Source organism: Epinephelus lanceolatus, chromosome 11 (assembly GCF_041903045.1).
Source record: "Epinephelus lanceolatus isolate andai-2023 chromosome 11, ASM4190304v1, whole genome shotgun sequence".
NCBI classification, from domain to species: domain Eukaryota; kingdom Metazoa; phylum Chordata; class Actinopteri; order Perciformes; family Serranidae; genus Epinephelus; species Epinephelus lanceolatus.
The window spans coordinates 16110492-16243196 of record NC_135744.1 but is presented as its reverse complement, the minus strand read 5'-3'; the positions used below and the strand labels follow the sequence as shown (position 1 = coordinate 16243196).

At 39.5% G+C, this 132705-nt stretch overlaps 4 protein-coding genes across 9 annotated transcripts; 1 reads left to right on the top strand and 3 right to left on the bottom strand.

Moving 5' to 3' along the window:
• Nucleotides 1-1614: 1614 nt before the first annotated feature.
• Nucleotides 1615-13001, bottom strand: lrrc32 (leucine rich repeat containing 32). Of its 4 annotated transcripts, none has more exons than XM_033648801.2 (4): nucleotides 12768-13001; nucleotides 12593-12660; nucleotides 9384-9477; nucleotides 1615-6362 (listed from the first exon to the last, which is right to left on the bottom strand). In XM_033648801.2, exons 2-4 carry the CDS (start codon nucleotides 12595-12597, stop codon nucleotides 4521-4523), a joined length of 1941 nt encoding a protein of 646 aa, XP_033504692.1. In that variant the 5' UTR covers nucleotides 12598-12660; nucleotides 12768-13001; the 3' UTR covers nucleotides 1615-4520. The 4 variants fall into 4 exon arrangements, with proteins under 4 accessions (XP_033504692.1, XP_033504701.1, XP_033504711.1 ...); XM_033648810.2 differs by having other exon boundaries at nucleotides 12593-12639; XM_033648820.2 differs by lacking the exon at nucleotides 12593-12660.
• A 6691-nt stretch (nucleotides 13002-19692) lies between these two features.
• mpzl1l (myelin protein zero-like 1 like) lies at nucleotides 19693-50775 on the bottom strand. The gene is made up of 6 exons (XM_033642306.2): nucleotides 50640-50775; nucleotides 45761-45942; nucleotides 39015-39225; nucleotides 34571-34700; nucleotides 28286-28391; nucleotides 19693-25490 (listed from the first exon to the last, which is right to left on the bottom strand). The coding sequence occupies exons 1-6, from the start codon at nucleotides 50710-50712 to the stop codon at nucleotides 25395-25397; spliced, it is 798 nt and encodes a 265-aa protein (XP_033498197.1). The 5' UTR covers nucleotides 50713-50775; the 3' UTR covers nucleotides 19693-25394.
• Nucleotides 50776-60118: 9343 nt separating this feature from the next.
• Nucleotides 60119-107807, bottom strand: rabep1 (rabaptin, RAB GTPase binding effector protein 1). Of its 2 annotated transcripts, XM_033640931.2 has the most exons (18): nucleotides 107656-107807; nucleotides 101125-101253; nucleotides 100699-100902; nucleotides 99614-99774; nucleotides 97832-97951; nucleotides 94606-94741; nucleotides 92871-93049; nucleotides 89133-89243; nucleotides 87857-88315; nucleotides 85399-85503; nucleotides 85083-85199; nucleotides 75566-75664; nucleotides 73102-73242; nucleotides 68306-68495; nucleotides 65620-65675; nucleotides 64034-64132; nucleotides 62730-62846; nucleotides 60119-60956 (listed from the first exon to the last, which is right to left on the bottom strand). In XM_033640931.2, the coding sequence occupies exons 1-18, from the start codon at nucleotides 107699-107701 to the stop codon at nucleotides 60855-60857; spliced, it is 2571 nt and encodes an 856-aa protein (XP_033496822.1). In that variant the 5' UTR covers nucleotides 107702-107807; the 3' UTR covers nucleotides 60119-60854. The 2 variants fall into 2 exon arrangements, with proteins under 2 accessions (XP_033496822.1, XP_078028435.1); XM_078172309.1 differs by lacking the exon at nucleotides 62730-62846 and having other exon boundaries at nucleotides 60711-60956.
• A 2369-nt stretch (nucleotides 107808-110176) lies between these two features.
• Nucleotides 110177-126019, top strand: scimp (SLP adaptor and CSK interacting membrane protein). Of its 2 annotated transcripts, none has more exons than XM_033639009.2 (5): nucleotides 110177-110557; nucleotides 111236-111352; nucleotides 115927-115978; nucleotides 120928-121004; nucleotides 124164-126019. In XM_033639009.2, the coding sequence occupies exons 2-5, from the start codon at nucleotides 111241-111243 to the stop codon at nucleotides 124736-124738; spliced, it is 816 nt and encodes a 271-aa protein (XP_033494900.1). In that variant the 5' UTR covers nucleotides 110177-110557; nucleotides 111236-111240; the 3' UTR covers nucleotides 124739-126019. The 2 variants fall into 2 exon arrangements, with proteins under 2 accessions (XP_033494900.1, XP_033494911.1); XM_033639020.2 differs by having other exon boundaries at nucleotides 110179-110557; nucleotides 124167-126019.
• Nucleotides 126020-132705: the final 6686 nt, after the last annotated feature.

The following is a 132705-nucleotide window of genomic DNA, read 5'->3' as shown; positions in this document are numbered from 1 at the left end:
TCAATCCTGTTCGTTGTAGAACACAACTTGCAGCAAGAAGTCATTGGAAGTTTGGCAATGACTGTTGGAACAGAGTTTATATTCGGAAAAATATCTTGAAGGGAACTGGCAGGTAACTTACATTCTTGATTGGAGAGCAGGTGGCGGAGAATTCGGTGGCTGGCACCGACATGTTTGGCGCTGGTAAAGCCAAGCCAACATGTGTGGCGACCGTCAAATCGGCTAACGTTAGCTTGTTTTAAGCTAACGTTAGCCACTTCTAACTCACTTGTTTGGAATACTTCTTCCTTCTTCGTCCGTGGTTTCTTTGAATATTATGCTATGGACATTTGCTGTGATATGTTAGTAATATTATTAAGCAGCCGTTTGTTCATTTATTTATTTATTTATTTATTCACTTATTTATTTATTTATTTTATTGATTCCTATTCCACTGCAAAGTCTGACTTTCTCCCAACCGTGGAAGTACAGCCAGGTCATACAAACGTTAACCAATGCACAATTTCATGGTAGCCCCGCCCATATTAATATTCAAGACTTTTAATTGGACAAAGCATAGGAGTGACATCTCCAGAAAACAAATCATATTAACTATTATTGGTTATTATTGATTGGGTGGGCCTGTATTTTATTTTATTTTATTCTATTCTATTTTTATTTTTATTTTTATTTTTATTTTTATCTTTATTTTTATTTTCATTTTATTTTATTTATTTATTTTGCCATTTTTGTTTACAAAAAGATTTAAACAACCAGGTATTAAAAAGTTTCTATTTTAATTCTATTTTATTTTATTTCATTTTATTTATTTTTTGGCATTTTTTCCTCACAAAATGATTTAAACAACCAGTTATTAAAAAAGTTTCTGATTATTTTCCTGTAATTCGACAAATCACAACCGTAAACAAGTGTGTGGTACACAGTTAAAACACTGCTGTCTTAAATAGCTTCAGCCATTCATATTGATCAATTTTTCGGATGGGAAATCCCATTTCTAATTTTTTTTGTGTATTACTTATTTTATTTTTCTCTCTTTTTATGCCTACTATGATAAAAACCCATTAATAAATTATGAAAAACAAAACAAAAAAATATAACCTGTACTGATGATGGGGTATCTTACATCAAAAAACAAAATACAGAATTAAATAACAGATAAAATGTGAATATTGAATTGTTCAAGGCAGAGAAATCTTTTGTGTAATAATGAAGAGACAAATATTAGAAAATTGCATTCAGTTTAATCTCGTATCATTATGTGCTCTTTCCTCAAAAACCTCCTTAAATCCTTTGCAGGCTGAGTTTATTGAACTTAATATTTATCATGCGCTTGTAGTGTGAAACATTTTGGGAAATATGTTTATTTGATTTCTTGCTGAGAGTTAGATGGGAAAATTGATATCATTCTAACTTTCTGCAAGAAAGCACAGCTGTACGAGCACCACATAAAGTGAAATGTTACCATAATGTGGGTCTAACTGCGGGAACCAACCAAACTTGCGTGAAAGTGAGGTATTATATTAAGGTATTAGCTGAAAAATGAGAAGAAAATAAACTTAAAATGGGCATTCAGAGGATTACACATTTTTGTCACACAAATAATGTCTCACACAGTTTTTAGTGTAGAAAATTGCCTTCATTTGGTACAAAATATTGCTAATATTACATTATAAAATAACATCACAGGATGATAAATGATACAAATCAACTTGACTTGTACATAATAATAATAATAATAACAATAAAAATAATAATAATTTTAGGATCAAGCACATTCAAATTGTATGAAACTGTGGATCCCAGTGTAGCCAACATCAACATAGCACTGGACTTCATGTTCATGTATTTATCTAAAAATATACAGTATGTATATTATACTTCTATATAAGAGTATCACAGTTATTAATCATTTCAGTGCTTAGTCCAGCTCTCAACTTTTCATGTCAAATTAATACATATTGTGTCAAAGGATAGCACCACAGGCCTGGGATCAACACAGAGAACACACTGTTTAAAATGTCCAGCTTAGTTTTGTTATAGTAACAAAATTATCCTTAGTGTTAACAGTCACAGACACAATCACACAAACACGAGGAAATATAAAGTGCAAACTACACAAAGGGTAAAGGGACGTCTTGGGTTGCTTTTAGACAACCTACATAGTTGTCATCGTTTGTGAAAGAGCATGTTGTTTCATGACCTTTTGTAGTGTTTGTGTTTCTTTATTTTTAGCTTAAAGGAAAATTCCACTCTCAGATACTCTTACACTGAACGTCACTGAGTGAAGACATCTGACTTTGTTCCAGCATCAACACTCTCGACTAAATCTGATTTATCATTATCATCATCACTGATTTAATCTTCATTAATAACCCCTTATTCAACCCTTAAAGGGACAGTTCACCCTAAAATATAAAGAAACATGTTTTTCCTCTTACTTTGAGTACTGTTTATCAATTTAGATTGTTCTGGTGTGAGTTGTATGTGTTGGAGATATCGGCCATAGTGATCTTTGCCTTTTCTCCAATATAATGGCACTACATGTCACTCGGCTTGTGGTACCCAAAGCAGCAAAAAATACATTTGAAAATTGTATGAAATCATGACCCAGTTGCTCAAGATAATCCACACTCTTGATTTGAGGATTTTCATGAAGGGACTACTTTCTTTATACCAAACTACGCCTGACAACCGTATCAGCGCACAGAAGGAAATGTGCATCTACTGCTTCCTCAATTTTTGGGCCACAGGGCATCACACGACAAATTGAGAAGTTGTAAATTGGTTTCAAAGCCTGGTGCACCTCCTGGGGGCTTGCCTCCTGAGCTTTAACATTAGCTAGCGCAATGGTGCTAGGTGAGCTAGCAGCAGATTCACGCGTTCTTCTGTACAGTGATACAGCTGGTGGGTGCAGATCGGTAGAAACTCAATAGTTCTTATATGAAACTGCTAACAACAAGGTCTGTGGATGATCTTGAGTAAATGGGTCATGATTTCTGGACAGAGACATGGCTGTTGAGTTTTCCAAATGTATTTTTTTTTCTTCTTAGCTCTTTGACCACCACAAGCTGAGTGCCATCTATTTTCATTATATTAGAAAGAAGGCAAACGTCGCTACAGCTGACATCTCCAACATCTGATATCAGCAACTCACACAAAACAATCTAGACTGATAACCAGCACTACGGGTCAGAGGAAGAATACGTATTTTTGATTTGGGGGGTGAACTGCCTTAAAGAAACAGTTATACAAATGTTGAAAATTTGGTTATGTTTTCTTGCTGAAAGTCAGATGAGAAGATTGATACCACTCTCATATCAGCGAGTGGTATCATCTAACTTTTATCTAACAAGAAAAAAGAACATTTCCCAAACAGTCAGAATGTCCTGTTGCATTTTATGGCTGCATTTCAGTCTGATCTGTTGAGGTGTCAGTGGAGAGAATGGTCAACAGTGTTGAAGTGTTTTTGTGTGGATTCATCCTTTTACATTCAATAAAGTTATGCTGGTTGGCATGTGGCTTGATAAATAAGCAGGAAACACCCAGCCCAATCACCAAAAGAAAATGTTGGCATTATACATTTCTGTAAGCCACGAATATGTTAGGCTGTATTTGCACATTTCATACGCGTCATATCAACACTTCTGAAGTGATGTAAAATCTAAACTGACTTGTGAAGGGGATGTTGGATGGTATGTCACCTAGGTGAGATGCCTGCTAAGCTGCAGACCACTGCTGAAAACGATTTGAAACCAACAACAGGTGTGTTTTTTGGCAATCCTTTGTAGCATTTCCCAGCAGCATTTGTGCCAGCCGATCTGGGTGTTTTGCAGCAACACATCACAACGTTTTCTAGCAGCTTTTGTGCCACCAAATGTAGCTAAAGCACAATCTTTTCCAAACCATTACCAAGTGATTTTTGTCCCTAAACCTAACCACACCTTTGCCACAGAGTTGGTGAGAAAGTTTCAATGTGTCCGCTACAAAATAATGTACAAATGTAATGTATCTGTGTTTGGCAAAAACGTACAATACCAACATAATTTCTGGCGATCCAGTTGAAACACCCCTGCTTCAGCCATATGGCTCTAAGGTTGCAGTTCCTGAAATGACCACTGGATTGTGACTGCAAGAAACTTTCAGAAGTCTGTTTAAAAAGTCCAAACTTCTCTTTTGAAATGCAAAAAGGAAATATTTTTCCACAAGAAGTTCTGGTTTCAATAGTTTGTCTATTGTTATGCCTTCATTTAGGAGATATTATGGCACGTGTTGTCTTGTAGACAGGTGCCATTGTGGTTCTTCTTGCATGTCCCATCTTAGCTTCATCGAGGTTTCTTCCACTTTTGACCAAATTTGGATTCAGTCACACTAGTCTCAATGATAGTAGTGGTAAACCCAAATTTAGGGCTATAAATTGTCCCTTCATAAGACTTTGAGTGACATTACATTCATGTTTTTCTTCTGTCTCTGCTTCAAACTACCAAGCAAGTCCCAAATATGAATTCCTTCATGGTTTCACATTATGCGCTAAAGCTGCGGTTGGGTTTCCGTTTCCTCGAGTGGCAACATTTAACCAGCAGTGCTAGCGCGATCATCACAGCTAACACTATCACAACAACAGCTATAATATAGTTCTGGATGCCTGGTCTATGACACATTTCCTTGGTCACCTTCTCAATGTTGACTGGCTCTGAATAGTCCTCGTGAACGCAGGTCACAGTCTCAATGTCAGGTACAACCACGCCTGAGTGCTGGACCATGTGGAGGAAGTCGAGGTTGCTGCAGCAGCTGAGAGGGTTAGAGCCCATATAGAGGGTTTTTAGTGAGCGCTCCAGAGCGAGCATGGTGCGGTACTCCAGAGTGACCAGGTTGTTGTGCTGCAGATTTAGTGACTCAATGGAGGAGTCTTTGTTCCACATTGGTAGAACTGTCAGTTGGTTGGTTGACAGGTCTATGTGTTTGAGACTCCTCAGCGAGGACAGGTCCGTGTTTAGACTGGAGATGTTGTTTTCCCTCAGGAGGAGGTGGACTAGGGAATGCTCCAGACCAGAGAGGGAGTCTTTGTCCATGTCTAAGCCTGGGTTCAAGGACAGATCCAGTAACTTCAGAGGGGTGTTGGCAAATGCATTTGCAGGCAGAGTCCTCAGATTGTTTTCAGACAGGTACAGGAACTGCAAGTTTCTTAAAGAAGAAAAGGAGACACAAGCTGGAGGATCCTGGTGGTTTTGGTCCGAGGAACAGATTTGGAGATTGTTCTGCTGGAGCTGCAGGTGTTTGATGCTCGGAAGTCTTTGAAATATTTGATGGTCCAGAGTGGTGAGGTCATTTCCATTCAAGAAGAGCTTTTCCAGTGATTGCAATGCGTTTTCCCCAAATATGAGGCTCTGCAGCGAATTATAGCTGAGGTTGATAATCTTCACCGTCTGTAGAAGGCCTTCATTAGTGATAGAAAAGGAGCTGATACAGTTATTGCTCACATTCAGGACCTCGAGTGATGCCATACAGTAAAAAAAGGACTCTGGTATGCTTTTCAGTTGGTTGTAACTCATGTCCAGGTATCTCAAGCGAGAAAAGTAAACGTTTGTCTGTTTTTCAGGGTCTCCTGTGACGTTGACGCTCTGAAGATGGTTTCTTGAAACGTCCAAATATTCAAGCACGTTGTTTCTGGGAAGAAGAGGGAAGTAAGGCATTTTGTTTTCACTGAGATCAAGAGTGAGGAGTTTATAAGGACGTGTTGATGTTGTGCTTTGGAAAAGCTCCATGCTGTTCTTGCTGAGATTCAGCACTTTTAAATTACAGAGATTGAAGTCTGTGATGCACGTGATCGAGTTCTTGGACAAGTCGAGTTCAGTCAGATGATCTAAGGAGTCAAAGGCTCCATCTTCAATCTCCAGGATGACGTTATTGTGGAGGCTGATTTTCCTCAATGACGAAGATCCGCTGAAGGTATTTTGTGCTATTTTGGTGATGCTGTTGCTGTTCAGAGAAAGGTTTGCCAGCAACGGAGAGTCAGCCAGGAAATAGTCCGACATCCCCGTGTACAGGCCATTGCTTGAAAGATCAAGTGACTCAACAGCTGTAAGAGGCCCGGTGTTGATTTTGGAGAGAGCGAAAACATTCAGATGATTCTTGGACAGATCCAGGACTTTTAGATCTGTCATGTCTTTGAAGAGCCCCGGCTGGATGAAGTGGATCTTGTTAGAGTGCAGGTTCAGGTGGTGGAATCCGGTGTGGTACGCTAGAGTTTCCTGGGTGAGATTCTGCACCTGGTTGCGAGACAGGTCCAGCATTTGGACGTCATGAGGAAGGTTGACTGGAGCGCTTCTGAGGCTCAGATCGCTGCAAAACACATCCATCTGGACCTATGAACAGAAGACAAACACACAAGTCTGATTATGTCGGCATGCTGCCAGATTGCCCGACCATGACACAATACAGACCAAATGTTTAAAGTGAACGTGGAGGGTCGATTTATGAGTCAGTGTATCTGCAGCATGTTCTTGGCAGCGACACAGTCCTCTGAGGTACTGAGTTTTTACAATGGCTATTTCTCTGTAAATTAATGCAAAAACCTAAACTGCTATTTAACAATTCAATTCTTCACCCAACAAAACAGCTTTAAAAGAAAGATACTTTAAAGACAATACACATCACACCTCTATTACCACAGTTTTCGTCATCTTCTCTCCCTTTTCACTTCATAGATTCAAATATTTAAGCTATTAAGTGTCGTTTATAATTGAAACCATATGGCCAGAGACCCCCTCTGTCCAAAAACAGCCCATAAAACTGTCCCCTTCTCTGTTTTCTCTCCGAGGCAGAGCTACATTTAGCTTCTTGGCATATTTGTGGTGTCCTGAAAGTGGCCAACCCGTAAACAAACACATTGATTTTTCCCCTTTAACTACCGGAGGGCAAAACATCTTGTGTCTGTTGTTGAACACAGGGATAAATCTGGCACATTTCAAAAACAGTACCGTCATTAAAAAGCATCTTTTCTCTTTGACGTCTGGTGTTATCAGTGATAACAGACACATGGCTTACATTCCTGAGGACTCTGGATTCAAGTGTGTTTAACATCTGATATTTGTATGGGGGGGTTAACGTTACATTTAGTCATATTTACTTGAGTTTTCACTATACTTAAGAGCAACTTCAAGGTACTTTACTTGAGAATATAATCAACAAATAAATAATGATGTGCTATTACAGGTTAAAATAAACCTTTGGTGTTCCCCTAGAAGGGAAATTCAAAAGCTACAAGTATATTAAGGAATAAAAACTAGCTCCATCTTTACCAGCTGCAACATTAAAGTGATGAACACATTAATTATAATGCAATGATAAATTATGATTCTAAAATGGGCCATTCTGCCTAATGAGAACTTTTACTTTTCATACTTTAAGTCCATTTTGCTGATAACACTTACATACTTTTGCTTAAGTGAGGTTTTGAATGCAGGACTTTTACTTGTAGTGGAGAATTTTCACAGTGGCGTTATTACTTTTACTTAAGTAAAGGAACGTAATACTTCTTCCAACCTATGACCTGTTGTCTGTTGTTCATAGACGGCACATAAATGACATATTTGAGTGGGACTTTTTAAAAAATGTGACTTTTTTTGTTTTGTTTTGTTTTGACACAATGAAAATACGGAGTTCAATGGAAGTAGTAAGCCATCTTCTTACACATGTTCAGTGCAGTTATGAAGTACTTTTACTCCCTCATCCAATTACTTTTGGAGGGATATATTGCACTTTTTATTTATTTGACAGCTATGTTCACAAGTGATTTTTCCAACTGAAGAAAATGAAAATGGAAATAAATCATGTTGCCTCCTTGCCAGGGGCGTATCTGGGATTTGAGGACATTGGTGGCTTTTTTTTAAAATGATGAACAAGCTCTATTTCAATGCTTTTTATGTGCTCTGGCACCTTATTTACCCATAAAAATAAATGTGTTTTTTTTTTGTTTTTTTCCAGATTAATTATGAATGGTTATGTTTAGTGATGCACGATAATAGCGGCACATCATCGGTATCAGCCGATATTGGCTTTAAAATTAACTATCGGAGTCGGCCAACATGCTTTTTCTTACCTTGTACAATGAATGATATCTAATTTATGCCGGATATCGGCAAAAAAAGAATATTGTGCATCCCTATTTATGTTGAAAATATAAGTAGATGTTAGTAATTAGTATTGAGTTGAAACAGAATACTTTAAAACTATTATCATTACATATTTACAGTTGGAAAAAATAGTTAACTGTATGAATTAAAATAGGTGGAATGTAACTGAGTATATTAGTCGAGTACAAGTATGAACAGAACGACAGATTATTAGATTCAGGCATTTTTCATTATTGGGCCTATTCTTGTTTTGAAAACATTTACATAGGCTATATATTTAGATCTGGGGCTATTTTTACAACATTCCGGGCTGAAGCCTCAGACACCCTGGCCTAATGACGCCACTGCTTCTCGCCTTGGCCTTTTTAACACTGATTTTTGGCACTCGCCGTGAGCAACAATGCCCCTGTTTGAGTCTGGTCAGGGACCTTTGTTTTTTGTGTATTTGTTTCTTATTATTAATATTGTTTATGGCCATTTTATGACTTTATAGCAACAGTACAGAGATGACAGATGGAGAGTGACATGCTTCCCAGACACGGACTACAGTTTGGCTACGACTGAGTCTATGGACAGTTTTGGTGACACCTGACATCACTGACTGTTTCTATTTTTACCAACCACTACGCACACAGCAGTGATTCCACTTAACTTCACTAAAGCTCTTGCACCCATGGGCTGGTCTTTCCTGGGAAAAGAAACGCCCCCAGCACACAGGAAGTGATGCTTACATTTTCAGTTCATTACATAATAAGAACAAGAGCTGTCCTGCTGACAGTCTGCATGACAAGCCAAAACCAAAAATATGATTCACCAGAAACTCTGAGGAAAAGATGGCACAGTCTACTATACACACTGACTGACAAGTGACCTCTGCTGTAGTAACACAAAAACACTTCCCAGTTTTTCTTCCAGTGAAGCCAAATAATGTTTCTTTGTCCAAATACTGAAGGTCTGACAGCAGCACGGCTCAAGAGCTAAAACTAATAAACCAGATCTGCTCAGGTCAAAAGCTTCCAAATAAACTGTCTGCCTCTTGGTAATCTGAAAATACCTCAAGCACCTTGATGGATTAGGTGCCTCATCTCAGTTGCCGTGGGCAACCCATAGAAATAAACTAAAAACAGATGAAAACACAGTCGCTATTTATTTAAGTAGAAATGTTAGGAATGTGCCTTCAGTTTAAGATGCTGTAAAACTGAGAAAAATAAGAATTGAAACGTCAGACTGTGTGTCTCAGGTTTTACTTACAACTTGGCATGGAGGGAGGTGGCGGGGAGGACGTGCGGATGCCGCCACGCAGCTGACCAACAGCGGGAAGAGCAGCTGGAAGGCAGCCATGGTGCTGCAGCACAGGGGAGAGTCCAGATCACACAAGTTAGAAACACATGAATGCAGGAAGCAAGCTGTAGGTGATATGATTTGAAAAGGGAAGGAAAAGGAAAGCAGCCCTACCTACTGTGTGACATGCTGACCTATGACAGTGCTATTTATGCCCTGAGATACAAAAGGGGCTTTTTGTTGCTTGTGTGTGCTGTGACATTTCTCTTTCACACTGTACTATGTATTGCATTTAGCTGCAGAACTGGTAGGACTGAGAGCGAATGACTAAGAAGACGAAGTTTAAAGGGTTTCCGTGAGTTCTGAGTAAATGTGATCAAATCTATACTGTAGCTTATTGTTTGGAAACAGAGAAAAGCAGAGATTGTTTTGTTGGGCCTTGGTGAGTCATCTTTTACGAGACACAAGTTCTGTGCCTCGTTATTTTGTGGAAACTTGCTCAAATATTTTTTGATCGCTTCCCCTGAACAAAACACAACAACATGTTAGCTTGCAGGTTCGACAGTGTGGGAGTAATTAGCACAGCAGTAGTGGTAAGTACCCAGGGGGTGATAAGGGCGTGGAAATGTAGGTGAAGAAAGAGGTTTACAGATAGCGAATAAAAACAGCCAGCTGGGGTTTTAATGTAGAAAAAGCTCTAAAAACTCATCTCCTGTTAATTTCAGCGTTAAAGATGAGGAAAAAGTAGCTTATTTTATGTAAAATCTTCCCTAAAATCTCATGTAAGAGCTTCACATAACCACTGAGAATCTGTGCAAGAGCAAATTCAATAAAGACATTCATCACAGTGCTCTCATGTGATGTTTGTGAGCATTTGTAGCTGCACAAAATACAGACACATCATTCATTTAAAGCCATTGAAAAGCATCTGGATTTGTTGGCAAAGAATAAATAGAAACATGAAGCTATTTTTGTTCAATAATCACATTAAAAATGTTATTCTAAGGCAGATCAGAGAGCTGCACGGCTTCTTTTTAATGATGTGGAAAGCTGAAAACAAATAGTTTATCCCACAATTTACAACATCTACAATCTGATGTGAAAACACTGTGGTCGTTAATCAGCAGCCAGAAAGATCAACAAGATTTCCAAGTTCTGTGCTCAAGTATAATTGTGAGCTCTAAGTGAGTATTTCCATTTTATACCACTCTGTTCTTCCAATCTGTCACATTTCATTTTATTTTTTACACCAGTACATTTACTCGACAGCTATAGTTATTTTACAGATATTACATTAAAAACATATCATTCATTCTTGGTAATTTGTGAATGATTTTTTTTTTTACCAAACATGACTGAGTTAAACTATGATCCAAATAAATCTCTCTGTCTTCTAAACCACATTTCATCCTTAAGTCTTAATTAACGTGGGCTGTTTGCAGGCTTCACATGGCTGACATCACAGCTGCCCTCGATAATCACACATCTTATATATTGTTTTAACATCTTGTTTGAAGAGTGCCTGGACAAAACCTTAAATAATTACGCAGCTGGACAGCGCTCGATTGTTTGGTCTGTGACGTAATAGGTCAACCAGAAAAAGGTCCAATACTAACAAGATGAAAGGGGGCATATCGTTACCTGTCATAGTGGAGTCAGACATATTTCGGTTAATAAATCGATCCCCCTCCCGTGCTTGTATATGAGGACAAACTGTAACTGTAGCTCCACTTAACTGTGCATGGAAACGTACTTTTAGAAGCACTTACAGTAATTCTGACTGCTGGGGGGAAACTTCAGGGTGTTACCTTTCAAAAGAGACTGTGTATGTTTTAGGTGAATTTTACAAGAATGATAAGAGGACAATTTACAGACATCCCCCATTGGTCACTGTATTTGTCAATATACTGTGCATATTGTGTCTAAAAAATAATCTTGTGACACTTGAGTTGCTGGCAGTTACACCAAGGTGACATTTCCAGTTTTAAACTTGTCACACAGTTTCATTTAAATAATGTTTGGAGTCCAAAAGAAGCTAAAGTGTCCAATATTTCACAAAATAAAAAGTAAAGATTAAAGAAATGTCAAAAAAAGCATAAATAACATAAATGTGTGTAAATTTACCACCCCTCCGATTACTCATCTCACAACCTGTCAGATTTATCTGGTGACCCTTGGAGGGGCCCGACCCTTCTGTTGGGATCCATACTAAAAATGTACGTACGGACAAAAGCCAAAAATGGCTTCCACCTCACCATCTGCATCGCCATTTTCCTGTCTCCATAATATTCATAAGCATGCGTCAGAGTTTCTCCCATCGAGCCTGTTCTTAAAGATCACAATGTTTCTGTGAGAAGTGGCGCGTATTTCTTTCAGGCCTCGTTTAGTGCGTACGCAATGTTTCATAAATGAGACCACAGGCCTGCTGACAGACACGGCTGGGCCCCTTTAAAAAGGTCCCATTTTCATTGGTTTTTATCTTTTCTTATTTGCTTTGTCTTTTTTCAGTTTGGTACAAAACTATCTGTGTTTTGAAAGGTGCTACATGAATAAAGTTTATTATATTATTACTATCATCATCATTGTTAATATTTAGGATAAACGTCTTTATCACCTTAAAGAGCCCCCCTAGAAGCTGGGTCCCCTCTCTCCCCCCCTTATGGTTGGCCCTGCACTGGACTAAACTAGCACTACTGTATATATAAAGTCGTTAAAACCAGCTCCACCTCGAGCAGCTCTAACATTGAAATGCTACGTACACACTGATGCAAACCTAATAATGTGATTTATGTTAATGTAACAGTCACAGGGGACATTTTTCTGCAGGTCGAGAACTTTTAATACTTATAATAGTACATTTTGTTGATAATACTTGTCTACGTTTACTCTTTACTTTTGTAAATTTGAAGCAGGAGGACCAGGAATACTGTGCATATTTTAGGCAAAGATGTGATATTTTGGCGGTATCACGATCTATAGACTACCTGCAAAGTAATATATCTTGCGTAACAGTGAAATATATATTCAAAATCTTGTGTCATCATTTCACATTGAGCAGAGCATTTCATAGTTTAACTGCTGATTTTTCATCTTTTTTTTCAAATTCAAAGTGTTTAGATCCATTACTTACAATAAAAGTGGTAATGAAATAATGTAAAAATACAGAAATATGTACTTACATCATGTGTTTTGGGTGTAAGATCTTCTCTGTAAACTTCTACTGAGGCTGGAATTTGAATGCAGGATTCTAAAGGTAAAGTATTTTTACATGAACTTGCATGCACACATCTGCTCCCAACAGGCTCCAAACAACCAAACAAAGTAACAACTTCTTTTTTAGAGCTGAACATTTACCTCACTCTCAGTTGATGACTAGTCTTCAAAGTGCCTCCTGACTATGTTGATTTCACATCCTCAGCGCGCACACCCACCCACTCATAGATCGATAGTAACCAAGCAGACGCCGCAAGCCAACAAGGTCCTCTCAGCTGACTCTTCCCTCCACATCGCACAGCTCCGGCTGCTGTCCAGCCATCACATCCTGTGAGAATATCCTGCATCGCTCGGCCCTCTTCCCCCCTCCCACTGTTCTCAGGGAAATGCCTTATAAGGGGGTTGGGAAGTCCAGTTTTATGCTCCACTTCAAGGAGACACAACCCCCACATACCCCCCCCCCCCCCCCCCCCTTCAATAATACTCTCTATCAATCCAAAGGTTTCTTTAGAAATACTTTGGACGTTCTCACACACCAATCTCCATTTGGAATTTGGGGAATTTCAAGAGCTCAAAGGTCAAAGTTTCCATGTTTATTATCTTTTTTTAAAGCAACCTTGTATGGATAAATGTTTGAAAAGAGAGACTCTCCACCCAGAGAGAACACAAACGTCAGCAGCAGTTATTGATGGATTTATAAGAATCCGTCCGCCCATCGGACACGTGTGGGTGTGTTGAAAAATCACACATCCTTTTCAAGACTGTGGGAGTGAGTCTGGTTTGTCATGTGGCTTTCCTCTGGTTCGCCATACTGTAAACAAACAACACTGTCACTATAATGAGTAAGGCCAGTTTACACATAAAGACAATTCGCTTTAAACGACTGTACAACTGTCTGTGAATGTCTCGACCAGGTGGAAAAGTGAATGAATAAGACTTTGTCCTCATTCGATGATAACTGTTAGTGTGCTCTGGAGCAAGGCAGTGATTCTCTGACTGCCTTAGTGGAGCTGTTCAGACTGCACTGTGTACATTTGAGCCAGGTCGTTGGTGGTATCAGGAGCTACAGATGATTTTTTTTTTTTTAAACTGTTTTTAAAAAAAGGCAACTTAATGAAGTAAAATCTGGTTTACACATGTGGCATCATAACACAGTCCCATTGTCCTCAAATGAGACGACAGTAAAGTCCCAATGTCCTCAAACAAGACAACAATAAAGTCCCAATGTCCTGAAACAAGACAACAATAAAGTCCCAATGTCCTCAAACAAGACAACAATAAAGTCCCAATGTCCTGAAACAAGACAACAATTAAGTCCCAATGTCCTCAAACCAGACACGATAAAGTCCCAATGTCCTGAAACGAGACAACAATAAAGTCCCAATGTCCTGAAACGAGACACGATAAAGTCCCAATGTCCTGAAACAAGACAACAATTAAGTCCCAATGTCCTCAAACCAGACACGATAAAGTCCCAATGTCCTGAAACGAGACACGATAAAGTCCCAATGTCCTCAAACGAGACGACAATTAAGTCCCAATGTCCTCAAACAAGACACGATAAAGTCCTAATGTCCTCAAACGAGACGACAATTAAGTCCCAATGTCCTCAAACGAGACACGATAAAGTCCTAATGTCCTCAAATGAGGCGACAATAAAGTCCCAATGACCTCAAACGGGACACGATAAAGTCCCAATGTCCTCAAATTAGACGATAATTCAGTCCCAATGTCCTCAAACGAGACGACAATAAAGTCCCAATGTCCTCAAACGAGATGACAATAAAGTCCCAATGTCCTCAAACGAGATGACAATAAAGTCCCAATGACCTCAAACGAGATGACAATAAAGTCCCAATGACCTCAAATTAGACGATAATTCAGTCTCAGTGTCCTCAAACGAGACGACAATAAAGTCCCAATGTCCTCAAATGAGATGACAATAAAGTCCCAATGTCCTCAAATGAGATGACAATAAAGTCCCAATGACCTCAAACGAGACGACAATAAAGTCCCAATGACCTCAAACGAGACGATAATTAAGTCCCAATGTCCTCAAATGAGACAACAATTAAGTCCCGATGTCCTCAAACAAGTGCTTCCTAATTAACAGCGTCTCAGCTTGTTACTGTTGCTAAAACTGGTCAAATTTGTTGCCATATGAAACAACAAATATTATTAATCACCATCAGCGTTTAGATTAGTAACGCTTAACAGTGGTTCCCAACTGGTGGGTCACGATCGAAAAGTGGGTCGTGGGTCCATTCTGAATGGACTGCAAGTGACCTGCAAATGTGTCATGTTTTTAAAAAACACACTTTATTTTTAAGTACACTGAATTTCCAGCACAGAGCTTTTATTTTGAAGTGCCATTTCCTGCTGTAGAGTGAGTGGCTAACAGACAACTACTTGACAAAGACAGTAAACTAGCTTGATGACATGGCCAAACGGAAGTGCAATACTGAATGTAATGAACTGTGTGGATCTTAAACTAATAAGGAGAAACGTGGACCAGTTGGGAATCACTGGTCTATAAATCTCGCTTTCATTGTGCAGTTCTGTCTGCCACCCCATACGATCTCCAAGAAAATGAAGGCTCAGTTTACAGCACAAAGGAAGAACATCAACTAGGGCTGTCCCAAATATCATAGCTTCACATTTTCGAAACATCAGTTTTTAGTCGAGGCACCAAAATAACGATGTTTAGCCACTATGTTAGAATGCAGGCCGCAGTAAGATTAGCCATAATACCTAAACAAAAAGGTGTTAATTGCAGCTTTCAGGTGATTTGCCAAGCTTGTTGTAGATTAGTGCTATGTCAGTTTCCTCTGGCATATCTGGCACTCAATTTTTTTGTGGGTCATCTTTAGAAAATATTGAAACATTTCCGTGCTTAGATAGATTAGCATGGCAATGATCTGAGCTTTGAAGCTTCGAAGCATTCAAAGCAGTCCTTCTGCAGCCATTGGGCAGCCAAAACAGGAAGAGGATAGCGCTTTTGTTTTCTTCAGTAGCTATCGGTAGCTATGCCCAGTTACTGCAGAGTATCACTGTATGTTCTTTGCAGTTAATATAACCAGTAATGGATATAGTGGACATTGGAACAACCAGAGTACCTGTGCCAACTTTAAATAAAAGTATCAATATCACAGTGTAAAAATATTCCATTACAAATAAAAGTCTCAAAATTTTATTCATGTAAAAGTACAGAAAGTTTATCAACAAAATGTTCTTAAAGCTGTTATTCTTTTACATCTTTTTGCCACTTGGGGGCAGCACAACAAGCTGTAAACACAGCACATAATATCACCTTATAAAACTGATATGGTGAACTTGTTAGCAAACAGTTGATATGGAGCAACATTAGCCTTCATTTGGAGTCATGTTTGTGTCCACCTGATGAATGCAAGTCCAATATTTACTCTCCTTTTAGCTCAGTTTTGGTCTCTACCAACGCCAGAGGGAAACATCTGGATCTGTAGCTGCTACAGGTTTCACGATGTTCACCAGCTAGTCTCTAATTGTGTCTGTTTGTTTTATGGATAACAGAGCAGTGAGAGTAGACCAAACAGTAAAGATTTGGACTGTAAAACCAGCATTTTACTGCAGTAGTTGCTTAAGTTGGACCTAATTTTAACCACTTAATACACTGAAGAAGACTGTGTGATACGGTTGAGAGCTCTGGACAAAGCTGAAGTGCGAACCTTCAGTTCTGCTTCGGTAAGAGTAACATTACCACAGTGTTGTGGCATCTTGTTTAATTATATTTTGTTCATATTATTTCTCTTGCAAGTTGAAATTGTACAAATCGTTCACAGCCAACACACCAGCAAGCATTATATATATATAAAAAAATAACTTAAAGTATCAAAAATAAAGTACTCATAATGGAGAAAAATGTCCCTCAAACCCGTTAAATACAATTATTATTAAGTATTTTTTTGTGTAAATGACATTTTACTGTTGTAGTTGGTCCAGGTGGTGCGGATTTGAACTTATATTTCATATGTTATTCTTATATATTTTCAAAAAAAAAAAAAAAAAGATGAAGAAGATGATGAGGTCTGTGTAATATGGGTTAAAGCTCCGGTAAAAGCCAGTGAACTGTATTTCAGTTGGGATTGTTAAGCGCCAATGTCTGGTTTCTATTCTAAGACAACACGTGCTTGAACAGATCCATGACGACTGAGAAAACATCAGCTGCTGATGAAGACAGTATGATGCGGTTGAAACACCCGGAAAAAGCTAGTCGAGAATAAACGTTAATATTTTATACATTAAAATTTTAAATAAGGAAAATAACTGTTGATTGTAGCTGTCAATTAAATAAAAAATGTTTCTCTCAAATTAAGTGGAGGATAAACGTACCTAAAAAAGCACCATACTTGAGTAAATATATGTTTATCTGCTGACCTGCATAATAAAATAAATTAAAAATATATTGTAAACAGGCGTAAAACAAGTCTTACCTGGTCTCTTCTTCTGCAGTGTCTCGCACATTCATAGCAGGTTTGGTTTCACATTCACCATCCTTTCATCCTTCATTATGTTTTATCTCACACACACACACACACTCACCGCTTCATATTACAAACAAACACCACATGATGCACACCTTCCTTGGGGGATTGCCCCCTTTATTTACTGGGATTCCCAGACTTTTTGTTTCCCTTTCCATGCTGCTCATCGTCTCCATCACTGATGGGTGTGTGAAGGGATGTTTTTTCCAGATATTTGTTTCCTGGAGGGAGACAGTGAGATCAGTGGGATGTTATTCCAACACATTAATCTGTAATGCAACCAGAGGAGCGAGGGAGGGTGTAGATACAGTTTTTTTAACCCTGCTGAGTGCTCAGGAAGATCAATCCTGCCTCCTGCTGCTCACACCCACACAGTGTAGCCTTTGTTTTTGAGTATTTCCATTTTATACTCCTTTAAACTTAAACTCCACTGAAATTTGGAAGCCAGTGTGTACTTTTTACTTAAGTTTATTTGGCATATTCAGATTATTAATTGAAAAAATCCAAAATGGTTTATTGTAGATTAAACCACCCAGCAGTATGTACAGTGGTTAAAATTAAATTTAAGTTTATCTAAAGATAAAAAAGATTTCTGACCACATTTTACACTAATACTATTACACAACATATTTCTCTTCATAAATAATCTGTAGATCATGATACTGTCAAAAATAAAAGTGGGGAATCATCATTGTTTGAAATACTCACAGTGTTCCTGGTCGTCCTGCTACAAATTTATAAAAAGTAAGGTTGTCGATCGGTGTCGGTGTGTAGATGTACTGGTCGGTGTCGGTGTGTAGATCTACTGGTTGGTGTCAGTATATATCATTGGAAAGCCTGATTAGTCACCTTTACAATAAGGTATAACTTGTAAGGATTGTGCTTCTGTGCTATGAGCAACACAGCTAAACGTGTGGGTAGTGCCCTTGCAATATTCTCCTGTTGGTATTCACTCTTATTTTGAGTTGCTTGGTGGATTGGATGATTGCGCTCTCCCACAGTAATAAAGGAAAAAACAACACATATTGGCCATTTTACACTGTCAGGGACCTAAGTGGCCTGCCGAAGAACCACACGCAGTCACAACAGCGTGGCACCTCCTCCTCATGCTGGTCACCAGCCTGGTCACATTTTGCTGTGGGATGGCATCCCATTCTTCAACCAAGAGTTGTTGAAGGTCAACCAGCGCAATTGTGTTTGTCACTCTGGCACTATCAGCACGCCCAAGCTGATCCCACAAGTGTTCAGTAGGGTTGAGGTCAGGACTGCTGGCAGGCCATTCCATCCTCTCCACTCCCGAATTCTGGGGGTAGTCTGTGATAAACCCTGCTCTGCGGGGGCAAGCATTGTCATCCTGGAGGATGGAGTTAGGTCCCAGACTGTGGAGATATGGGATTGCCACTGGTTGCAGAATTTCATCTTGATATCTCTCTGTATTGAGATTGCCTCCAATGATGACAAACCTCATTTTTCCAGTGAGGGAGATGCCACCCCACACCAGCACACTGCCTCCACCAAAAGATGTTACTCTATCGGTGCAGCGATCAGCAAAGCATTCTCTGCGTCTTCTCCATACTTTGATCCTGCCATCCAGCTGCCGCAGACAAAACTTTGATTCATTCCTGAACATGACGTTTGCCCACATTCTTTGGTTCCACTGTTGGTGCTGTCAACACCAGCACAAACGGGGCCTGATGGTGAAGGGCAGTCATTGCAGGCTACCTGGCAGCCTTATAAGCATGAAGACTGGTCATGTGCAGTCTGTTCCTCACCATCTGATCAGAGATCCGTCTGTGGTACCGTTGTGCAAATCTCGCCTGTAAATCTACCCTGTAAAGCACCAGTCTCACGGAATTTGGTCCTAAGTTTGGAAATGGCACCAGGGCTGACACCAAATAATGCTGCCACTCTGCGTACCAGAACACCAGCTTCCAGTTGCCCTATTGCACGGGCCTTATCCTGACGGGACAAACAAGGCATGTTGATGCTTGGAGCACACACAAACTTAACAAAGTTGCAGGACCCATGCACACAAGTGCTGTCAATTGGGTACCAATCGGGTGCCAGTCATACACCTGTGATGACACTGGCACACACCTGGCAGCACTTGAAGCTCAACAGAAGAGTGAGTAGGCTACCAACAGAAGAATATAGCAGGGGATTTTGGCACAATTTTTTGGGGCGCTACCCACGTTTAGCTTTGCTGTTCAATCCACGAATGCACAAGACTTACAAGTTGCACCTCGTTGTAAAGGTGTCTAATCAGGCTTTCCAACGATATTAAAAACAATACCAATTGGTATTATTAAAGAGGAGAAATAATCATCCCATTTAACGTTTCCGAACTTTTTTTGAGGAGTTTATATCCAACTGTAGTACATGTTTGTTACCCCTAAACCCAAGACTAATGTTTTAAAACATACTTACTCATGCAGAATAGAACATATGTATGTGATTTCTGTGTCTTTATCTTTTTCAGAGGAAAAATAAATCAAATACAAAGTCATCAGTCTGGTGAGAATCAAAAAATCAGAACAGAACACACATTTAATTGGCCAGGAATAAGTTTTATATAAAATTTGAACAGTGGATACAGAGGCGATATTATGTGTATAAAAAAATACATACAATAAAAGGAAAATAAATGAATCTTATCTTTTTTCTATTTTGAGCAGATGTTCAAGTTAGCTGATGAAATGTAAAAGGCACTAAATGTACAACATTCCAGTTTTAAAGACGTTAAACAGAGGCTAAGGTCATTCCGAGATTAACGAAAAATAAAAACAAAAATCACAGGGAATTTGTTTGTCTTCGATTTGCAAGACATAGTGCAGATTTTACAACATAACATACCAAACATTTCTCAAATAACACACAACTATTTACCATCGAAAAACACTAAGCACGCACTTTAAGACTTGTCTGGAGTGAAGAGTGCAACCTGCATTCACTCAACTTCGCGAAACCAACACACTGAACGTTGCGTGAGCTTGGTCAGATCGGATATCTTTCATAATTTATAGTTTACATCACAATTTCTACAACAGCACTAAACACTGCAACAAGTCACGATTAGGAGCAAAGCGACCAGCAGTAAAGGTTTGTCGGTATCATACAGGTTGTGTTTGATTTGGTGAATACACAGATGTACATGCTAACTGGTAAAGAAACAAACAAACATAAAACAACACAGAACATGAAGATGAAACACACCTGGAAGACTACAGCGCCTGCACTGCGTGGTGTCACAGCCACGAGTCGAGTCAGAAGGGACTGAATTAAGATTTTCTTCAGCGAGAATGTAGATGTGAATGTAAATAACTATTTAACCCAAAAACAGAGACCATTTGAAATAAATTAAAGCTTAACTCTGCCAGAAAATACTCCAGAGAAAGTTTAATTTTTGGTTTGAGTGTAGAATTTAAAATAACAGTAGGACACAGTCAAGAGTTAATGTTAATTTAAAGTTTCCCATATTCGGGATTAATTGCTGTGATATTTTGTACAAACATTCATGGTTTCCGACTGATGAGAGAATAAATCCTAACAACTTGGTGGGTCCTGACTTTGAACTTAGCTTCCTCTAAAACAAATGACCAAAGTCCTGGAAATGATTTCTAACATTGCATGCTAACATACTCTATGCTAGCATGTTGTGCTAAGACACACAATGTAAGCTCTCAGGCAGGAATGTCAACATATTTATGCACGTTAGCAAACTAACAAGCTAACAATACATTTTTTTCAATGTTAGCATGCTAACATACTAAACACTAGCATGTTGTGCAATGACACACAATGTTAGCAAAACACTTCAAACTCTCACGCAGTAGGTTACTTTTAAACATGTCAACATACTAATGTTAGCAAACTAACAAGCTAAACATTGCATTTTTCACTGCTAGCATGCTAACACACTACAGAACATGTTAGCATGTTGTGCTATGACACACAATGTTGGCTCTCAGCCAGGAATGTCAACATATTTATGTTACCATGTTAGAAAACTAACAAGACAAACATTACTTTTGTTGTTAGTATGCTAGCATACTACACCCTAGCATGTTGTACTAAGACACATAATGTTAGCAACACACTTTAAACAGTGTTTTCTTTTTCATTGTTAGCATGCTAATATACTAAATGTTAACACGCTGTAGGCACATGGGGATTTTAGGATTGTAATTTGTGTTGCATGTTTTGGTTTTTGGTTTTATATTTATTGGCTTTATTGGTGAGACAAAGACACGTTTCCTTCCCTGATGGGACAATACAGTTCTCTTCTATTCTGCTGATTGCGTTTTAAGGTGTGTAGTGAGCTTCACAGCCATTACTGCTGCAGTCTTTTAGTCTTGTAAGGTACATATCGTGAGCACAGTGGTGCATGAACCCTTTGAAATTAGCAGACAAAGGAAATTTACATTATCAGTGACATTCACGATGATACAATCAACTCTACTTGGGACAGGAGTAGCCAGCAGCAGTAAGTTAAGTCAACTTGGGCAACAAAATATTCTCTATCTTGTATGTGTTTAAAGCTGCTATAATCAATACTTACTAACAAAAATGTATTAAACTAACCAATCTTTTGGGTTTAATGTGAATGTGGCATTGAAACAAACAGCCTTATAGCTCAAAAAATGACAGAAGGAGCTGCATCTGACATTCAGATCATTAATATGGCTGAAAAACGCTATGCCGTGTCGAGATATGGTGATGTAATGGCATCCTGACCAGAGAATGAAGTCACACAGTCTGCCCGCATGTGCATGCGAGTCCCTGTGAGAATGTCCACCTGGGTAGCTAATTGACGGCACTCTGCACTGCACTCATACAGCTGTTATCACTGACAACAGGACTGTGTGTTCACTGAAGTGTAACGCCCACTCTCTGGCTCCCCAAAGGTTGACAACTCTGTCTGCACTGTTGCCGTTGTTAGCACTGTTTATTGAGTTAGCACCGTTAGCTGCTAGCCGCCGGCTCAGCGACCTCCATGTTGAGAATCATATATGCTCTGAATGTCGCAGACAGCTCCTTTCATTTTGTGGAGGTTGTTTTTGCACACTGTTGACTGAAGAAAATTTCATTCAAGCCATTTTGAGTCGATAGGCTCAACACTTCCTGCAGGCACTGTAAACATTGGTGTGTTCGCTGACAAATAATTAAGACTTTAAAAGGAAAGACGAGAAAACATGAAGCATGCCACCAACTTTCTAGACCTCTACAGCAAACTACTTTCCTTCTCTGGAAAGACATCCACAGCCACACCACACTGGAATGAGTTACAGTAAACAGCACTATATCTTACATGAGCAGGAAATATATACAAATACTGGTCAACATGGAAATTTACTGCATTCGGAATCACAAGCTGAAGCTGAAGGCATTTAGACTGGTTGCAACACAAATATCATTCTCATAGGTAACCACACCGTTAACAAACAGAATCATAACATAAATTTGGCTTTTAAATGCTTCAAACAAAATAAAAATCATACAAATTTGGAATGCATTTTAAAGCTTAAAAGCATCTGAAAACAGAAATATTACTTAATGATATTAGATATTTGGCCCATTAGTTTAAAAAAAAAGAACTTTACACAATACATAGATGGAAAACAGGATGGATATTTTCATAATAATGGTTGTTATGTTAGTAAATTGCATGCAAACAGTGTATTTAGCATTCGTTTTGTCCAACAAATGAGAGCTCCCAGTTTTCATAGAAGGAGATATTTCACCTCAGTTTAACGGTTTAACATTTTATTTTCATTTCAGAATTACTCAAAACTAAGCTGAAATAAAGCCCAGGTAATTATCACTTTAAACTTCTTTTTTATTCTTTTGAATCACACCTTTAAAAAGGCAGAACACAAAACCTCTACCTGGGGTGCACTGCCTGTTTGTTTACATGCACTTTAAATAAACAAACCAAAAAAAAATGCAGACGCTCAGAGCAACCGTGGAAACACAAAGTGCTTAAAGAGCGTGTTCCACTGAGGTGAAAATCAAACGGGAGGCAGTGTCTTTAAAAGGTACCACAACAACATGCCAGGACTCTACAGAAAACTGAAGCATTCACAGTAATACAATGTCAGACGTCTTCTTCTGCGTCACAACTATCTGAGAAGTACCAGATTTAGTCTGTAGGTGTCGTCATTAACTGCATGCAAAGTTACTGAAGGCAAATGTAAAAGCTAACTCTACATTATTTGCCCCGACAAAACAAGATCACTATGGAACTGCCCAACAGTGGAGATGAACTGTGGCTTCAGCAGCCTGTTGCACCAGCTTTATATGGAGTGTCATGAAAGAGTAAAGCTTTAATTTTACAGAAATAGGCTTCAGCATAACAGTAAGTTATAACATAGAGCTAAGACACAACGTAAAATGTGAAGCAAGTGTAACGCTGGAAAGACACTGTACAGATTAAGATTTTTATTCCACGTATTATTCTTCCTCGTCAAACCCTGGCACCTACATTGCCCATAATGCCACTCCGCCACTAACTGACTGGTCTTGAATTCAGGTGTGTTAGGCTAGTAGCGGGTAATGTGGCCTGCAGCCTTTAGCCATTATGCATTAGTGCTCTTGAAGACCTGTAAACAGACTTTGATGTGAGGCTTTGGTGTGCTGCAACTAATTTTAAAATCAGGGCAGATTTCCACCAGAAAGAAACTGTTAATGAATAAAATAACTGATTTAAAGTTTGAGCAGCTCAGTGGTCTGATGCCAAACGATCCATTATTTACTGTTGTGAGCTGCTTTAAATATTATTGGGAGTAGTATTTTACATGTTTGGATAGGGCTGCATAGATATATTACACGTATCTTTTATTCTGATATATTTAGACTTGCCAATGATTTAATCCCACAATTTGGACACAATCCTACTTAGCCACTGGAATCTAATTCTACAAATAGTACAATACTAATAATATTAGTGTAGCCTAATCAGGTTTAAACAGAATAAACACACATGCAGCTGTCACGCAATTACACAAAGTAACGCTGCCTTTCCCTTTTTAAATTAACATTATTGAGGACGCAGCCACCTTGTTTAAATAAAAATGATTGGACATCGATCAGGCTTTCTGTGTGGAGTGTGAGCACCCAAGTCATGAAACGCTGAATCATGACTGAACCGCACAGTGTAAGCACAGAGCATACAAGATCAATAAATCATATAATGTCCATCCAGCTTTACTCATTCCTGATCAACCATTCTCCAAACACACTGATGATGAACATTTTTCTTTCATATTTAAATTGGGGTACACATTGTTTGTTATAGTTCCCTTTATATTTTGTGGTCATTATGACATGCGCGTGTGATTTTTAGGTGCATTCACAGGAGCGGGGAATTCTGGCTTTCCACGACCGTAGTGTGTCCTTCATGAGATATTTTAATGGTACGATTAAAAATACCGCAATTTCATGGTATCACAGTATTACAGAATTTATATTATCATCAATCAGAATTACCTTTAAAGGGATAAAAACTGAAGGGCTATTGTTGGTTCAACACAAGTTTTATTACTTTAATTGAAACTTGAAACCATTTTGTTAATGTCAGTATGTGTAAGAAGCCTATCCTTTAAAAATAACTAACATAAAAGATGAGATTCTTCGATAGACAGAGACATAAATAAGCAAATGTACATGATAGGATAACTGTCAGCTTTTATATCATGTTACAACCCTAGTGTTGTCTAATGTTAGCTCGTTCACATGCAACAGGATAAACTGTATTTTTTTAATTCCTCACTTTCCCCCAAAGTTCGTCATGTCAATTTATGCAATGTGATTAGTTTCGATTCATGTACGATATGTGCGTAGTTTTAGTAGTGATAGTTTAACGTGTTCAGCTGGTGCAACAGCCTGCAGAACCATTCGTAGGCACAAAGCTACAAATCAAAATAAAATATCTTAACATGTGGAATGATATTGATGAAGGCATTTGTATTTTGAACAATTTAAAGGCTGATGGAGTGATGTAGTGTCCATTAAAGTGTTTCTTTGCTTCAGTTTTTTTTGTCTTTACAACAAAAGCACATGGAGACATTACTTTATCATATTAACAGCATCATGCTTTCAGAGGACAAAAAGATGAGAAAAAAATAAAATAAAATTTTGCACCAATTTTTGTCCCTGTTGATATATTCCCACCCTTCCCAAGAGCAGCTGATAGAGAGGTCTGATACTTTACTGTGTTTTTATTTTTATGCTTTTGGTCCCCAGTTCCTCTTCAGTTTTTACGAATGTCAGCGTAGACCACTGGCTCCATCTTGTGGAATGAGTTTTTGCTGCCTGAGTGATCCAACTGGGCATATATCACCGGGCCCTGCAACACAAAGAGAAAAGGGCAGAAAAGAAGTCAGTAAAAAATACAAATATATCCAGATAGAGCAAAAGACAGAGAAGAATCTTCACACATTACTGTTCAAAAGTTTGGAATTTCCTGCCACAAAAGCTTGTTTGTGTTCAGTCAGATGTCTGAGAGGACTACTACTACTGTTATTTTGTATGAAGAGCCCCTTTTATACTGCCTGTCTCAGACGGGAATGTCGTGGCATTATTCCGCCTTGCCACTCTGTATAAAAAGGTAAGAACACGGAATGGGGGACAGATTTGTCTTGTCTTTAAGCTGGCATCAGAGGCAGCAAAAGCATCGAATAGAAGCCTGCATAAAAGAAACAGCCAGCAGGATGGGATGAGTGTGATGTTTTGACGACGTATTACATGTCTGACCCACTGCCAGGAGATTTAACCAGCTAGCAGCAGTTAGCAGCTAACTCAAAGAAGAAGAGCAGCAGCCGGAAATGTCAGCAAATTGGGGAGTCAATGAGGTGCAGGAGCTCCTTACCCTTCTGTACAGGACAAGAGCAAGTGCCATAAAACAGGGACGATGAATGATGATTAATGCCGTGTTACGCCATTGTTATCATTTAGAAAGCGCTGCCTGATGCATATGTTACATCCCTGCAATCCAGTCTACTCGGAACTTTGGGGGAAAAAAAAAAACAATCTCCGTCATGGAAAACAGCGGCAACGACATGCAACAGAATAGTCATTCAAGTTGGAATTTCAAGTCGGACACTTGGGCAAGATCCACCAAGCCTGAGTATGCTGACATAAAGAAAAAAAAATGAGCAAAGACGAGCAAAACAGATGACTTATTTCATCCACTGTTTCACCTCACTAATGGTTATAGCTGGTTAGGTCCTCTGTAGATTCTTGTGACGCTCATAAATTTGCCTTAGAAACATCAGTTTGCTGTCAGCATCCATGTTTTCCTGAGCAGATGCACTGGAATTATCGACTTCTGACTTGCAATGGATTGCAGCATATGTCATATATGAGGCTGATGCTGTTGTGTTACACATCATGCTTCTTTTGCTATCTGAAATTGAACACTGGGGTGGCATTATGTTGGTGTTAATTGGTTCTGTATAAAAAAGCAAAGCTGCCATAATGAAGGGACTTTGTGATGGCCCTCTCTCAGGATCTCTGTATAAAAAGGGCGAAGGGTTTGTTTTGTACATGGAGAACAAAACGTTGTATAATGGTTCAACCAGACTGATGACTGAACGGGCAGAGAGAGACAAAGATCCCTCTTAGCAACAGCTGAATAAGGGAAATCACCAGTCACTATTAAAATTATTGAAGGAGAGAAAATCATCAATATAACAAATGATTCCAAACTTTTGAACGGTAGTGTTTATGGTGAGGAGCTTTGCTTTTTAACTACTACATCAATTTTAGATTCATACACGTGATTAAACATCTATCAAGATAAGTGTTTTGATATTTGCCAATAAAACTTCTAAACAGCAAATGTCTTGAATTTTATGTAATGAAAGAGTTTCTTCCAGAGTTTGACGCTGCTTAATTAGTGATTAGCCACAAAAACAAAAGGCAAAAACAGGTCTCATGCACACAGCTGATTGTATAAAAAGTACAGCTGAAACAATTAGCTGATTAATTGATTAGTGAATCTACAGATAATTAAAGGGGAACTATTTTGATAACTGACATGATTGTTTTAGTCGCTTTTTGCAGCTAATGTTTTTATCACCAAGTTATAAGTCTAACGTTGTGTTCACACCAAACGGGATGCAAATTTTCACGGTGCATTAGTCACGGGATTTTGTATGATTTTGAATACTTTGCGTTGACTTACTTCATATGCGCCAACATCTTGTGCCATATGACATTGCTGAATCAATAAATAAACTTTCAGCGCTATGGCCTTGGCGTCATACGTCATCAGAGGATGCCAATGCTGATTGCCTATCCCAGCACAAATTGGTCGCCTAAGTTCAGGTTTTTCCAACTCTCGCGAATAAGCGCATGACGTAAAATCACGCTACTCCCTTCATTCGCACCGCTTAAGTTGTTTATTTTTGCATCATTCGCATCAGTCTGGCAAGAATTTGCATCTGTCACGTCTTTAGATTGACTTAATATGTAATTCACTCGCGCATATTGTTTTATTTGCGTCCAGTGTGAACACTAATATAGGCTTGTGCTAATAATGTTAGCATGTTGTGAATGTAGGGAAAACATAATAGTATAAGACAACTGTTTTATCGATGAACCTTGTGACTTATAATGGAGCTAAATTTTATGACGTTACCTTCGTTAAATGTTGTTGATGTTCCTGGCTTCATATGCGAAGAGGATAAGTCCTCTAGATGCTAGGCTAATTTATGCAATGTAAAACATCATAGGCTTATGTTAGTAACATTAGCATGTTGGATCTGTGGGTCTAGTATAAGACAAATGTTTTGTTGATGAACCTTGTGAGTTGTAATGGAGTCGAATTTTGTACTTTTGTCGAGTGTTTTGAATCAATCTGCTTTTGACAGAAACTTGATACAGTGGCATTTAATTTTTGTTTTGAGGGATTTGTTTGTTTGTTTTGTCTAACAAGATATAAATAAACTTAATTATTTTTTTCTGTTTGACTCTTGTCAAGGTTTTTATGACTGATATGAAACAAATACTGAATATGAGAATGAATCTATAGACAGGGATAAAGACCCAGTCTGGATGAGTTTGATAAACAAAATGGCTGCAACATTTTCCCGCTGAGACGGTGGCAGCCAGTGGATTTTTCCATCCCCGAGCTCCTACCTGTAGTGGACCCGAGGGAATGGTAGACCTGGAGCCCTCCAGGTTGGACTCCACCTTCTTTCGTGGTTTGGGAGCCTGAGAGCTCATGCTTTCCAAGGTCGTACATCTATTTTAGGGTTACGATTTGCCATGGTGACGAGCAATCATTGGTGCACAGTCAAATGGAGACAAACACAAATAATGGGACACAAGACAAAAATAAAACAATGAGAGGTGAGCACATGAAACACTGGATGCAAACAAAGTGCAATGCAGCTCCCAGTGGTTGGGCAGGAAGCAGTGACTGGGAGGAGACTAGAGGTGCACTGATAAAGATCTGACTGGTGCTGATGCAGCTTCCAGATTAAGGCTGCAACTAACGATTATTTTCATTGTCGACTAATCTGAAGATTATTTCTTCGATTAGTCGACTAATCATTTTATCGAAAAATGTGTTAAAATGTTGGTCTGTCTCTCCCAAACCCCAAAATTATGTCATCTAATGTCTTGTTTCTTACTCATGCCAAAGGGTTTTAGGTCACCGTCATGGGAGAGCGTGTAAATATTATTATATTTACATATTTGAGCGTAAGAAGCTGCAATAAGAGTATTTTGGGGGATTTTTATAGTACTTTTCTATGAAAAATTACTCAAATTGATTAGTCAACTACTAAAATAGTCACTGATTATTTTTATAGTTGAGTAGTCATCGATTAGTCGACTAATCGTTGCAGCCCTATTCCAGATAATAACAAATACTATAGTTACACATACTTTGGCACGATTGAAAAACAGCCAGTAATTTCCTGGTGTGATTATATTTAAATATTTTGCAGTGCACACTGGCTTCACAGGTTTAATAGGCCTGAAAAACATCCCTACTTGGTCACATAATACCCGATTTTGTGTTTATTTTTACTGCTTGTTTGGTTTATAAGATGGACTGGTGGAATTAATCATTTTTTACCTACTTACAATTTTTTGGTGGCTCTTTGTGATTTTCCTTTAAATCTATCTCCCTGCACTGAAAATCAATTGTTGCTCCTTTCTTGAAAAGTGCTTTAGAAATATAATTATCATTATTATAGCATTATCACTGGAGCTGCAACGATCAGTCATTGTTTAATGTCATTTTTCGAGGAAAAGTACAGCTTATTTTGCTTCTCAGATGGGAGAATTTTGCAGCTTTTCTTTGTAATATGTAATAGTAAATCTGAAAATATTTAGCTTTAAAGCAGCTGATTAGTCAAAACAAGTATTTTGAAAGTGGTTCCCAACTGGTCCAGCCACAGGGTCCATATTTCTCCTTGGTCATTAGTTCAGGGTCCACAGAGTTCCATATATCCAGCATCATAGTAGCTTTTGGCCATGTCGTCAAGCTAGTTAGTCACTCACTTTACAGCAAGAAATGGCAATTTAAAATAAAAGATCTGTGCTGGAAATAAAATGTGTTTTTTTTTACAAACATGACACGTTTGCAAGTCACTTGCAGATGTTTTATAGATCAAACGAATGAGAAAATAACACTCAGGTTACTGTAACAAACGGTATTCTAGGGGTGCCGGTGGCTTAGTGGTAGAGCAGGCGCCCCATGTACAAGGCTGTTGCCGCAGCGGCCTGGGTTCGACTCCAGCCTGTGGCCCTTTGCTGCATGTCACTCCCTCTCTCTCTCCCCCCTCACGCTTGTCTGTCCTATACATTATAGGCTAAAAAGCCCCCCAAAAAATATCTTTAAAAAAAAAAAAAAACGGTATTCTGAATGAACTCTAAGTTGATGGCAGGCCAGTTTAAACTTGACTGTCATCTCGTTTGTGTGATCTCTGCAAGCTGGTGCCTGTACTCAGCCAAAGATTGTTTATGATAATAAAGAAGCTTCAGTCTGTATCAACACTGTGAAAAGACTGTTTGAAGGGAGTTTCTGAGGTTCCAAAAAACTCAAGAGTGAGACATCTTCTCTCAAGCGATTTGCTTCGCATCTGTTTAAGGAGTCGCGTTCTTCCAGTTTAACTTTCAATCATATATCTTAAATGATTTAAGTTTACAAACGTCATATTTTTTAACCAGCACTTCCGGTACCCGGATCAAATAACTTGTAAAATAAAAGGTGTGTCAGATTTAGCAGGCTATAGCTGATATTTTAATGTGTCAGACACATATTTAATCAAGATTTAGGTTAATAAAAGTTTTAGAACATACAATACTATATATGGCAAATGTTTAACAAATATCAAAAAACTTGAATCAGGGTCGGGGCCAGACAGGAATATTTTTAAGTCTTACATTATTGTAAACTGGAATTTTGGGGGTTTGGAGCTGTTGGTGGTCAAACAAAAAAAAAGCTTTTTGAAAACTCAGATTTCCAGAATTATAGGTATATTTCTCAGAACACATGTGACATCTGAGTATTGACAGCCAGCCCAGGGAAAACTTTTACCCACTGTGGCCATTCAGTCCGAACGCCTATACAGAGAATTGGATGACATTCCACTGTCAAACATCTTTGCCTGAAGAGGAAGTAAACTAACCAGTGCTCCCTTAACATACTGAATAAATAATATTATATTGTTGTTTCCTCCATATTTTTTATTCCCTTTTATAAAAAGAACCAAAAATCAGTTGAAAAAAGTTAAATAATTTAAATTTCACAGCTCTGTGCAGCCTTGTTTGTTCACTCTTTTTCATACTGCATAGGAACACTTAAGACTTCACTTTGGCCTCTGAGAAATTATGTTATTTTTCTCTATTTAATGATGTTTTTCCTGACCAAACAGAGAATAGATTGATTTAGGAAATATATCGGCAAATTAATCAATTATAAAATTAACCTTTAGTTGCAGCCTGACCATTAACTGACTTGTATTTTGATCATTATTTGTATCAGTCCATCCATCGGCTACTGCAATACATAAAAATCAGATTATTAGTGCACCTCTAGTGAAGACAATGTGTAACAGTTTGTACAGTGAGAGAGGCAGTTTAACTCACTTCAGCTATGTGAGTGTTATAACGAGCTGTTAACATTTTGTCATCAACATATAAAGGTGACAGAACAACATGACACCTTGAAACATTCTGTTGACCTGACATGTTTCATTTAAAAAGAAAAGCTGGAGATGAAGGGACACACATGAAGAAGACTGTGGTTAGTTTGCAGTGTTAGAGGCAGAAGATGATGAACAATGACTGGACAACATGCTGACAAGCTGACGCAACAAGCTAATCATTCAGTGCGTTTACATGACATTAGAGAAAATCTATCTATTGTGTTAGTCCAACTAAAACCGGACTTACATGTCAACATGTTAGTCCGCCTGAAATCGCACTAAGTCGAATTCCCCAAAGTCGGACTAACACACCCAGATAATGCGATTAGCAGTCGAACTCCTCCTGCATGTATACAGTCAATCAGACCCAAACTGGCCGAGGCGCTCTGAGCATGCGCCACAATGCCTGCCCTGGGCTTTGACCTTGACATCCAAAGCATTAAATGTGTAACAGAAGAAGAGGCTGGTCACAACATGGCGAAATCTACATCCAGAGACACGCATTTTTGGACGGACAAGGTGTTCAAAGCTGTAAAGTTGTTCACCGTGGTACCAGTTAGCTGGTAGCCAACTTGTTTTTCGATTGTTTGGTCTGTGACGTAACAAGTCAACCAGAAAAAGGTCCAACACTAACAAGCTGAAAGTGGGCATATCACCAACTATCATACCGCTGTCTGCACATGCTCCAGTTTCCGCCCCGGAAGTCAAATAGCATTAAATGCGTAGCAGAAGAAGACAGTAACAACATGGCGAAATCTGAATCCAGAGCTGTGCATTTTTGGACGGACGAGGAGACACAGTTCATGCTGTGTCAACTGAAAGAGTTAAATATTTCGAAGTACATCTATGGGAGGAAAACTCGGAGTGGCAACCTGTTCATAACAGTAGCACAACAGCTGGATGACGCTCGATCGTTTGCTCTATGACATAAAAGGTCAACTGGAAAAATGGTCCAATACTAAGAAGCTGAAAGGAGTTTATGGACGAACGAGTAGACACAGTTCATCCAGTATCAACTAAAAGAGTTCAATGTTTAAAATACATGGATGGGAGGAAAACACGGAATGGCTGCCTGTTCAAAAAAAGTGGTGGGAACAGCTGGACGACACTCAGTTGTTTGGTCTGTGACACAACAGGTCGACTGGAAAAAGGTCCAATACTAACAAGCTGAAAGGGGGCATATCGCCACCCATCGTAGCAGAGTCAGACATACTTTGGTCAGTAAATTGATCTCTCCAGTGTTTGTATACAAGGACAAGGACAGTAGTTCAATTAAATAGCCTAATTGAGCTGTAACCGTAGCTCCACTTAACTGTGCATGTAAACGTCCTGAATGACATCAATAGACAGTGTTGCTGTGAGGTTAGTTGTGTTAACAAACAAATATGGAGGAAAGTGACCGGCACCAGTGAAAACAGAAATCCCCAAAGATCGCAGCTCAAACCATTCAACAGCCAAACAGCAGCTGTCAGCCATTTTCTTACCTTAGAATAATGTTAATTCAACGCCTCTCACATTTATGGGTCAATACTTGGTTCTTTCATTGAGATGAACAGAGCAGGCGTGACTGCAGCATGCCAGGTAGACATGATCAAACTACTGCGAGCACACAGAGCAAACTAAGTCTAGCTTTTGACCATGTCTTTAACAAACATGTTAATAATTAGTAACAATATCTGATCATCCAAAAACAGCCCAAAACACACAGTTCTTTAAAACAGAGAGTGAACCCTGCACCCATGCAGAAAGAGTTAGCGAGGGGTTACAGTCTGATGATTACATCTCTGCAGGAGTAAAACATCACTGGAAATAACAGGAACAAAGATTCAGGAGACCAGCTCAAAACACACATGAGGCATAAAATCCATCTGAGAAACTTACCTTACATTTCAATAACATTAAACACCAAGAATACGTATTTCTGATAAGCCGAGTTTCATCGACTTGTTGAAACCGTAAAATAACATTCAATTCCAGCAATTAGAGCAGTTAGTGTGTGTTACTTTTCAATAACCACATGGCTCTTTAAATATTAATGTCACATGTTGTCTGTAACAACAACACTTAGCAATTTACAGGTGGCAATGTCAAATACTCATCTAGAAATTAATGCCATTTTAACAGTGGAGAAATATTACAAGAAAAATAACTGATAATAAAAACTGGCATTAAAATGTACATAAATATTCTGGTGACACTTTACATTAACTACCCAATTTATGAGCAGCATTAAAACTTTTAATAAATTATTATTAACACACTATAATGCAGATGTACGCAGATATAAAGGGCATTTTCAGTGTTTATTAATGTAAAGTATTTGCCAACAAATCTAACAATCATACTCTTTCTCTCTCTTCCTCGACCTGATTTATATATTTTGGTATATATTACACTATATTTATTATTTATTAGATATCAGACTAGTGTTGTCAAAATATGATTTTATATATTAAGACCACATTTTTTAATACTATGGGGGGGAAACTGACATTGAGGACAGAAAATTAGATTTTTTTGTTTAAAGAGAAATATAAAAAGGCTATAACATGACAACGATGACTTTGAGTTTCTTGTTCAGGCGCAGAAAACAGTGAAATGACTGCAGATAACATCAAGAGAAAGTGAGGAAGTGCAGCTGGTAAAAGTGAATCAATACTGCGGAAAATGAGTATTGTAACTAGGGCTGCCCCCGACCAGTAGGAGTTTTGAAAAAGATAGCGCTGGCCTGGACACTTGACTGCCTTTGCAACGAGGGGAGGAGGGAGACAGCTAACGCTAACATAGTTGTTTTTGCCTTCTAGTGTGGACGGAGATATTTTGAAAACAAAGGTTGTGTGGACAGAATATTCTGAAGAACGGAGGAAAATATCTGTTTTTAAAAATATCTGTATACGCTTAGACGGGGCCTTAATTCTCCTTTGAAGAATATTAATTTCACTTTTACTATATTATGATACAAGATCATGGAGCAGCCTCCACTAATTGTTGCCCACAGGAGGATTCATAGTTGCTGACAAATACATTAACACTTTTATCTTCTTACAACTACCTTACAGTGTGTTATAAAGTATTAATTTAATGTTTATATACTGCTTATAAATACTTGATGGGGTAGAGCAAAGTAACACCGACATGCTCGTGGACTTCAAATTACTTTAAGTAAATTATGTTGTGTCGTCGTACTGCAGCGGTGTTAATGTCACCAATCACTGACAGTCCTTCTGCCTGTAACATATATAACACAAGACAGCACACTCACCCTTCATATTCATGGCGGTTGTGAAGCACCCTCATGACAATGCAGGCAGCTACAGCGATGAGGACGAGCAGAAGTAAAGCACCACAGACTGCTCCGACTATCATGGCGGTGTTGCTCTGAGGAAGAGATTCTGCACAAACACAACAGGGACAACTCTGTGTTAGTTTTAAAGTAGAAAGCTGACATTTCTGGAGTCTACGTACATTTAAATCTCTCCTGACTTTCTGTCTTTTTTTCAACTGTCCTTTCCCCAAATGCTTTTTTTTCCCAGCACAATCTCAGATGTATGTTTGACTTATCATATTGTGAACTTACCAAAGTAAGACAGGTGCCAGAAACTAAAAATGCAAGAAAAATAACACTGGAGCCTATAAAAATTAACAAATTTTTAGATCTAATCTCTCAAAATATTATTATAAAACAGCTAAAGATTTAAAGATATCATACTGGTATATCATTATATTACCTCAATGTTTAACTGTCCCATTTTTATAAACTGTATCTAATGTATATCTTGTTATATACTAGCTAGATTTACTTTTTTTTGTTAGATTCTTTTTTGCTGTTAATCCATTTGTCAGATTTGTTCTGGAGCTAAACATCTAAATATTTTTTTTATATGTTGTACTGTGTGTGATTATATATGTGACACCCGAACTTGATTTGATTTAAAAATATACACACATTTATGCACAAAAATACAACAGATTTAAAATACTAACGATGCACCAATTCATCCGCTGAGCATCAGTATCTGCCGACATGCCTTCTTGATGGCCAGCGGCTCGAAACTAAGGGCTTCCAGGGGACGAACATGTGTTTGGGATGAACAGTCAGGACGGCGTGGGAACAAAAGTCCGTTAACTCATTTTTGTCGAATCAGTGGATGCACCCCATTATTATCCTGATAATGCTACACCGTAAACAACAAATCTGTGTTAAAATCAGCAGGAGGAGAGCTGGTTAACGTTAGCTGTTAGCAGCCTGTGGCCGGAACCAACAACTGACGGCTGTTGCATTGAGTTGAATTATGATGCATTCAAGCTCCATTTTGTATTAGCCGAAGGATGATGTGTTTAAATGTAGTCTTGTAAAAGGTAGTTCAGGGCAAGAAACCTGAATAAATACAGTTGTTCTAACGAGAAATATATTTTCACAGCAAAAAAAGGCTTTTAAAGCAGTTTTTTAAAGGTATTTTCATGTGGAAGGTTATATTAAAAGTTGTCTCATAAATTTGTGTGGTTAAATTTGACTCAGTTTTACAAATGTCTTACAAAACACATTTTCATGTCCACCTTTCTTTCATTGTCTACATAATTTCAATACTGCGTAAAAGCCCCACATCAGCACATGTTGTTGGTTTTCTCTGCTGATCTCAGCAGCTGTGTTACTATTTGACATAAAACATGGCCAGGTTCAAAGCTGGGAGTGTCACTGATGTGTGGCTGTTGAGCCGGAACAAAAGATCTGTGTGTTTAGGAAAAATACTTCAGCCATTCTTTGTGAGAGGTAAATAAAAATTCCTCTGCACTGCTCACCTAGACAACAAATGCTAGACAGAGAAGTCCCACCTGGAGGGTGGGGCCACCACTGGTGAGCCAAAAGATAACAAGCCATCACATGCACATGTGGGCTTCATGTAACTGAAAAACAAATGACAAGAGTACACCTGTCAGGACAGATTTTACATGTCGAGTTGGACCAAATATCACACTGCCGATACACTGTTTCCCATGAAGCTCCAGGAATCTGCTGTGAGAGCTTCAGGAACACAAAACAATTAAAGAGTAATCCAAGTTTTACCGTGACCACAGGAAACGCTCTATTCGGACTGGCAGGAAGCTGTGGATTAACTTTTAATAAGCTGACAGCATAACTGCACTACGACACAGGTGTCTGAAGTTCGAAGTTTAAATCAACTCACTGCTGTGGGAGGAAAGAGAGAGAGAAGACTCTATCAACCACCACAGAGGGGGTAAAATTATTTTTGTCTGGTGGCAAAAGACTTATTTTGAAATGAAACCGTGTCAGCTGAAAGGAGCAAAGCAGATTTAGTGGCGTCTAGCGTTGAGGATTGCACAAACGTCTCCCAAGTGCCATGTGTTTACTCCCTAGTGGAATTCCTTCCTTTTTACCAGGAACCAAATTATCTGCAGAGGTCTCCTCCTCTCCAAAACAAACAGACCAGGTTATTAAAACTGGTAAAAGCACTGAATAAAGCAGCTTCACGTTACAAATCAGTGTTTCTCGGACACATCAAAGACAGGTCGCTAGCCTGGCACCTGCTAATGTGTGCTCTCCTTTTTTTCTCTGTTAACTTCAGATCCAGACATTCAGGAGGTTTTTATTAGGAGACGAATTATCCACAAAGGTCTCTTCCTCCCCAAAACCAATGAACCCTGTGATTTAAACCGGTAAAAACAGTGAATAAAGCTGTTTCCTGTTAAAAATCTGTGTGAAATAGAATATTTGCCGTTCACATAAACCAATTGAGATTCATCTACATTTAAAAAGGGCTTAAATCCAATCAGCACTTCAGCATATGACATGAAAGAGAGACAAGGGTTATATCGGGTGATAAATTACAGGTAACGAGTACCAATACCCAGCCCCTATGACTAACAGTGATGGGCAAGTTACTTTCAAAATGTAATGTATTACATATTACTAGTAACCTTCATTTGAAAGTAATAAACTATTACTTTACAATAGTATTCTCTGTGTGGAATAATAAGCTACCTTTACACTACTTTTGCATTACTTTCACCAAAATAACAGGCATTAGGCAATGGATGAGGGCTATGTTGTTTCACAGCAGGTAATCAAAGCACAGAAGCTCCAGTTTATTTAAAATTCAGTGCTGCACAGGTCTGATCTATTCATTTGTTCACACACAGTGGTTATCACTTTATATTAAAAAGAAAAAAAATGATGAACAACTAAATAGCCTCGACCCTTTTAAAATAAATGAATATCCTTGGACATAGGGACTGGCAGGCAGAGGATCAAAGTCAGATAATAAATAAATGTTGAGGTTAGCAGAACAAAAGGACTGGCGTGCGAGGCAGTTTGCATATGCACATGATTTCTCATTACAAAACAGTTTTTTGTCGCTAAACATTAATTTGAATCTGCTGAGGATATCTGAAATTATAAAATGATGCCAGTTAAGGATTATTTTACAACATCTGGCCGTGTGCTGCGAAGCCTCAAAATAATGCAAGGAAAGATACTTAGACTGGTTGGAGGAGTAGCACTGAAGTACAACAGAAGCATTTTTAACGTGTTTTACGTCTTTCATCTTGCCTTGTTGCCTGTTGCCATGCAGCTCGTAGCTTTATGCACAGCGTGTGTTTACGGCTCAGGGGAAACACACAGACACACACTCACGGAGCAGCGAGATCATGAGTGAGAACCGAGAGGAGGAGGAAATGTGTCTCTTAACATTATCATTTAAGGCTTTGTATTACAATTTACAGTATTTTAACTTAACAAAAATTAAAAATAGTTGTAGACGGTATAGTAACAGTCAACACCTTCGCTTGGATCCATACCAGTAAAACAAAAAATACGGTGTACCCTCAGCACTCACAACAAGCACTGTTACAGCACTGCCCTTTTCTGCAGTGGCCCAGTTTTATTTTTCCAGGCCGGAATGGAACAAGAAGAAACAGCCACAAAGTGCTGATTAGATGATGAGTTGCACACAGGCAACCGGTTCTACAAGGACGCCTCCGACACCACGCTTACCAAGGTAAACAACTCATTTTACCATCCAGTTACATGGAAAGACACTCATGCTGCATATGCATTGCTCATCATCACATTGTTAAAAGTCCCAATGCAGAGGATCCACTGTTTTTTTAAGGTCTGACGTTAACATCTGGTTTTTACACACCTGATAATCTGGGTTTAAAGGTGACTAAAGTCAGATTTAAAGAAGGTTTAAAAGGCAATCCCATACAGCTTAAAACTAGATTTAAAGCTTGGTGCAGCAGCATTTTAAGATAAACCATGACTTAATCGAGGTTTTAATTAATCCTAGGTGGTGCAACCAAACCAGTTTCCAAAATGGCACCTCATCTGAGTAAAAAGCATCACTGACAGGAAAAAAAATCCACCTGTTTGCCTGGAAACATGACAGATTTAGCACAATGAGACAGAGTGCAGGCTCAGACAGCGTTTTCACACACCGCCCAATCAGCGTGTGTATGCAGAGTCAGTGAGTGGGTGAACACAACTGATAAGTGAAAGGCCAAGGCTGCGATCCTGCTCATTCCACAACAGGCAGGTACATTATAAAAAAAAACATCTTGTGTAATCACAATCTCCGAGTATTCCTGCCTCAAGCTGAAACTAAATTATCTTGGGGAACAAATCCTTTATATTAAGTATAATTTAATTAGCATTAATCTGATTTCAATTTGAAGAAGAAGTTACTCACCTTTCAGAACGACCCTGAGCTCCGTTCGTGCTGGTGTTCCCGTCACGTCAGGCGGGTTCTTCACATCACAGAAGAAGGTCCCATTGTCGCTGAACTGAGCAGGACTCAGCTGTATCGAGACGTCCCTCTTGTTAATGTCTCCAATAAACTGCACCCTGTCTTTGAACTCATCTTGTCCCGGGAATCCTTTCCCATTGGAGAAGTAGAAAATCTACAAACAAGGGCAAGGAAAATAAGTACGTCAATTATTAGAACATTAATCAACAACCATTTTCATCATTTCCAGCTTCTTAAATGTGAGGATTTTTTTTTGGTCATATATATGAAGTAAATAAGGATGTACTAATGCCAGTTCATTAACGTCGGAAATTTGAGGATACAGAGTCAAATCTGATACCTTAATTTACTCAAAGGAGCAGTGAGTAAGATTGTAATAGAGCTGCAGATTTCAACCAGCTGTAACTTCTCCCTGTTAGAATTCCTTCAGTCTTTTTTGTTCAGGAGGTTTTTACCGGGAGCCATATTAGCCACAGAGGTTTCAGACTGGGTAATAAAAACTCTTAAAGAAAATTAATAAAGCAGTTTCAAGTTACAAATCAGTGTCTGACCGATGCTATTCAGCATTTCCAAGATAGCAGTTAGCCCAACACCTGTTAACATGTGTTTACTTTTTTCCCCTGATACATTAAGATCCAGATGTTCAGGAGGTTTTTACTGGGAGGTGCGTTACCCTCAGAGGTTTCTTTCTCTCTGAAACAAACAGACCTGTTGATTTTAACTGGAAAGAAAACACTAAATAAGCAGGTTAACATTTAAAAAATCTGTTTTATCGATGCTGCTCATTGTGGAGGGGCTGCTAACTAAAGTGGCAGTAGAAAAAATAAGAAAGGCCCTCTCTAGGGCCAGTGTTTTGTTCGTTCAGTGCTACTGCAGAAACATGGCAGTGCATCATAGAGAACTGCTGTGGATGCGGACCCCCTTCACATGTACATATAAACTAGGGATGCGCGCGATTAACCATCTAAATTATGTGTCCATGTGTATTTGCTAGCTGCACAGCTGCTCACCTTACAGCTGCAACTCTGCCACTATTTCCTTTGATGCTTTGTCTTTAAAGCATGCTGTATTTCTATTGGTTGGTTAGTAGACGTAGGTTGTAACAGCAGTCACACAGTGAGATGGTAACTCTCAGAATTTTATCCCAGGCTGTCTTTGATCACAAGACCGTGACATGGGCCATCCTTGAACCTCTTACTGTGCGACGTAGGACCACCGTTTTAGAGCCAAAGATATTGCCACGTTTCTTTCACGTTGGTCATCTTTCATCTGGACAGCCCAAAATCAAACAGTGTATACCAGGCTTTAGAGTCAAAACAAGCAGGGTTTGTATAAATAGGCCTCTCTCACAGCAGACATTTAGAGTTCTGACAGTGTGACAGTGAGCCAGCACGCACAACACAAGGACTGCCCTGACACTGATGTCAGACGGCCTACATCTGCACGGGACAACAACACACAGCTGTTTATGAGCAAGACTGAAATCATCCGAGCCTGTTGTTAATAACCAGATCACAACATGGAGAACATCCATGAACATTGTGTTATTTCTTGCTTCCCCTTTAACATTTGTAGAACAGTTTCTTCATTTCTAAAACTCAAAACACATTGACATGAACCAACGCTGCTGTCATAAACAACAAAGAATGGATCTCTGTCAGTGATAAAGCAGAGTCACAGCAACTCTGACAAGCAGAGCTTAAAAAAGGATCGCCTGATTGCCTGGGGCTGGTAAAATGCCACGTCTGGTTGGTAAATCTAGTAAAAAGAATTTAATACATGTTTGTATGTGGAGCTGACGATAAAAGTAGTAAGGAGTGAGCCACCGTGCTTTCTTTTCACCCCTGTTAAGAGTTGCACATGCGTATTCAGTCACTCGCAAGAAAATTTGGGCGGGTAACAACAAAGCTTATGAGCTGAAGCAAAAGGGAAAATTCCAATTTCAACAAGTGGTTCCCAACTGGTGCAGCCACAGCATCCAGATTTCTCCTTAGTCATTACTTTAAGATCCAAACATTTCAATTTATTCAGCGTCATACTTGGCCATGTTATCGAGCTAGTTTGCTGTCTCTGTTAAATATCTGTCTGTTATTTACTCACAGGAAACGACACACCAAAATAAAAGCTCTGTGCATTCACTGTACTTCAAAATTAAGTGTGCTTTTTACAAATTTGACACATTCACGAGTCACTTGCGGTCCATTCAGAATGGACTCGTGACCCACCAGTTGAGAACCACTGCGTTAGAGGACGTGGGGAAACTCCAACTACGTGCTGCAGACGCTGCCGCCAGTTTGAGAGCAAGGTGGATAAAACAGGGCTGCTTTTTATAGGCAAGTCAAGTTCCCGGAAAAAGTTGATGGTGTGCCATGACAACAGCCAGTGGCATCTCACTTGCATGGTAGCTAAAGGCTAGTTCACATTACACGATTTTCACCGCGGTTTTGACGTCGCAGAGGATCTTGAGAGCCACCTTGGGTCAGTGTGAACAAGCCTACGAACAAGTCTCCCCCTCGTCTGTGACTGGGACTGGATATCTGGCATGCTAGAAAACTGGAGAAGTGTGACACAACTGACAAAGCCCATCAGCCAATGAGAAGTGGGATACGTCCCACGTCAGCACGCAAGAGGATGGAAGAAATGTGAGGAGGACAAGCCGCAGGGTTGCCAGGTCTGCTTATTAGCCGCAACTTTGGGCTCGTTTTTTTGGTAAAGTCACAAATATTGGTAGTCAGGTTGCGGTATTTTGGGCTTGTTTCTAAAGTGGAGTTGCTTATTTGGGCTTGCTCTCTAAACGGCGTCTTTCTCTATATATCCTTCGCTTCTTTTGGGCTTGTTTCCATAGCCCTGGTTGCTTGTTTTTCTCCCAAGATCTGGCAACACTGACAAGCCGGCAAGCAACAACAACAATGGCGGCGTCCACAGGATCCCGGGGAGCACACTGTGTTTGGACCCAGGCCCTGGGTCCAAGAAACACACGTCGCCAGTATAAACACTCAAAAGACTACGATAGTCTCCGCGATGCAAAATCAGGGTGAAAATTGTGTAATGTGAACTAGCCTTAAGATGGCAGCCGACACCCCCTGCTCAAAAAACCCAGGTACTGCGGCGTGTCCAGTAGCTCAGTGGGTGTCCTATGTACGAAGGCATTGTCCTTGCCGCAGCAGGTGTGGGTACAATTCCGACCCATGGCCCTTTGCTGCATGTCATCCCCTTTCTCTTCCCCTTTCACACTTAAGCCTGTCCTGTTTAATAAAGGCAAAAAGCCGAGAAAAACAAAACAAAAAAACTTGCAACTGAATTTCACTCCTGGTCGATCTGGTGACAGGTGACTTGTATGACTGCAGCTTTTGTCACCATCCGACCCCCCTCCACTCCTCTGCAAAGGACTCACTGGTGGACATTTTTGAATTTCCAGGGAGTAGGCACTTCAGCTGAAACTCTGGGGTTTAGTAACTCTTTAACTGACTTCTCCAGGGACTCAGAAAAGCAGCTGAAATACAGCCAAATTCACAATATTATTGTTCTCATAAATACTTCCTGTTAACCAGCATTCATTCCCAAGCTGCTGCACTGCTGTGATAAAATAATCATTCTATAATCATCTGACAAAATCCCCGTACACAATGAAATACCAAAGTGATGTTTTAAGATTTATACACTCTTTGGGGGGAAAATGTTGTTGTCTGGGCAGCATTTACAAATTTAGCCGGCTTAGCATGGAGATACTCCAAGTTGTCAGTGCATGTATGTGTTCTGGCATGACTTCCCTGCATTTTCAAAACCCTACGGCTATGTCATTATGTTTGCAGGTGATCACAGTAGACAGGTAAGAGGCCCCTGCCCAGCCTGACTGATCTGTAAACAAAAAGGAGTAGGTACTGTGAGCAGGGACATGATCCGCTTTACAAACTCTCTACGTTTCATACAGCAGATGTTGCTTTCCACGACATACTGTTGACATGTTGCTTCAAATGTGACACAATGAAAACGCCATTAAATGTGATCTGAAGCTCAGTTGAAGGGACACTCTTCAGCCAGCTCTGTATCATAACATGAGTAGTATGTGTAACTGACCTGTGGTAAACTTTCCTCAATCTTACCAGTGCCCAAACCTCCCTGCTCACGTCCCAGCTCAAATGCGCCAAGGATTTCCACTGGCTCTAGGGCTTTTGCTCCAACTGCAGATTGTACTTTCTCATTTTTGTATGCCCACCACCACGGACACAAAGCTCTTTTTGCTTGGGACTAGTATCACCTGGGGACTTCTGATAATTTGCAATAAAAGCGATGGCCATCTGTGATCTTAATGCTGTGTGAACATGCCACAGAGGTCATGTGGTAGCATTAGTCCCGTGCGAATCTGCATCTCAGCGATTTCGTGTCAGATTTAAGTTTTCTTCACATGTCGTTTCAGCCTCTTTCCCACACGAGAGTACTGGACGCTGCAATGGCAATTCAATGAAAAACGGTTAACACTGTAAATCGCTACTGGCGGTGCTGTGTAATGCAGTGGTTTTAAAACTATTTGTTTCAAGGGCACCAAAGGGCAAGCCAAAATCTCTAGGCACACCTGTATTCATATCTGTGCACAGGGAGCAGGTAGCTTTCATGATACTGTCTACTGTCTACTGAAACTGTCATCTTCACTGGTGCTCTGTTGTAATTTGCTCCGTACAATAAAGCGATCCATTGTCCCACTCACAGCTTTCTCCTTTTAAATGTTATCATCCCTCACACTGGCTGCCAATCAGGGCTTTTGATGTGTCACACACTTATGATTCCCACGCAAAAACAGCAACACATAGGTTCCCCACGAAGGTTTTTTAAATTAAATTAAATTACACTGTTTAGCTAGAGTTTGCCTCTTTATTAGGAAATGGGTGCCATGTAATACTGTTACACAATTAAAAATTCATTCATAACTTTTTGTATAGGCCTGGTTGAATATTGACATGATAATGTGTGGTTATCACAATATTCCACGGCACACCTGGACTGCATCATGGCACACCATTTGAGAACCACTGGTGTAGTGCTTCTGTGTTTGTAGAGTTGAGTTATCCTGTGTGGGGACACGGGGTGGAGGGGGTATGGGGGGTTAATTTCTAAATCGCAAGAGGTCCTCAGGTAAAATGAGTCCCGTGCAAATGGGGCTACAGAGTATAAAAGTGGATCGGGAGTTTGCAAAAACAGACCAAACACCAATCAAATGGTAAAACTAGGCATTGCTGATCAAATATAAGCCAATATTCTGTTGCTGTATTGCCTATTTCTCACCTAAAAGATTTTCAGAAACCTATTTTAGTGCTCTGATTGGCTGCAATATGAGAATTTGTGGATGTGCTGCGGACACCATATTGTTTCCTGTATTGTGAAAACGGAGGCTGAAAAGAGCAAGATCAAACGGTGAAACTATTACTGCGTTGACCATTTCTTGCCTAAAATGTTTTCAGAAACCTATTCTAACTTCCTGTTTAAGCCTATCAACAACTTCTTTGGCCCGCAGTGGTATGAACAATAAGACTGCCAGGAGATGCTGGCAGCAGGTCAGATCAGATGAACACATTGATCAGAAGCCTAAACTAAAGTTATCGTGTGCTGTAGGAATATTGCAAGTCCAGAAAGAATAAATGACTCATAAAGGTCCAGTGATGCATATTTGCTTTTCTCCATCTGATGGACTATGATAAAAAACCTGCCTCAATTATGTCTGAAACCACATTTGAGCCATTAACTGTAATTTGAGATTGTCTGTCACCAGCCAGCCACCATATTGTTTCCTCCCCACAAGAGCATTTATTAGGTCCGGTGCGGCGCGGTGCATTCAGGTAGTTGTAGGTTTTCTACCTCCTGAGCAAAAGTAGACGCCACTTTCTCATTTTTCTCTCCTCATGTATCTCAAATTTCAAAAGTATCTGCGTCTTTCTCCTGCATACACACCCAAGTTTTCTTTCCAGCAGTTAAACACTTCTTTAAAGGTGAATCTCTCGTTATTCACTAATCAAATATTGTCCATGTACTCTCATAATTTTGGGCACTTACGTGTCTTGGATTAGTTCGCGCTAACAGACTCACAGTCATATGAGCAATTAATCATGTTCACTGAAGCGGCGGACGACAGTTTTAGCACTTGACAATAAATCTTAATTGTTTGAAAAATCACATCTGTGGTAATCACCAACACCATTTGCCAGAAACAAATCAATTTACTTGCAGTATAAACACTGTGTGGAAATAAATCCCGCAGCTCACATCTTTAAAACGCAGTGTTTGCAAAAGAGCTTTGTGAGACAAAAAGAAGAAATAAACAGGGATATTAAAAGCGCACCATGAGATATAATAATGATGCTCGAGCAAGATTTAGATACAAGATAAATGAAATGAAAGCAAACAGAAAACAAACAGAGATTACACAGAGATATGATGACAGGAGGGGGAAGACGGAGCAGGAACACAAACACACAAATAAAATAAACAATATACAGAAGAGATAAATGCCTGGCACTGAGACTGAGTGAAAAATTAAAGTGTAGCCGCCTGCTGCATGTTGAAACCGTGCCATCACAGTGAGTATTAACCCCGAGGAGCAGCTCGTCATGTGTCTCCACAGATAAAACAATCGCAGGAAAACATCCTGGAGCTGTGGGAACTCATCCCCACGGCGGATGCGACCAGCAAGGACTCACCACGTATGGCGCTTTGGAGAACTGATTGTCGGGCTGACTCGACTGGAAGCTCCAGGTCACCGAGGTGGAGCTGCTGACCACTTCACTGGACTTGAAGGTGCATCGAAGAGTTCCCGTGGTGCCGTTCTGCATCATCACCTCAGGGTCAGCGTGTATGTCGATTGCCAACGAAGGTTTTGTGACTGTTGATACAAGAGGGGATGAAAATAAGTTTCCTGGAATTAAACTGTTGAATGCATCATGGTGTAGTGAGGTGAGGGAAACACTGTGGGGAATATGTTACACAGCTTCTGCATATCGGAGGGGATGTGTCGTGTTGTTTCAGGTACATGAGAGACAATGAAACAGAGTCCAGGAAGTCCACTTTGAGAAACAGATAAAAGACTTTAAAGGTTTCTTCAACATCAAAACACAGTTTGTAAAACTCACAGGCAGGATTTTACAACTCTGGAAATAACAACGATAACAGAGTAAACAGCAGAAAAATGCCATTCCTGTTACATAGTATTCTTGCGTCTATTTCTATGTATGGTCCGTGGGGTTCCCGCACATTTTCATGGAGAAAATTTCAAATCATTTCAAGGACCCATGAGAAAAACAACAATAGATTCTTCCCCCACTTGCCCAGCCTTTTTTAAAAAAAACATAACGGGTTCAAACTTAATTTAAACATAATTTCAGCGTGCTGGCTACATGAAGGGACAGAATGCAGGGACAAAGTACAAAACGTTGTCACACATTGATGCAGATTAATGCTACAAAAAATAAATGTGCTGTTACGCTACATTATGTGGAAGGTTATCCAAAGAAGATTACTGGAACAATTTCATCCCACATAACATAATTCTATGACTTTCCCCAAATCTTTAAATGATTTTTTTTACTAATGCTCTGACTTTTCTGGGCCTGGAAAAAGTGATTGTGCAATTCCATGACTTTCCCAGGCTTTCCGTGACTGTGGGAACCCTGAGTCCCTTTACACTAATTTAAAGACAAAAGGCAAATACTCACACTTAAAGCTCAAGCTTTTTTTTGGCCATTTTGCATTAAAAAATTACTTCAGTGATTAATTGATTATCAAAACTTTCAACTGACTAATCCAAAAAATTAACTTTAAAAGTACACTCTCCGCCAGGTGGCTGCCCGAGCTGATGGCGGCCATTTTAGACAACTCTGTTCCAGCAGATACACTGCAGCGAGTTTCAGAAGAACCCCAGAAGCTAATAAAAATACACTCCATGTCTATTTGAATGGAGCTGCACAGGTTACACAGAGGAGATTGAACAGGATGTATTTTTAATTACTAAAACACCGCCAGAAATATTGATCCACGTGATCCACTTGATCGTTTGATCCATTCATAGCTCAACTTTTAGCGGTGTTAACTTTGTCTGTAGGCTACAGCGCAACAAAGTAGTCAACAACAAACAGGCCAAACCATTTAACTACATAGCCTACACACTTACGTAGGGTAGGGTATAGGCACAAATAACAAGGAAAAATTATCAAATTAACAAAATTGGGGAGGCAAAATGTGCCACTTCTTAAATGCTCCCAGTGTGGTATGACAGTGTGCGGCAGACAGAACAAAACCAAGTCACCGCAATGACAGCTAGAATGCAGCACAGCTGTACTTGGTGGTTTTCTCCCCGTCGGCTTCCTTACAGTCAAGATGGCTGCCAAGATGACAAAACAGCTGACTTATTCATCTCCTATTGTGCCTAAATTTAGTGGATTGTAACATAATGGGTACCAAATTAATCTGCAGATGTTCTGGTTCCAAATGAGACCAAACTGTTCTACAGTTGTTTTTAGCTGAGACGATTTCTGGAAAACTTGCCAGTCAGCAGTCAATGATGATATAAAACAGTCAATAAAACAGGTTTTCATAAATTGTTAATCACTGCAACCACAGGAGTTCCTTCAGCAAACAGTCATTAAATATTAGACTGATTGGTCCTGTAGTTGGTACGATCAGCTGCAGACTAACAGATACACACGACCAAATGCACCATGCCCTCCAGGCTTATGCCTGGCGGAGATAATAAATAGATGAATCAATCTTGTGGTGTCCGGCAAGTGTCCCAGGTATTAATAATTAATAAACTTCTATTACTATCATGTGCCCTTGAGTCAGTTCCCCTCACATTACTTAATCAATTCCGTTACATAAAAGCATTCATGTTATTGTGGCAGTAAAGACTGAGGCTACAGGTTGTTGTGGCTGAGCAGCTGTGTTACTGTATTATTTTCCACATATTAATGATGTTTAATTTACTGTATTTATTCCATTTGACCTGATCCCTTCTCTTGTAAATGTTCTTATTGTTCACGGCCTTTTGGTTCTTGTTTACGCTTTGCTAGCTCACCGTGTTCTTTATGCATACATACCACTGTGTAGTGCAGCGCAAAACACACAATGAAGGTCAGATCATGGACAGTCTAAATTAGCTGGCTGAGTTTAAGACAGCTTTAGTTCTACCTAGATGCGGTGATAAATATATTTTTAATAATTCGGATAACCAACACAACACTGTGTTATCTTAAGCATCCCTTAAACTGTTTAAATATGACAGCTGAACTTTTTCTGTTAATACTGTATTCAAAATCATTAATTCAAGGGTGTGGATACCTGATCCGTGCACCCAAATTCTCAAAGCATACAAAAAGACACCTGAGAGGCCGTGTTCAATCTGAAACAAATCAACATTATATTTATCTGTGTCTACAACAGATACCAAGTACAACTGACAGAAAAACAACATTCTCTTACAGAACTGTGTTAATAAATGTGAAGCAGTGACTGCACAGCTTAATAACTTACAGGACAGCTCTGACGGAGAAAGTTTGACGTCACAAGTGTAAACATCTTTGAAAAACTAAGACACATAACTGTCACAACTGCTCCCACTACAAGAGGATCAAATGCACTTGACGTAAATCAAACAGGAGCATAGATACTTCCTGTCTTCTGCACTTTACTGGATCAAATTCTATCTAATACACAGCGACACAGATTTCAGACTCCAGCAGGAAATACTGTGCGATTGTGTGACAGAAGCCACTCAGCAATCAGTTAGAGATAATTTCACAATATGAAACAGAAGGAGGCCTGATGATGCATTTCCTCCAGTCAGCTGTTATTAGTCTGAGATTCAAAGCCACTTCCCCAAACTTTAGGATGTTGATATCCATTAGGCTAATTCAAATTGTGTCAGCGATGCCTCTGGGAAGGTGTGCTGTTGTTGTTTACAATATTCACCATTCAAGCTGTCCAGTATTAAATAGGAAATTACCTACTGAATGACTGACTTTTTAGCCTGCTGCATCAAATTATTCCTGTTTTAGAAACTGTGGAACATGTGTTTTTCTATTGTGAAATAGTGCAAATACTGGAGTGATATGCAACGCTGGCTAAAATCCAGGGAGACTGAGTCGTCACCCTTGACAGTGACGACAGTCAAATTTGGTGTCTGCGTTAAAAAAAACATTGTCTTGTTATTGGGGGAGTTTTTCGTACATAAATGCAGATATTCAAAGACTAAACCATGAGAAGAGTGAGTTAAAACTTAAGATAAGAGAGCTCTTTAAGTGTTTTCATAACTGGATCTGTTTGAGTTTATTTTGTCTTGTGTCTTTGTTCTATTTCTTATCCTTTTTGTAAATCTGGTTTTGTTTGCTCAACCTGAGACAGAAACTATTTGATGACTAAGGCTAGAAAATGTGCCTTGTTTTATTTCTACACAACCAGATAATCCCTCAGTCTACAGCTGAATCTACAGTATCTGAGTGATAATTAGGGGCAAAACTAATCTCTTATAAATGTCTGAGCTGAGAGTTTGGAGCTGTTTGATCAGCCAGCCATTAGCAATAACTAATTGGTAGCAGCAGTCACACGTAGTTAAAAGACCAAAGCCATTGTTTTGCTTTCTGTCCCAACATTTAAAGTAAAATCTTAAGACAAACTATGAACAAAATACATAAAGTTGTGTTGCTACGTGCTTCATTAATTACATACAATACAACGTTAACGTGTGTGATGGTTGCTTCTGGGTCAGGAGGAGGGAAGCTAACAAGGAAATGAAATGTTATCTCGGTTTGTGGACGCTAAACTAGTCAAGATAACAACATAGCTGATGCGCTGGCACTGTGTGTTAATAAAACATATTAACTGTTAGGTAATGGTAAACTTCATGGTATAATATGCTGCAAATTACTGTGAAGAGGTTAATATTGTGCTGGTTAGCTTGGTAAACCACCGTCCCCCGTAGAGACCCACACCTAACGACACCGTTATTCACAATCTGGCACTTCAACGTGGTTTTGTTTACCGCCCCATACTCCTTCATGATAGCACACACTTTTCAACATTATCTGTGTTACTAGACGTCGCTCTTGAAATCGGCTTTAATCAAACACACACAGCAACACATATTTAAGCTAAATATAACCGTGTACAAACTGGTTAGCCTCCGTTTTTAACGTTACTTCCACGGCTTTACCTTCAACAGAACGTCAGCTACGGGCGGCAGCCTCCAATCTGAACCAAATCCTATCCAGATTTTAGTCAATTTTACCATTTCTTAATAAATTATCTGTAATATTACGTCGATGTCTTAACAACGATGGGTGTAGCTAACATTCCCAAAATATATGTTTACGGTGGTGTTAAATCTCGTCTCCAGCCATGAGGGGTGAACAAAGGTGTATTTATTAGCAATAGTGTGAATCGTGGACATGGGTGTAGTTGACTAGGTGTCTCCCGTATATGGGAGACAACATCGCTAGCTAGCTAACCTGATATCCCACCTTAAATACTGAGCTCAAAATCAAACATTTCCGAATTGAAATTTAACCCATTTTACACTCCAGTACTCACCTAATACAACACATAGCGTAAATCCAGTCAATAACACACGCTTGCAGACGATATTTGACCATTTTGGCTCCATTATGTTGTAAACAGCAGTGGTTCCTCTGCTTTTTTTCCCCACCCTCTATCGCCCGAGTCGTTTCTTCTTCGTGAGAAGTTAAAGCAGCGGGTGCACAGCTCCGAGGGCGACTGCTGCCCCCTAGAGGTCTATAGGTGCCATGACGGATTGCAGCTGCCACTTGCACTGTACAGTGGTAATAAAATAAAATAAAGTAAAACTAAATAAAAAAGAATAGAATAAAATAAAATAACATAACATAAAATAAATAGAACAAAATAAAAATGAAAATAAAATAAAGTAAAACGAAATAGAACAGAAAATAATAAAATAAAAATGAAAGTAAAATAAAATTAAACAACATAGAACAAAATAAAATAAATAAAAATATTTGTAGCACTTATCTAAACAAGGTTACAAAGTGCTTCACAAAGTGCATGAAAATAGGACAATGATGAGATTACAATAATTAAAAAAAAAGAGCTATGAAAAATAGTGTGTACAGAGGCAAAAACAGAATAAAAGAAAGTAAAACACAAAGGTTTCAAATCCCCAAACTACAAACCAGGCATTAAAATAATATAATATAATATAATATAATATAATATAATATAATATAATGATAATAATATAGAATTGCAACACAAGTACTTTACAATGAGGGCATTACAAGCACTGACTGCTTCACTTGAAAGTAAACATAATAAGCATGAAATTGACAAACAAGGCAATTCAATATAAAACAGTTTAAAACACTAATTCAAAACCACAAATCTTAAATTATAAAGAAATCATAATATGAAATAAATCATAAAATCACAGAATTGTAAAACCATAAAATCAAGTAAGATAGAACATTTTAAAAGAGTTGCAGCAGCATGAAGCGTAAAAAAAAGAGTTTCAGACCTGTATCAGGAAGTCAGAGCTAGTAAAAGTCTAAAGTGAACAGATAGGGCTATGTTTTTAGCTTTCTTTTGAAAATATTTAACAAGCTAGCTTCTCTGATATCTATAGGTAGTGTGTTCCATAGCTTTGGGGCATAACTGACAAAGGCTGCATCCCTGATCTTCTTCCGCCTGTTTCTGGGAACCTCCAATAAACCAGCAGCAGATGATCGCAGTGTTCTTGGAGGCAAACAGTTAACAAAGGAGTTAGTGGCGTAGCTCAGTCCCAGCCCATATAGGGCTTTGCAAAGGGAGGAGGAGCTTAAATCAATTCTAAATGTAACAGAAAAACCAGTCACCTCTAGTTTACAGTCTTGACCTGGGGATGTCTAGTGAGGGTAGCCTTGAGGATTTCAGGTCATGACTTGGAGCATAGGTAGTCAGAAGTTCAGCCACGTAACTGGGAGCAAAACTGTAAATGTTATTAAAAGAATCTTCAAAATCGATTCTGAAGTTATCTGGCAACCAGTGGAACGAGGCGAGAACTGGGGTGATATGTGACCTACGATTTGTCCCAGTTAAAATGGGAGCTGCAGTACTGTACACTACTTGAAGCCGAGTAACTGAAGATTAACTGAGGCATGTAAAGGCATTAAAGTAGCATGAATAAGCCTCTCAATGTCAGGAAATGACACGGCTGATTTAATTTAATGGGGCCATACCATGAGGGACATAGTCCAAAGTCAAAGCAGTTGACAGTATCACAGCAAATAAATATTTGCCACATGTTTTTCTAAGGTTTTGTCTAAGCAGTGTAAAAAAAGAGGATAAAACAATGTACCGGATGTGTTGATATGAGTGAAAAACTAATTGACACAGGCAGAAATGTCTATTTAGGAGCATCCTGTACAAACAAACACATCTAGAAAACCTGATTTTCCCCATTCCTCATAGATCGATTATCTATCTATCTATCTATCTATCTATCTGTCTGTCTATCTGTCTATCTATAGACAACAGAGGAGCCATTTGTTTATCATGTATGTACGTACATTTATAACAGTCTGTGGTGCCTGTTCAAACTTCCTGTGAAGTTCCAGAGAGTCACTGACTACAGGACCCATAAGCCATTGGGCCAAATGCTGGCTATTGATTGATGATAAACCCTGGAAAAGTGAGTGACACAGGCCCTCATTGGCTATCAAGGCCATAGGAACAGCACTGGAAGCTCCTATTGGCTCAAGTGAGGTGTCAATGAAAAGGCCAGGTATTTAACTCCATTTTGGCTTCCAGGCAGCCAGTTGTTTACATGAAGGACAGAGAAATTATGGGTAATATATGAAGAAATATGAACTTTTGAAACAAATAGTAATAATGTGTTTGGACTAAATATTTAGCTGAATTTAGATCATCTGGACCTTTGAGAGTGTATGAGAACTGAGTCAGCAGTGTTCCTGACTGGATAATATCGATCTGTGGTTTCAAATCATGCTTTATAGGTGAGTAATAGCCATTTGTATCATATCTGACAGAAGTGTTTATTGAGCCTGCTGTGATGGTTGTATCTTGAAATGATCATCATTAATGGAACCACAAGGAGTGTAGCTTTCCATGTGTGATACGAGTAAACCACTTAAACCACAACAAATACAGCCATTGTTTTTCATATTATAATTGTCAAATAAAACCTCAGGGGAGGGTCCATTGATCGGCCATTGGATTTTTAACCAAATGTTTTCCATAAATAATGCAAGAAAGCTGAAATACATTTCTTAAAAAGTTGGAGGCTTAACTTTAATACACTCAAAGGTGGAAGTTGAAATTAATGAACTAAAGGGCAGAAAGAGGAACAGCTTTGTACCTTAAAAGCATAAAATGTAGAAATAAAACCGGATAAGAGCATGAATGTCCTTAAAAACATAACATTTTGATGTTTGAATGGTTCCTGTGGCTGAAAGTGTGCATGTCTTGTCACGATATTTATATTTGCATTTTGCACCTGAGGTTCTTGAGAAACACTGTCTGATTCTGCACTACACACAAATATATAACAACATGACAGTAAAGATGAACTGAATTGAATACCAGCTCTACATCATTTCACTCGGACCTATGACATATATATTGTACATTTAGCAATTAAAAGAGCGCGTGTGACCAATGTTTGAATTTATCTAAGGGAAGTACTACATTTTAAATTTAATCATATTCATGCTGTTCATGCCTTTTTTTTCTTTTTTTGGATGGATTTGCAGGTACACACACCAGGATTCGACCAGTTGGTGTTTTTAGACATCAATACTGAGCACTAACACCAAATATCCAGCAGTGAAGTATGACCATTTTCGCAGCATTAAAGCCTCCAAAAAGTATTTAAGACCTTAGAAGATTTTATTCTTGTTGTAAAACAGCATTTACATCTCTGCTGGAACCCATGCTTAATACAGTTATATTAGATCGCAACTCCTGTAGCTTATTTATTAATAAAATTTAAAAAAAAAAAAAAGAAATCTGGATCTGCAGTTTTTACTTTAAAACGGATGCCATTTAATTAGTGAGCAAATGAGAGTATTGGTCTAACCCTTGTACAGATCTTAGAATGTAAAACAGGATAACAATGCTTTGATTCATTACAACATATGGAATGATAAAAGCTGCAGCTGAAAGCTCAGACTGTGCACTCGAGGACGTGGTAACAATAAAAAAAAAAAATAATAAAAAATCTTTAAATTTTTAGCTCCAATTGACATTTGTTAGTCGGATATAAAATATTGTGATTTATTTGAAAAGGACTTTTCAAAATTTAAATTATAGTCAATGCTTGGAATGCAAGAACTGTCTGTATGTTACAGATTAATAAATATTTTGAAGTTATAAAATTTCAGTGTACCTATATAATCCCTGTAAAGACTGTCATGAAAGTGGTGAAAGAGTTACAAAAATAAAAAAGCCAGATTTTCCCAACACAGACATTAAATTTATTTTTTCCATTTTTTATGTGTGTATATATATATATATATATACACACACACACACACACACACACACACACATATATTTATTTATTTATTTATTTAATTATATATTTTTAAATTATATTTACTTTGTTTGCATTCTTTGACAGTATTCAAATTATTTCATGTAATTTTTTCGGTATCAGGTTGTTTTTTTGAAAAGACACTGAAAAACATAATGACATAAAGCAAAAAATCAAGAGACTGTCAGTGAAAAACATCAGAACACAAATGATAAAAATAATAAAAAGAAAAAATAAAATGAAATAATTTCTAATGCCTGTGTTTTATTTCTTAGTGGATTTTTCAGTGCCAGTGCCTCCTTGATCAATGCAAAATTTTATTTTTGGCTGCGAGTGTGCTTTATTTGTTGTGACTTTCTACTTATACACAAAACTAAAAAGCAGTGGGCGGTCCACAGTATGAGCTTTCAGACGTCCAGACTTCAAACGTCCATCTCATTTTAACATTGAACATCATTTTTTGGGGATTCAACATACATTTTTCAGATAATCTGGCAATGTTAGATCAGAAATTACTCCGTAAAAAAAAACCCTTTTAAACATGACGAATTAGTGAATATCTGTGCTGTTGATGCGAGAATCTTCATATTAATGCCACATGGGCCACAGGAAAAATTTGTTACTGTAATAAACAGACATTAAATTAGAGGGACAATAACTGTCACAAATAAAATTAAGAGCACACCAAGCCATAATGCAATAAGGCCTTCAGAGAAAAAAGAAATAATATCCAGATCTCACACTGTAAAATTTCTACTTTTAAGTTCACCAGTTCTCAGTTCTCAGCCCACAATCATACAAGCCAAAAAGACATACGGTTTTCTGTCAGTGCAACTTCAGGCTGGCTTGCCCACACATCCACATCATCTCATAACACATTGCATGAATCTATCATAAATACCAACTCAAGATATCTACAGTATAGACATATGCAACAAAAGGTAATGTAATACATGCAGTAAAAAAAACAGTGATCAACATGTCCTTAAACCAAACAGAGCTGTATATAGTTTTGTTTTAATCCCTCCCTCCATTTCATTTTTTAAATTCAGCCTTATATTTTCCATAAAACCATGTTTGCTGCTTAAACCATTTAAAGTGTGTGCAGAACATTGAATCACAATCTTAATTCAAAGGAACCATTAACTGGGGTTCTCAAAATCATTTAATATTCTCTGTCTGCACATTAGAAAGAAGATTTTAGTGACGGTTCTTTGCCATTTTTAAATAATTTTCCACAGTGTCAGTAGTCTGTATTTTTCACGTTGTCTCTCAATACCTAAAATCAGCCTGAATATTACACATGTGGGCGTCCAGCAGCTGATAACGTGCTACTTAAGGTTGTGTAATAACTTCTGCTGGCCTAAATTGGCGGAATAAAACCTGACACTGCACATGAACCCACATATTAGACAGATTACGATTCAAGCCCCCCCACACAACTTCCTATTAATATTCTTGCATTTCTTTATGTCATTAGAGAATAAAGGTTTTGAGGGGGCAGGCAGCGCTGTCTTACAATACCAAGATTTAAATGTGTAGCTGTTTAATGGATACCACCTGTGTAATCTTGCCTCCCCCAGCCCTGCTGTGGTTGAAATCCTTCTCATAATCAAACTGGATTAAATATAGATTACTAAAAAGCACAGCTGTTCATTTTCAGTAGGGGTGAAGGCCTCGGTATGCTTCAAGGAAAGCACTTGTCAGATCAACTAAAACCCAACCCAATCGGCAAAGAAAATGTTGCCATCATAAGTTCATGCAGACCACAAATATGTTACATTTGAACATAATTATGTAGTGGATATGTTGAAACTTTCAGTTGGGTTTATGCCCCAAAACCATTTGGTTATGGCTTTAAAAAAAGGACCATGTTTTGGTGTAAAATATCCAGTCTTGGGGCACAATGCCATCCTACCGAGGGAGGAAAAACAGCAATGTCTGGGAAACAAACATCCGCTTTTCGTGGCACTATTCCCACCAACGGGTCGCTGCACAACACCCACATTTGAACTGAACAAAGCCGCTGGAAACAAAGCAATGACTTGCTAAAATACAGCTGGTTTTGTTTGTTGGTCTTGACAGTAGTCTGCAGTTTGGCAGCCATCTTGCCTCGGTGATGTACCATCCAACGTCCCTTACTCGCCTAGGTGATGTACCATCCCCTCTTCCTTTCACACCTAGGTGATATGCCAAACAACGTCCATTTCCTGCCTAGGTGACACACCATCCACTGTCTCTTTTTCACCTAGGTGACGCACCATTTGGTGCCCATTTTTCGCCTTCGGTGATGCACCATCCAACATCCATTTCCTGCCTAGGTGATGTGCCATCCACCGTCTCTTTCTCACCTAGGTGACGCACTATCCACCGTCCATTTTTTGCCTAGGTGATGCACCATCCACTGTCCCTTTCTCAGAAAGGTGACGCACCATCCCTCCTTCCTTTCTCACCTTGGTGACGCACCATCCACAGTCACTTTCTCGCCCAGGTGACGCACCATTCGCCGTCCATTTCTGGCCTAGGTGACAAACCATCCACTGTCCCTTTCTCGCCTAGGTGATGCACCATCCACAGTCTCTTTCTCAGAAAGGTGACGCTCCATCCTTCCTTCCTTTCTCACCTTGGTGACGCACCATCCACAGTCACTTTCTCGCCCAGGTGACGCACCATTCGCCGTCCATTTCTGGCCTAGGTGAGGCTCTATCTGTCTGCTATTTCTCACCTAGATCATGTGCCATCCACTGTCTCTTACTGGCCTAGGTGACGCACCATCCATCATCCATTTCTTGCCCAGGTGACGCACCATCCACCATCCCTCTCTTGCCTAGGTGACAAACCATCCACTGTCTGTTTCTCGCCTAGGTAACGCACCATCCAGGGTCCATTTTTCACCTAGGTGAATCATCATCCACCGTCCATTTCCTGCCCAGCTGACACACCATCCACCGTCCCTCTCTTGCCTAGGTGATACACCATCCACTGTCTGTTTCTCGCCTAGGTGACGCACCATCCGGGGCCCATTTCTCGCCTAGGTGCTGCACTATCTGTTGTCTATTTCTCGCCTTGGTCATGTGCCATCCACTGCCCCTTTCTTGCCTAAGTGATGCACCATACACCATCCATTTCCTGCCTGGATGACATGCCATCCACTTTTCCTTTCTCACCTAGGTATTGTGCCATACACCTTCTCTTTCTCACCAAGGTGACACGCCATCCACAGTTCCCTGCACCCTCAGATGACTGTCTGTCTGTTCATATACTACATCACTTTAGAAACGCTGAACCTTTTAATTTGACATTTTCATGGTTTGCAAAAACATACATTCCCAACATTTTCTTCTGACGATTGGGCTGTTTCAGCCCTCCTTTCAGTTTGCTTCAGACAATTTTTGCCACTTTGCTACACAAACAACATGACAATCACACCCTCATAAAGGTGTGTGGAGGGGTAAAAGGAGGTGGGATTTCTCTCTCAAAAGCTCCCTTTTTTCATTTGACATACATCTACCTCAACCACTATCTGAAAATGTCCCCATTTATAAAATGTACTGGGTCCAAAGTACAGAGACTCGGGAGTTCTTCTGACTGCAGCCATTCAGAAAAGGTATAAACACTCTGCCTTCAGGGTGGTCTGATGACACATCGTACAACATGGTTTGTTCTGAGGCACACTGAGGCGCGTTGTCCGAGACCAAAAGGGTTCATGGTTGGTCTGAGCAGCCATCACAGAGAGGCTAATATGGGGATATCGGCAGACATTTTCAGACAATCTTTCCTGGAAAGCATTCATATTTTATTCTATTGTTCAAATTAAAATTGAAGGAAACAGCTACATGACAATCCGACAAGCAGCTCTGACCAAGCATATTGGCAGCTTTAGTTGTTTATCAGTCTGTGAATTCTTGTTTTTAGTGATTTCTGATGCACAGCTGCAAAGTCTTGCTTTCTAATGCACTGATTTAAATAACATCCATTAGTAGCCTCGCCGATACAGACTTTGCTGAAGTGATGAATGAACCTCGTAGACACACTATAGATATGTCAGCAGTCCATTAGTCGAAATTTTATCCTCTGAATTTCTCCGTCTGACAAGAAGTGGCAGAGTCGCTTGCTAGCTAGAGGTTCGCCTTTCCTTCCCCTGGTGCCCCCAACAGTTAACTGCCTCTTACTGCTGTGACAGAAGAAAAATAACTTGCGCCAACCAAAAAGCCACCACCTGTAACTTAAGGGCTTTAGAATAACAGTAAAGGGGACCTATTTTGCTTTTCCATATTTTCTGTCATATATGTTATGTTGCAATGTCCGATGTTCTAAATAATGGTGGATAAAAGTTTCAAACGAGAAGGTAAACGTATGTAAAAGTAATCACTGTGAGCAAAAACCTCAGACCTTCAGACTGTTCTGAATACTTCGTTTCCATTGTTTTTTTTCCTACTTTCGAGACAAGATGTCAGCTCATGAGAGATTTCTTTACATGGTCATCTGCTCCAGGCACGCTACTGCGAGTGTTTACATTATGTAGCCTACATTGCTACATGTAGCTACAAGCTAACGCCAGGGAAACATGTAATCTTGGTTGCTGATGTAGTTAACTGCGCTGCGATTTTGGATCATATTCCTGCTGGAACATGTACGGTTGGGTTTTAAGGCTTTTATTGACGGGTTTTCATGGTATAAAGTGACGCTATACTGCATTACAGTCACTCCCCAGGTACAATGATGGAGGCGGGGCCCCATTCATTCCAATAAAAGTTGCTTAGTGGTGCATGACGCCAAAAAACTTTAACTTCCTGAGTGTCAAATTACCCAGATCCATAGAGCTAGCGCACTAGAGACTTCTCCAGCTGAGTGGCTAACTCTCAATTTAGCCCTCCACCAACTTGAATGGGAATAAAATTATTTAGTCATTGCAGCTCTTTTTCACATTATCGTATCAAATGAATCAAATCCAAAAGTGAAATGAGTGATGCTTAAAAACATTATCTATTGATTTATAGACATCTCTTTTTTTTGCGCCTGATGGCATCACGTTACTGACCCAGAAGTTGTAGTTACACAGTTTGACCACTATGTGCAATTGGCTTCAAAGTCCAGCGCACTTCCTGGGGGCTTGGCAGAGACGCTGAGATACAGAAGACCGGAAAACGCTGACCAATAAGAGCAGACTAAGCTTTTTCGGGAGGCTGGCTTTAAGAAACAGGTGCAAAAACAGAGCGTTTGAGATAGAGGGTGTTTCTGAGGTGTATCTGCACAGACAGTGTAAGGAAAATAAAGTGTTTTTTGACCATTTAAGCATGTAAACATATTCTACTAGAAGCTGAAAATGAGCATGATAGGTCCCCTTTAAGAAGGTCAAAAAATAAATCAAACAAAAAGGAACAAAGTGTGAATTAAAATCCATTTATGCTTCCTCACCAAACCATGATGTAAACTAGGTCAGCTAGAGTTTTGATGATTTCCTCGACAATCAAGAAACATGTGAAAAATAAAACTTTGAAATGACTTGATGTTTCTTCACTGTATTTCTGCAGCTTTTAAAAAAGGCTTCTGTTAGACGTTAAGAACAAAACAAGATACAGTGGAGGAGGTTTAAGAAATGGAGGGTATTGCTCAAATTGTGTTCCTTTTTTTTTTTATCTAACTTAAGTTATGTGCAAGTATTTTTCCATGAATCTCCTTCATCGTGTTTGTCACAAGGTGAACAAGGCGGAAAATGTCACAGGAAAAATAGCCAGAGAAGGTGAGGAAACAAAAACACGGGGAAAAACAAGCGAGTGGAACAGGGAAGCGAATATCAACCGCTTTGAGAACAGAGGGAGAAAAAGTTATGCATCCAATTGTTTTCTATATTTACCTGGAAAGAGAAGTTGCAGATGAAAAGTGCTTAAGAAGACGACAAACCTTTTTTGGTTGAGCTAATACAGACAGTCATATATCTACAGTAGAAACAAGACACAGACAGACCCACAGGAAGATGGACTCCCTCCGTCCATAGTCACACATTTAGTTATTTACAATTTTTTTAGTAGTGTTCTTCTTCATTATTCTATCCATGGTGTGTTCCAAGACTCTCAATGTACACAAAAGGCTCCTCATGCCATGTCTGTCCTCCAAACTCTTCCTCTGTGGTGGTTAGGGGGGAGGAGGAGGAGGAAGGGTCAGATCAATAATGTTACTGGGGCCAGTGATAAAGAAAAAGAAGGGGGAATGAAACTGAAGGCAGTTTTCAATCAGTGGTATCATGTCTCTGGAAGCTGGTTGATGTCAGTCAAGTTGGTGTCATTGAGGATGACTTTGATTCGATCCAAGGAGTCCGCCTGTCGTATTCGCTCCAGCTGTACCTGCGGACAAAACATCGATTGGTTCATTTAAACACAAAAACAATCTGTTTTTGTCTCTCCTACGTTCACAGTTCCAGTTTGACTTACTCACTAAAATCTCTGCAAACATAAACATATGCTCGCAGGAATTAAAGAGAAACTTCAGTGTTTTTCACCTTGGACCCTGTTTTCCATGTTTTGTGTCTCAGTGACTAACAGGAACAAGTTTTTGAAACTTGTCCAGCAGCCACAAAACAGGTTGCAATGTAATGACTTGAGGCAATTCTTGCACTTTCAGTGTATGTTCACTAAGTGCTTGTTTTGACACTGAAAGGTTTAGACTACTTTTCATTATTTTAAGTGTCTGACTACATATAGAAAGGATCCCCACACAGACAGATCTTTTTAAGGAGTAAGATCCTTTTTGTTTAGCGACAAACAGCCCCAAAATTGATTTTGCAAAACCCACCAAACTCCACTTGAATAATGAGTAATTTTAGCGTGCATAGAGCCAACATATTTTTGCATCTAACTGGGTGAATTAAGGGTACTTTTCAACCGAACCAGAGTTGTTGATTGCCGGAACAGTGGAAAGATGAACCGGGATGGCTTTCGTGACTTTTATTTTGTTTCCGTCGACACTGAATGAAGTGTGTGAAGTGGGGAGTCTGGTGGGTTTGGTGATTGCAATTTTGGGGCTGTTTGTGGTTAAACAAAAAGACTCTTACTCATTAACATAAAGGTCTATCTCTGTAGGGATCCTTTCCATAATGTTGTCAGACATTTAGAATGATACTCTAAGCCAGACAGGTGCAAAAATACATCCAACAATGTCCTGAATGATTACACTGCAGCCTGTTTTGCCGCCATCGGCTGCAGTGGTCTCACTCGATAGTGGACCAGTTTCAAAAGCTTGTCACCATTAGTCATTTAAAAACAGTACAAAAGATACGCACATCAAAACCTCCAATGAAATGAGTACTCGACCAAAGAAACAGCTCGCAAAGTAAAAAACACATAAGTCCGCACACCAAGTAGCTCCCGTTGAGAACGTTTCGAGCCAAACGCCTCTTCTTCAGACTTACTGTACCATTAGTTACTTAGACAAAAAAACACTTAAAAATAGGATCCAAGATGAAAAATATCGACGTTATCCTTTAAAGAATTAGATCATTTTTGTTTAGCCAGTAACAGCCCCAAAATCACTGTCCCCAGTACCATTAGACTCCATTTAAAAAAACAGTCATTTTGTAATCGTAGAACACACTCCATTGAAAATCAGCAGAAAAAACCCTCAAAAAAAAAAAAAAAAACATCTTGGTTTATCTTTCAACTGTTTTAACACCCACCAACTGGTTGAAATAAACCCTTAATACACCTAGTTAGATGTGAAAATATCTGGAAAGGAGCAAGAGGGAGGTCGGACCTCAGACAAGCAGCAGGGAAAAGCAGCGTGTCAAGCCAGCATATTTTATGCTACTGCTGTGGGAGTCTCCCACACACACAATTACAGGGCTAACTGTTAGCATCACACGACTATCATTACCTAATGGTTTATCTGGTGTAACTACAGTGTGAGCCATTTCAGTGTCTGTATGTGTGAGTTAGTTTGGAACGTGTAACAGCTCGGTGTCGGATGTTAGCTATTGCTGTGTTAGCAGGCTCTTGATCGCTTTTACAAATTATTTATCAACATAAAAATGTTATCAATAAGACTTCTAAATGTTTTGCCTATTTAAATTTCTTTTTTTGTTTACGTGATAACTGTCCCATAAACAGACAACTCCTCCTTACCTGAAGGGTCTGAGAAAGTTTGACAAAGTCTTTCTGAACCTGCTCACTGACATCCAGCTCTGTTTGCAGCCGCTGAGCTTTGTCTTTCTCTTCAAACACTTGACTCTCTAGTGCACTCTGCAGTGAAAACACACACACACATACACAAAATACACACACAAATTGAATTAGAAAGTCTAAATGGAGCCCATAAAATGCCAGAAAAAAATCCTCAACATTACAGAAGAGGTCAAATAAATATTTAACTCAAACGCATTTGCTGAATAATTTAAAGTGATGTAGCATCACTGGCTGAATGAATGCTTCAGTGTCATTACACAGAAGTTTACAAATGGCTTCGGATTGTCTAAAAATGCTCTTAAATACTCTGTATTTCAATAAGGAAATATTACACACCGCCTCTTTCTGGCATTCATTAAAGCATTCTCTATAAATTGTTTTGCATACTAGGGCTGGGCGATATGACCAAAATCTCAAATCAAGATATAGGTCATTTCATATCCTGATAACAATACATATCACGATATAGCACATTTTAATCAAATGAATAAAAAGTTGTCCCCAATTTCTCTTCATTTGATAACTCATTTTAAAGAAGATGAGAGAAAAAGAGAGAGAGAGAGAGCGAGCAGCTGTGGTCGAGCAAGCTAGAGAGTGAGTGAAGAGAGGGAGTGCTGGTAGCAAGAAAGCTGGTGAATCAGATCAATAAAACGTTATTTTCTGATTGTTTCACAACGGTTATGTTGTAAAGCACAAACACGCCCACACCCCCACACACCTCCACTCAACACTGAGGCTGTACTCCACACCACCTGATTTGGTCTGAATATGAGTTTTGCTGTCATTAATTGTCTCCATCTCGCTTGTCTGCTCTTTCTCAGCGCTGCAGGGCTGCAGCGCGGCAGAGACAGACAGTGGAGTTATATAAACTCGTTATATTACTGTAAGTGCCGTAAAAGCTTCGCGAATTAAAAAGCCAAGAAGAGTAATTTATCAATGTGATCCGTGCAAAAGATAGACAGACTCCAAATGATGAAAAATATTGCCGTAAAAAGTGTAATTTGCATCACAACAATATAAATGATAGAGCAAAATATGAAACGATAGACATTTTTCTCTCGTCACATGATATATATCGTCATATCGCACAGCCCTAATAGATACTAAAGTGAGGTTGTATATTCTTGTAATCCTGACATGAAAAGAGTTCTGTCCTAAAATAGCAGTAGGTCTGGGGTTTACAAAACATCAGCGATGCTCTGACATTACAGGCCTTCAGGTAAATGTGTGTGAATGAGACTGACCTTTGCAGTGGTAAGCTCTCTGAGCTGATGCTCCAGGGTGACCCTCAGGGCCTGGATACTCTCCAGTGTCTCAGTCTTCTCTGTTAAACTGCTCTGCAACTACATAAACAACAGTTATGTAGGTAATACATATTAATGATACAAAGACAAATGTACTAGAGACAACATATTTCACTAAGAGTCTACAACTGAAGGGAGGGAGGGCAACTGATCTGTAGATTGAGGCCCATACACACTGATCTAACATTAAAGAACACGTGGCGTCAAAGTCCAACTGTGCATCGCCTGTGTCTTGGCCAAAAAGTTGCACTCAGCACCCCACAAAAACTACAGCTGACAACCAACCAGCACGTACATTCTGCACCTGTGTCAGAGGAAATAACTCTCCACACCAGCAGGTGGCAGTAATCTGTATTAAATATTCAAAAAGGGAAACTGGAAGACCGCCAGGATGGATTCAAGACGCTAGTGAGCCAGTTAGTACATTGAGAACACAAACTGATGTTTGTGTTCAGCGAGGGCCAACTTGTGCCAACCATCCAGGACACACCGCAAAAACTAGGGTGACAAATGCTCACTGTCAGCCCGACATTACGCAGGTTGATTTTAGCGCTGCTCATCGTGGACTATATTGCTGTCATTGTTCATTTTAGTCAAACCATACAGTTTGAAAACGAGGCGCGGCTCCAACTAGAAAACAATGTTGTGATGCATTGGATGTGCTGAATGTGCATATTAAGGCAGTACAGGAGGAGGTGCACATTAATAATCCTCCAGGACTGTAACATGCTCATGTTTAACCCAAACAATGTGTCATGTGACTGCAGTTGGTTCAGATCCAGGTCGGAACACGTTCTCACCACAAACAAACTGCACCAGAGTTTGTTTGTAACCGGACTGAGACCACCTCTTCAAGAAGGTCTCGGTCTGGTTGTTTTGGTGCACACCTGAGTGTGATTGCTGTGTTCACACCTGCCCAAATGAACCGCACTGAGGGGGCAAACAAACCTGAGTTAGATTGAACCAAACCAAACAGTGCAGGAGTGAAAGCACCCTTAGTAATGACCTAGCAACAGAGACAATTTGTAGTCCCTGTTGAGTCGGCAAGCCAACTTTAGCTCACTCTAATGCTTCGTAGAAATCGTGGGATTTCCCAAACTGAATAAATACCACACACATAAGCACAAAACTGCCTTGCTAGCTTACTCTTGTTGTAACTATCAGCCTCCTGCATCTGGAAGCAACACTTATGAGAGCGCTGAGACTGAACAAAAACAGTGACGCCTGGGGGCCATAAAACCAAAACAAAAATGTTTAGTGGAGCTGAAGGAGAACTGCAGAGGTGGGTGATTCGTCACTACAAGCCACTGACAAATATTTGACTCACTGTCAATTTAAAATATTGATTGAAAATATCGATTAGTGCAGCTTTAAAAATCTCTATCAGGAGAAATACCATCGCTGACAACATTAAGTCTTCTGACAGTCTTTTCACAGGATGAAATGAGCAGCATGTGCATTAAAGAAATCTCTATTTTCCCCCCACTGAGGTGTAACACTGCATGACATCATATAGAGTTAAGTACCTGTTCCTTCTCCGCCTTTATTCGCTCCAGCTCCGTCTTCAGACTGGAGAAAGAGGCTGTTGGAGGGAGATATCATTAGAGGATCATCCTGTACACAGCTCATCTGAATCTCAAAAGCTCAAAGATGTTCTCTCTGGGATCATGACGGGGTCTCTTGAAAATGACTCGGCACTTCATGAATAATGCAACAAAGCTGCACCTTTAGTGAAAGCAAAGAGCTGAGAGGTGCTGTGTGTGTTTGGGATGTGTCAAACAGGCAGTAAGACATCTACAGGACAAATCCTAAAAGCTAATAGACTGACTGAGCCTTAAAGAATGTGTTGACCTAAAAATAAACTGTAACAAACATAAAACACTCTGACATTTAATGGCTACATTGACTGTCTTTGGGCAGCTCAGCTCACTGGTCACTTCAAAAGACAAGAGAAATGGTGTCAAAGTTATCTCTGAGGCCACGTTTACATGACAACGATTTCAACTGAAAACGGTAAACTTTAGTTGTGTTTTGGCCGATCGTTTACACAACAGCGGCATTTTGGGTGCCTGAAAACACAACGTTTTGAAAACGGGTTCCAGAGTGCAACTTTTTGGAAACGGCAGCGTCTCCGATGTCATGTAAACTTGCAATATGCAGTTCCTCTGAAAACGGAGACTTTTCACACACGCGCATTACGGTTCCAGTCACTAGGCATGCCATCCCTCACAACAACAATGCCGAGCTCTGTTTGTGCTGCTCACCCTGTTGATTTGAAGTGTAGATCTGTTACTGTGGCAACTCCACCTCGTCGTCCATCCAGACAAAGTTTTCTGTGCATGCTTTCACCATTGTGTCTTCTTTGTTTTGGTTTGTAATCACCGCACTGTAGAGGAAGGCGCTTCAGCACAGACGCATGGCGTCATGCCGTGGTGTTGCTTTGCAAATTTACACTGCCACCCATTGGCCTGGCATGCATACTACAGCGTTTCCAGTAGATTTTGCGGCTGTGTGTGCACGGGAATCGTTTCAATAACGTCGTCATATAAACGCAGAAGTTTTTTAAAATGCAAAGGACAGACTTTTCCGTTTTTAGAGAAACCGTTGTCGTCTAAACAGGGCCTGAGTCTCTGGTAGATCTGTGAGGTGTGAATGTTTTAACAATTAAATGAATACACACCTTTCAATAATCCAAACATGGTGTGTTTTTAATTGTTTGTAAATTAAAAACAGCAAGAAAACAACTTTAGCTTGTTTTTTAATGCCATTTCTGTGCTCAGACTTCCCAACAGATCCATTTTACTCTCTACTCTCAAAATTAAGTTTTGACAAGCAAATACATGTTACATAACAATATTGCAAATAAGATAAGACAGAGTTACAAGGGTTGGTGGTTGAAATATTTCCCTATAAAACAGAACAACCCTTTAAGACATTGATATGTCATTAGTTTACGTAAACAGATGCGATGAGTGTTGCTGGACACTGCAAATATGCCATTTGTGGGCTATAGGCATTATTTTGGGGTTGTCGGGACGCTCGTGACAGGTTCACCACTTCTGTTTAAGGCTATCAATCGATCAAGTCATCAAATAAAAATGAACACTGCTTTAGTACCAGGCCACTAGCCCCACAAGCTAATGTTAGCAACCCATGCTCCTTCCCTGCCAGTGTGCACTGATGATAGAAGAGCGGTAACAAGTGAAGCAAATTTGCTGCTAGACTTAAGTTAAATTTTGGGTGTGGTGTGGGACTGTCATGCACCAATCAGCCTTAACAACGAAACATTAGCGAGGTAGCTAGTTCACCACAAAGACACGGTCATACTTTTTGTTTTCCGTTATTCTTGTTAGGTCCATAATACAATGAAATAATATCAAAGTAATTGAATACAATGGTTATCATAATGTTTTTAATCTTTCCTGTCAATCTGTTCACACAAATAATAGCCTTTTATTGCCTTTTTTTTATTACAGTGCAGCTAGAGCGTGACAGGAAAGTGGAAAAGAGAATGGGGATGACACCAGCAAAGGTCCGCAGGTTGGAATCGAACCCAGGCTGCTGCAAAGGACTCAGCCTGGGGCGGACACTTTACTTGCTGAGCTAGAAGCCGCCCTGACACAAAAAATATTGAGACAGATCAATCCCCACACAATTTGGATACCAAATCTCTTGTCGCACACCGGGTTAAGGTGACCAGTTCAAGTGAGTGTAAACGTGTAAAGATTTAGGCTGTAAGTGCAACACACAAAAACAACAGTGTTAACTTATCAACAGGATACACAAACATCCTGATCAAACTACAGTAAAACATGTTATAAACAATCTGTGGGGCAGGACAACATTCAGTAAGGTGAATTAATTCACATTATAGACATTCCAAGACAGTTCAAGACATGTGTGGGAAAAGGGGTATGTGGCGGACTCACTACAGTTATTTGTCAGCCTGACAGCTATGCCATTAACACGCACGCACGCACGCATAAGCAGTTAAAGTGAGCTAGCTCAACGTGTTCGTCATACCTTCCAGGATGTCTGAATGACAGTGATCAATGGAGAAGAAACAAAAGCAGAAACAGAAGAGAATGTAAGAAATGTCCAGAAAAATAAAAAACACTCACAGAAGTTAAAGTGATGGAAGGTTTATTTACTAAAAAATAAAAAGCTGATCAAAGTTCAATTAACAATCCAACTGGAGAGTTTAAGCCTCACCTATCTCCTCCTTACAACCCTCGATCTCCAGCTGCAGAGTCTCCTCCAGGTTCTCCTTCAGACACTGCTCCGCCTGGTTCTGCTCCTTCAGAAACAAAATCTCAGCTTTCAGCTTCTCCTCCATGTGATCAGCTGATGTCCGTAACGCCACCAGGTCCTCACGTAACCGCACCACCAGGCTGTGTAGCTCCTGGAGAAGAACGAAACTACATTACAGGCATCAGTGTGGAGAATCATTATCTAAGAGCACAATTTTTAGAGGAATACTTCCCCTCATAAATGACCATTTGTATGTATTTCCTGTGGGCTACAGCAACACTAAACCCCCGAGCTTGCCTGAGAAGGACTAAATGCACAAAGCTGCTATTTTTAAATATCCCATGGAGAGAGACACTCACTGCAGTCTGTTCTATTTTGTTCTGAAAATGTCGGCGTGCAGCCTCGTTCTGTGGATTAAAAACGAGGTGCAGGCTGATAAAGGAGGAAATACAGTTAGTGCTGGACGGAGCAGTGAGTGACAACAACCCCGCCCACATCTAAGGGTACTGTTTGCAGTGAAACACTATACCGAAAGTGTTTGGTGGAAACGGGGCTCAGTGACCACGTTTAGAAACAGAAAAACTACATCTATACATAGTGTACAAACTCTCACACAACTCATGCAGTATAATCCAAGTCTCATTTCACTTGCCAAAAGGACAGCCCTTTCCAATAGGGAACTGAACTAAAAGTTTAGCTTATCGATACTCTTATCAAAGCCAGACTCCATTTACAAAAGCAGGTAATTTTACCTCACTGAACACAGGAGCTGCTGATCTACCGCTGCCTCAATCCATGACTTGTTTGCGTAATTGTGTGACTTTGCTGAATCCGAACTAACTATTTAAAACACCAAAGTCACACAATAACTCCGACAAACTAACTGATCAAGGCAGCAGTAGACCAGCAGCTCCTGTGTTCAGTGAGGTAAAATTACTGTTTTTGTCAAATGAGTCTGGCTTTGAAGCATAAGCCTTGTTTCCACCAAGCAGTGCGGTGATTTTTTACAGCGATTATTGCATTTCCTAGACAAAAACTTGTGGATGGTACCACAAGAACCACTCATTTCTGTACTGTTTTTTAGTCACGTCTCTGTTGAGGTACCTAGCACATTGATCCGACACTAAAAGTTGGAGCAAGGGACACTGCTGTCCTTTTATTAGTCAAAAGGGAATGGTCACTCTTGGTTGACAAGGATTCAGTGTACAAATCTGCTGGGCCGGGTTCGGATAACAAATCACACATTTTGCTCGGCTTCGGCCCACTTGACATGCTGCTGTGTTGTGCTATGGCCTATTCAAGTGCTAGGATTTGTTATTTACATGACAACACCTGAATGCAGCGTAACAGCAGGCTTTTGATGGTCATTTACACACTGTCCATGTGTGATCACGGTAAACAGACAAGCTGTAACCATGATAACGATAACTACGTCAGGTAACAAACTGCGTCGGGCCGGGTTGGGCTGGGCTCGGTTACAACTGTCTCGGACTCGGGTTGGGTTCAGTCAGGAAAATGCAGCCTGTGCCGCCCTCTGTTGTGCCCATCTGGTTTTTTAACCTTATTGATAACCTTTTAATAGTGTTACAAAACACATATTTCACCATGTATCCATAAATACATATATACCCTACACAGGATTGGCAGTTTAGTTTAATCTATCACTTTATCACCTTAAACTGTTGATATTTGTAATTTATTTTGCAGCTACGACTTAAATGGTGCAACCCCATTATGTAAATCACTAGTTTGAAACTTAATAATCATACCTATGAAATACAGAGGTGCTTTACACACAAATGTGGTGGTGGATATAAAAATATCTGATGCAACACAATCCAGATCTTATTCAGATTCTAGCAGTGTAAAATATGAATAATAAGAAGTTACATTGCTTTGCATTAACATAATCTTTGGTATCTTGATGCAGTAAATACAGATTTAAATGTTATGTGAGCAGCTTGTTTCAACCACCAACGAGCAGAAAATGTCACCAGTGTTACTCCACCTCCACTAAAGCACAAGCCCACTCTGCCAGATTTACCTCCAGAGCGTAATTCAGCAAGAGGCAAAGAGTAACAGAGTGGGAGGATGATGTGTGTGTTTGAGAGCGCACAGTTGTCATAAAAAGATAGTATTCTCCCTTTGTCAGAAAACTCAAAATGAGCAGAGGTTAAAGACATATTAAGATACTTAGGTAAAAGTACTAATACCACACTGTGAGAATACTCTACTAGAAGAAAAAGTCCTGCATTCAAAACCTTACTTTTGTATCTTAAGCAAAATATACTTCAAGTACTTCAAGTAAAACTGTTCATTGTGCAGTAAAATGTTCCCTTTTAGTGTTTTACTGTTATATGTGATGTTTAGGATTAAAATTACTGCTGCATTAATGTGTATGTTGAATTCTACTGTTGTAGATGTTGAAGGTTATGCTCATTTTAACTCCTTTATATACTGTTGGGTAATTTAATCTACAGCAAGGCATCATATTCTATAAGATCATCATATGTTTGTAGTGTGGCTGTCCTGTGAGAACCACAAATCTCTAAAATGTTTTCATGGTGTCAGACAGCCCTGTTTTCAGCATTGTGACGATACATTTTCCAGCTGATCCAAGAGCATTTTAAAAGAGTTTATTTAACTTGAGAAGTAGGAACATTTTCTCAGCAATCAAAGGAACACTTCGTTTTTTCACAAACATTCAACATCAGCAAACCTGGAGATGTCAGGGAGTGGAGTGTAAAGTAGTACCTCAAAATTAGGGCTGCTCCTGACTAAGATTTTTCCTAGTCGACCAATAGTTATCATTTAGGGCCATTAGTCGACTAGTCACCTGCATGTTTACGATACTCATTTAATTATTAAATGATATATTTTGGTGGTTTGAGTTGAAGGTGTGAGAAAGAATAGTATCTGATGAACCTTCATTAATATAGGCCTATATTTTATCTACAAGTGTACATCACACACTGAGCGAGCCGCCTGTTAATGACGCTGTGAGCTAATGGGCATGTAGCTACTTCCATGTTTCAGATGACACGTCATGTTAGTAGTCGACCAATGAAGATGAGTTTACATATCACCTTGGGTTCGTCCTTCACCTTCTCAAAATGATCCCACACTTTGGATTTCCTGCCCGACATGTTATTAACTAGCCTGTGGAATAACCGCAGGTACCAGCCCTGGAAATTAACCTGAGTCCTGTCTGACTGCTGAGCGACACTTCCTGTGTCTGTCCTTTCAAATTAAACTCCCACATGGTCCACTCATATAGGTTTTGATTATTTTGAAGGTGCAGCTCCTAAAAGAGCTTCACGTATGTTTTTGTTTGTTTTCCTCTGCCACTAAGCGACCAATGAAATCATGTCGAATAATGACTTCTCTGGTCGACTAACGTTTGTTCGACTGTGGGGGCAACCCTACTCAAAATCATATTGAATTACAGTACTTCATCGTTGTATTGCGTTGTTGGTTCCACTATCCTGATCTATGTGACGTTAATGCCAGAGGCATTCAGTAAATTAAATAAAAAAATAGATGTTAGGGGCGTCAGGGGCTTAGTGTTTAGAGCAGGCGCCCCATGTACAGAGGCTCAGTCCTCGCTGCAGTAGCCTGGGTGCTGTTCCGGCTTACAGCCCTTTGCTGCGTGTCACTCCCTCTTTCCCTAACCCTTCACATACTTAGTTGTCCTATCCATTAAAGGAAAAAACGCCAGAAAAAATAATCTTTTCTTTTTCTCTCAAGCAAAAGAGCTCGACTCATTTTGACAAAAACTGACGGATGGATATATGAAGTTAGATCAAATATTTGTGGCATTTAAGACCTCACAAATTCAAATTTAAGACTATTTAATGACTTTTAAGGCTTTACATTTTGAGACATTTTAAAGGGCCACACACACGCCATGTCTTTAACCACCTGGAAAACACAAGGTCTTGTGCTGGACACGACTCTTGTGCCTATTCTGTGCCAACTTTCAAGGGCGTAAAGGCAGGTTGCATCTGAGGTTGCTAAGCGACCATGACAGCGGGTATCAAAGCCTACTTATCGGAAATCTTGAGTGTAGAGCTGATCTTCCTCCAGGCGCTGTTTTGTAAGTGAGTATTAGGCCAAAAATATTGTCTGTGGGACAGATGGAAAGCTCTGGGTAGCCCTGCACTCCTCCATATTTATCACAGATTGATATTTATGGATGAAAGGACAGATATTTGTTGGCTGGGATTAGTTGTTCCTCGTACATCCATTCTTTCCAAAAGTTACACTTATCTCAGTGTGCAGCTGTCATGCCCTGAAAAAAAGGCGTCACTTTGGCGTGTAAATTGCGCCTGCCACGTGTCTGCACTGAAACAATTTATGTGAGGGCACAAAAAACGCGGCATGTGTACAGCCCCTAAGATTCTTTTAAGAACTGGCAGACACCCTGCTTAGCATTTTTTAAGACTTCTAAAAGACTGACTCTAGTCGGGCAGCTGTGGCTCAGGAGGTAGAGCAGCTCATCCTCTAATTGGAAGGATGACAGTTCGATCTCCTGCTCCTTCAGTCCGCATGTGGAAGTATCCTTGGGCAAGATATTGAACCCCAACTTGCTCCTGGTGGCTGTGTCATCAGTGTATGATTGTGTGTGAATGTATGTGTGAATGTGACAAGTGTAAGTCCACTTACCATTTATATTTTAATACCAGTCAAGGCCTTATTTTTGGATTAATGAATTCAATGCCTTTTAAGACTTTTTAAGGACCCCCTGCTTCACATACTTGCACAGTACTGGGCATCTGGAAGTCCTCTTGTTGCTGCAGTTCTACGTGCAGCCTGTGTTTTCCCTGCAGGCTCTCGTTGTCTCTCTGCAGTCGGCTTAGTTCATCTGCCACCTGCTCCCTCGACTTCACCAGCACCGCCTGAAACAAACAAAATAAATCATGCCAACTCATCACATGTCAGCTTGTTTCCTTTTTTTTCTAAACCCCTGCCATGTGGAACCAGCAGCACTTCACAACATGGTGAAGAGTGACTCACTGGTCCTCTGACTCTCCCTGCAGAGCGATCATTCTGCTCGGTGTAACATTATGACTGAATTCATGACAGTATTTAGACCCATATTTCTTCAGATCAAAGCCACATGCAGAAACGGGAATGTCTCATTTTCTGGCAGAAGTTTGTCTGCAAAGACTTTGAGGGCACATCGATGCATGTGCTATGACACAGCTCGCAGCTGCACATTCATTATTGAGGATGTTTCTGCATCGCTCACTTCCTCCTGTTTTCCCCCCGACGATTAACTTCTAGAAAAAGTCATGTACTTACTTTACAATGCAAATGGTCTGGTTTTGCAGTGATGTAAGAACAGAGTCTAAAAATCTGTGCATTTCTGATGTGGTGGATGAGTAACACCTGGACATATTTGATATCCTGTAACCAAGAACAAATACTTGAGGTAGGCAGGAACGGTGACATTACAAAAACAGTTCAATTCCACCTCCAAAAAAGTGACTCATTTGTTTACTTTCTAGGTTTAAACTTCTCCTTAAACACTCAGAGAGCTGAGCAAAAAAAAATGAATCACGATAGCTCTGACAACTGACATATGTTCCTCTTCTGAGTGGTGAACATTATCTGATTTATATCATTTTAAATTAAAGATATAATATGTAACTTTTCCACTGTAAAATGCTTTAAAACAACAAGATCAATGTTACACACTTCGTTGAGTTGTGGACTTGAACGTCTCCAACAATGTTCAAACCCAGCGAAATCTGTCATTTTAATCAAAGACACTGTCCATGTTATTTGGTCGCTGTCACCTGCCAGTGACATATGCCAGAAGCTATCATAAATTGACTTTTCATCCAGTTTTAAGCCACATTTTTATGATACGCTTTTTGGATCTTGGTCATTTTTAACTATATGTTTAAACAGAATGAAGGGTTTTAGATCTTAAATTATCAGAAAGACCAGCTGAGCAAATGTTGGCGGCAGCTCGGCTCCAGCCCCCGCTGAGCCAAACAGCATTGAAAAAACACTGATTTTTAACATGAAACTGCTTTATTCTGCGTTTTTCGAGTTTTAGTTCACCAGGTCCATTTGTTTCTCACGGAGGAGGAGGAGGAGGAGACCTTTGTGGATAATTCGGCTCCTGGTAAAAACCTCCTGAACATCTGGATCGTAAGTTATCAGAGAAAAAAGATGAGCACACATTAGCAGGTGCTGGGCGAGCAGCCCCTTTGCCATGATCCGAACAGCGTTGCAGAAACTGATTTTTAACATGAATCTGCTTTATTCAGTGTTTTTACTGGTTTTAATCACCTTGTCCGTTTGTTTTTGGGAGGAAGAGACCTCTGCGGATAATTCAGCTCCCAGAGCAGACCTCCTGAACAATGATGAAAGAGAAGTTTCAAATGGCTGCGACCTGCAGTCCTCACTGCCACTAAACCCTACTACACACTGCTTCTTTAAGTCTGATGTGCAGAACGCCATGCAACAACTCTTCAGCATGGCATCGAGTGCTTTGTTTTTCCCCCTTGGCATAAAGGATGTAACATAAATACATGTTCCCATAAATACAGACTGTATCTATTAGTGGCCTGCGACAAATTTTTTTTAAAACTACTCAGATAACTGACATTCATATCACTTTATTCTTCTAAAAATGTGAACGTTTTCTGAATTTCTATTTAAATTAAATATCTTTGGGTTTGGGACAGTTGGCTGGACAAAACAGGACATACTAAGATTTCACCCTGGACTCTCAAAACATTACATTTTACACTTTACACTTAATTTACTTAGCAATGCATATGGCAATTTCTGCAGTGATTAGCAACATTTTTAATGGACAAAGTGAAAGAACTGGTGGGATTAAACTTTACTGACCTTATATGATGACATGTGAAATTAAACTAATTAACTGATCTAACATACTTTTTAAAAGTAAATAATCCCATGACCAAAAGCTCAGTCATGTCAGCAAATATTTGTGGTCGGGAGCAAATAGTGACGTTACTGCCACAGAGGCAGAGAAAAGTAAATCCAAAACACTAACAGGCTGCAGTTCAGTTTGGCTGCATGACTATTACTAGAGCCTGCTGTCAAAACAAAAAACTGATATGCTCATTTGAAGGGCTAAAGTCTTGCCAGCTTTGATAGCCTCTGACATTAGGAAGGAACTTAAGTTACAAACACAGCTGGCAAGAACAAGCAACACAGGAAGAACACGCTGCTCACCATCTGTTCCTGTGTGTTCCTCTTTGCTTCACTGAAGGCCTGTTGTAGTGTGCTGAGTAGCATTTCTGACTCCTGGACTCTCTGCATGAGGGCGGACACCTACAACACACAGAGAAACATCGCTTAGAGACAGTCTTCAAAAAGGTCTACAGTTGGAAAATACTAAGGGATGGAAGAAGTACTCAGATCTTGTACTTGAGTAGAAGTACAAAAGCATTAACATCAAAATATACTTCAACAGCTTACAAATAAAGGAGAAATGGGAGATCGAAATGAATGCAGATCTATCACCAGACACCTGGAGGGAAATCTGTGGTGAGGCACGTTTGACAGCTAATTCCAGCATCTAGCGAGAGTTTCAATGGAAAGTAATACGATATTTCCAGACCCAGTAAGTAACAGCCAAGTGAGCTCCATCCAATTCAGACAAGTGCTGGTGAAAATGTGGCCCACACACTGGAAACCACATTCATATTTTTTGGTCGTGCCCCAAGTTAAGCAACTTTTGGGAGGATGTGTTAGACGCCCTGAGAGCAGTGTTCCATCAAAATATCCCCCAAGATCCAAGGGTGACTGTCTTTGGAGCGATCCCTGAAGGGTGTGAGGGTATAGCAAAAACAGATCTATAACAAATCCTCTTGGGGGTTGCGATTAAATGTAACACAATTAGATGGTTAAAAAAATATGGGAACTGTATGAGATGGAACAAATCACATATGCATAAAGGTTGCAAAGACCAAAAATTCATAAAGAGGTCGAGTCCTTTAATGAGTTTGTTAATGCAGTAAAGGATCTACTGAATTAAGTGTGTGAAAACGAGAGGAGAGTGATTTATAGCGATCACCCAAAACATTAAACCACTGACAGGTGAAGTGAATAACTTTGATTATTTTGTTCCAATGCATTGTTCTGCTGGGAAACCTTTGGTTCTGGCATTCATGTGGATACCACCTGACATGTTCCACCCACTCAAACACCGTTACAGACCAAGTACCCCCCCTCATGGCAACAGCACTCCCCAATGACAGTGATGGCCTGTGGAGCATGACAAAAAGCTCAAAGTTTCGACCTGGCTTCTAAATTTCCCAGGTCTTCATCTGCTCAAGGATTCTTGTGATGTGCTGGTACCCCAGATGTACCCCTAATCCAAAGTGGGGTCTCGTTGGATCGGACTTGGCGCTGACCTGTCGAGACATGGACACAGGATCTCTGGGAGTGTCCTGCGGTGTCTGGCACCAGTGCATTGGCGGCAGGTCCATTTAGTCCAGTGGGTTGAGAGGTGGGTTAATGCCACGCGCCACAGATGCTCATTCAGATTGGGATCTGGGGAATTTGGAGGCCAGGTTGACACTTTGAGGTCTTTGTCACATTCCTTGGGCCATTCCTGAGTGATGTTTGCAGTGTGGCATGGTTTATTATCCTGCTGGGGGGCCACTGCCACTGGGGAGTACTGTTGCAATGGTGTTTGAGTGGGTGGAACATGTCAGGTGGTATCAACATAAACGCCAGAACCAAAGGTTTCCCAGCAGAACAGTGCATTGGAACAAAATAATCAAAGTTATTCACTTCACCTGTCGGGGGGTTTAATGTTTTGGCTGATCTGTGGTTGATGGTTTGCTTGAATATTAGAAGAAGAGTAATAAAAAACAGTGGCTGTTAATCATAACTTGTTTTAATCTTGTTGGCATTAAAGTACAACCTAACAGCTGATAGTCACCAAGCAGTTATAAAAAGTTAATACTGAAGCTCAGAAGCAACTCTGTGCCACTAATCAGCAGTTGCAGTGACAGCTGACCATCCTGGTTCCAAACGGCCTCAGACGCCACACTGACCACAGTGTTTTGTACCAGTTGCAACCCACAGCTGTGGCATCTGTCTAAAATGAGCCTAGTGGTTTTGTGAACTGACAAAAGGTGTTTTCACTCTTTCGAAAAGCCTGCGGTCACATTTAGTGACACCACAGAGCGAATATGGCTGAGCTGCACTGTGAGAACCTTGTAAAGTCAGCTATACAAATCATAGATAACAATCAAAGTTATATTCCTGTTCTCTGTAACACTTTAACTTCTTCTCTGAATCCTCGAACTGAATATACGTCTTTATCTGTATGCTTGTATCCTGGTTTATCTTTATTTGTATATCAATTTTAATTTATGTCGGCCTACTTAAGTAAAACCCTGAGACCATGTATTTGTGTTGGCATTATGTTGTCTGATTTAAATGCATTGAAAAAGATTGTTTCCATTAAAATTTGAAAAGCCCTAAGCAAAATAATAATTCACAACCTTTTGTTTTCTAAGGGTGTTGTTTTACTTTGTGGTTGGTTTAAGTACTTTGTAAAACAGAGATTTGTTATTAGAGTTCAAGTTGAATAGGCGGTAATTTGCTTGTTATGTGAAGAAAAAGAAAACCATCAGCCTTTGGATTTAAAACTTCTACTGTGGTCAAGACGGTGCATGTATTTTTCTATGGTGTTCTGTGCGATTTTTGACCATTTTTATCAATTCTCGAGTGGCAAAACTTGCTTAAATTTAGCACCTAATCTGTAAGAAATTAGCCTGGAAATCCAGACTCAAATCTAGAAAGATTTTGAGTTTGGCCCTCACCAATACACCATTCCTACTAGGGATGCACCGAAATGAAAATTTGTGGCCGAAGCCGAATAATATTAAACGCTTGGCCGAATACCGAGTACCGAATGCTGTTTTTTTTAGTTTTTCATTAATTTTTGCAGATGAACCCCCTCCAGATTAGTGTTGTCACGGTACCAAAATAGGGACCCACGGTACGATACCAGTGAAAGTATCACAGTATCAGTAGTATCACGATACCACAGCAAAAATGAGGCAGATGTGCCTTTTGTCATTTATAAAAAGATAAATCACTTTTCTATAATACATCAATGATATTTCAATGGAATAAATTACTTATTGACTTATTCATACTTCAAATAAGTACTCCTCCCCTGACAAGTCCCTTCATAAGTAAAGAACAGTCCCTAAAGTGCGGTGAGGTTTGTGGACACAAAGAGAGAAATGTGAATGGCTCGTTTCTCCTCTGATACGCCACATACTGTGTGCCGCCATGGCTCGGCTGTACAGGTACTTTTGGGCAGTCATGACAACAAGTTATTCACCTGGAGCCGGACTTCTCCATCGCCGGTAAGCCGTTATCATGCGCCGCTGTATTTGACAGGAATACGTATTCCTGTCCATGTCTGTGACCCCCGTTCAACTCACAACTGGCGGGACTCGCCGTTTCATTTCTGCTGCTGGTTGAAATCTGTACTCACACAGCATGCTGAATGATTTATTTTGCCCACACAAAACTATTTTTAGTCGCAAATGCGAGTACGGTGAGGGACGGAGTAAAATATCGCCACACTGCCGACATTTTACTCCATCCATCACCGCACGCTGTTTGATTGCGTTATCAAAACACGCCGCTATTATTCAGCCTTGCTTTTCACTTATTCCACCGAATACCGAATGTGTGTTTTTTTGTAATATTCGGCCGAATATATTCTGTTACCGAATATTTGGTGCATCCCTAATTCCTACCCAAGGGGCAGCACTAACTGAGGCATATTAAATGCCACCACACGCAATTGGATAGCACAATAGCCAATCAGAGCAAAAAACAAGGTGACGTATACATTGCAGTAAGCCCCATTGGTTTTTCCAATCAGTGAGGCTAACTGATACATTATGCTTTTGCCGTATCCCGTCGGTAAAACGGCAAAAACGTTCTTCCTGGAAGCGAAGGCTTCAAGGGCAGTCTTCTGTTCCTCTCTCAATGAAAAAGACAAGTGTAGTTGTCTTAGCGTTTCTTCCTAAGCTAAATTGAATGGACGCGGTCCTTCGGCAGCTGCCATCTTGGCTGTTTACTTTTCGACTCCTACAGTGCAGTGCTGTCCTCATCAAGTTACACCCGCCCAGAGCCCGCCTCTGCCAGACAGACTGATCTGATTGGTCCGATGGCGATTCACCGGGCTCTGCTCATCGGGGCCAGATCCCCCTGCAGAGCAAATTCGAATTTGCTAGGGGCGGGGCATCTGGATTTCCAGGTCAGTAACAAATGGCATCAACCCAAAAATTCCTAGAACTTATGAGATATAAATGTGCATGGGAAAGGCCATCATATACTTCCATCATAATGTTTTGAGCCCCTAACCACTCTAAACTCTAAAATTCGAATAATCGCCTAACCAAAACCCAATATTTATTATATATTTGAGCTGCATCTCAAATTAATCTTCAGGTTCCCAGCTTTCAGATGATGTATACCACATCTATGTGGCAAATACCGTTGACCTGCCATCTGCCCCAAAAGATCCCCCTGTCCCCGCTTAAAAAACAAAAGGACAAAAATGGGTCTATGTGGGTCTCAGAGGGTTTAAAGTGTTCAACTTTTATGCATAAGTGTACAACATTTTGGAGCTCACTTCATGCCCAGGGTGAATAAGAAGAGAAAACAGTTTTACCAAGCTCTGAGCGCACCCTGAGGACATTTAAAGGAATCTGTTTGGTAGAAGGAGTGCAGCTGCTGGTATGAAAGGATCAAAGGGCTGAAAATAGAATAAGTTTACCTAATAATGCCTTCACAATGAGTCAATCATCCAAAAGATTCATATAAACTGCATTTGTGATAAAATGTAATGCAGCATGATATGCAGAGTCCAGTTTTTTAAAGGAGCTATATGTAAGAAATCTAAAGCAAATAGTCATAAAATCATCCTAATATGTCACAGAGACTAAGGAATAATGTTCATATAACATACTGATCTCACTGACAACAATAGTACGGCCAGAATACTCGCATTTAAAAAAAAAAATTTACGGTCCGCAAATCATGTTTATGTTTTGAATTTGTGTTTTGGCCTGTTGCGCCACCCACCACCGTCTACCAGTCACGCAGTCAGTAGAGTCTCAGCATCAGTTACAATTACGACTAGGGTTGGGACTCGTTAGGATTTTAACGATTCCGATTCCTTACCGATTCCTTCTTAACGATTCCGATTCCTCTTACCGATTCCTACATTATATTCATTATACTTGCTATACTTAAACAAGTATAGCAAGCCCGCTCCCGTCGCCCGCTCACGTCTCAAACACGGAGGTCTCCCTCTCCGCTGAGCAGGCACGCCCGGCCTGTTAAATAGCCTGTAACCATGACAACTGTGTGACACAAACTCAGTGCTTTAGTGATTAGATAATGTCGGGCTCGGTCGGGTTCGGACAGAAATATGCGGCCTGTGCCGCACTCTAATGGAAATATATTTTCTTTATTTTTTATTTTTTACAATCTAGGAGCCATTTGCAGGAACCGTTACGCCAAATGTGATGGAACCGGTTCCGGAACCGGAACTTTGGACCCGGTTCCAAAAAAGAACCCCAGTTACGACTGAGCTACAGCAGCACGGCTACAGCTCTCCTCAGCTGTATCCCGGCAGCAGCGTTAGCAGCAGAGAAGCCGGACTTGCTCGAACGGTCCGCTGGAAAACCAAAGATCAAGGACGCGGCAACATGGCCCTGCCACGGCAGCCACCCGTGGGCAAACAAATCAGTCTTCAGCGTGCCGCTGTCCAGCAACCTCGAATCTGTAGGGGAGGGGGGCGGACACGACTCGCGGCAGTATTTTGAATTTGAGTGCAGTAACCGTTTTGGCCACATTCTTACATACAGCGCCTTTAAGTAGGGGTGAGACTGCATGCATGTAAAGTACATCACCATAGTCTAATACAGACAGAAATGAAAACACCTTTTAGAAAACACCTGCCTGGGCAGCCACTGGACTCTATTTTCAGATCTTTGGTGCATCCCAGGTGCACATGGGAAGAGTGTGGGATAAGGAAGAATCCATTATCACACATTATCAGAGGGTGTGTTGTGTCAGCTGTTTATTAGTGCACTATTACCAATGACGGCCAATCACATAAGCTCCTCTCATCTCATTACGAGCAGCTTCCTGTCCACTATGATGTAGTGACAATTTGGTTATGTCTGGAAAAGCTTTTCTTGGAAGTACACTGACTAAAGGAAATATACTACTAAAACTACAAAAGAATTTGAAGAACAAATCTGCAGGGGCCGATGATATCTCTTAACTTAAGACAAAATCTTTTTTTTGTCACACACATGCAATTTACTACTGATTAACAATACTTCTTGCAGTGTTTTGAGGCTGCATACACCTCATAGTAATCATGTTAACATCAATAAATAATAAATATTACAAATAAAATATCAAATAGTCACTTGTGGTCACAGCAGCGTGAAATTGAAGCACAAAACTATATGATGCTGCTCCACCACATCCTGCTCATATTGCACCCACAGGTCTACTGAATAAAAAATGTCATGCTTTGGGCGCTCGTTTTGTGGGTTAGGAAACGGATGAGTCATGAGCTGGCTGTTGCTCCGGTAACCTGCTGTTGTCAAATTAGGAGAGAGGACTGACAGGAAAGGACGGCATGCTACTTTATACTTGTACTCCACTACATCTCAGAGGTAAATACTGTACTCTTTACTCCACGGCATTTGTCTGACAGTTTGTCACCCCCCTTTCTGTTTAGTGAAAACCACCTTTCTCTAGATGTGTTGGAGGTATCGGCTGTAGAGATGTCTTGTGGTGCTCAAAGCAGCCAAAAACAACAACAATAAAAACACAATACAGATATATCTGGAAAACTCAGCAGCAATGTCACTTTCTAGAAATCATGACCCAGTTACTCAAGATAATCCACAGACCTTGTTGTGAGCAGTTTCATGTAGGAGCTATTTTCTTTCCACTGAACTACACACGCCAACCATATCACTGGGCAGTGGGAAGCGTGCATCTACTCATGGACGAGAGGCTCAAGCTCATGACAGTGCAAGATGAAAACATTAATGGTGTCCTGTAACGCTAGCTAGCTCAGTAGCGCTAGGTGAGCTAACAGTAGATGCACGCTTCCTTCTGCGCAGTGACACAGTTGGTGGGTGTAGTTCGGTAGAAGGAAAATAGTTCCTTGATGAAACTGCTCACAACAAGGTTTGTGGATTATCTTGAGTAACCAGGTCTTAAGATCTTAAGATTGTCGTCTGTTCCCGGTGTGCAGACTGAGCTAAGAGAGAAAGTTTTTATGTGCTCTGCTCTCCTCAATTGGAACAGCCTTTATAAAGATTTCAACCTGAGAGAATTGGTCTCTGCCTGATTTTAAAGCTCTCATAAGTACAAGGGTGAATGAATGAATCAGTTGGTGCTTGTGACTCTGTAATATTTTGACACGTTAATGTCTTCTAGGTGTTACTGTGGTCATTATTTTGGTCTGTAACTTTTCTATGCTGCTGTCTTGGCCATCAATCTTGGATGAAATTAAAAATCAACTTATCAATTAAAATAAAAAAGGGCAGAAAATATAAGAGACTTATGTGACTGTAACAGCTGTTTCTGGAGATTACGGATGCACAATATTGATTTTTTTTTTTGCAGATAGCCAATATGACAATATATAACTAATTTGGCTGATAACTGATACTGATATCGTTATATCCACTTTTCTCCCCACCTAATTTTAGTGACCACTGAGTCTCTTCTGCAGTGGAATTAACATCATATTATGTATACATACTCTTATCATGATGGTCCACCAGCAGATGGAGACATGAAATACAATATTTTTCAGTGTATGTGAAAAAGCATGTTGACCAATACTGATAGTTCATTTTAAAGCCATTGTTGGCCAATACCGCTGACGTGCATCCCTTCTGGAGATTGTGCTTGGATGCCAGTGGGGAAAAACAAGACCTGGAGTATAAAAAACAAAATAAACAACGTCCACATGTGCTTGTGTGGTTTATTTGCAATCATTTGGGGGTCTACTGCTCATGATTTAATCACTGAAATTAGAGCCTGCAGGGTGGACACACACCTGCTGCTCTCAGGTGACTGTAAAGAAAGGTAATCAGCTGAAAGGGGGGGTTTCATACAATATTACTGCCATACGTTTACAGATGAAACCATTTATCAATAGACAGAGAACAAAATCAGTGATTTGATAGTAGATTATTGTCTAGTCATTGTCTAGTCGTTTTTCAAGCAAAAATTGTTAAACTTTCTTCAGGTTTAGCTAATTAAACATGACAATTTGCTGCTTCTCTTTGTCATAAATGATAGTAAACTGAATATCGCAGTGTTTTGGACTGTCACCTTGAGCTCTAGGAAGTTATAATTGGCTATTTTCATTAATTTATGACTTTTTTTTAGACAAAACAACAAATAAAAAAGTTAATCAGAAGATTGATTGATGATTAAAATAATCAGCCCTACATTCTGTACTCTAACTGTGCATTTAGATACAATAATTGGTTAAAAAATGTACGAGAGAGTGAACAGATATGCCAATCATACATAAAAAGGAGTTTAATGTGTGAATTTGAGGCCTGAGGAGATGCAGTTGAGCTGGTCCAAGAAGGCTGATGGTGGAATACCAAAAACACTGTGAATCATGGCACCAGAATTGCATTGCGCTCCTCAAATCACCAGTTACACTCCCTCCTACGGCGCCTCTCCTCCCACTGTGGTAAGTCTTTGAAATACCAAATCAGTGCAGATGAGAAGAGGAAGAAATCCTCACAGTGCATTTCTGTTATACACCTACACATAGATACAGTAGTGCCGAGTTTCAGTGCCTATTTACACCAACTTTAAAACATTAACAGTACTGTGCTCAGAAGATATTTCCTGTCTTTCACAGTTACTGCATTCGATCTTGGCTGAGATCCTGCAGATAATTACAAAAATATCATAGACATGGGACAATGAACAACAGCCAAGAAGGACCAAGTTTCTCTACATTACTACCAACGAGCTAGATGTGAGGGAGTGTAACAACATCTATTCTATTGATTAAATATGAAAATATGAGTCAGTTCTTTCTCAGGGGTTTTACAACTGAGAGGGGGACAGAAATAAGGCGAAGATACTGCAGGAATTCATTCAGCTCAAATAATAACTCAAATAATAGACCAAAGGTCTAATTTTCCTCTAGCCATCATTCTATGCTACCTAATCTAATTTGAGAATGACATGCTGAGATATTAATTCCTTCAAAAAAGCTTTTAAAACACCACTCCAGTGTATTTTTAAGCAGCACACACGCAGGTCAGGGTTGTGTGAGTCATGGGCAAAACAAGATGGAGAGCTTTCACTTTGGGATTGTTTCTTCAGTTTTTGGCCCCGGGAAAATTTCATAACTAACGTTAAAGTGACTGCCATCTCTATCCATGCTATCATTTTGACACGTATGCCAGAACGGTAATCTGGTTGCTATGGTAATGGATTACATCTGACTATTAACCACTCCCGTATTTCTTGTATAAGATAGAACATTAACCAAAAAAAAACAGGAAGCAACACCGGGTGCAGTGGAGCTTCAAGTCTTTACATCCACACTGTCAGTTGCAGATTAATTACTAAACCAAACCTCTTAGGGAAAAATAACATAAAGTTATTAATAGATTCACTGTGTCCAAACCTTAGCTGCAGTTTCCTCGTTGGCTCCTTTGACCGAATCTTCCAAACTCTGTTTCTCGGTCATCGTCCTCTCCAGCTGATCGTTGGCCTGACGTAGCATCACCTGCAGCTTCTTCACCTGGAGGACAGTGTGACAGAGAATCCCTCTCATGAGCATTTTCCAACACTATCAGGGGAATTGCTGTGGGTCAAGGCAGTACAGCTCTTTACACTCTCGTCCTGAGTACCACACAAAGTCTTAAAAAACATCTGTGGTTTGATGTTCGCAATCATTCTTGTAATAAGAAAGGTGATAAAGTGACAGCAGAGACACAAACCTGATCTCGTGTCTCAGCCTCTTGCCCTTGGATGGCCTGCAGCTGCTTCTCGTAGTTGGAGCACATATCACAACGTCGGCCGAGCTTCCTGCCGGCATTTTTCACCTGGTGACCAACCAACAAGAACACCATGAACCAGTCATATTAACAATATGAGTATGTAAAGACTACAAGTGAAAATGTGACTTTACGATATTTCTTGAGAAATCTGTATCAGGTACAGAATTAATCTGCAGATACTCCAGTTTAAAATGTGACCAAATTTTTCTTTGGATGTCAGTTTTTGAGCCAGGATGAAAGCCAAAATGTGGCCTACAGCACACTAGGTAAGGCTCGTTGTTTTTCACTAACATGACTTCCAGAAATGCCTTTCACTCTATACTTTTGCCGCAAGATTTATTGAGGATTTGCTGCTCCTATCAGATGGTAGGGGTGGGCGATATGGCCCTAAAATAATATCACCATATTTCAGGGTATTTTTGCAATACCGATATTCTTGATGATATAACAAATTAATAAAAAAATAAATAAATAAATAAAAAAATACATATTATCAATTTAAGAACATAGAATTGCAACAGAATTAGTGATGTAGTTTTACAGTTTGCTTCAAATATTCAGTAAAAACTAAACAAAAATGAACTCTCATTTCTTTAGTTTGTGAACAACAACAGTAACTCAGAGTAGGGCTGCTCGATTAATCGAATTTTAATCTAGATCACGATTTGGGCTTTCAACGATTATGAAAACAAAATAATCGACATAAAACGATTATGCGCTTCTTGTCAGTTTACTCTTGTTGTTTTGTGTTGCAAATCATGTGTGCGCATCGGGGCTGAACTCTGCAGTGCGCGATACAGAGAGCAAAGGAGAATTGAGACAAAATTGACATGCCGTCATGTAAATAAGTCATCACATGCGCCACATAATCGTGATTTCAATTTTGACCAAAATAATCGGGATTATGATTTTTTCCATAATCGAGCAGCCCTAACTCAGAGTGAGATTCAGATTCTGTTACAATATTTACAGTTCAACAAAATAAAATCTACCACAAATTACACATTTAAACAGCTCCCAAATACAAAAAACAACAGGTGATTTCCTTCTTTTAGTAAAATCCTAAATGATTGAGTTGTTGTTGTTTTTTCCACCTGGACATTTATGCTCTGCCATTTCTCCTCTAATCATCACGCTGTAACCTGTGACTGGCTGTTACGATACCACAACTATCACACATTCACATATATGGAGTTTTTTGTTGCGCTGCGAGTGTCACATTGGTTTACATTACCAAAGGTTTATGACAAAATCACTTGACAACACCGACTCCTGTGTGCGCACGGTGAGAGAGGAGAGGGAGAGACGCTGTGCTGCTGCCAGAGGAGCCGCTGAATGAGTTTCCTCTGAGCGGTAAGTCACTAAAAGAGTCTGAGAAGTCCGGGGTGTTCATAAAACATTCAGGACACCACAGTTTATTCCACACTACTGAAGCTGCTCCTCTTTTTGGAACCACAGCGAGGTCGGTAATAATTTTGCTTTCAGCCATGCTTGTTGTTGCCGTGGACATTAATATGTCATCAAGTGGAAATATTGTGAGTATCACGGTATGAATTTTTTATATATTAAAAAATATACCGTGTTATCGTGAACGAGATGATATGACACACCTCTATCGGCCAGTTGAGAGGAGTTAGGGATAAGCAGTTAATGACGGTATAAAACAATCTATAAAAAAGTTTGTAAATCACCGCAACCCAAAGAAGTCCTTGAGCATACAGTCATATATGTGCACACGAAATACTAGGCTGAATGGTCCAGTAGTTTGCAAGATTAGCTGTGGTCAGATGGATACACACACATGACTAACACATGATCCCCTCCAGCCTGGCATTTGATAATAAATGTTGTAGAATAAAGTACAATATTTCCCTCTGAGATGTGTGGTTGTGAACTAAAGAATACTGTACACTGAAGACGAAAAATATATCTTTCATGCATCAATCATAGTCCGACCATAAATTGCTGCTCCTGCACTAATTTTGATCAACTTTTTACCTGCAGCAATTTGTTCTGGATACTTGTCATGCTAGTTTAGCTGGGTAGCAACAAGATATTTCTTAAGGTGACAAGAAAGAAAAGGAGGGCAAAATCTGTAAATATGTACGATGCAGATCATTTCACAAGTGTCTCGAACATAAAATATGCCACCCGCAGCTCTGATATTAAAATCGAATGAAGAGAGGAAAAAAAAAAAAGTTTTCATGGCAAAAATCCTAGGGTGAGTGATGTGTTCCCTAAAAGTAATCATCTTAAAATTACAGGAAAACCTTCAAACCTAGCTCGTGCTGCAAACGTTTAATGTCCTGCTATAACCATGAAATAGTCTGGACTATATTTAACCACAGCAATGTATTCAAACGATCAGAACTTCCATGAAAAAGCCTCGGTGATTCACCTCTTGCTGCAGCAGGTTCCACTCGCTGTCACTGACGAGTCTGTAACCTGCGGGCGGTAAGTAGGCCGTGTCAGGAGCGTGGGAGATGCTGGACAGCAGTGACGCCGTCTCCTCCTGCTCAGGCGTCATGGCTTTGATGGCCTTCTCCTGGTCTTTAGTCAGCAGGAAGTGGCTCGCCGTCAGCTTGATGGAGCTGATGGATGAAGTTTCACCAAAACTACTGTCCGTCACCCCGTCGGCCCCAACCAAGGGCCCAAAGTCTGACTCGTCCAAGTGGCTGGCTGACTTGGCTTTGTGGTTTTGGCCGCCGAGGCCCTGCTGGACGGACAGCGAGGAGCCGAGGCTGTCTGTGGACTGAACTCTCCGCAGGTTTTCCTTGTAGGGGTCCGTGGGGCCGCCTACGACCACGTCAGTGTCTAAGGAGTGCATAGAGCCGTGGCCACTGTGGTTGGCATGAGGCTGAAAGAGAGGGAGCAAATAAGTGTTCTATAAGTTCTATAATGTCCAAGAAAAAACATCGACGAGAGAAAATGTCATTCCTTTTTAGGGTTGGAACAACTGGCAACATTCACCATGTCATATAGAGATCAAAACAAACCTTGTATCAGATCATAACCAGAAATAATTGTAAACCTTTCAAATAGAAATTTTCAACATGCAGCAAAGGGCCTCAAGTTCAAATTGAACACTATGTGGACACAGGCCCTTATCTTAACAGATCTTTGGGACAGAAACCATGTGGGAAATCGAACAACTGAGCTGCTTGAACTGCAGGACAGCTGACCACAAATGTCTGCCATGCCAAAAATCCAACTGATGGTCCACTAGCCAGAGCACATGTCAGTCAGGTAACTGATCAGGCATCATGGTCCCCTCGTCTAACAACAAGCGAGCAAGCTTAATCCATACATTGTCTGCCTGGATTAATGCTACTCAAAGCCCTACAGTTATGACTTTCTTTATAATTCTTCATATTATTCTTCATAATTCTTAATTTTACAGGTAACAGCTTTGAAGACAAACTAGCAAAGTACTTAAATCTCTAAGTTAAGTCACATAAATATATATTTTAAATCATTCCTGGTTTCTCTTCACCAGTTACAGCAGCATCAGTTTATGGCTGCTGGAAACACAATACATGAGGATAAAAGTGAAGGTGCCATGTTGCCCGTTTGAAGCTCACATTACTCAGAAAGGGAATATGATATGACGTAAGACGATAATAGCTCTGCTCTGTTCTCTCTGAGGGACATATCGCATTACGGGATGCTCGTACCTCCTCAACGCTCAGCCCGAGGAATAAATCCTCCAGAGGCTCGGTGTTGTCTGCCACATCCTCCTCATGCAGCTCCTTCACTTGGCTCAGCCTCTCTTTCTCATCCTCCTCCTGGAGAGACAGACAAAGGTGTTAATCAGAATTTGTCACATATTTGTTCCATTTATTAAATTTACTCCACCTCATTAGATGAAACCTAATTACAGTTATGTTCCTCTGAGGGTGAAATTTGCAGTGGTGCTGTCTTGTTGGGTATTATCCTTTACACATAAGCTTGTGTCCACCACAATTTAATATATAAAAATGAAACATCAACGGCAAATACATATATATATATATATATACAGTGGTGGAAAAAAGTTTTCGGACACCCTTAAAATTTTACACAATCTCAAATATTATCATGAAATATTTGTGGAAAAATCTTTTTTGTGTTTCAAAAGGTGTGGCTGCATTAGACAGATACAAACAAATACAAATTATATTTTTTTGTTTATTGTTTACAAGAAAAACTAACAAAACTAAATTCTTGACAGTTTCAATATGTCAGTTCTCAACATTGTCGGTATCAAAGTCAACAAATAACAGAGAATGTGTTCAAAACATAAATAAACCATCACATCATCAAATTAATATTTAGTAGTCCTGCCATTGGCACGTAGTAGAGCTCTAATCCTGGCTGGCATGTTCCCCACGAGCCTTTCACACTGTTGAGGGGTAATCTTGTCCCATTCTTCTTGAATTACTGCTTTTAATTCTTCTAAATTCTTTGGTTTATGCTTTGAAACAGACCTTTTGATAATCCACCACAGATTTTCAATGGGGCTCAAATCCGGGGATTGAGCTGGCCACTCTAAGACCTGGATACTGCGCTCCTGCAGCCAAGTTCTACTGGCCTTGGATGTGTGGCAAGGGGCATTATCTTGTTGAAACATCCAGTTTTTACCTCGACGGAACAGTGCACGTGCAGAAGGGAGCATGTGGGTTTCGAGAATGGTACAATACTTGGTAGAGTTCAATGTGCCATCACAGACAGTGAGATGACCAACACCAGCAGCACTCATGCATCCCCAAACCATGATACTGCCTCCACCATGCTTGACAGTAGGTACTGTACATGCTGGAGATAATGCTTCGCCTGGCCTTCTGCGTACCCTCACATTAGTAGGAGGAAGATAAAGCTGGAAACTGGACTCATCTGACCACAAAATCTTCTTCCAATTCCTGGCTGTCCAGTTCTTGTGTGCCTGGGCCCAACGACGCCGGGCTAACCTCTGTCTCTCATTGATCAGGGGCTTCTTGATAGCCTTGTAGGACCTTAAGCCATGATCTAAAAGTCGGCCACGTACAGTGCGGGTGGAACACTGGACACCAGTTTGGTTTGACCACTGCTGCTGAAGCTCCTGTGATGTCATTCGGCGGTTTTGCCTGCACATGCGGATCAGGATGCGGTCATTTCTTGCTGAAGAAACCCTTGGACGCCCAGATCTTGGTTTGTCTTCCAAGCTGTTGGTTCATCTGTATTTCTGCAGAGTGTATCCAACTGCTGAAGGACTGCATCTGCACTTCCTGGCTATCTGGCGGCAGCTGTACCCTTCCTGGCTGAGAATCTTTATCTTCAGGCGTGTTTCCTGCGTTAGGTTCCTTGTTTTAGCCATTTTTGTGTCTGAAGAACTTTGAAATGTGCTGACTTTATGTAGACACGAAGCTTGGCAACAAAAATTGTGTCTTTTAATAAAAAGAACGACCTTCATCACTGGTACCAAAATGACCCAATACTCAAAATTTCTTATGTATTTTTATGGAACCAATCAATTTTAAGTTTTAATGGCTTTTTTAGGATTTATTTAGTATTTTGGCTGTGACTGTACTAAAAGAAATTGCACTTGAAGACCTAAGAGTGATTCTTAATGCAATATTTCACAAATGCATGTCCGAAAACTTTTTTCCACCACTGTATATAAATAAATAAATAAATAAATATATATATATATAGACAGTCCAATAACATATTTCACACAGTGAATACAGAATAAGATCCTATATCAGTCAACATCACCACCACACATGGATCCACAGACTACCAGCTGACGATTAGCTTCATGATTTTGGGAGACCTTGAGGTTTTATTCACACATTGCACATTTTTCACATTTGCTCATTTTTTTCCTCATACTATGAACACTTCTCACACTCTTCAGTCAATATTTTGAACTTGGGTCGCTCCAATACCAATACAGATACCTGACCTTGAGTACTGGCCAATACCGAGTGCCAGCCCAATGCAATCACATTGAGAAGAGAAAAAGAAAAAAAAAAAAAGGTTAACGGCTACATACTACCATAGATGTATAATAATAACTAGATACCAGGCCCCAGGATGGCATTTATTCTGTCTGATGACAGTTGTTTGCCTGGTGCATACGCCAAAAAAAAAGGTTCTAGCTTCTGGGTTTACTTCCGCGGTATGCAGCCCACTTAACATAACTAGTAGTTTTTCTCCGGCTGGTCCCGCCCGCTTGTTCCCATTCGACTCGTAGACTTTACATTGTGATGCATCACAGATTTTTAAATTGCTTTTCTCTGCTTGAGAAAAGTTTTACAAATATAAACCTCCATGGATCAAAAATTCATGATAATTTGAATATTTGAAGTTCAAGGTGTTTTACAAACGTCTCTTTTACAGAAGGTTCATTGGGAAAAATGCTTTTTGGGCCACAGGAGATTTGTTTCAGTACCGCAAGTGGCCAATGGGAAAAAACTGAAAGCACTGCTGAGCGGCATTCGTGGGAGCCTGTATACCAGAGTGTGGATACCCGACCCGAGCCCGACAGGACCCATCAAAACCCGCCGGGTTGGGCCGGATTCGGATAACAAATCAGAAACTTTCTGCGTGTTTGGTTCGGGTTCGGCCCACTTGACATGCTGCTGTGTTGTTCTATGGCCTATTCAATTGCTGGAATTTGTTATTTACATGACAATGGCTGAAAGCAACACAGGCTTCTCTCCACTTGAGTGTGTGTGCTGTGCTGCGCTGCTGTGTGTGCGCGCAAGTTTGACTGTACATAACAGCAGCCTTTTGATGGTCATTTACACACTGTCCATAACAATAATTATGTCAGGTAACAAACTGCGTCAGGCTCGGACTTAAAAATCAGAAAGTCTGTCGGGGTCGGGCTGGGCTCGGTTATAACTGTCTTGAACTCGGGTCGGGTTCGGATAGGAAAATGACCTCTGGGATGCGATGTTTCGCAGTCAGCATCACAGTCTCTAATTCTTCGAAAAGGATTAAACCAATGCAACCTAAGTGTATTAATAAATTACACATTATCTGACTGGCGCACAGACTTGCATGCCGGCCAATAGCTGATCCAGCATTTAAAGCAGCACTGGAGGCATTTGAGATTCTTGTATCGGTATGAGAACAAGTCTGTCCTGTATATTCCATCCTCTTCATACATGTCACATACTTTAATTTTAAATTTTTGTTTTATATTTATGACTCTTGAATTTTACAGCACTTGTTTTTTCTTCTCTTGCTTTGCATATTTTGAGCATTATACACCATAACACCAAGGCAAACCCCTTGTTTCTCATTCTGAAGCTTCTGAGCTGGCTCAATCTGCTGGCTAATCACTGAAAAACAATTTTACCTGACAACAGCAAGTCCCCCCTTTTTTATAAAGTGGAGTGTTGTAACAGTGAGACAATAACAAGTCTGTGTTTGTGTGTGTATACCTGGTCTTTCTTCTTCATCTCCTCCACCTGGCGGAGCTGTTCTGAAGACAGCACGCTCTCTATCCTCTGCATGTCCCTCATGAGGAGGCGCTGAGACTCCAGGAACTGGTCGTTGGCTCTCTGCCATGTGTGTTTCAGCTGGTTGTGCTGCTGCCGCTCCAACTCCAACTTGTGACAGACTGAGACCCCAAACAGCAGCAAACGAGAGAGAGAGAGAGTGAGAGGAAAAAGGTTGAGGTTGTTACATATACTCACAGACAGCGGTGGAAGACATACGCAGTCCTTTGAGTCCTCCTTTCAGTAAATGTATCAGTTTAAAATGTAAAAATACTCCATTACAAGTAAAAGTCATGTATTCAAAATGCTACTTAAGTGAAAGTGCAGAAGTATCATCAGCAATGTATATGAGTATAAGAATTAAAAATACTCCCTAATATTGATGTATCAACACATTTTTCTGATGAAACTGTTATTGTTTTAACTATGTTATGGGGTAATCTTAAAGACGCTTATTTTGGTTAATCAATTTCTATTGTTGAGTCTGTGCCCGTTGGAAATTATACGCTCTGATTGTTAATGACAACAGAAGGCCTAGAAGGTGACACAAGAAGAAATACTGAGATTTCGATTAGTAGGACCTCAAATCACCACTTTTAAACAAAAACTGTTGAATTAGTTAATCCGTGTTTTAAACCTTTTATATTGAAGTGCCTTGTTTGTCTGTTTTATGTTCATCTTTTCTATTTTCATGAAGCATAGATCACTAATGTCTTTACTGTAAAGCACTTTGTGTTGCATTTCTTGAATGAAAGGTACTATATAAATAAAGTTTATTCTTATCATTTATTTACAGTTTAGTCCCGTGGTTCCCAAGCTAGTGGTCCAGCTGCCTCCAAAATGTCAGAAATATCATGACTGATATAGTTGGAAAGAAAAGCAAATAAAAAAGTTCTGATACACAAAGTTGTTTTGCACTGTTCCCCTATCTTAGCTTTTTACTATAAAATATTGACTTTTTTATCTCTTTGAATGTAAACAGTAAGTTAAAGGTCTAGTGTGAAGGATTTAGGGGCATGTAGTGGTGAGGTTGTAGACTGTAACCAACTGAAACTTCTCCTGTGAAGGAGTACTACAGTGCCTGATGCAAAAACATGAATGGACCTATCTAGACCCAGTAGCTCCTTTTAAACTGCCTCTTCAAGGGACCGTTATGCAGCCTTGCTATATTGTATAAAAGGTACAGTTGCAAAATGGAGAGACAGAGTTGTCTTGTCTTTATGCTGGCAGCCGAGGTAGCACCTAACTGTGGTCAGCTGTCACCGGACATGACAGTTGTGACATTCTGATGACATGTTAAATGTGAAAGCCACCACAAGGAAATTAAAAAGCAGCTAACAGCAATGAGCAGCTAACTCAAGTAGAAGAACAGCATCCAAAAAAGTCTGCAATGTGGGGAGGCAATGAGGTCCAAGAGTTCCTCACCCTCCGAGCAAAGAATGAGATCAACAGCCATCTAACAGGGACAGCAAAGGATTGTTATTACCCCGTAATGCCATCGATATCGTTTAGAAAGCGCTGCCCCACACATATTTTAATTATATCACACTAGAGGCTAATGCTGTCCTGTTACATGTCACACCCCTTACGCCTCTCTGTGACGTCTTCTGCTCTCATTAACTTGTACACTTCTTGCATTCATCAAAAGGATTTTCAGTTTTTACAATAAGCTATGTACCATCGTGGAGCTCTTTCCGTAGTTTCTCTGCATCTTCCTGCAGGACCGACTTCTGAGTGTTCAACACAGCGACGTACATCTCCAGGTCCGTACGACACGACTTCTCAGCCTCGAGAACATGATTGAGCTCCTTGACCTGTGAAAGTACAGAAACATGCAGCTGTGGTTAATTTGGTTCAAGCTTTCATTTTATTTAGAGAACCTCTCTGTCATTAGTCACTGTAACTGTATTGTGGTGAAAGGTTGGTAAACACAGGGAGAAGCAACTTGAAGCTGAAAACACAACATCGACATATTATCATCACCTTATAAGGTTGTTGTGGTGAACCATTCCTTATTTACACACCGAGCAGAAACAGAGCAGCATAAGCATTTATTTGAAGATGAATGTAAATCCAATATGAACTTTTGGTCACTTCTGCTTTCGTCTCCATCAGCTGTTGAGAGACATATCTTGCTCTTTAGCCTCCAGCTGACACATAGAGACAGACGCTCATGATGCAGTTACATCCACAGCCAATTTAGAGTCACCTTAAAAAACAATCAATATCGGTTTATGCGTACGCTATATTTGGAATATTTTACCGTAATACAGTAAAATTTTTAATACAAAAATCAGCAAATCTTCACAATGTGAAGCTGGAACTATGAAATGTTTTTACATGATAATTAACAAAATAGTTTCATAAACTCCTCATATGCTTTGTGTGTATATATCTTAATTTGCAAAGCTATCAGATAAATGTAGCGGAGTAAAAAGTATAACAGTAAAGCAGAAGTAAGTTACGTGCTGTGCAGATGGTGTATGATATCTTCTATCAGATGCTTCTCTATGAACAAGCTGTCTGCTGCTGCAGCTGGAAGCGTGGTTGATGAGAGAGATGACAGTTGAACCAAAGCAGTGGGGCTATAAAACCAGAACAATGAGCTCAAGGTGAACTCTAGAGTCTGATCCTTCTCCTGTGGTTGAACACTACAGCACAAGTGACCTCTCTTACATCACACACAGTCATATGATCTGATGTTAATGTAGCTTTATTATATAACCAGACTACGAAATTATACTACACCAAATCTAACTTCTGAGTATCAAACACCTTGCACACTTGAAAGGTGGCCGTTATAAATGTGTAACTGTCAAAGAGGCAACAAGATATCAAACATAAAAACTTCAACAAAAATATGTTGGATACCACACTGCATCGTTACTGACGGGCAGGAACCACAACTACTTTTATCTGTGAAACTTTTACAACAGCCACTGTTAAAACCGACAACTTTATGACACTACATTACATGTTAGGTGCAGTATGACTTCATTCTGTAAGGGAATAAAATGCAAACTTTTCAATGATTGTACAACTCATTAAAACAGTGTAGAATACTAATAATACTGCACTGTAATACTCCGTAAAACTCCTGTAACCTGTTTAAAAAAACGCTACGGGTCCATAAAAACACGCAGCACAAGACTCATGAACAGTCTCTACCCCAGAGCCATCACCATACTGAACTCTGAACTGAAACGAAGCCACTAAAATACATTACAGCTCTTTTCTGAAGTGCAATAACTTATTTTATGTGCACTAATATGCATGCACACTTTTTTTAAATCCTGTTTTAATTGTGAGATTGGCAATGAGTGGATGGTACCTGAATATAAGGAGCACAAACATGAAAATATGTATTTCATAAAAAGTGCATCTTTGTGATACATAAAATTGTGTAAATTTTACAAAAGGCATTAAGGCAGCATCATCTGAGTGTGTGAATTAGCAGAATGAGACAAGAGCACCCTAGAGGGCCAGTCCTTCTCCCCACAGTGTTCAGGCAGCCTACCACTGCAAATACTGACCGTGTTAAAGTAATAACTAATGCTATGGGGTGTTTATTGCTGCATACATATGTGACCATACCCACACACTGTCAAAGAGCTTGAGCCCTGTATTTTAGTCAGTCTGTTGTGCCTGCTCTGTAGAAACAAGCAGAAGTGAACTTCAGCAGATATCAAAAGGTCATGATGCTGTGATGGAGAGTTACATTTAAGTTACTGAGATTTGTGTTATATATTTTTCAGTCCCTGCAGGATGCTGTGATGTTACGATCGCCACAATTTTTTTTAAAAATTCAGCCGATCCTCTGCGCAACCTTGCAACTTTACTGCAAATTTGGCGATTTAAAAAACTTAATTTATTTAAAATTTTATTGTAAAGCTGCATGTAGTGATTCATTCAGCTCCTCCTTGCCCCTCTCTCTGTGGTCATCATGACACTGCTGCTGTGCCTGTGACAGAGTCACACACACAGAGACAGGGCTAACTGTTAGCATCACACGGCTAATGTTACCCAGTGGTTTTTAACAGGTTTAACGTCAGAGTCAGAGATTAACGGCTCAGTGTCAGATGTTAACGGCTGCCATGAGGCTTCTGCCCAATGGCAAAATCTGACAAATAGCGATGAGATCACATTGTGCTGTGTTAGCTCGTGCTAACCGGGCAGAGAGAGTGGGAGGAGAGTGGCTGACTAAGACATCAATGGCAGCAATAGCTGATCGTTGGCAATCAGCTGTCACCCAGCCTAGCATCGCAAATAGATAGTAATTTTGTGGGAAACACTGAATGCTCATAATAAAAGGTTACGCATCAGAAACAGCGTCACAACTGTTTTTGCAATTTTTACTTGCCCCCACAAAAAAGAAAGAAAAAAAAAACCCAAACACATTTAAACAGGCAACATGCAACGCAACTGTTTTTGGAAAAGCTGCAGGCCGCAACAGTCCTAAAAACATCCTGCAAAAATAATGGAGGGACTGATTTTTAATACAATATGCCAAAAAATTCACCATTAAAACTTTTTTTAAAAGTTCAAAATGCATGACGTCACCACAGTCAATGATTCATCATGATTTTAATACTGACCAAAATAACTGAGATTATGATTTTTCCATAATCGAGCAGCCCTATTCTGAATATCTTTTCATAATTACAAAATAACATCACAAGTTTTTCTGTGCAATGACATCACGTCCTACATACCGTGCACTGGGGGAAGGTACATTAAAAAAATGAAGTGGTAGAAAGGCTTTCCCCTTCAACATATTGACCCACTTCAAATGAAATTAACTTAGAAAAGAGCAGCTGCCATGCCTGGTCAATATCACACCCAGTTAACATCATCTTCACCTCTCATTTTCCCCACAGTGAATTATCGATTTACTGCCGACTAACCTTAGAGGCCTCCAGCTCCTTCACCCTGTCCTCGGCTGTCGTCAGCTTGGCTTTCAGGGCTGCGATCTCGTGCTCCATGGGCATCACCACTGAGCGCAGCTTCTCTGCATCCTCCTGGGCCTTTGAAGGGTTTTTACAATACCTCATTAAAACATGTACATGTGTGCAGCTATACGTCAAGTTACAGCTTCTTTTTACAGCTGCAAAAACACAGTTCATACAGGAAAAGCATTTTGCACTTTGACACATGGTGCTGCATAGTTCTGCTCAACACGACTTGCGACATGATTTTTCATTTGCAAAAAGTAATGGAAGGTACCGGGTTTGTTTCTTGGTACCACCCTGGTCAGGTTCTAAACGAGCTGTGCCGATAACTGAGGGTGGAGTTATAACACTGCAGACCACTGACTGGACTGAGAGAATCTTCATCAATGTCACACAGGACATCCTGCACAAACCTGCTGTTTTTAAATAGCAAATCTACCATTGACGACCACAACTTTTTTAGTCACTTGACCCAGATTTTTAAAAAACCTCAGCCTCAAAAACCAAGCCGCACAGTACATGATACAATTGTCAAAGTGCAGACGTTTCTGTGTTTGGCTGCAAATGAAAGGATTCAGCAAGTGTTGCACTGAAGATGTCACAGCAGTTTCTCGTCGTCGTTATGTGATTATCTAAGAATCCCGCTAACACTAAGGGGTTCTATCTGCAGTGGAAAAAGAAATAGAGGAAAGGACCAGGTACCAAAAGTGAGTGGAGTCAAATCGAGCCATACCATACAGTCAATAAACATTCTCCATCCAGATAAAAGAGATCTGTGCTGGTCTTCGACTTCGACTTCTGGAGCCAGCCTCAATCAACCATTAGAGGAACTGCACTTCCATGTCGGCTTCAATTTTCAGCCCTGGAGGGTGCTGCCATTAGATAGAAAACTTTTTCCGGGACCAATGTGATGTTATTGTTGGTTATCTCCATGATTTTTTTGGTTACTTAAACAATCCCTGTTCTTATATTACTGACAATTTGACTGGTCATAAATCACTTGAATTTGATGTTATCTGTCATTGTGGCTTCTGACAGCTGTCAAAATGAGCTGTCAATGAGCCGACATCTGTTTGCAGCTTGATGTGACGCATCCTCCACTGTGCAGAGGATTCTGGGTCAGAACAGAAAAAGCTTGAAAAACATGCTGGCTTGTAAACTGCAAAATGCAACCAGATGCAGGAGGTCATCCTGGTAATGTTGGCATACATCATTTGACATAGTAAATCTTTTTCTAGCATACTAAATAATACAGTTGGAAGACTACTGGAGCATAGAGTGTTTCACTAAACTCTCCTTGCCTCTGACCAACCCAACAGCAGCAAGGTGAAAAGTTAAACAACTGGAAGTTAAGCCACTCTATGTTTCATTTCTTGATGTTTTTTTGGGATAAATTCCTTCCCCGCATCAGTGTGATTTGTTTTCATGCAAACATTGAATAATACTTTTACTTGAAAACCAGTACATTTGTAGCTGTAAAAAGAAATGAAGCATAAGCAAACATGGGGAAACTACAAATAAATAAAATTAAATTAGAATTCAAAACTCTTATTTTGCATCTCTGTCTTGATTGATTAATTATGTCTTTTTTTCTGACAGATATGTGTCAAAAATATCTCTCTCTTTTCACTTCCTGTAAAACATTAAAATATTAAATACTGTATAAATACTGTATAAAAATAAATATACATAAAGCACAGTGGTAGTTCCCACAGTACGACAGAAAACAAAGCCTACTTTTTTCATTTCATCCTCCAGGTTTTCCTCCTCTTGGCCCTCGGTGAGGCGGCGTCTCAGCTCACCCAGTTCCCTCTCCACTGCCTCCCTGTACTGGTTCCACTGGGCTCGCTCCTGCTCCAGACGCTGGTGGAACTGGGCCTCGTACTCGCACACAGTTTCTGGGTTGGACGACAGAGAGGAAGCATGCAATGAAACAGAGAACATGTAATACACAGTCAATCTGTTACTTTGTTCTTTTTTAATTAGTAAAGAAAATTAGGATCATTATTTTTTATTGTAGTGACCAAAAAAAATGAGATTGCAGATACAAGCAGCTGAAATGAGTTTCCTCATTGAGATTTGAGTTGAGGTTGTTCAGGCATCTGATCAGGATCCTCCTGGACGCCTCCCGCCGGAGGTGTTTCGGGTTATTGGATTGAAACAAGCACTTCACAACAGGTTTGAGCAGTTATAAGAATTTGGTGAATCTGACTTGGAGCAAACCTCACTGAAAAAGTTAAGTTTCGAGTAAGAACACAAAAAATGTTTTCAACTCAAATTCATTTATAAAGCATATTAAAAAACAAGCCTGGACATAAACCAGTTGCTGTTTTGTCTGTTTCTGATGCTTCTTCCAATATCCGTCAGGGGTGTCACTGCACCCTTCCTCCTCGCCCTCACTTAAATTCAGCAGTGCGATGATAAAATTGCATGTTAAAAAGAGAAATGGAACACCTCAAGAAAAACTTTCACACCAGGCAACGTAGCTTTTGCCAACTATTGACGGAAAAAGTCGGTTCTCTTTCACACTTTTCACTGAAGATCAAATCAGCCTCGTATGGCACTCTATCTGACAGACTGTTGACCACTTTGTTAATAATGCTATCAGAGCAAAAAATCTGGGTGACCACATCACCTCCATCCTTCATAACCTCCACTGGCTCCCCACCCCCCAGCGCATCCACTTCAAACTCCTCCTCATCACCTATAAAGCCCTCCACAGCCTCACTCCCCCAACCTGTCAGAGCTCCTCCACCGGCACACTCCCTCCCACACTCTCAGCTTTTCATTAAACTGATCATGTGAGAGCAGCTCAGTTTTACCTTTCATGATGGCCTGCAGTGAGGCCACCTCCTCCTGCCACTGGCTGCGGACCTGGTCAATGGCCTCCTGCTTTGTGTTTTCCGACACAGTGGCCACCGCTTTGATGGTCTCAATCTCGGCCCGAGCCTGAGACAGCTGGGCCTGGACGGAGCTCAGCTCAACCTGGGCGCCCTCCAGTACCAGGTTCTGCCTCTTCAGCTCCTCTGAGGAGGGACAAGGGGGATCAAAGTGAGCAAATGTGCAAGAACAGAGCAGAGGAGAGAACCAGGGGCAAAGGCATACACAGGAGCCAGAAACACAGTATGACAATGGACAGACCAAGACAAAGCTGCACATTACTCGTGTTATGACCAGGTTTACATGAGCATTATGAGTAGTTCAGTAGGTAAGATTTCAGCGAGCGTGCACAGTTGTGAGATCCTCACCTTCCTTGGACAGGTAGAGCTCTTTGAACTTGGCTCGCTTCTGGTTGAACTCGGCCTCCAGCTGCTGCTTGAGTTTGATGAACTCAGCCCTCTCCTGCTCCAGAGCGGCCACTCGCTGCTGGAGCACCTCTGGGTGACAGGAAGAAAACAAAACAACACGTTACCTAAAGTTTAAAACAGAACCTTCAAATTTAAGACAAGAATGTGCAACTTAGAGGGAATTAATACTTCTGCATTGAATCGACGCCGTAGCTAGTGCGTGGGCTCCTCGTCGACGTAGAGCCTACGCCATAACCTACGCTGTAGCCTGACATGCACCTCCCCAGAAATGTATCTACACGTCACAGCGACACAGACTTTCTGTCTGTTTCTGTAAGTTGAAACCATTTCCCTCAGTGGAAACAAAGATTTTATTTACTTTCATTTCACAGATAAGAAACTATAAATTCTGAAGACAATAAAGCCTCCACAAAAATAGCATTTTAAGTCTTGTGTGTGATTTATCCTGACTTCATATGAGCAGAGGAAATCTCAGCTAGTCGCTAGGCTAATTTATACAATGTAAAATGCCATAGGCTTGTGCTAAAAATGTTAGCATGTTACATTTGTTTGGAAAACGTGTTTAGTATAAGACAGTCGGTCTTATTGTCTTATTGTCGGTGAACCTTGTGAGTTGTAATGAAGCCAAATTATGTACCATTACCTTTGTTTAATGTTGCTGTTGTCCCTGGTTTTATATGAGAAGAGGGAAAGTCCGCTAGCTGCTAGGCTAATTTATACAATGTAAAATGCCATAGGCTCGTGCTAATAACGTTAGCATGTTGTATTTGTGGGGAAAATGTGTGTTTGTCTGTGAATGCTGCGAGTTACAGTGAAGCCAATTTGTGTACTTGTGTTTGAAATTGTCTCTATTAAGCCATGTTTAATGTGTGTCAGAAAGCAGCCAATGTCTTGTGATGGTTTTCATACCAGCGGATATCAAAACATCGAATACGTGTTCGTTAAAGTGTCCAAGTTGAAAGTCAGCTTTTACTAAATTAAAACTATTAAATAGGAAAGGTATTATTTTTTGATTCATTTCATTGGACAAAACAATACATGTAAAGATGAAAGTTTGGGTTCTGGGAAATTGTGCCAGGCTTTTTTCTCTCACTGTTTTCTAAGATTTCTAGTTTCTGACCCCTTAAAAATGAGGCAATGTTCTTTTGTGACCGCTCACCAAAAAGTAATTTTTCCTTCCATGATCTATTTGTTTGAATCATTTCTAGAGGTGTGAACCCGTAAAACTGTTCAGTAATTCTTAAGACAAAAGCAAGGATGGAATCAAGTCTAAGAAAAACATTATTTTGTGATGCATACATATAAAGTTTTTTTCCCAAACACCCAGCACCTCTAGGACAACAGCTCAGACAGTACGAACCAAGTGCTGAGCCAACATATCCACAATCACTGATAGTTTTTAACATTTTCTTGGACATAAACATCCCTTTTAAAGCATCAAAAATAACTCATTATTCCAATATTGAGGTTCTCAGTCAAATATATCCAACTACCATTTTGTTTTGAGAGCTGGAGAGACTTAAGACTTTTCCATTTGTCCACACTGATCCCACAGGGAGGTATATGACAAAGTAAATAAGGAGTAAATCACACATTTCATCACGATATAGTATCGATTCTTTGGACAACAACACAATATTTGCTGAGTCTAACACAATTACGATTTAATTTAATTTAGGGGCCTGTGATCGACATGAGACACTGACAATATCATTGTATTTTTTCTTGGCTGCTTGCCATTATCAGCCGGGTGCTAGGCTGCTAACACTGTTTGAGTGTTTAGGAAAGTTATGTGCTTGGACGGAAATGGTGACACATACGTGCCATGGGAAATGTCCAAATAAAGGCGTATCTTAAAAATATACTATGCAGGATTTTCCTACAAACAATGTATAGACTCATACAGAAGTAATTCCTCTCAGTCATCACTTATGAGCCACTATAAGTGTGTGGTGGTGTATTTTTCTGCAGAGACTCTTGCCTTTGTCTGCATTTGCACAGTTTTTGTTATTTTCTGTGTTCGGGATGTTTATGGGCGTGTAGCCCTGCAGCTCAGGTGAGGTCGGGGCTTTAAAAAAAAGGTAGCGACAAGGGGTCTCATTTACAAAACAATTCCTAGGATACATACTAAAATTTGTCATAAGAACAAAAGCCAAAAATGGAATGCTTCCACCTCACCATCTGCATCGCCAATTTCCCATTACAGAAATGTTCGTGAGCACGGGTCAAAGTTTCTCCCATCAAGTCTGTTTTTTTACATCAAAACTTTTGTGTGGGAAGTGGCGTACGCCTCTTTCAGGCCTTGTTTTGTGCGTGCGCAATGATTATAAATGAGACCCCAGGTGCCAGACCATAAGCAGCAGGCATCACAGAGACACAGCACCAGAAAAACGCAAATAAAGCAAGGCGGAACCCCAAACTAGAATGAATCTGGTATTGGCTTTGACTTTTGCTAGCAAGGTGTCTACAAAGAGTAACTGACAATCCTGCATAGTATACCCTTAAAGATGACAATATGCATCAATGTTTTCACTTTGCTTTAATAACTGGATCAGTGATCACCCAGTAACAGGCAAATACAATAAAGAAAATTTATAATAAATGGTAGATGAATAAATAAATACACAAATGAGCAAACAAGCACACTGGTAACAAATCAATAGTCACGTAAAGGCAGCCAAGTAAGGGCACATTCACACCAGGATAGTCCGAGGGACTCGATTCGATTGAGCAGGGAATGCCGAAAAATTTCACACCTTCATTTGCAAGTGAATCGAGACCCCCAGTTTAAAAGCGGACCAGGGATCACTCGTTTGGTCCACACCAGAGTTGGAATCCAAACGAAGCAAACTAACTGTGGAAGCAGACCAGGGTTTGTTTAAAGCAGACCAAATAGCGCCAGTGTGAATGCATCCTAAGATAAATTAACTCTTTGCTGTTCTTCTTAGTGTTTAAATATTTTTCAAATGTGGATTTATCTTCCAATATTGTTTAACACTACCAAAGCAACCTAATATATAATATAATACTAGTCACCTTGATCTCCCCTCAAACATAAATACACACACAGATTCTCTAATAAGTCCAAACTTTTGTGATTTTAAAATTCAGTCTTGACTTTAAGGTCCATTCAAGCTTATGGCAGTTAATCAAGTCACACAATATCATTTGTAATTATCAGTGTGTATCGGGTGACTTATTGTCTTCTTCCCATACAAATACTCGAAAGCCTAAACTGATGAACAAAAGTCTTCCAAACTGACTTTCAGTCACAAGATTTTTCCGACATCTAGCACATCTTATTTATTTCCTTTCTTATTCAAAACCAGCGGACCAAGGAGAGAGAGACGATGATACCCTCAAACACAGCCAGACGAATGGAAACATTTACTAGCACAAAGCAGCAGAGCGGTTCAGCACAACTCCGCCACGATCATGTGACAGCTGAACAGACTCTAAAGGAGAAATTCCATCACCACATAAGCTTAACACATATTCACATGAGTTGTTACTGAATGTCATGTTAAGCCCTTTTGCACTTTAACTCAAAGCATACTCAGCTTCTACTGTTATAAAATCATGGCTGCCCAAACAAACTTGTCACACTGTCTGTCTTGGGATGATGATTCAGTTAAAGGGATGGAGATCACATGTGAACCATTTACACAAAGTCAGTAATTAACCAACAGACAATCGACATTTCACCTTAAGTGCTATATAGATGAAGCTCAATCTCAATATGCTTTCCAACCTCTAGAATCAGTGGGCTGAAGCTTAATAATAAGCAACAATGGAAACAAAAGTATAAGCAAGGAGGGTTTAGATAATTAGATAACATGACATATACACAGGAAATGCTGATTTCATTGCTGACTGACTTTAACTCTGAGCACTTGTTGAATTATGTTCAATAAAACAAGAACTATGCAAAAGTACATGCTGTAAATCTGACAATGAATGCATTATCACCTCATAAAAAAGACCACCTTCTTATTATGCTTTGTTTTACACCATTCACACAGTATGGCACCAGCATACACTGATACAGTTGAAGTACAGATGACTGCAGCTGTCTTAAAAGCAGCTCTTCAAACCCTCAGAGCGTTTACAGTCAATCTTTGATAATCAATAACCGAAAGCATCCTCATAACCTATATTACACTGTGCTAAAACCATTACAACATGTTCCATTGCCAAATATTGATTGAAATGGTCATAAATCCATAAATGTTTAATTTCAGGTGTAGAGGTAAGGGACTGCTAAACATGCTATGGGCCAGGTGCTTTAGGTTAGTCATGGCTGTAACACTGTGCTAAATCACACACTAAAAATGATTACATAGAGGAACTGTGCATGGCATGACAATGTTTTGCAACCCCAAAAATCTCTAATGCTTGTAGCAGTCATGAAAAGGCCACCACAATAAATCACATTATGTAGCAGTTCTCTCATGTTTCCTCTGCAGCGAAACTTAAAATGGGACCTGACTTTAGACCCAAATGATGCATATGGAATTATCTCTGCAGCTGTAGTACTAAATTTAAAGCAAAGTATTACTGTGCTCACTGAAATCTATGGACAGAACAATAATTATTCTTCATCTTATACATCCTACAGTTGTGCTTGCTGCGATCAAAATTTCCATTACTGCTTATATCAACAATATTTGTGTGCACAACTTGTAGCGGAGACTGATGGCGAGCCTGAAATTGTTATCTGGTAGATGTAAGGGGTGAGGATAAAATAAATAAATAAATAAATAAATAAATTGATACAGCATTGTTTCACGATAATTTTTTGTGGCAACACTGTATTGATGCAAGGACGCCAAGAAGGGTGTGGTATCGTGTGAATTTGACACTATGGACACTTTATGGACACCACAGCTGTCTGCTGTTTTGCATATACAATCACTTGCACTAGATGTGCTCCCTTTATCCACTGGTCATTTTCATTCACTGCTGCTAATTATTATCCACTTCCTATTATTTTTATTATTATTATTATTATTATTGTTATTTATCGCCGTCTCTTGTATTTTTGTACTTATTTGCATGCCTAGTTATTTAAGTTTTTAAGTTTAAATTTTAAATCTTTAATCTGACTCTTTCTCCTTGACTGCTGTAACACTGGAATTTCTCAATTATGGGATCAATAGAGGTGTATCTTATCTTATTTACAATTCTGCTTATCAATTCCAGGTCTGATCGATTCTGAGTTTTAATTCCAATATGGTTAAAAAAAAAAAAAAAAAGGTCAAATGTAGGGATGGATATCAATAAGTCTTTACTGATATCAATGTCATTCTCGAGTCTGCTGATCAGTCCAAATCTTTATTGATTCCCTTACTGATTCTGCCCAGATTTGTATAAACAGAGTAGAAAAAAAAGATATGAACCATTTCTTCCTCTCCACTATGACTCCTTCTTGTTGCAAGTTTCAGCAGCGAAGATATTTAAGGTTACTGTTTTGCAATGGGAAATTTTCAGAAAGACAGGAACTGATAAGCTTGGAGACATTCAATTCTGCCTCTATTTTGCTGTCGACTGCTTCTCGACGCCTATCCCTAACGCCAAGTATCAGTTTTTAATAAGAATATAAATTATTAATATTACAGATACAAATTAAACTTTTGGTAGCCTGCAAGAATAACAAAATAAATTGCTTTTTCAGTCCAATAGATACAGTTGTTGCAATAAAAATGGCTAAATGTGATCATTAGATAAAACATGTTGACAGAGCTTTCCTTAGGGGACATAATTGGCAGTTGAAATAAGGTTATAGTGCAATATATCATGATATATGTTACCACAATGCCATTTAAAATCACAATAATATTGTATCATGACTTCAATATCGTGATATTATCGTATGTGTGCCCTCTGGTAGATGTAAACAAATTAAACCCCTGCATGATTGTATTCTATTCACTTAAACCTGCAGCTTGGATTTCCTGCAGGACCACAGGATGGTCCCCGAACCAGAGGGAGAAACCTCCAGCTGGATCATGCTCCTGTATTATGGTCCAACCTCCGAGTGTGCAGGCCACATTGTAATGGACTGATATAATTCATATGATCCACATTACAGATTGACAGGCCAGGCTAACAGAGGCTAGTGCCGACCTTTAGATCAATATAGTCAGATTAGCTCAAGCTAAAAGCTAACCAGCTAAGTTGCAGAGGTAAAGAGATAACAACGTTAGCTTGGGTATGTTAGGATGCAGAATGACATAGCTCCTGTTCAGCATTGTGAAGCTTTAGTGACCTCCCGCAAATTAGTTCAAGTGGATCCTAAATGCACCAAGTGCGTAGTGTTAAATGTTCAATATGAGCCAGTGACAGCCAGTGACACGTCGCCCTGATGATGCTAACTAGCTAATGTTGTCAAGGATGCAGAGGGCCGCTGGCTTCGCTGCTCCCAGCCCTCAACACTCTCCCCACGAAACCCCACAAACACGAGAGATTTACCGTCATGTTGGGACGACAGAGGGGGTCCCGAGGCCTGCTCGGCCATGGTTTCCTGAGGGGGCTTGAGGCAATTACCGGGGCAGTGGGATAAGCGCTAGGAGTGTCCAAGAAAACAGGCTAACATCACAACTAGGGTTAAGCTAGCGGGGGGAGATGAGAGCCGTTTCTGGTTAAACTTTCAAAATAAAATTCTTACCTTCACATCTTGACGACGCCTGCTTTAGTTGTAACGTGAGCGAAAATAAAATCGAACAGCATAACAAATAATTAAACCGTAATAACAATTTGGAATCAATATAAACGTTATACAGCAGCGTCCTAATATTTATTTGGCAATTTAAAAAATTTGCGCTAGTATTTTGATGGCACTCTGTCCATTTCCTGTTTTCTCATGCTAGCTTGCTTTAATCATTCCGGTTTCATCTTTCAAAATAAAAGTAATTTACATTGATTTTTTTTCTTCTTCTTCTGAGTAATAGAAACTACCAAGTTCCACATTCACATTTAACCCGTTCAAAGCCCAGTTATGTCCCAACAAAAAATATTATGATCGATCTCTACTCTTAATGTACTCATAAATCATTAGTAAAAAGAATCTGATTGGGATACTGTATTGTGTGTTTTTATTTATTGTACATTCCAATAGACAAAGAATTTTAACACAGACACCACCTAAAAGTAAAAATGACAATAAGATGTCTTAACAGAACTTTTTTGTTAACAAAAAAAACCACATGAGTTTATTCATTTTTCATGAATAGTTAACTCTTATCAGTGAATAAAGTGATGCCTCAAAACACATTGCATATATAATTTGCACTGTATTCGTCACCATGACTCAAACTATCCTCAGTTTCTGAAGTATCTCCAGAAACAGTCTGCTGAAAACCTCCTGAGATTAATATTCCGTGAACATAATCAATAGCATGCATTATGAGCTGCCTGTAAAAATAGTGGGTTTTCTCCAGGGGCTCCAGCTTCCTCCCACAGTCCAAAGACATGCAGTGAATTAATTTGTGACTCTAAATTGTCCGTAGGTGTGAATGTGAGTGTGAATGGTTGTCTGTCTCTACGTGTCAGCCCTGTGATAGTCTGGTGACCTGTCCAGGGTGTACATCGTCACTCGCACAGTGTCACTTGGGATAGGCCCCAGCCCCCCGAGACCCCCAGCAGGATAAGCGGTTACGGAAAATGAATGAATGCATAATTAGAATATCATATTAGAACAGTATTTCCTCTTTTCACTTTCCAGTGACACTCAGTTTTGCCATCCATTACAATGGACAGATATTTAAAAAAAAATCCTGAGTAAAAGCTATAAATCTTTCATATGATTTTTTTAAAACATGTTTAAGTAATATAATATCTCATGTTTACTTTAAAAACTGTTTGAACACAAAATATGTACATAAACAATATGATTAACAGACTTAAACATGCTTTTGCCCCATTGGCGGCCATGCCTGTTTTAAAAAAGGGGGTGTGGCTCTACTGCAGTCTACTTTAGATGATGTGGAACACTGTGATTGGCTTATAGACACACTGCAAAGGCTTAGGACTGCTGTGAAACTAGCTGTGTCTCAATTCAGGGGCTGCAGCCTTTGACGGACGCAGCCTTCACAGTCAACATTGGCCACATCCTTTGAAAACCACATCAGTCAATCTGAACGCTCTCCAACATGGGTTGGAGAGCGGTCTGCGGAGGATTTCCTGGGTGCATCACCAGTTGTTCTTGGCCCAATCCATTGGCGTTACTGTTACCTAGCAACCAGCTGCGCTTGACTTAAAAAGGAGTAAGCTAGTAAGCTAGTTAACCCTAAATCATGGACAACAGTTAACCGGTAGCTAGTTAACAACTGTTAGTTAGCTTAACTTAACATATAACCGTCATCTGTGCACAAAGCACATTGGGATAGGCTGGTCGCGCCAATGTGACGCAATCAGTCTTCAAATGCAGCCCTTGAAGGCTGCAGCCCCTGAAATGAGACACAGCCACTGGGTCCGCTTAGGGCGACAAAAAGTTTATCTTGGGTGCATCGGTACAATCGACAACCAAGACAGGACGGCAGAGGAGATACGCGCACACCAACGCAACTGGGCTGGACCGCCACAAAACAAAAAATGTTTTTCTGGATTGGTCTCAGCCTGTGAATCATTTTTGTGGTGGTCCAGCCCAGTTGCATTGGTGTGCGGGTATCTCCTCTGCTGTCCTTTCTTGGCCAATAGACATCCAATCAATTAAGTTTATTTATTTGGGTAGGCTAGTGTCAGATGATAGTAATGAAAAGTTACGTCTATCAGAGTGGACAGGGGATCTGAATGGGTTAAGTTGTCTCTTTTTGACATGGAAAGGGTTAATAAAACTAATTTTAAAAGGCAGCTGCACAAGACTTTTCAGATGATCTATGAAGGTGATAAAACCAATGTAACATGATGGTGATTTAAGAGGAAGTGAAAACATAACCAGACTAGGAAATGGATGTAATACTCTGTTTTTGAAATAAACTGTTACAAGACACTGACATCACCAGGGGTTCTTAACTGATACATAAAATATTGGTTTTGACATTGTGACATTGGCATCGAGGGACTGAGTGAGGAGTATCATCTCCCACAAAAACATTAAACGTCATGTCTTCACACATGACATATTTAGCATGCTTGTTTGAGTCTCACACACACTCTCAGGCTGCAGTCACTGGAGCGTGGCAGGAAGCAGGGGAGTGTACTGTAGCCTCAGCCTACAAGTTTCTTTGGTTAACTAAGAAAATTAGAAACTGTCATGCAAATACAACATATGATGACTGCTGCTGTATCTCTTCATCCACTTTCATCGACCGTTTGCTGAGACTTTCAACAGACTTTCACCCAGCCCTGAAGACATCAGCTCTTCTCTGAAAAGGTAAGACACACTCTGAGTACTTGGGAAGACATTAATGTGAAACATCTTGGACTTAAATTAACCCTTAAGATCATCAAACTATCAAATTATTCATAATAAGCATCACTGTATTGTATAAAATAAGTAAATTAAAGAGAAATGAGTATAAAAATACTTTTATGTGCATCCATGTGTGAAAAAATATCCTAATATCCAGCATGACATGTCTTTTTGTTGGAAGTTGACAGGAAGCTGTTGGAAAGAGAGGATATGGGGCGTTCAGATAAACCAAAGAAAAGAACATTTACATCATTCTGCTCAAAGAGATAAGGGGAACATAAATACATTTTTCGAGCTGACATGAGCAATTAATGTGAAAACCGCCTTCCTCTTTCAAGTTAATATCAAACACAAACTCAGATATCTCAGCTGAACAAAAGCTTTCACATTCTTGCTCAATGTCTTCACATGAAAAAGTGGCCAAGCTTCTCAAGTGGCCCATTTAATTCTCAGAAGGCTAATGCAAACACCAAAATAATCGTAAGACTTAGTCAATGCACAAAAAGGGGAAGTGGTGAATGGTCTTCTTTCCGATCCACAGTTCTGTATACTGAAAAGCAGCGACTCACATGTCTTCCTGTAGTTTCTGACAGCATCAGTGTGATTATTTTTAATCTTCTTTTGTCGTGTCGAACACAGTGCCCATGGATCTCCTGCACACCTACAAGTGGCTATGGGTGATAATAGCGATTATTTTTGCAAGTGGGGTGATCAGCCTCATCTTCATCTTCATCAACAAGTGCATCTCCAGACAAGGTAGGTCCAATCTTTGCTCACACACATCTGTCAGAGAGTTACAGGACGTGGAATCATTTGCATGCCAAAACAAAAATGTTTACTTCTTTTTCCTGTTCTGACACGCACACTTTTTATTTGCCTCTTGAGCAGCCTGTGATTATCACTTCAGCAGGGTCAGTATTAACAGAATGACAGGCAGTGTGGATATTTATTTGAAACAACATTTATGTAATCATACAGGGGAATAAGATGCACAGGAAAATGTCAAATATAATGTGAAAGAATCTGTTAGGTGAGAGGGTTTTTTGGGGGAAATTTGGAATCATGACCTCTATGTAAATATGAACATGTGAATACATATGAATCAGGAAAATTTGTGCACCAGCACTTAATTTCTTGCATTTGGGTGACTTTTTAATGCACCGATTCTTGCCTTTTCTGCACCAATTTATGGTGGAAATGTTTTCAGTTTCATCAAAATGTAAAATGTAAAATGGGGGGAGACAAATATACATGTTCTAAATATAGAGGGGAATGTGTTTCCTGCATCGCCCCCTGAAATATATGTCTATAGATGCACACCACAGGATGTACAAAACGTGCAGTGTAAGACAAAAAAACTAATATAAAGTTAAAATCTATCTGTCTATCTATCTATCTATCTATCTATCTATCTATCTAAATCAATTTAATGGTCAGACTTTATTGAATCATAAACATTTTTATCAGTCCAGAGAGTCAACAGACATGATAGAATAAAATAGAAAAAAATATTCAATAAAAACATGAGAAAATATAAGAAATGTGTTCCAGTCAGGGGCGTAAATATAGGCAGTGCAGGCAGTGTGATTGCACTGGGGTCCCTGGGGTGGAGGGGCCCATAGAGAGAGCCGGCCCTTGCAAGTGATTCAGATTGCCACCTTGGAAATATATAAAGAAAAATGATTTTTAAAAAAAAGAAAAAGAAAGAATATTATTAATTTAAAAAATGGTGCCATTTGCTATATATGTCCTCAAAAAGGCAAACCCTGATTTTCTGTTTTATTTTTATTTTTTTGAATAGTCAGTAGCTATCTAAAACAAAATTATACAGTTTTTTATATCACAATAATAATAATAAACTTTCTTTATATAGCACCTTTCAAAACACAGTTACCAGCTGTTGTACAATAAAACTTCACACACTTAAAACACAAGGAGAATAAAATTACATCAAAATAAGGAGGGCAAAAGCTAAAATCAAGATAAGAAATGGGAAATAACATCAATAAGATAGCAATTAACTATACAATCTATAAATATACTGTAAAACATTATTATATACCATAAAAACTATTCAATTAAATGATTCATTTATGACTTTCTTTGATATTTTTGTCAGATATGCAATGGTGATTGCAGAGTTATAGGTTGATGTTGCTCGATGTCACATTTCTGATTGTGTCAAGATTATACATGCACGAGAGCGTGCACTATGGCCTGTCATAGAATTGTGCACTGGGACCTGTTGTACGCCACTGGTTACAATTTGTTACAAGTGGAAGGCTGCACAGTTTCTGCAGGGATATGCAAAATGACTGAACAAGGGATGTGCAAAAAATCACAAATTTATAATAAAAGCAATGCTTATTATGCTAATAGCTTTAGTAGCTATGGTTAGCTCCGCTGGCTAAGCTACCACTGTTCCTCACATCAGTTATAGCTGCAAAAAATATTCAGATCCTTCACTTAAATAAAAGTCGCAACACTGTAATATAAAAATAAATAAAAACTACTGTGTTATAAGTCAAGGTCCTGCACTGAACTTTCAACTGAAAATATGCAAATATTATCAGCAAAATCAAAAGTAAAAGTACCAGTGATGTCGCAAAGTGTTCCACATGAGTCATTTACTATAAAACAGACTGTCCAGTGCTGGAATGTAACTAAGGACATTTACTCAGCTACAGTACTTACGTTTTTAGGGTACTTGTACTGTACTTCACAGTGTTTCCATTTCATGCTGCCTCCTTCTTCTGCTCCACAACATTTTAGAGGCAAATATTATACAATTTACTCCCCTACATTTATCTAATAACTCCTGATACTTTGCAAATTCAAATCATCAAAATAGAATATAAATCAAATGACAAAATATGATGCAGTATTATAGGTTAAGATACACAGCATAAAGTAATTACAATCAGCTCACCTGCAACATCAAAAGTCCAGTGCGTAGGATTTAGGGGGATATACTGGCAGGAAAGGAATATGATACGAGTACGATATGAATATGTTTTCTTTTATGTATAACCACCTGAGAATAAGTATTGCGTTCTCCTCACCTCAGAATGTGCCACTTATATTAATAGAAGGAGCAGGTCATTGTCTACGGAGATCGCCATGTTCACTGTCCCGTTTCTACAGTAGCCCAGAACAGCCAAACCAAACACTGGCTCTAGATAGGGCCATTCACATTTTTGCATTTTGGCTTTGGCCATCGTAGTTAGAAGCCTCTCTGTGATGAGAGAGGAAAAGACTGCTACGGATAATATGGCTCCATTAAAAACTTCCTTGGGGATTAATAAAGTATATAAAATTAAATTAAATTAAAAATTAAACACTAAGCAGGAGGAGTTTTAGCTGGTTGCAATCTGCAATCCTTACTGCTGGAGATTCCATTAAATTCCCATAAATCTTACACACTGCTCCTTTAAAGGCATGAACATATTAATGAATCAATTACAATATGATATAAGATCATATAATATAATACGATACAATACGATACGATTAGATATGAATAATATAATATACATTATTTTGAAATGAGCCAGTCTGTATAATGACTACTTTTTGGTAGGCTACTTTAACTATATTTTGATGCTAATATTTTTGTACTTCTGTGACATTTTGAACACAGGACTTTTACTTGTAACAGCTTATTTCTACACTGACTTACCACTACTTAAAATATGTGAATACTTCTACCACAACTTTATATATATTATATTATATGATCACCATTACTGATCAATTTAACTTTGTAGGGTTTTGTCTTTTTGTTTTATTTTATATTTTTATTTTTTTGCACAATTTGAAATATATAAAATGAAAAAAAGGCAAAAATATAAAAAAACAGAAATAAAAAAATGAGTTATGAAGAACACAAAAATTAATTTAACATAATATGATAATATGATTACATACAGTAAAAGTGATAACAAACTACTACTAAATATATATAACAACAACAACAACAACAATAATTATTAAAAGACAGAAAAGCAGAAAAATGTGATGTGTATGAAAGTGTGTGAAGGTTTTTTGTTGGTTAAGTGGAGATTATTTTAACTATTTTTGGATAGTTTGATCTATAATAGTGCATTGTATTTTTTAAGCTGTTATCACTGAAGTTCTCAGATAAATGCAGGAAGTGAAGTATAACATTTTCCTTTAATTTGTGGTGCAGTATGAGTGTAAAATTGCATTTGACTAAATGTATTTGTAATAACGGCAGCACCGTTACACACCATCAACCACTTTCCTCGTGTTCTCATCAGGAATTTCATGTGAAGGTTTAATTTAATGTAAAAAGAAGTGAGCAGTTTCATTTTCAGTATTGCTAACTACCTGTTTTTTGTGTTTAGTTCTTTAGCTAACTGAAAACCAATATACTGTATTACCACGAATCAAAATCCAGAACAGGGAAGAGAAACCAAACACACAAAAACAGCCCATCATTGTAGCTGTGAAAGTATTACTCCGAGGGGTTCGTTGCAAACCATAAGAAAAACTATTATAATTGTATGAATTGCTATTATTAGTGGTGCCCTCTGGATTTGATTAGCTTAGATGAAACTTTAATGATCCCTGTGGGGAAAGTGGGCTGCAGCTGCAGAGAGACGGGCTCGTTGATGGTTTATTATGGAGAGAGCAAATAAAGGGAGCAAAATATAACACAATCACAAGTAACAGTACACGTGGAGATAAAAGAAGATCATATCAAAACATGAATACATGAACATAAATTTAGACAGAAACACAGATCTAATGTGTAAGTGTTTATCACTGGGGGTTTCTTATGATCATGTCCTACTTAAAACTGAAAGTAAATAAAGCACCTCATTATTTGGTCTTAAAAAATGTTTATTTGTGTCCTCATTTGTATCGACACAATCCTGCTCACGCACCAAAATAATAAGCCTCATAGTGTTTCAAGATCTGATACCAAGTTTCTGACATCTTAATATGGAGTAACATTACAGTCTTGATTTTTAAGTTCACCTCATTTTATCCATCCTGTTTGTTTTTAATTCTATTTATTTACTTTCTTTTTATTCTATGGGATTTAAATCATCTTTTTTGTTAGTTTGTTCTGTTTTATTTGGTTTGCTTTTTTAATATTTTATTGTCTTATTGCTGTAATTTTCTACTCTTGCAAACCTTTATATATAGTTGTTCATATTATCCTTTAATTTGCACCTGTCATTCCAATTTTGCCATGTGGAGCTTTAAGCTGCACATTTGTATGAAAGGTGCTATATAAGTTAAGCTGAGTTGAGTTTCTTGTAGCTTAAATCTAACTGCATGTTCTTTTGTTATTATCACAGGAAAACACAGGATCACACAGCTTCACAGAAGATCTTCCAACCTCACTGTCAAGTAATATGAATATACACTTTGCTGCATATTTCTCACATTTAAAATTGAATTGTTGAATATTTGATCTCAGTATTAAACAGAAAAGTTCCTCATTTGTGCTGCATTCACATGGAATTCGGCAGACGACAAATTGCCATGTTAGTAGCATATTTGGGGCCCTAGGCGAGCCTCCCCCTAGCGTGATGTGATTGCTGCAGTTCAACAGTCAAAGTATACATATATACATACATATATATATATTATACTTATGTATATTTTATAATAATTGAGCCCAGTCTCACCCTCAAGTCCTTGGAATCCGGCGCTTGGGCAGTGCCTTGCAGCATCAGAAACCAACGAAAAAAGCCGTCCTTTAACATCAGCATGATACATGGCTGGTTGCCATTATAGTTTAAAGGCGCCTGGCAGCATCAGGGGGAAATGCGGCAGGACAAGGACTAAAGGTGGCAAAAGTCCGATTGGGGCAGGCAGGAGGGGTGTCTCCTAAAAGCCAATTTGCAGTGTTGTACCAACGTAGTGCATTTATTGTGAAAGAGACTGTATGTAAACGTTAAATTTCCTGTGAAAACAGAAGTGTATTTTGAAAGACGACAATACATGTAACAGGCAGAACTTGATATGGCGTCCCAGAACGTCAACAACCAACACACCCAGGGTACCTTGCACGTCATATGTGTGTGTGGAAAGTCCATGACCAAACATCAATTTGTGACGAGGTCGAAGTGAGAATGTGTTGCAATATACAGTACAGGCCAAAAGTTTGGACACACCTTCTCATTCAATGCGTTTTCTTTATTTTCATGACTATTTACATTGTAGATTCTCACTGAAGGCATCAAAACTATGAATGAACACATGTGGAGTTATGTACTTAACAAAGAAAGGTGAAATAACTGAAAACATGTTTTATATTCTAGTTTCTTCAAAATAGCCACCCTTTGCTCTGATTACTGCTTTGCACACTCTTGGCATTCTCTCCATGAGCTTCAAGAGGTAGTCACCTGAAATGGTTTCCACTTCACAGGTGTGCCTTATCAGGGTTAATTAGTGGAATTTCTTGCTTTATCAATGGAGTTGGGACCATCAGTTGTGTTATGCAGAAGTCAGGTTAATACACAGCCGACAGCCCTATTGGACAACTGTTAAAATTCATATTATGGCAAGAACCAATCAGCTAACTAAAGAAAAACCAGTGGCCATCATTACTTTAAGAAATGAAGGTCAGTCAGTCGGGAAAATTGCAAAAACTTTAAATGTGTCCCCAAGTGGAGTCGCAAAAACCATCAAGCGCTACAACGAAACTGGCACACATGAGGACCGACCCAGGAAAGGAAGACCAAGAGTCACCTCTGCTTCTGAGGATAAGTTCATCCGAGTCACCAGCCTCAGAAATCGCAAGTTAACAGCAGCTCAGATCAGAGACCAGATGAATGCCACACAGAGTTCTAGCAGCAGACCCATCTCTAGAACAACTGTTAAGAGGAGACTGCGCCAATCAGGCCTTCATGGTCAAATAGCTGCTAGGAAACCACTGCTAAGGAGAGGCAACAAGCAGAAGAGATTTGTTTGGGCCAAGAAACACAAGGAATGGACATTAGACCAGTGGAAATCTGTGCTTTGGTCTGATGAGTCCAAATTTGACATCTTTGGTTCCAACCGCTGTGTCTTTGTGAGACGCAGAAAAGGTGAACGGATGGATTCCACATGCCTGGTTCCCACTGTGAAGCATGGAGGAGCAGGTGTGATGGTGTGGGGGTGTTTTGCTGGTGACACTGTTGGGGATTTATTCAAAATTGAAGGCACACTGAACCAGCATGGTTACCACAGCATCCTACAGCAACATGCCATCCCGTCCGGTTTGCATTTAGTTGGACGATCATTTATTTTTCAACAGGACAATGACCCCAAACACACCTCCAGGCTGTGTAAGGGCTATTTGACCAAGAAGGAGAGTGATGGAGTGCTGCGGCAGATGACCTGGCCTCCACAGTCACCGGACCTGAACCCAATCGAGATGGTTTGGGGTGAGCTGGACCGCAGAGTGAAGGCAAAGGGGCCAACAAGTGCTAAACACCTCTGGGAACTCCTTCAAGACTGTTGGAAAACCATTTCAGGTGACTACCTCTTGAAGCTCATGGAGAGAATGCCAAGAGTGTGCAAAGCAGTAATCAGAGCAAAGGGTGGCTATTTTGAAGAAACTAGAATATAAAACATGTTTTCAGTTATTTCACCTTTTTTTGTTAAGTACATAACTCCACGTGTTCATTCATAGTTTTGATGCCTTCAGTGAGAATCTACAATGTAAATAGTCATGAAAATAAAGAAAACGCATTGAATGAGAAGGTGTGTCCAAACTTTTGGCCTGTACTGTATATTAAGGTCAATGGCCGCCATGTCCCCTCAGTCTTTCGCCATCCAAGTGACTCAATGATTTAACACAGTGGCAGACAGATGACAGTCTGATGCTGCTATCCTGCATAACTGTAACACCGCTGCAGAAGCCTTTGACTCAAGCTAACATTAGCTATCTGTCAGTAGTAACTGTCACCATCATTATTCAGCAGTTTACCACACTGACAGTGGACGTTCATGCATCTAAAGTGCCTCAGACCTTAGTGTGAAAGCTTTGGTTAACCTGCTATATAACAGCTTTTAGTATTTTCCTGTTTCTCTCTTTGTGTAACTGTGTAATAGCACCTTTGTTTACCCGGAAAGGGGATGCGACCTCAGCGATAACTCGATGCAGGTCTGGTCTGTGTGTCTCGTGTGATACTTGTGGTGTTTTAACAGCAATGCAGCGCAGCACTAGAGTTTAAATCAGTAATACAAGGAATGTATTTGATGTAATGTTAGACATGTTTGAGAATTTATGGTAAAAAAAAAAAAAACAACAGCCAAATCAACAGGTGGCACAGAGAAAGTGCCATTCATTTAGATTTGTTCAAAGATGAATGAAAAAAAGGGAATGTAAGTTAATTAAAAACTGTGCCATTTACAATATATGTCCTCAAAATGGCAAACCATACCCTTTGTTTTCTTTTTCTTTTCTTTTTTTTTGTAAAATAGTCAGTCGCACTTATGATATTTTTGTTGCCGCAAGTCTCTTGAAGCCATACCCAAAATGCAACAGAAAGTCCACCATTTTAATTTAACTGTGCAATTTTTGTGCATTTTTTGCCATTCACTTCCTATTTATGCATGTTTTGTTTTACCGTCCCGCCATTCCACCAGGCTGTTTGTGTTTTACGTGCTGTCCAGAAGGTGTTGTCCATCTACCGTCTGCATGATTCCATGTGAACGCAGCATTAAAGGTCCAGTGTTCAGGATTTAGGGACATCTAGTAGCAGAAAAACAATATATTATTCATAACTGTGTTTTTTTTTATGAATCACCTGAAAAAAAGAATCATTGTATTTTCGTTACCTTAGGATGAGACGTTTCTGTCTACACACAGAGCGGGTCCTCTTCCACAGAGTGTACCATGTTGTTTTACAGTAGCCTGGAATGGACAAACTGAACACTGGCTCTAGACATCACATTTTCACATTTTTGTCTTGGCCACCATATTTCTCCTACACGCATTCCACAACCTCAACACTAGATGCCACTAAATCCTACACACTGGACCTTAAAGGGGACTTTTTCACTCTCTTAATGAGAGATGGGAAGATTGATACCAAACTCATATATTTTTGTTATATATGAAGCATTAGCTTAGCTTAGCATAAAGACTAGAAACTAGGGGAAACAACTAGCCTGGTTCTTTCCAAAGTTAATAAATGAAGTCCTACAGGCACCTCTAAAGCAAATTAAAATGTTTAATCTTTCTGTCTGAAGTGTGGTCCCCCCATAAATTTGCAAATTGTCATATTTTTACTGCAGCTTTTGTACAAATTATAAAGGTATAATGAAAAGACCCAGGCCAGGTTTCCCTCTGTTTTCAGTCCTTAAGCTAAGCTAACCAGCTGCCAGCTATAGCTTCATATTTAAGGGATGTTTCGTTACCTAGAAGAGGGGAGGACATGGTGCAAAATGGGGGAGGCGCATCAAATAATTTTTTAAGCACAGGGAGTGATTTTTTTTAAATTTTGTCTTAGGGGAGGGACATAAAAAGCACCAAAATTACACCATTTATCATAACCAGACACTGGAAAAAAGAGCAATTATCAGCAGATTTTTAGATTTCCATTGGTCAACTTTTTCTACATGTCTAATTAAAAAACACCATTTGAAGTGCCCTAACCACATCCTATAAAAACATTTAAAGCCTATTTTTTCATGGTTTTGTTATACACTTGGAGATTTTTTTAACCATTCAAAATCACTGGCCACTTTATTTTTGCTTTACCCGGATGTAAATTTCCTTGCTACTATGTGCATGACAATAGTCAAAAACCAAGGCTTTTCTTCAACTCCAGGATTTCATTCTTTAATTTCTATTTGTAGCTTTTTACTTTCAATCACCAAAGGGTACGTTTTTAAAATCTAATAATGCCTGCCATGCCAAGTTACTGATATTATTATAGCCACTGCTGCCACTGTTCAGTATGTTGTGGTTTATTTGGGAAAGAGGTCATTATGTCCATGTGTTGCTACAATGCTGGCTGTGTGCGTGCTTATTTATGGTGGCGGGAGGGTCATGCATTTTCCCCCAGTGACTCAGGGAGGCTAAGGAAAAATATTTGCAGCTCTGGGGAGGGTCAATCTAAAAATAATAAATAAATAAAAAAACAAAGTGACACCTCAGCCACCCCCCTCCCTCCTCTGGTAAGTAGAGAACAGCCCCTATTGGACAAACATGAGAGTGGTATCAGTCTTCTTGTTTAACTCAGTGCCATAAAGCAAAAAAAGTATATTTCCCAAAATGTGGAACTGTTCCTCTGGGTGATATTTTCCACATAACAACAATAAAACATACAGCTCAACATTTTTTCTTCTCGACTTTTCAGGAGCAACAACTACCAGGAGAGAACCCCCAAAGACTTCACCCCAGCTTTACCTCCTCGGACACAGTTTCTCACAGAAGGCAAGACACCACACTTCCCCTCAGAATCCCCCGTCCTCTTTTAAACCACATGACCTCCACTAACTTTCACCACATACTCACAAGAGCTGAATACAAAACCTCAGTCCATCTGCCATTTGACAATAAACCCAAGTCTAAAGGACATACAAAAAAGAAACTGTATTTCTGGTTTCACATGAGTTTGTCTTGACAAACCAAACAAACATCATGTGACCACTGATGACAGTAAAATTAGGCAACATGAAGGACAGTGAAAACCCCAGAAACTTTTCTCGAAGCCAAGAGAGAACCACATATTTTAATCCAAGCTGCAGTTTCTGAACCAAAGTTCATCTGTGCATCATTAAATCAGACCAAGTGAGAAGTGTAGATGATGTTTGCAGTTCAACTCAGATCCATGGAAATGAAGCAATTGTAAAATGTACCACAAACTGTGGAGGGATGCGCAGCAGCTTTTATAGGAGGAGTAGCCTGTTTTTAATGCAGTTTTATAAACTTAAACTACCTGCTGTCTGTAAAAATACATTAGTATTTTTGTACAGTAAAAGCCTGCTGGCTGTAGATGCATTGATAACAGCTTTTTGGGATTTTTACTGGCTTACATTATAAGACCAATACCAAATACAGGTCTCCATTTCCTCCTAATCCTCCTGATTTTGGCGCCACCATCTTGCACTCTTAGAGCCAATGTCTTCACAGTAATGATAGTGGAGCTGTGTTATCAAATTCCCACCAATTCACAGGTCTGACCACATCAACAGCAGCAACACTGATCCTGAGCATGCCAACTGACACACACAGCGTTCAGTCATGATGTCAAACCCCTTTTGATATCATCAAATAACTACTTATAATCAAACTTATCAGAAAAAAAACATTTGAACACACATCAGCGTGATAAAAACTACATAAAATGACAGAAACAATCTATGTTTGACGTGTACTTTGAGTTTTTAGTTTGGCCTGTGTCCCATCTGCTAACACAGAGGTGGCAGGGTTTATGACCTGTACTGCAGCCAGCCACCAGGGGGCGATTGAATCTGTTGTGAATCACAGAAGGTTGTGGGGAAATACTCCTGGTGAAAAACGACAGAGAGAAAAGCTTCTTACAAACTCAGCGTCCAGCTTTTAATGCAGAGGCAGGTAGAACACGCCTGAGCATGATCAGCTCCATTATAACACTGGCTCTTGCAAAGAGCCTTCTCGCCACCTAGAGGCCAATACCAGATACAACATGTGTCCCAAAACAGCATATACGCATAACAGTATTTTCTTCTTATGTTAAGCCTTACTAGCTCACTTTTTCTTTTAAACACCACAGAAATGTTTTGGCTTCACTTTTGGGAAGCTGTCTTGCCGGCCATCTTTATATACAGTCATTGGTCTTTCATAACTAATCTAAAACTAACATCAACATTTTACCATTGATATTCCATTGTCAGTGAGGTGTGAAAAACATATAGAATGGCAAAACCTAACTCTAAACTTATCATTGCTAACATCCCAGATAGCATTCTTTGGTTTAAAAAACGTGTAATAGCTGTCTACATGAAGACCTGACGTCTAGGCTAAATCACTGAATTTGGGCTGTCAGTGAAAATTTGGTAGACGTCTAACCATAGCCAAAGTGTAGACATCATCAATTATAGGCTATGTAGAGACCATGTCCAAAAAATGGAGATAAACATATTTTAATTACTGTTGACTCTCCATACGTGATTGAATATCATACCGCACACCATCTGCAATGGCGAAAATTACATTTAATCAATTTCAAAATTAAATCGGTTAGATTTGGGTTACATGTAGCTAGACTAAATCGGAGCTAAATATGGCCAATATGTTTAAATCACGACTATTGCTTGCTGGGATTAGTCAGGTAACATTAGTCAGTGAGACGGCTCCTGCTACACTGATGAGTATGTTCAAAATACCGTTATAACCTTAATAAATGGCCTTGGCAAAAATGTACATTTCTTTATGTTTTAACAACACTGTGGTGAACGTGAATGAAACCTTAAGTTCAACTTGTAGAGGGTGTGCCACATGTTAAAAGGCTCTGTAAAAAAGAAATCAACAACTACTATTTAAAATAATAATAATGATAAAAATAATAGTAATAATAATACATCACACATATATAGCACTTTTTGGAATCCTCAAAGGTGCTTACTACTACACTTATTAGCGCGAAAGCAGCTGGAAATGCAGCAATGGTTAGCAAGGACAGAGCCACGTTTAGGGGCAAAAATACAGCCTGAAAATGCCTCAAACAACCAGATAATGGCATTCTGAACATAGTAGTCAGTGTAGCAGGAGCTTTCAAACCTATACCTATAATGCTGATAACCACTACTGACTCCTAATAGAGTTACAACGTTCATACTGGTTGTCTAAGAAGTTACTGTTCCTGGCCAAGAAAACGTCTGGCACATGACATAACCCACTGCAAAGCAGCAAATTCTTGCTTTTACACTTGTGTTTTATACAGTTTATAAAATACACATGGTGTTAATTAGTACGCTTTAGAGGTGCTTTTGTTGGCTTTGTGCTGAGCCAGGCAGGCTGTTTCCCTCTGTTTTGAAGCTTTGTGCTAAGCTAAGCTAAGCTAAGCTAAGCTAAGCTAAGCTAAGCTAACTGGCTGCTGTAATTTCATATTCAACTTATATGAGATTGGTATCAAACATCTAGTCAACTCTCCACCAACAAATAAAGTGTATTTCCCAAAATGTTAAGCTCACACATATCCAAAATTAGTTTAGTTAATTAGTTACACTGACTGCCAAGATGACAATTACTATATAGCACTTACTAATGGCAGGTAGACTGGAATTAAATCTAATTCTGGCTCAAGAGGGGTTTATTTATACTGTAGGACCCCAAAGTAATATAAAAGACTGTCGTCTTGTCCAGGGGAAGTGGCTAACATGTCTTTCTTAAGAATATTAGAAATAGCCCTGTATAAAATATTTATCCTCACAGAATAAAATATATCTAAAGTGAATGTTCATTGTCAATTCACATGACAGACATATAATTACTCATTAATATAAGTCATATAATAATGTAATCAAACTGCCATCTCACTGTCTATTATGGCTGCAATCTACCACCAAACCACTACATTGGTATGTTGTAACTCTAAAATGTATGTTTCAGCAGCCCAAAGCTACGAGAACCTGGCTGAGGACTACGAGGAGTGCACACCAGAATACGAGCAGGACAAGGGCGACTATGAGCAGAGCACGCCTGACTACGAGCAGGACAAGGGCGACTACGTGCAGAGCATCCCTGACTATGAGCAGGACAAGGGCGACTACGAGCAGAGTATGCCCGACTACGAGCAGGACAAGGGCGACTACGTGCAGAGCATCCCTGACTACGAGCAGGACAAGGGCGACTGCGAGCAGAGTATGCCCGACTATGAGCAGGACAAGGGCGACTATGTGCAGGACATCCCCGACTACGAGCAGGACAAGGGTGACTATGAGCAGAGCTTCCCTGACTACGAGCAGGACAAGGGTGACTACAAGCAAAGTATGCCCGACTACGTGCAGGACATGGACGAGCAGTCTGACTATGTGGAGCCGGAGGATGGGGAAGTACTTCTACCTCCTCCTCCTCCATCGTTCGAGGATCCAGATCCAGCGGCAGGTTACTCCTCGGAGGACTATGATGACATTGGAGGCGAGGATGAAAACCAGGGAGAGGAGGACTACGACGATGTGGGTTAAGACGAGGAGAAAACAGGAGAGATATTATTCTGAAGTAAAAGACACTGTTGACTTTTCTTATCTGAATCTTGCTGAGCAGACAGATCAGAAATGAACCTTACCACATATTTCTTTTTGACTGTGTTTTTTGATATTATTCATAAAAAAGTAAAGAACAAATGACGTATCTGTATTATATGTACATATTAAAGCACAAACGACAGGACTGAAGAGACCAAAATCTGAAGAAAATATAGGTGGTATTCAGACAACAGGGGCAAAAGGTTTTGACTCTAGTCATGGAACCTTCAGCTAATTTATTTTCCCTTTAACCAACATTGTTTACAGGCTACAAGTCGTTGTGCTGAACAACCAGATAGCGGTTATGTGACACATGTTGCATAGTTTCAGTATTTTTAAATTGTAAACAATGTCTGTGACTAACTGATCTAACAACAGTGGTCTTTTTATATTTCTGATTTAAAAGCTAATATTGTAATCTACATATTTTTTAAAAACTATTTTGATTTTTTTGTCAAATACAATTTAAAGGAATTAGTTATATGTTTTGCTTTCATGGTGAGAGTTCCATCAGAAGATTGATATGACTCTCTGAAGTTGACTCTCTCTGAAAACAGGGGGAAACAGCAAGCCTGGCTTTGTCCAGCATGTTATGTCTCAGGCTGTTCTCATGCACTGTTCGTACATGTACATATGAAAAGTAATGCACCAGAAGTCGCATATATCCCATGTAATTGTGAAGGCTGTGATTACATGTCCAATGCACTGATGGGAATAAAAAAGGAAGTAGTTTAAAGGCCAAAACTCCACATAAGAAGGCAGGTTGGGGTGGTGGATAAGTCAAACAAACAAAGGACTTTTCCCCAGGAGACTGGTGTTTGTGTTTCATATGAAACCAAATTACTAAGTTATTTTAAAGTACGTCATTTCCATATTTCTTTTCCTTAACCAAACTTATGTAACTTTATGTTAAGGATGTAATGTGATGAATCCCGTCCATGTTGCTGTTCCTAAGCCTAACTTATGTAACTTTACTTTCCTAAACCTAAATTAGGTACACGGTTGCACTGCTGCCTATGGGACGAGGGGGCCCAAAAAGAAAGTGGGCCCTCCAACTATATGTTCGGCAGAAAACAGGCCCTTGCAGTAGTTTAAACTGCCACCTAAGAAATATGGCTGTGTTAAAAAAAACAACTCACATTTAATTAAAAATGGTGTCATGTGGTTTATATGCCTATATGACTATGCCTTTATATGACTATAAATAAGTTATAAAAACTGTTCAGTTAAATGACTAATTCCTTATTTTCTTTGGTATTTTTGTCCTATAGATATATGTAATGATGATTTCCAGGTGATATGTATGTTGGTGTTGTCGGGTCTCTATTTGATCGTGTGATGATAAGATTACACTGTAGCTGGTTTAGGCGCATAACAAGTAACTGCCTTCAATCAAAATGTTTCCTGTGAAGAGGGTCTGTGGCTTTCTTTACAAACACAATTTAAAACATGTGAGTGCTTAAAAACATCTTCAATATCCTTTAAGTTTCAATGAATAATATATGCACTCCTCTTGGGTATACTTTCACCCATGTGATTGTCTTTCTGGCTTATTGTTTCAGCCTCTTGGTCCCTTTAGTTGGTAAAATTTCCCAGAGGACTATTCTCATTTTCTTAGCTGTTCTCAAGTTCATTTATGCATTAGAATGGTTTGTGCATTAAAGACATTAAAGCTATTAAATTATGCAAAAGGGGCACTGTAATCTTAGGTTGTCATTAGGGAAAAAACTGCCCCATCTGACTTGGGCCTGCTGTGTTACAGTAGTTATGAAAAGTCTCAGGGTATGAAATTGGTCATAGGGACACAAAAATGACTCATGAGCTGAGGTGGAAGTGGAATTCAGATCCTTTACTTAAATAAAAGTACTAATACTACACTGTGAAAATACTCCACTACAAGCAGAAGTCCTGCAGCTCCCAGACTTAAAAAGAGTTCAAGAGTCTCGTTAAATGATGATTCACACATTCAGAAACAGGAAGGGTGTGTTTCTAACTAAAACTTTCTTGGAACATATTAATTGGTTAGAGAGTTAATACCTTCTGTTTGAGTCTGGCCGAACCACGACACATTTTCTCAGTCCACAAAAAACAGAACAAGCGCCTTGTCCAATGAAACCACAGTTTACACATCTCACTGCTGTAACAACTGCAGCAACAGTCAGCAGAATCGGTGATGTTGGGCTCTTGCTGCAAACCATACAGTAACCAAACCAAACATGAGTTAATTTCCTGACTGCTCAGAAGCCCAAAGTGCTGTCAAAGGCACTAACAGTCAAAGTGTGGGGACGTCTAATAACATCAGATCAGTGGTGAAAGAAGCATTCAGCTCCTACTTAGTTAAAAGTACCAATATGACAATGTAAGCACGTTCCAGTCTCCGTTCTGCAGAAAAATATGACCAAGACTGATTTATTATTGTTTGTACTGATGCTTCTCTGTGTAAGTCGTATTTTACTGCCGTAGCTTGTTGAGATAGGGTTAGTTTCTTCTTTATATGCATTCATAGTTCAGTGGTTACCAGCCTAGAGGTCGGGCTCCAACTAAAAGGCTACAGGATAAATCTAAGGCGTTTTGAGGTGATTAATGTGTTAAAGCTGATTGGCGCAGCACAGGCAGGGAGGAGCCATACGCAATACAGCAGGCAAGTGGATTTAAAAAAAACATACTTCCACTGACGAAAACAGACTTCCAGGCAAATGAGATGAACATCGGCGAGCAGGCAAGCAAGCAAGCAAACAATCAGCAGCAAAAACCAACAGTTGGTGCTTCTCAAAGTCAAGAGAGGATCCTGAAATGGCTGAATTTCACAAAGACTATGTCATTGAATACCGCCAAAGGACTCTTCCAGTGTCACGTATCTTCTGAATTCTACCGAGGACCAAGTTTTTCCTTCAGAGAATTTTAAAGGATGCATGTGTATATTCTCAGTGGGCATGAAGTAGCCTACCAACAATTCTTTACACAGGATTTACCAGAATTGAAGGCGGGGCTACCCTGTTCCAGTGGGAGTTCACCAAATGCTAGGAAGGAGTCTTGCCTAGCCTCTGAAGGACCTAACTTGGAAGGACCTGTACTACCAGGTCAGCATCCTTGACTTTGAGAAACACCACAAGAACGCAGGGAAACCACAAGTGAACACAAGCAGATGATCCAACCCATGACTCCAAAGTTGTTGAAATTTGGCATTTGGCCAGTGACTTCTGGTGTCATACGCTGACAGAAAAAGCTGTCCTTTCACGTCGGCATGATACGCAGCTGGTCGCTGTTACTGTTTAACAGCGCCTGGCGGCATAAGGGGGAAATGGGGCAGGACAGCAGCGAAAATTAAGGAGGTGGAAGTCTGAGTAGGGTCAGCAGGAGGGGTGGTCCAACAACCACCAACTTTCACCTGGGAGGCCAGTGTTTGCTTCTCTTAAAATTGTAAAGCCAAACCCTGTTCTTTTTTCTTAAACCCAACCCCATGTTTTTGATGTCAATTTGTGGTGTTGTTGTACCAATGCAGTGCATTTATTTTGACAGAGACTGTATGCAAATGGCAATGTATTTTGAAAACAGACGATGCATGTAACAGGCAGAAGTTGACATGGCATTCCAGGACGTGGACAACCAACACACCCAGGGAACCGTGCATGTCATATGTTGACATGAAAAGTCCATGACCAAACGACGATATGTGACGAGGTTGGAGTGAGAATGTGTTAGATGATCTGACAAAGGACAAAGGAACTGGGCGGGTATAAGTAGAAAGACACTACTAGGGGAAGTGAGAACAGGTGGGTTGACTGCAGGACCAGTGAGGGACAGATGAAACTAATCAGGGCGAGGCAGACAATCAGAACTGGTAGGAAAACACAAGGGCTAGAAGTGAAGTGATCTGAAGCCAGAGGAGATTCACCAAAAAAAAAAAAAACAGGAAACACTAAGTTTGAATGAAGAACTAAACAAAGGAAAAACATGACCTGAAGAAGAGATCAGGGCAGATCATGACACAATGAGGTCGGAGAGATGAAGAGTAAGTCATTAACAAAAGGTTTCTGTGTCTAACCAGCAAACTGCACTCCATAGAGTACAGATGTCCACCATGTAAGTTAAGGCCGGTTAAGAGGAGTGAAGATTCAGAGAAGTCAGAGAGAGAGTAACATGGAAAGAAGAAATAAATTAAAATTGTCCTTGAGTACAGTTCTTAAGTAAATCTAAATGACTGTTGCTTAAAGTTTTTGAGCAAAAAAAAATGGTTGGATTGACTTCAACCTCCATCATCTGTCATTTTCCTTTTTGTACTGGTTGTATTGGGGGCCCCCTGGTGGCAGCAGGGCCCGTAGCAGCTTCCCAGTCAGTTTATACTCAGTGCTTAAATGTCTCAGGTCGGCCATGCTGGGTCCAAATGTTGGACTGAAAATGCAGCAAATATCTAAAAATCTAAAAATCATTTGGACTCTGTTTATGAAAACCAGTGGTAGCCAATAGTTTGGTGACCTACATACATTTATTAATCCCTCACACACTGACCACATAATAATATCCTGTCAGTCATCAGTCATTGCATCACTTGGCCCTGAGAAATTTAATGGATATCAGTGGGTTTGGATGCCTCAGTTTAGGGTTTAAAGAGCTGATCACATAAAGCGACAATGCAGGACAAGGATTTTTAAGAAGTCTGGGCACAAAACTGCTCAAACAAGTTCACTGAAGCAAAATGGTGATAAACTGTAACCACAATTACAGATTATATCTGCACTCATGGCTTCCTACTTTCACCTCTCAGCCTGTGTTACTAAGCTGCCATTATCCACTGTTCAACTGCTTGGTGGAAGAAAATACTAATAATATGATAATTATTATTTCATACCATTTATAAGCAACTTATTAAACTTTAATTAATGTTTACAACACACTATAATGTGGTTGTAGGGAGATATAAGGACAGCGTAAGTGTTTTTTAAATACAGCTTTTGCGAACTACTCCTAGGAAGACATTAAAACTGTGTTCTGTTATATTGCCATTTATTTTCTGTTTAAATAATACAGGAGGAGTTATAGCTGTCAACAAATATACTATTAAACACGTATGAATTATTAAAATCTTGTAAAGAGTATCGTGAACAAAATCTGTAATTTGTCATGGGGACTTTTATTTTGAACAATCTAAAACGGAAGTTAAACTAGGACTATAAGTGCTAACTTGAAACAGGAGAAACGCGACAGTTTTGTCACTTCTTGGTTAAAGAAAGTCACATTAACGTGGCTATTGGCAGTATATATAAATGTTAAAAGAGAAAATAGAAACTACGGAGTGATACTGGTGCATAAAACATTTTATTTTATGACAGGAAATGATCGCTTTTAGGTTAAAATGGAGTAATGAGCAACTTTGTGTCACATTAAATAATGCAGACCTAATGCCTCACAGAACTTAAATTAACACTAAAGGAGCAAGTAGATCTTCAATTCAATACAGTGCCAGAAATAATTCATCATTTTATATAGCCTGGCTGTTATTCTAGTGCACACTGTTATAGTAGATATTATTTTAAGGCAGAATTGCATTATTGTTTAAGTACAGCACTGTTTGTACTGTATGTGCAGTATACATAATTTTATTTTTACTTTATATACTTATATACTTCTTCTTGTTCTTCTTCCTCTTCTTTTCATCATCATTATTATTATCATTATTATTATTATTTTACTTTTCTGTATTTATCCGTATGTATTTCTGTGCGTGTGCTGCTGCAACACATTCATTTCTCCTCTGGGGATCAAACAAACAAATAAACAAACAAAACAGGAATTATCAAATAAAATATACTAAATATATATATAATATAAATATATTACTAGATAGATTACTAGATAGATAGTAATAGATTTGCAGCACATTAGAGCAGTGGTTAGCAGTGTTGCCTCACAGCAAGAGGGTTCCTGGTTCAAACCCTTCGAGCCCTTCTGTGCAGAGTTTGCATGTTCTCCCCGTGTCAGCGTAGGTTTCCTCCAGGTACTCCAGCTTCCTCCCACAGTCCAAAGACATGCAGGTTAATTGGTGACTCTAAATTGTCCGTACTGTGTGAATGTGAGTGTGAATGGTTGTCTGTCTCTATGTGTCAGTCCTGTGATAGTCTGGTGACCTGTCCAGGGTGTACCCTGCCTCTTGCCCAATGTCAGCTGGGATAGGCTCCAGCACCCCGTGACCCCCAACAGGATAAAGCTTACAGAAAATGAATGAATAATTAGTAATAGATAGGACTAAGGTTCCTAGAATCCTGAACTAAAATGTTTTAAGAACCAGATCTAATTTGGTGGAAAAGGGGCTCCTCTGGCCTTCAACTGCAAAGAGTCAGTCAAGTTAAAACATATGGACCAAAAAGAGACACAAAACAACCAGAAAGACACACAATAACTACAAAAAGAGTCAAAAAAAGACCACAAAGAGATGCAAAGGATGTACAAAGAGACACAAAATGAATGCACAAAGGTGCAAAACGACCAAAAAGAATAATAATAATAATAATAATAATAATAATACATTTTATTTGTAACGCACTTTGTATTTAACAAAAAATCTCAAAGTGCTACAACAGCAAGAAAAGAAAAAATAAGTTAAAACAAGAGTTAAAAGCAGTTATCAAAGTAACACGAGCAAAAATTACAGATTAAAAGATTTTTTAAAAAGGTACGTTTTAAGGCCCTTTTTAAAACAATCAATTGACTGTGGAACCCTCAGGTGTTCTGGGAGGGTGTTCCACAGTCGAAACCAAAGAGACACAAAATAACTACAAAAAGACACAAAACTACAAAAAGGTGCAAAAAAAAAAAACAACAAAGAAGAGACACAAAACAACCAGAAAGACACACAATAACTACAAAAAGAGTCCCAAAATGACTACAAAGAGACACAAAACTACAAAAAGGTGCAAAACCCCCAAAATGACACATAATTACTACAAAAAGAGTCATGAAAAGACCACAAAGAGATGCAAAGGATGTACAAAGAGACACAAAAACACTACAAAAAGGTGCAAAAGACAGGAAAAAGACACAAAACTACAAAAACAAAACAAAACAAAGAGACAAAATGACTACAAAGAGACACAAAACAACCAAGAGACACAAATGACTACAAAAAGAGACACAAAAAGACCACAAAGAGATGCAATGGATGTACAAAGAGACACAAAATAACTACAAAAGACACAAAACTACAAAAAGTTGCAAAAAAACAACAACAAAGAAGAGACACAAGACAACAAAGAGACACAAAACATCCAGAAAGACACAAAATAACTACAAAAAGAGTCCCAAAATGACTACAAAGAGACACAAAACTACAAAAAGGTGCAAAAACCCCAAAATGACACATAATTACTACAAAAAGAGTCACGAAAAGACCACAAAGAGATGCAAAGGATGTACAAAGAGACACAAAAACACTACAAAAAGGTGCAAAAGACAGGAAAAAGACACAAAACTACAAAAACAAAACAAAACAAAGAGACACAAAATGACTACAAAGAGACACAAAACAACCAAAAGACACAAATGACTACAAAAAGAGGCACAAAAAGACCACAAAGAGATGCAATGGATGTACAAAGAGACACAAAATAACTACAAAAGACACAAAACTACAAAAAGTTGCAAAAAACAACAACAAAGAAGAGACAAAAGACAACAAAGAGACACAAAACATCCAGAATGACACACAATAACTACAAAAAGAGTCCCAAAATGACTACAAAGAGACACAAAACTACAAAAAGGTGCAAAAACCCCAAAATGACACATAATTACTACAAAAAGAGTCACGAAAAGACCACAAAGAGATGCAAAGGATGTACAAAGAGACACAAAAACACTACAAAAAGGTGCGAAAAAACAGAGACACAGCAAGACTACAAAGAGACATCAAA

Coding starts and splice junctions, on each gene's coding strand:
- scimp (XM_033639009.2), top strand. CDS start 111,241: ATGGATCTCCTGCACACCTACAAGTGGCTATGGGTGATAATAGCGATT. Junction 115,979..120,927: donor TCTTCCAACCTCACTGTCAA/GTAATATGAATA, acceptor TCGACTTTTCAG/GAGCAACAACTACCAGGAGA. Junction 121,005..124,163: donor GACACAGTTTCTCACAGAAG/GCAAGACACCAC, acceptor TGTATGTTTCAG/CAGCCCAAAGCTACGAGAAC.
- lrrc32 (XM_033648801.2), bottom strand. Junction 6,363..9,383: donor ACCTCCCTCCATGCCAAGTT/GTAAGTAAAACC, acceptor TTCTGTTCATAG/GTCCAGATGGATGTGTTTTG.
- mpzl1l (XM_033642306.2), bottom strand. CDS start 50,712: ATGGAGCCAAAATGGTCAAATATCGTCTGCAAGCGTGTGTTATTGACT. Junction 45,943..50,639: donor TACGCTATGTGTTGTATTAG/GTGAGTACTGGA, acceptor TTGTATCAACAG/TCACAAAACCTTCGTTGGCA. Junction 39,226..45,760: donor TCTCCAAAGCGCCATACGTG/GTGAGTCCTTGC, acceptor CCTTGTTTGTAG/ATTTTCTACTTCTCCAATGG.
- rabep1 (XM_033640931.2), bottom strand. CDS start 107,701: ATGGCCGAGCAGGCCTCGGGACCCCCTCTGTCGTCCCAACATGACG. Junction 97,952..99,613: donor TGGAGGATGAAATGAAAAAA/GTAGGCTTTGTT, acceptor AACCCTTCAAAG/GCCCAGGAGGATGCAGAGAA. Junction 85,200..85,398: donor AGGCTGAGACACGAGATCAG/GTTTGTGTCTCT, acceptor ACTGTCCTCCAG/GTGAAGAAGCTGCAGGTGAT.